Source organism: Rhinopithecus roxellana, chromosome 20, assembly GCF_007565055.1.
Source record: "Rhinopithecus roxellana isolate Shanxi Qingling chromosome 20, ASM756505v1, whole genome shotgun sequence".
In the NCBI taxonomy this organism is placed as follows: Eukaryota; Metazoa; Chordata; class Mammalia; order Primates; family Cercopithecidae; genus Rhinopithecus; species Rhinopithecus roxellana.
Genome location: NC_044568.1, coordinates 27,517,484 through 27,661,662, shown reverse-complemented (window position 1 = coordinate 27,661,662; position 144,179 = coordinate 27,517,484). Strand labels below are relative to the sequence as shown.

At 43.3% G+C, this 144,179-nt stretch overlaps 2 protein-coding genes and 2 pseudogenes across 3 annotated transcripts; 3 read left to right on the top strand and 1 right to left on the bottom strand.

The window, feature by feature from the left end:
• The first annotated feature begins 56,131 nt into the window (after positions 1-56,131).
• Positions 56,132-67,731, top strand: CNEP1R1 (CTD nuclear envelope phosphatase 1 regulatory subunit 1). 2 transcript variants are annotated; one of them, XM_030924862.1, is made up of 7 exons: positions 56,132-56,266; positions 56,578-56,628; positions 57,300-57,371; positions 60,555-60,628; positions 64,231-64,340; positions 64,769-64,823; positions 66,073-67,731. In XM_030924862.1, the coding sequence occupies exons 1-7, from the start codon at positions 56,242-56,244 to the stop codon at positions 66,112-66,114; spliced, it is 429 nt and encodes a 142-aa protein (XP_030780722.1). In that variant the 5' UTR covers positions 56,132-56,241; the 3' UTR covers positions 66,115-67,731. The 2 variants fall into 2 exon arrangements, with proteins under 2 accessions (XP_030780722.1, XP_010375059.1); XM_010376757.2 differs by lacking the exon at positions 56,578-56,628.
• A 7,628-nt stretch (positions 67,732-75,359) lies between these two features.
• Positions 75,360-77,034, top strand: LOC104672895 (annotated as a pseudogene).
• A 10,266-nt stretch (positions 77,035-87,300) lies between these two features.
• LOC104672893 lies at positions 87,301-89,963 on the bottom strand (annotated as a pseudogene).
• Positions 89,964-95,866: 5,903 nt separating this feature from the next.
• On the top strand, positions 95,867-140,105 carry HEATR3 (HEAT repeat containing 3). The gene is given in 16 exon segments (XM_030924861.1): positions 95,867-96,187; positions 96,283-96,455; positions 98,694-98,781; positions 100,105-100,217; positions 102,531-102,640; positions 106,078-106,218; positions 109,424-109,701; positions 114,947-115,037; positions 115,145-115,302; positions 115,579-115,661; positions 117,210-117,346; positions 129,658-129,746; positions 135,113-135,256; positions 137,110-137,160; positions 137,162-137,290; positions 139,792-140,105. Coding segments are annotated over 16 exon segments (2,046 nt in total). The 5' UTR covers positions 95,867-96,049; the 3' UTR covers positions 139,915-140,105.
• The last annotated feature ends 4,074 nt before the right edge of the window (positions 140,106-144,179 follow it).

The window sequence follows — 144,179 nt, the reverse complement described above, 5'->3', positions numbered from 1 at the left end:
GTGGGTGGCTGAGGCAGGTGGATTGCCTGAGGTCAAGAGTTTGAGACCAGCTTGGACAACATGGTGCAACCTCATCTCTACTAAAAATACAAAAATTAGCCAGGACTGATCATGGGTGCCTGTAGTCCCAGCTACTCAGGAGACTGAGGCAGGAGAATCGCTTGAACCTGGGAGGCAAAGGTTTCAGTGAGCCAAGATCACGCCACTGCACTCCAGCCTGGGTGACAGAGCGAGACTCCATCTCAAAGAAAAAAAAAAAAAAAGACAATTAGGTCTCCAGTAATTAAGTAATTCTCTAGTTTGAGGAACCAGCACCGGAACCTCCTTGATGCTTTGTGACTGCCACATCTGGAACACCCACACTTCGCTGTACCTCAGGGCCCCTCAACCACCTTCGGGCCAACACTTCCGGCGGTCCCACGGGGAAACTTCAGAGCTGATCTGCGTTCTCAGCACCTTGACAGCTTCTTCTGTGTAAAGTGTTTAAATGGGTCAACAACTTTAATATTTGATTGCATGTTGCCCTTATTATTTTATAAATGTAAGTGGAAAAAAATTGAAGACAGAAAATGCTGACCCTAGTCATTGGGAGAAGTTATCTAAGGAATGCGGATGGCGAACAGGAGTGAAATATTTCAGGCTGCATCAGAGGCTTCCTAGGCCCCGGCCAATGATCTGAAACCTGCCCAAAGTGCTAGAAACCCTATCAGAGCTGTGTGTAAATGGAGAGACGTGGTAAGGAACTGGATAGCGTTTCCTCTCCCTCTCAGAATACCTCACCAGGTTAGGCAGAATGACAGTTCTACTTTCTGCTCTGTCCTCTTTAGTTGCCTAGTATCTTTTCAGAAACAGACACACCAAGAATTCCCTGCTCATTATACCTGCTTGGCAACTTTACAGTACGTGCTTTAGGGACACCTGTGTGAGCTGGGAATCCAATTTCATTTATTCATAAGTAATTATGGAGCACTAAAAATTGGCTAAGCATGTGCTTCAAAATGAGTGCTTTCTTGCTCACCCAATGCCCAATATACAGCATGCTCTAAATATTTATAGAAGCCTGAGCAACATAGGCTGGGCACGGTGGCTCAGGCCTGTAATCCCGGCATTTTGGGAGGCCAAGGCAGACAGATTACTTGAGGTTGGGAGTTTGAGACCAACCTAGCTAACATGGGGAAACACTGACTCTACTAAAAATACAAAAAACATTAGTCGAGCATGGTGGCAGGTGCCTGTAATCCCAGCTACTCGGGAGGAGAATTGCTTGAACCTGAGAGGCAGAGAGTGCAGTGAGATGAGATCATACCACTGCATTCCAGCCTGGTCAACAGAGCAAGATTCCATCTCAAAAAAAAAAAAAAAAAAAAAACCTGGGCAACATAGCAAGACTCTGTCTCTATCAATAAATTCAATAAATTAAAAATTTAGCCAGGCGTGGCGGTGCACATCTAGAGTCCCAGTTACTTGGGAGGCTGAGACAGGAGGATCACTTGAGCCTAGGAGTTCAAGGCTTCATTGAGCCATGATCATGTCACTGTACTCTAGCCTGGGCAACAGAGTGAGACCCTGTCTCTAAAACAGAAATAAATAAATAAATATTTACAGAATGCATGGAAAGTCTTCAATTCCTCGAATAAGAGAGTAAATCAAAACTGATCTCATATTTGCCTAGAGACAAGTTTACATGTCCTGTAAAATTCTAGCCTTCAGAAAAGCATACAAAGCCAGTCACAGTAGTGTGCACCTACAGTCCCAGCTATTTGGGAGGCTGAAGCAGGTAAATCACTTGAGGCCAGGAGTCTAAGGATGGAGTATCCTAGGATGGCACTTGTGAGTAGTCACAGCACTCCAGCCTGGGACACAGTGAGAAAGAAAGAAAGAAAAGGAAGGAAGGAAGGAAGGAAGGAAGGAAGGAAGGAAGGAAGGAAGGAAGGAAGGAAGGAAGGAAGGAAGGAAGGAAGAAAGGAAGAAGGAAAGGCACACAACTATTATATATCAATTTTAAAGATTTTTTTCAAATGTTAATCTCAGATGACACATGAAATTAACCATCACACATACAATGGAATACTCTGATGCCTTTAAGGAAGGAAATCCTGTCACACGCTACAATGTGGGTGAACCTTCAGGACATGCTGAGGGAAATAGGCGGCTGCAAAAAGACAGATATTGTATGATTCCAGTTATATGATGTAACTGAAAGTAATCAAATTCACAGAAACACAAAGTAGAATGATGGTTACCGGGGGTGGTCAGGATGAGGCATAAGAGAGTTGTTGCTTAATGGATATAGAGTTTCAAATTTGCAGATGAAAAAGTTCTAGAGATCTGTTTCACAACGATATGATCGTATTTATTATTACTGAACTGCATACTTAAAAACGGTTAAAATGGTAATTTTTTTTGAAAGGACATTTTGTTATATGCTACAACATGGAGAAACCTCAAAGATATTAGGCTAAGCAAAATAAGCTAGTCCCAAAAGGACAAATACTATATGATTCTATTTACACGAAATGCCAAGAATAGCTAAATTTACAGAGACAGACAGTAGAATGATATCTACCAGGGCCTGGAAGGAGGACAGGAGGCATTGTTATTTAACGGGCACACGGTTTCAGTTTGAGAAGATGAAAAACGTCCTGTATATGGATGGAGATGATGGTTGCACAAAAATGTGAAAGTATTAATGCTGCTACACTCTACACTGAAAAATAGTTATGATAATAATTTTTATGTTATGTATATTTTACTACAATTTTTAAGAGACATCTAACAAATGCAATATGTAGGCTTTATTGAAATAAACTATAAATTCAAATAAACTACATATGACTGTACAGCTTAACAAGAAAATACAGTGTCTGGATATTTGATGATATGAAATTAGTAATTTGGAGGAGGTGCATTAGTAAACTGTGACTACATCATACATAGACTTCTAGCAATACATATTGAAACATATATAGACAAAAATATATTTGCCAAGATTCGCTTCAAAATAATTTCAAACTAGAGAAACAGGGAAAGTAGAGAGGACACAAGATTGGCCAGGAGCTGGTAATTACAGGAGCAAAGTGATGGGCACATGGGGTAAATTGTACTGTTCCTCTACTTCTGTTTATGTTTGAAATTTTCCATAACAAAAAGTTTTTTGTTCTTTAATGAATGACATCTTAGAATCAAAGAAATAGGGTAACTTCAGGCCTGTAATTCCAGCACTTTGGGAGGTGAGGTGGGCAGATCGCTTGAGCCTAAGAGCTCCAGACCAGACTGGGCAATTTGGCAAAACTCGTTTCTATAAAAACTACAAATAATTAGCCAGGTCCACGCATCTATGGTCCCAGCTACTTGGAAAGCTGAGGTGAGCCTGGGAAATAGAGGCTGCAGTGAGTCAACATTGCACCACTGCACTCCATCCTGCATGACAGAGGGAGACCCTGTCTCAGAAAAAAAAAAAAAAAGAAAGAAAGAAAGAAAGAAGATAACTGTTGTGCCGTAATGGAGTGCTGCTCTCAGGGGCTAATGAGATCATCTGTCCTAAATGACCCACAATACGCAAAAAGTAATGGTTCCCAAAGATGTCTCCCACCCCAAATCCCTGGTCTGTGACTATGTTAACTTATATAGCAAAGGGATTATGAAGGTGCGGTTAAAGTTACAGACCCTGAGATGGAAATTGTCCCGGATATCTGGATGGGCCAAATCTAATCACAGGGGTCCTTAAAGCAGAGAATCTTTCCAGGATGCAATGAGACATGAGTTGGAGGAGGAGGAGAGATCATAGGTGTCATACATACCCATGAAAAAGTTGAATTTATAAATTAGACACAGTAAGAGATTCACAACGATAATTAATAATAAAATAGAGCAATTATAACTATATATGGAAGTGTGAGATGGACATGCTGTTGCCGGCTTTGAAAACGGGAGAAGGGGGCCTCAAACCAAGGAATGCAAGTAGGCTCTAGAATGGCCCTCGGCTGATGTCCAGCAAGGAAATGGTGCCCTCGGTCCTCATAGAGGAACTGCCCTTTGCCAACAACCTGAATGAGCAGGGAAATGGATCCTCTCCCACAATCTCCCCAGAAAGGAATGCACCTTGATTCTAATCGAGTGAGACCCATGTTACACTTCTGACCCACACTACCGTAAGATAATCAATTTGTGTCCTTTTAAGACTATGAGGCAGGGCATGGTGGCTCACGCCTGTAATCCCAGCACTTTGGGAGGCTGAAGAGGGCAGATCAAGAGGTCAGGAGTTCGAGACCAGCCTGTCCAATATGGTGAAACCCCGTCTCTACTAAAAAATACAAAAATTAGACAGGCGTGATGGCACGCACCTGTAGTCACAGCTACTTGGCAGGCTGAGGCAGGAGAATCACTTGAACCTGGGAGGTGGAGGTTGCCGAGATTGCGCCACCGCACTCCAGCCTGGGTGAAGAGTAAGACTCCATCTCCAAAAAAAAAAAGAATATGAATGCGTGGGAATTTGTTATAACAATAGAAAACTAACAAACAAATGGCCCAAATGCCTTATGGTTTTGAATGTTTCTATCTGCATTTTACAGGGTTTTTTTCTATTCTCTTTTGGTAGGAGCCTATACAATAGTTCCCCCTTAGCTGCAGGAGACATGTTCCAAGACCCCCAAAGGATGCCTGAAAAACCTCAAACAGCACCAAACCCTATATATACTATGCTTTTTTCTATACATACATACCTATAATAAAGTTTAATTTATAAATTAGGCACAGTAAGAGATTCACAACAATAATAATACAGTTGAATAATTATAACAATATACTGTAATAAAAATTATATGAATGTGGTCTATCTTTCTCTCTCTCCTTCTCTTAAAAGATCTTACTGGACCAGGTGCAGTGGCTCACACCTGTAATCTCAGCACTTTGGAGGCTGAGGAGGGCGGATTGCTCAAGACCAGCCTGGGCAACATGGCAAAACCCCATTTCTACAAAAAATACAAAAAAAAGTTAGCCAGATATGGTGGCATGCACCTATAGTCACAGCTGCTTGGCTGGCTAAGGTGAGAGGATGGCTTGAACCTGGGAGGTTGAAGCTGCAGTGAGCCATGTTCATACCACTGCACTGTAGCCTAGGTGACAAAGCGAGACCTGTCTCAAAAAATATATATATTTTTTATATATAAATATATGTCTGTGTGTGTATATATATGTATTTTATATATAGTATATAAATATCATATATAATATTAAATATTTGGAGATCAAGGTGAGCAGATTGTTTGAGACCACCCTGGGCTGGTCTCAACCCCATCTACACAAAAAATTAGCCAGATGTGGTGGTGTGCACCTGTAGCCACAGCTACTCAGGGGACTGAGGTGGGAGGATGGCTTGAGCCTGGAAGGCCAAGGCTGCAGACAGAAATATTCTAAACCATAAGGCATTTGGACCATTTATTAATTTTCCATTATTATAACAAGTTCCCACATATTCACTTTCTTAAAAGAACACAAATATTATATATTTATATAAATATATTCATAAATATATAAATATTTAGATATATTTATACTTACATAATATATAAGTATTTATATATAATTATAAATATTTATATATTTATATATATATGCTTTTATATATTTATGTCTTATTGTACTGTATTTACCTATTTTAGGCCTGCAGTTGACCATGGCATGGGTAGCTGAAACTGTGAAATGAAACCGTGGATAAGGAGGGACTATTTCAGTGTATATGAATGCTGCTTATTTACTATTTCAAATGTGTGAAGGGAGGGAAAAGCAAATAGCATTGGCTCGCTCCCTCAGCAACAGCGAGCAGGAGTTACTGTTCCATACCAGGCAGGCAGCAGGCTAATGACCAGGGCTGTCACGGGGTCAGCCAGAGTCGGGTGTGCACACCCCGATCTAGAGCAACACCCCACAGGCTTTTTTTTTTTTTTTGAGACGGGGTCTCGCTCGTCGCCCAGGCTGGAGTGCAGTGGCGCGATCTCAGTTCACCATCTGTTTCCCGGATTCAAGCGATTCTCCTGCCTCAGCCTCCCGAGTAGCTGGGATTACAGGCATGCACCACCATGCCCAGCTAATTTTGTATTTTTAGCAGAGACGGGGTTTCTCCATGTTAGTCAGGCTGGTCTCGAACTATCAACCTCAGGTGATCTGCCCGCCTCGGCCTCCCAAAGTGCTGGGATTACAGGCGTGAACTACTGCGCCTGGTCCCCCACAGGCTTTTATTACAGGCAGCCTGACTATGACCAAGAGCATCCAGCTAGGTGTGGCATGCTGGCTGCAGCTGGGGTTAGCATGCTGCAAGGCTGCCCAGAGAATTGGTGTTACCAGTAGAGGGTGTCCAAGTTCTTGGCATTTTGAACAAAGAATTGGACAAGACACACAAAGAAAGCAAGGAAAGAATAAAGCCACAAAAGCGGAGATTTATTGAAAACGAAAATACACTCCACAGGGTGGGAGCGGCCCAAGCTTCCGCTCAAGGACCTGAATGCAGAATCTTCTAGAGTCCAAATACCCGCTAGAGTGTTCCCATTGGCCACTTGGTGTTCACCCCATGTAAATACAGTAGCGGCCTCCAATCAATCTGATTGGCTGAAGAAAACAACCAATCAGAGATACTTTCAATTTCCCATCTGCGGCACAGAGAAGGTGAGGGTTTGCAAAGGGAGTACCCTCTGGTCCTTTGGTTACTTAGGCATGGAAAGTTAGGGTTTTCCTTTCGATTTAGTTCTAGGAAGTCGGCGTGAAACGGCCTTAGATTCCCTGCCTCCAGACCCTATTCTCTTGCCTCATTGGTACCAGCAATTCGTTGGTGCAGAATTTTAAAATGTTTCCAAGACTACTAGCATGAGTTGCCTGAGCTGAGTACCCTGGGCCCTAGCATTTAAAAAACAGCAGAGATGGGGCCTGGGAAACTGCATTTTAACAAGCTTTTCAAGTGATTCTTAGGCATCGGAAGTTTGAGAAGCAAGGCCACAATGAGTGGGGGGCCCAACTCAGGCTCTTTGGGTATAACCAGCTCTGAGTGAGAACCACTGAACTTGTAAATAACGCATGAAAACAACAATGAAAGGGAAAAAGTGCAAAAATTTGAGGGTATCTATTTTGGTGCTTGCAGAGGTGAAATATTAATGACAGCTCATAAGCAATTAAGTCTGCAAACTACCAAAAAACCGAGAGTATACTTTGTTTATAGATTTCTCCCGCAATGTAACAAAAAGTTTAAAGAACACACATCAAACCATAAACACTGGCAAATGCTCAGCGTTGGGGTTTTAGTGGATTTGCACTTTTTTGTACTATGCACTTCGATGTGGTTTGAATATTTAAAAGCAAAGACAGTCATACATCACTTAAGAGCAGGGATACAGCACTTTTGAGAAATGTGTCCCTAGACGATTTCACCGTTGTAGTGAAATCGTGAACATCAGAGAGTGCACTTACACAAATCTAGGTGGTATCGCCTACTACGCACCTAGGCTATATGGTGTAGCCTATTGCTCCCAGACTAAAAATCTGTACAGCATGTTACTGTGCTGAATACCATAGACAATTGTAGCACAATGGTATTTGTGTACCAAAATATAGAAAAGGGACAGTAAAAATGCCAGTATAAAGATAAAAAGCAGGCTGGGCATGGTGGCTCATGCCTGTAATCCCAGCACGTTGGGAGGCTGAGGAGAGTGAATCACTTGAGGTCAGCCTGGCCAACATGGTGAAACCCCATCTCTACTAAAAATACAAAAATTGGCCGGCTGTAGTGACACACACCTGTAGTCCCAGTTACTCAGGAGGCTGAGGCAGGAGAATCGCTTCAACCCAGGAGGTAGAGTTTGCAGTGAGACAAGATTGTGCAACTGCACTCCTGCCTGGGTGACAGGGCGAGACTCGGTCTCAAAAAGATAAAAAGTGTACACATGCAATATGGTTTGGATGCTTGTCCCCTCCACATCTCATGTTGAAACGTGATCTCCAAGGTTGGAGGTGGGGCCTGGTGGGAGGTGTTGGATCATGGGAGCAAATCCCTCATGAATGGCTTAGCACCATCCCCTTGGTGATAAGTGTGTTCTCTATTAGTTCATTGTGAGAACTGGTTGTTTAAAAGAATACTGGCACTTCATCCTCTCTCTCTGGCTCCCTCTCTTGCCGTGTGACATGCTGGCCTCCCTTCACCTCCACCATGAATGGAAGCTTCCTGAGGCCCTCACCAGAAGCAGAGGCCAGCACTATGCTTCCTGTACAGCCTCCAGAACCATGAGCCAAATAAATCTCTTTTCTTTATATGAATAAATCACCAGTCTCAGGTATTCCTTTATAGCAACTCAACCAGACCAATACAACCCGTATAGGGCATTTATCAAGAATGGAACTTGCCATAACTGAAAGTTGTTCTGGATGAGTCAGTGAGTCAGTGGTGAGTAAATGTGAAGGCCTCCAGGGCTGTACAAGGGAGAGAACACAGTCATGACTTCTTGGCTTCCATTTCTGGCTGGGCCAGTAAAGCCCCTTCCTCGCCCCTCTTTTCTGCTTATCACTAGAAACAGAAACTAAAAACTATGGCTTCAGGCTGCTAAAAGCTAAAACAAAACTGACCAATGACAGCAACAAAATAAGGCAGGTTGGACAAGCTTCGTAGGAAATTACTATACACTACTGTAGACTTTATAAACACGGACACTTAGGCTATACTACATTTTTAAAAATTTTCTTCCTTCAATAATGAATTAACCTTAACTAATTGTAACTTTTTTTAAAGACAGGGTCTCACTCTGTCATCCAAGCTGGAGTGCAGTGGCACAATCGTAGCTCACTGGAGCCTCGACCTCCTGGGCTCAAGCAATTCTTCTGCCTCAGGCTCCCAAGTAGCATGGACTACAGGCACACACCACCACTCCCAGCTAATTTTTAAAAACTTTTTTTGTAGAGATGGGGGTCTCGCTATGTTACCCAGACTGATCTTGAACTCCCAGCCTCAAGTGATTCTCTGCCTCAGCCTGCCAAAGTGTTGGGATTACAGACGTAAACCACCAGGCCTGGCCTAGCTTCCTGTAACTTTTTTAACTTAAAAACTTTTTCGTTTTTTTAACTTTTTGACTCTTTTGTAATAACTGCTTAAAACACAAACACACTGTACAAAAATATTTTTTATATCCTTATTCTATGAGGTTTTTATTTTTTTATAACCTCTTAAACTTTTTTGTTAAAAACTAAGACACAAACACAGACATTATCCTAGGCCTACACAGGATCAGGATCATCAATATCATGGTCTTCCATCTCTACATCTTATCCCACTGGCAGGTTTTCAGTGGAAATAACACACATGCAGCTGTCTCCTAGAGTAACATTGCCTTTTTCCGGATACCTCCTGCAGGACCTACCTGAGGCTGTTTTACAGTTAACTTTTTTTTTTTTTTTAGTTGAGATGGAGTCTCACTCTGTTGCCCAGGCTGGAGTGCAGTGGCACAGTCCCGGTTCACTGCAACCTCTACCTCCCAGGTTCATGTGATCCTCTTGCCTCAGCCTCCCAAGTAGCTGGGGACTACAGACACCCGCAACCATGCCCAGCTAATTTTTGTATTTTTAGTAGAAACAACGTTTCACTATGCTGGCCAGGCTGGTCTTGAACTCCTGACCTAAAGTGATCTGCCCACCTTGGCCTCCCAAAGTGCTGGGATTACAGATGTGAGCCACTGCACCTGACCATGGCTAATGTTTTTTAATAAGTAGAAAGAGTACACTCTAAATGATAAAGTGTATAGTGATGATCACAAGTATAAGATGGTAAATACATAAACCAGTAACTTAGCTGTTTATTATCAAGTATTATACACTGTACTAGACTAGATTATATGTATATACTAGACTTACATACGACTGCCAGCACAGTAGGTTTGTTTACACTAGCATCATCATGAACACACGAGTAATGAGTTGCAATACAACTTTAGGCAGTCAAGTCACTGGGTTATAGGAATTTTTCAGCTCCATGATAATCTTACGGGACCACCGGCATAGATGCAGTCCGTCACTAACAGAAATGCTGTAATAGGTCGGGCACAGTGGCTCACACGTGTAATCCCAGCACTTTGGGAGGCTGAGATGGGTGGATCACCTGAGGTCAGGAGTTCAAGACCAGCCTGGCCAACATGACGAAACCTCATCTCTACTAAAAAATATAAAAATTAGCCAGGTGTGGTGACACAAGCCTGTAGTCCCAGCTACTAGGGAGGCTGAGGCAGGGGAATCACTTGAACCCAGGAGGTGGAGGGTGTAGTGAGCCGAGATCATGTCACTCAACTCCAGCCTGGGTAACAGAGAGAGATGCCATCTCAAAAAAAAAAAAAAATTCACTTTAGCTACTGAAGCCTTCCATGTTGTTCTCTGTGAAGCCTGACCGATGAAGACATCTTAAGTCCTAAAGAAACAAATTGGTTATTTTTTAGGATTAAATTAGAAGACCATTTTCACAATATTAATAACACAGAAAGCTTTACAAGTCACGATGCTTGCTTCCAAACCCCCCACACCCATTTTAGCCAATTTTCAAACAACCACAACAATGAAGACCAACTAATGACAACCCAGAGACACCACCCCAATTCTATTTCTCTGCAAAAAAAAGAAAAAAAAAAGTTTAAGTCAATAAAATCATCTACAGAAGATCAAGAGAGTACTGGCAGAATATTTCCTTAGACTGGAGAGAAGGAAAAGAAGTAACTAGGAACTAAAAATCCACTTATATGAGATATCTAGAGTAGTCAAAATCACAGGAACAGAAAGTAGAATGGTGGCTGCCAGCAACCGAAGGGAAGGGAGGTAAGGGAGTTGTTTAATGAATGACAAGCCTCAGTTTTGCAAGATGAAAAAGTTCTGGTGATCTCTCACAACAATGTGAGTATACTTAGCACTACTGAGCTGTACACTTAAAAGTTGTTAAGATTGCCAGGCACAGTGGCTCACACCTGTAATCCCCGCATTTTAGACTATCAGGCACGGTGGATTACACACCTGCAATCCGAGGCGGGTGGATCACTTGAGGTCAGGAGTTCAAGATCAGCCCGGCTAACATGGTGAAACCCCATCTTCACTAAAAATACAAGAAAAAAAAAATTACCTGGGTGTGATCTCAGCTACTCGGGAGGCTGAGACAGGAGAATCACTTGAACCCGGGAGGCAGAGGTTACTGTAAGCTGAGATTGCACCACTGTACTCCAGCCTGGGCAACAGAGCAAGAGTCTGTCTCAAAAAAAAAAAAAAAATGGTTAAGATGGCAAATTTTACGTTCTGTGCATTTCACCAAAATAAAAATTCACAAAGAGACCAAAAAAAAAAAAAAAAAAAAAAAAAACCTACAATAAGATACCTCTTCACACCTACTAAAATGGCTACAATAAAAACAAGTGTTGGTGAGATGTGGAGAAACTGGAACTCATGCATTGCCAGTGGGAATGTCAAATGCCATAGCCATTTTGGAAAGTAGTTTGGCAGATTCTTAAAATGTTAAACATAGCCAGGCATGGTGGCTCACACCTATAGTCCCGGCTACTCAGGAGGCTGAGTTGGGAGGATTGCTTGAGGCCAGGAATTCAAGACCAGCCTGGGCAACATAGTGAGAGCCCATCTCTATGAAAAATTAAAAATTTAGCCAGGCATGGTGGTATGCACCTTAGCCCCAGCTACTGAAGAGGCCGAGAGAAAAGAAAAAACGTGTAGTATATCCATACAATGAAATATTATACTATTCACCAATAAAAAGGAATTAAGTATTGATACATGCTGCCAGATGGCTGAACTTCAAAACGTTGTGCTGAAATGAAAGCCAGTCATAAAATGCTACGTATTATATGTTTATTATTCCATTTATATGAAATAGCCACAAAAGGCGAATTCAGAGAAAAAGAAAGCAGATCATTGGTTGCCTGGGGTGAAATGGGGAGTGACTGACTGAAAATAGGCTCAGGGCATCTTTTTGGTGTGATAAAAATATTCTTTCAATAACAAACTGGTGCTTAAAAAATTAATAATAATAAAGAAAATAATCTAAAATTGATCATGGCAATGGTAAATGTAAGTTTACTAAAAATTGTTAAATTTAAAATGAGTGAATTTTGTGATATGTAAATTATACCTCACTAAAGCATAAAACTTTTTTAATAAAATGAAGTCAGACTTCTGGATTACACACTGAGGCCCACGTTGGCCAGTGAGGTGCTTTGCCAGACAACTTCCATAAACTAAATGAACAATTTATAACTCCTAGATTTTGCTTAAAATATAGTTAAAACATACATACAATTAATACAAGATAGGATGGTAATGATATCCTTTATAACTCTTTGGAAGTATAATGAAAAATACTTTACTGTCGACTTACAAAGGTGCAAGAGGAAAATTCGTTTTTCCACCAAGAGCTTGGGAATAGGGTCCCCACCCGTGTCAGTTCACTGCCATGTACTGGGAGGATGACATCTCAGTCTAGGAGCTAGAAGTCACCTGCCCCAGAGCAAGTGCTGGGGATTTCAGCACATTCTCAATATTAACTGAGAGAACCATTAGATGGCCAACACTAGGGTGGGCACAGTGGTTCATGCCTGTAATCCCAGCACTTTGGGAAGCCAAGGAGGAAGAGTCACTTGAAGCTAGGAGTTCAAGACCAGCCTGAGCAACACAGGGAAACCCCAGCTACACACACACACACACACACACACACACACATGCACACACACATATAAATTAGCTGTGCATGGTGGCTCATGCCTGTGGTCCCAGCTACCTAGGAGTCTGAGATGGGAGGCTCGCTTGAGCCCAGGAGGTAGAGGCTGCAGTAAGCTATGATCGTGCCACTGCATTGCAGCCTGGGTAGCAGATGCAGCTCATTTAGTTTACGGGAAGAGAAGGAGAAAGAGAAAGAGAGAAGAGAAGAAAGCAAGCCAGCCAGCCAACACCGAATGTCAGGCTGCATCTTTTCTCTCATCCTTCCATTATGGGAAAGCCCGACAGGAAGCATTTACCTTGCAAAACAACTCTTGGCCTCCGCTGCCCCTGAGACTGGGACAAAGCTGAAATACAAAGATAACCAAAAATAAATAAATATATATAAATTAAAATTTTAAAAAAGTGTGAGGCTTTCAAGAACCCACGTCCTTCAATGATAATACTGACCTTAGCTGATTTTCCCTAGAGACTGAGCTTCCATATCAGACCCAACCCTCCTATACAGCAGCCCCCCAAACTGATATGTTCCAAGACCCACAGTGGATACTTCAAACCATGGATAGTACTGAAGCCTATGATTCTGTAAAAAAATAAAATAAATAAAATAAAATAAAATAATAAAAATACTAGGATTTTTCCTATATACACATAACTATGATAAAACTTAATTTATAAATTAGGTGCAGTAAGAGATTAACAACAATAATAAAAGAGAAGAATTATAACAATATACTATAATAAAAGCTATGTGAATATGTGTTCTCTCAAATTATCTATCTATATCTATATCTATATCTATATCTATATCTATATCTATATCTATCTATATATATTTTTTGAGATGGAGTTTTGCTATTGTTGCCCAGGCTGGAGTGCAATGGTGCAATCTCGGCTCACTGAAACCTCCTGGGTTCAAGTGATTCTCCTGCCTCAGCCTCCCAAGTAGCTGGGATTACAGGCATACGCCACCACACCCTGCTAATTTTTTGTATTTAGTAGAGAGGGGGTTTCACCATGTTGGCCAGGCTGGTCTCAAACTCCTGACCTCAGGTGATCCACCTGCCTCAGCCTCCCAAAGTGCTGGGATTACAGGCTTGCGCCACTGCACCCAGCCAAATTATCTTAATATTTTCAGACCGAGGTTGACTGACTTAAACGGAGGAAGACAAAACCGTGGATAAGAGGGACTACAGTACTTGTTGAAATCCTTCTTTCAGACTGACGTAGAACCGTCAAACTCACCTCTTACCCCCTAGCCTGACCAAACTTGCCTCAGACTCCTCCACTCAGACACCTGCTAGGTGCTGGGATACAGGGTGAGCAAAGTTGTCTTTACTCTGTCCTGCGTCTTGGGGAAAAAGTATTCATCAAATGTTAAGCAGTCAGAATAGTAATTAAGTAAACACAGAAGCAAGATTTTAACGGTGGTGACAGGCAGGGAAGTGAAGGCAGGTGGATAACAGTGCATCAGAAGGTTCTCTCTGGTCCAAACCTTCATTCATATTAACTCATTTAACCACCAAATGGTCCTACAGGTACGTTCTGTTCTTATCCCCATTTTAGGGATGAGAAAACAGATGCACAAGGAAGTAAAGTGCCTTGCCCTGAGTCACACAGCTCAGCAGTGGTCCAACCAGATTCACATCTATGTCTGACTCCAGAAGCCAGGTAAAATCCCCAAATTCACTGCCTCCATAAATATTCTACCAAGGGCTGATCCAGATGGCACCAGCCTGCATGTGGGGAGCATGCGTCAAGCTGGGAAATCAAGCAGACAAGCCCATAGGCCACAGGGGAGGCTGGAGGGACCCTGAGCAGCTGCTGGATCTCCCCGAGTTCTGGGGTCAACATGCCAATTTCTTAGCTAGGGAAACTGAGGCCCACAAGGAGTAGGAAAACTGAGGATCTAAGGTACCCCTGGGCCACCCCAAGCTCCCCCTCTGTGAGGTGGTAGGGGTGCAGGGGCTGCAGAAGTCAAGGCCGCAGTGAGCTATGATTGCCTCACTACTCTAGTCTGGGTGACAGAGTTAAGATCCTGTCTCAAAAAAGAAAAAGAAAAAGAAAAAAAAAAGGAAGCCGGGTGTGGTGGCTCATGCCTGTAATCCCAGCACTTTGGGAGGCCGAGGTGGGTGGATCACCTGAGGTCAGGAGTTCGAGACCAGCCTGGCCAACGTGGCAAAATCCTCTTTCTACCAAAAATACAAAATTCAGCCGGGCATGGTGGCAGACGCCTGTATTCCCAGCTACTCAGGAGGCTGAAGCAGGAGAATGGCTTGAACCTGGGAGGCGGAGGTTGCAGTGAGCCGAGATCATGCCATTGCACTCCAGCCTGGGCAATAAGAACGAAACTCTGTCTCAAAGAAAAAGAGAGAGAGAGAGAGAGAGAGAGAGAGAGAGAGAGAGAGAGAGACATTTGTGTGCCAGAAATTGTTCAAAACATTGGGAGTATGGCAGAGAAGACAACATTTCTGTGGTCTTCAGCTTACATTCTAGTATGAGAAGACAACAATGAACCAACCCAGCTTATCACCCACAGCTGAGATTCATTTTACATCACTTCTCAGTACACACACAGACACAGACACATCTATATAAAACGGAAACTCAAGTTTTACAAAACAATGCTTACCTCATAGCCTGTTAGCTCCTCAAAAGACCACCAAAAAACCAGCCATCAAGCAAAGCTAACTTTGTTAGATGTTCTGCAGTCATGGAGACCACCACCTTGACAACCTTAGTAGTATCTCAGAAAGGGGAAGGCGAGGAAAGGAAATGTATATTATTGGGATCTGGGCTCAAGTGGTTCAAGGCAGGTCTTTCAAGACAGAAATTGATTGGGATTGGGCACATTTCATGACATAATACTTGAGGATTGGTGAACGCATCAAGGCAAGGGTCTTAAAACCAGTCTCAATCAGTGAAACTGCTATTTGATAGGCAAGCTGTTTTCCCAGATGAGCAATCTATTATCCAGATGGGAGAGCTCATTCAGCAAACTGTCCAGATAAAGTGTCTTAGATGAATTCCCTAAAGCAAAAGAATCGGTTCTTCCTGGTTTACAGCCTTATCTTACTACACACAGCATTATTTTTGCTGTATTCTATAGATCCAAGCAATAGCAAAGAGAACCCCGATTCAAGAGAAGGGGACTTAGACTCTGTGATGTAAGGAATGTTAAATAATTTACAGCCATCTTAAATTCTCCATGCTGGGATTATTTGGAAAATAAGGAGTTCCTTCTTCTGAGCTAAAGAAAGAAGAGGAACCAAGGAGAGGCAGGCAGCATGGATTGGCTGGGCATGGCCAGTGGAACTTTCCTTCCAGCATGGAAAACTACATGTGACTTCTCCTGCCCTTGCCAGTCTCGCCTTTGGGTCTCAGGATTGGCTGTAGTCTTCCTAGACACTTTCTCTCTCCTTTCTTGGGAACCACATCATAAGGTGAATTAGGCTGTTCCTTGGGTCTATGATTATAGCAATTTTCAGAAAAGTTTTTAAGGAAGTCTTTTTCCCAAGTTCTTGTCTCTGAAAGGGTGTTCCACTTGTTCAGGGTATGGAATGGGGAATAATGAGGTGACCAGCCTACAAAGCTGGAAACATACATAGCAATCATTTTTTTCCTTTGAACATTGGCTATTGATTGCGCCATTTATAACCACCTATTAATATCATACTCAGAAATAAGCAACAAAATTCATAAATCTAGAAAAAAGTTAACAAAAGCAATTATTGGCCAGGCACAGTGACTCACACCTGTAATCCCAGCACTTTAGGAGGCCAAGCCAGGAGGATCACTTAAGGCCAAGAATTTGAGACCAACCTGGGCAACATATCAAAACCCTGTCTCTACAAAAAAATTTAAAAGCTAGCCAAATGTGGTGATGTGCACCTGTAGTCCCATTTATTTGAGAGGCTGAGACAGGAGGATTGCTTAAGCCCAGGAGTTCAAGGCTGCAGTGAACTATGATTGCACCACTGCACTCCAGCCTGGGTGACGGTAAAACCCTATCTCTTAAAAAAAAAGTTATCTCCATCTTTACATTCAAGTAAATGAGCAAAGAATGGAGAACAGAGTGACTAGACTATATCAAAGAAGATTTAAAAGGCAAAAAAAGAAAAGCAAGGTGCGGTTTTGATTTGGAATTTGGAGTAGAAGCTGTCTATTTCACATGTCATCTACTTGATCTCATAGTCTCATGTAGCTGTTTTTCTTCCTGTTACTGTCTGTTTCTAGAGGACTCTGAGCATCTTCTGATGGCTGTCTAATTGGCAGAGGATGAAAGTCTGTGTTCTTCCAGCTGAGAGACATGAATCCAGGAATGGGTACCCTGGAGCTTCACCACTGTGCCCGTGCTCAAAGTACCTGGTGGGTCAAGGTGGCACAGAACAGTTTCTCCCTACTTCTCCCCTCAAAGCAAAACTATAAACCCTGGAAAAATACAAGAGGCAACCAAGAGAGAACTCTGACAGACAGTAAGAAGAAGGCAAACTGGTCTGGGGGCCCAAGACTGGAAGAACAACGAAGCAGGAGGGCATATTATATTCCCCCCAAACCCAACCCAGACCTGGCATTTCCCAACCCACACTGTTGTTACAGAAATCAGCCCAGATATGGTCGTTTCTCCCTCAGACTGAACAGGACCTCTGACAACATCAGGGGAGTCCAACACCACCAGCTGGGGGACAGATTGGAAGTCCCACCAACACTAAGCAGCCAGGGTGAGCATTCGCTGGGCCCAAGAGTCCTCTCCCCTGCCAAGACGTGCCAAAGCAGACAGGAGGAACTGGCAGGAGGCACCCATCCACACAGAGAAAGTAGCCTGCTACAGGAGCCTCTTTGTCCCCGTGGAACTAAGACTCCATTTCCCCACATCTGAGCAAGAACTGTAAGAGGGACATGGCCAGGATGAGCAACGTGGCTCTGGGAGCCTCTTTGATCCTGTGGGCCTGATACTCCCCTCCCCTCCCCTGACTGGAATAAGCACTGAGGCAGCTGGAGGTCACTGGTGGGAAGATCCCAGCATGACAAATACCCAGTTCAGGAAATACTCTCCATCCCCAATACAAGGCGCCAGCCAGGAGAGCCTCTTTGTCCCATGGGCCTGAGACTCCCCTCCTCCACCCGCTCAGGCAGCATGGGCAGAGACCAGCAGGAGCCCCAGAGGCACAGAAAACCAAGCAGGCCTCTAAGACACTGAAAATCAAACTGTCATTGGAACCACAGCCCACAAAAGTGGCTAGGACCTCCATACCAAACCTAAAAAGGATGTTTGCCTGCTAAAATAAGAGATTTAAAGAGCCCAGAGTATCCTAACGTGATATCTAATTTACAATCCAAAACCACCTGTCACTGGGCACGGTGGCTCATGCCTGTAATCTCAGCACTTTCCCAGGCCAAGGTGGGTGGATCGCTTGAGCCAAGGAGTTCGAGACCAACCTGGGCAGTATGGCAAAACCTCGTCTCTACAGAAAATACAAAACTTAGCCAGGTGTGGTGGTGCGCACCTGTGGTCCCAGCTAGTTGGAAGGCTGAGGCGGGAGGATTTCTTGAGCCTTGGAGATAGAGGCTGCCGTGAGCCGAGATTGCACCACTGCACTCAAGCCTGGGCAGTACAGTGGGACCCTGTCTCAAAAAAATAAATAAATAAATCACCTGTCGTACCAAGAACCAGGAAAAAATGACCATTTGAATGAGAAGATGCAATCAACTGAGAAGATGAATCCGATGTTGGAATTATCTGACAAAGATTTCAAAACAGCCAACACAAAAATTCTCCAACTATCAATTACAAGTCCTCCTAAAACATGAAAAATGAAAAATTTCAGCAAAGAACCAGAAGCTATAAAAAAGAAGCAAATGGATTTACTTCTGGGTATATACACAAAAGAAGTGAAAGCATCCCACTTGAGATCTGTTGAAGAATAATAATAAATAAATAAATAAATAAATGTAAAACTGAAAGTGGTGTACAGTCCTACGGCATTAAATGCGTTCACATGTTGTGCAACCATCACCATCGTCCATCTCCCAAACTCTTTGCATCCCGCAAAACCCAAAATATTTACACATTAAACAGTACTCCCCTTCAGTCCCTGGCAACCACTGTTCTACTTTCTATCTCTATGAATTTGACTTACTCTAGATATCTCATATGATCCTCAAGCTTCATCTATGTTGTAGCGTGTGTCAGAATTTCCTTCCTTTTTGAAGATAAGGTTCCATTGTGTATTGTTATAGACTGAATATTCATGTTCCCCCAAAGTTAATATGTTGAAGTCCTAATTCCTAGTGTGACTGTATTTGAAGATGGGGCATCTAAGGAAGTAATTAAGGTTAAATGAAGTCACAGGTGTGGGCCCTGATTGGACAAGACTAGTGTGCTTATAAGAAGAGACATCAGAGAGCTTGTGCTCTCTCTCCCATAGATATACACCAAAGAAAGGCTATGTGAGGACACAGCAAGAAGGCTGCCTTTTGCAAGCCATGAAGAGAGCCCTCATCAGAAACCAAATTGCCTGGAATCTTTACTTGGGACTTCCTAACCTCCAGAACTGTGACAAAGTAAATTTCTGTTGTTTAAGGTATTTAAGGCATGTAAGATATTTTATGGCAAGCTGAGCAGACTAACACGTGTGTATATACCACATTCTCTTTATCTATTATCTGTTGATGGACACCTGAGTTGCTTCCACTTTTTAGTTACTGTGAATAATGCTGCTGTGAACGTGAGTTATCTCTTTGAGATCAGGCTCAGTGGTTCACACCTGTAATCCCAGCACTTTGTGAGGCCAAGGCAAGTAGATCACTTGAGCCAGGAGTTTGAGACCTGCCGTGATTGTGCCACTGCACTCCAGCCTGGGTAACAGAGCAAGACTGTCTCAAAAACAATAAAAAATAAAAATAAAAATAAAAACAAGTATCTCCTTGAGACCCTGCTTTCAATTCTTTTGGGTATACACCTAGACGTGGAATTGCTAGATCACATGGTAATCAAATCTTAGTTTTGTGAGGAAGCACCACACTGTTTTCCACAGCAGCTGCCTCATTTTACCTTCCAACCCAGTGTACCCAAAGGTTCCAGTTTCTCCACCTTCTTCTCTCACCTTGTCTTCCTGGACAAGATTTCCCTGGAACAAATAATTAAGCCAAGTGGTCTCAGCTCTCAGTCCTGATATTGAAGCAGTATGAATGGAAGTAGTCTCAGCCATCACTCTTATTAAATGTGGTAGGCTCTCATGTTTTCTATTTCATTTTTTAATAAATTTCTATCTAAAATTTTTAAATACTTGTCCAGGCCCACTGGATTTCAAAACCCAGTAATAAGTGATAACCAGCAACTAGAAAACATCACTAAACTAGATCATTTCAAATGTGTAATTACTCTGAACATCAAAAAATGAAAGAAGATAATGTGATAGAGTGTATAGATAAGGTTAATGGTGGGCCTCCGCAATATATGTCCACCCAGAACCTGCGAATGTGACCTTATTTGGAAAAGGGGCTTTGCAGGTATGATTAAGTTAAAGATCTCAAGATAAGATCATCCTAGATTCCCTGGTTGGGATGTCAATCTAATGGCAAGTATCCTCAGAAGAGAATAGAAAGGGGCCGGGCGTGGTGGCTCATACCTATAATCCCCGTACTTTGGGAGCCCGAAGCAGAAGGATCACTTGAGCCCGGGAGTTTGAGAACAGCATGGGCAACAGCAAGACCCTGTCTCTACAAAAAAATTAAAAATTAGCCCAGCTAGACGACATGTGTCCATAGTCTCAACTATTCCAAAGATTGACGCAGGAGCATTGCTTAAGCCCAGGGGTTCGAGGCTGCTGTGAGCTGTGATCATGCCACTGCACTGTAGCCTAGGCAACCAAGAGAGATCTGCCCTCCACCATGTGGGCGGACTTCATGCAATCAAGTGAAGGCTTGAATCCAATGAAAGACTGACCTCCCCCCATCTAGAGGAAATTTTCCTGCAGAAGGCCTTTGGACTTGAACTGCAACATCCATTGACTCTTCCCTGGGTCTCCAGCCTCACAGCTACCCTGTAGGTTTTGGACTTGCCAGCCTCAATAATCATGTGTACCATTTACTTAAAATAAATATCTGTGTGTGTCTGTCTCTCAGTACACACACACACACACACACACAGATTTTTATACATATATATATTAGTCAGGATTCTCCATCCAGAGAGACAAAACCAAGAGGGGAGAGAGAGAGAGAGAGAGAGAGAGAGAGAGAGAGAGAGAGAGAGAGAGAGATGGATTGGCTCACACAACAATTATGAAGGCTGAGAAGTCCCATAGCAGGCTGTCTATAAACTGAAGACCATGGGACACTGGGTAGCATGGGATGCTGGGTACCATGGCCCAGCCCAAGTCTGAAAGCCTCACAACCAAGGAAACCAATGGTGTAATTCTCAGTCCAAGGGTAAAGGCCTGAAAGGAAGTTGGGGGCAGAGGGGTAAAGGAGTTGCTGGGGATGCCCATATAAGTCCTAGAGTCCCAAGACCTGAGATTCTGGAGTTCTCATGTCTAAGGACAAAAGGAGGAGAGTGTTTCAGCTCCAGGAGAGAGAGAGGAAATGCTTTTCTCTCCTCTTTTTGTTCTATTCCAATCCTTAGTCAGTTAGATGGTGCCCACCCTCATTGGTCACTCATTCCACTGACTCGCACACTGGAATCTCTTCTGAAAACACCTTCACAGACACACTCAGGAGTGATGCTTTACCAGCTATCTATGTCATCCTTAATCCAATCGAGTTAACACCTAAAACTAACCATCACAATATGTATACAGTTGATCCTTGAACAACACAGGTTTGAACTGTGCTGGTCCATTTGTACACGAATTTTCTTCTGTCCCTGCTACCTCTGAGACCTGAGACGGCAAGACCAACCCCTCCTCTTCCTTCTCCTCCTCAGCCTACTTAACATAAAGACAAGGATGAAGACCTTTATGATGCTCCACTTCCACTTATGAATAGTAAACAGTTTCTCTTCCTTATGATTTTCTTAATAACATTCTCCTTTCTCTAGCTCACTTTATTGTAAGAATACCGTATATAATCCCAGCACTTTGGGAGGTCAAGGCAGGAGAATCACTTGAGCCCAGGAGTTCGAGACCAGCCTGGGCAACACGATGAGACCCCATCTCTGGAGAATAAAAAATTAGCCAGGCATTGGTGGTGTGTGCCTGTAATATCAGTTACTCAGGGGGTTGAGGTGGCAGAATCGCTTGAACCTGGGAGGTCGAGGCTGCAGTGAGCCATGATCATGCTACTGCACTACAGCCTGAGTGACAGAGTAAGATCCTGTATCAAAAAAAAAAAAAAAAAAGATTTCAGTATATAAAACATATAACATACAAAATATGTCTTAATTGATATGTTATTAGTAAAGCTTCTGGTCAACACTATGCTATTAGCAATTAAGTTTTTGGGGAGTCAAAAGTTATACACAGAGTTTTGGCGGCTTGAGGGGTAGGTACCCCAACCCCCACATTGTTCAAGGGTCAACTGTACATGTACACACATACATACCACAAACAGATCATATTGATTCTGTTACTCTACAGAACCCTGACTAATACAATGAACATCCATTTCAACCTTATTTATCATCATAAACTATTTCAGCAAACTAATGTCTATCAACCGGGGGACCATTTAAGTATCTAACAGAACTGAAATGGAAAGATATCCATGTCATATTAAGAGAAGAAAGCTTTGCACACAACAACTAGCCAAGCATGAGTCTATTAATGGTTTTTAAAAAGAAAAATAGATCTATATGTATACAGATATATATTTGTATGTATACAAAAATATATAAGTAGATAGAAAGGATTTTTTTTTCTCTTTCTTAAACTTTTTATTGAAGTAAGATTTATATCCAGAAAAACACAGAAGTGTATGTCTAACTTGATGTATTGTCACATACTGAACCCACTGATGTAACTAGAACCTGATCAAGAGACAGAATTTACCAGCATCCCGGAAGTTTCCTTTGCATGCCTTTGCAGTCACTTTGCCCTTCCCCAGAGTCGCTTGTCCTGACTTCTAACACCATTGTTTACCTTTGCCTATTTTTGAAGTTTCTGCAAATGGAATAGTTTAGTATGTTTTCTTATGTCCACATTATGGTTGAGATGTGTCCTTGCTGTTGCATGTAGTGGTAGCTTCTTCCTTCTCCTTGCTGTATAGTGTGCTGCAGTGTGAATATACTGGGATGTATTTGTCCATCCTACTGTTTTTTTTTTTTTTTTTTTTTTTTATACTTTAAGTTCTAGGGTACATGTGCATAACGTGCAGGTTTGTTACATATGTATACTTATGCCATGTTGGTGTGCTGCACCCACCAACTCATCAGCACCCATCAATTCATCATTTATATCATGTATAACTCCCCAATGCAATCCCTCCCTCCTCCCCCCTCCCCATGATAGGCCCCAGTGTGTGATGATCCCCTTCCCGAGTCCAAGTGTTCTCATTGTTCAGTTCCCACCTATGAGTGAGAACATGCGGTGTTTGGTTTTCTCTTCTTGTGATAGTTTGCTAAGAATGATGGTTTCCAGCTGCATCCAGGTCCCTACAAAGGACACAAACTCATCCTTTTTTATGGCTGCATAGTATTCCATGGTGTATATGTGCCACATTTTCTTAATCCAGTCTGTCACAGATGGACATTTGGGTTGATTCCAAGTCTTTGCTATTGTGAATAGTGCTGCAATAAACATACGTGTGCATGTGTCTTTGTAGTAGAATAATTTATAATCCTTTGGGTATATACCCAGTAGTGGGATGGCTGGGTCATATGGTACATCTAGTTCTAGATCCTTGAGGAATTGCCATACTGTTTTCCATAATGGTTGAACTAGTTTACAATCCCACCAACAGTGTAAAAGTGTTCCTATTTCTCCACATCCTCTCCAACACCTGTTGTTTCCTGACTTCTTAATGATTGCCATTCTAACTGGTGTGAGATGGTATCTCATTGTGGTTTTGATTTGCATTTCTCTGATGGCGAGTGATGATGAGCATTTTTTCATGTGTCTGTTGGCTGTATGAATATCTTCTTTTGAGAAATGTCTGTTCATATCCTTTGCCCACTTTTTGATGGGGTTGTTTGCTTTTTTCTTGTATATTTGTTTGAGTTCTTTGTAGATTCTGGATATTAGCCCTTTGTCAGATGAGTAGGTTGCAAAAATTTTCTCCCATTCTGTAGGTTGCCTCTTCACTCTGATGGTAGTTTCTTTTGCTGTGCAAAAGCTCTTTAGTTTAATTAGATCCCATTTGTCAATTTTGGCTTTTGCTGCTGTTGCTTTTGGTGTTTTAGACATGAAGTCCTTGCCCATGCCTATGTCCTGCATGGTGCTACCTAGATTTTCTTCTAGGGTTTTTATGGTATTAGGTGTAACATTTAAGTCTCTAATCCATCTTGAATTAATCTTCGTATAAGGGGTAAGGAAAGGATCCAGTTTCAGCTTTCTACTTATGGCTAGCCAATTTTCCCAGCACCATTTATTAAATAGGGAATCCTTTCCCCATTTCTTGTTTCTCTCAGGTTTGTCAAAGATCAGATGGCTGTAGATGTGTGGTATTATTTCTGAGGACTCTGTTCTGTTCCATTGGTCTATATCTCTGTTTTGGTACCAGTACCATGCTGTTTTGGTTATAGAAAGGATTTTTAAAGATATTCCACCAAACTAATGAAAAATAGTGGTTATCCTTGAGAAGGGGATGCATTTGAAGAGGGAGTGATGAAATGAAATTTAAATTTATATCCCTTATATTTCTATATCGTTTGAATCTTTGACAACTAGAATGTATTCTACACTACATTATTATTATTATTATTTGACAGAGGGTCCTGCTCTGTTGCACGAGCACGGCTCACTGCAGTCTCAACCTCCCAGGCTCAAGCAATCCTCCCACCTCAACCTCCCAAGTAGCTGGTACTACAGGTGCATGCCGCGGCACCTGGCTGATTTTTATATTTTTTTTTTTTTTTTTTTTTTTGAGACGGAGTCTTGCTCTGTCGCCCGGGCTGGAGTGCAGTGGCCGGATCTCAGCTCACTGCAAGCTCCGCCTCCCGGGTTTATGCCATTCTCCTGCCTCAGCCTCCGGAGTAGCTGGGACTACAGGCGCCCGCCACCTCGCCCGGCTATTTTTTTGTATTTTTAGTAGAGACGGGGTTTCACCGTGTTAGCCAGGATGGTCTCGATCTCCTGACCTCGTGATCCGCCCGTCTCGGCCTCCCAAAGTGCTGGGATTACAGGCTTGAGCCACCGCGCCCGGCCTGATTTTTATATTTTTTATAGAGACAGGGTTTTGCCACATTGCCCGAGCTGGTCTTGAACTCCTGGGCTCAAGCAATCTACCTGCCTCAGCTTCCCAAAGTGCCAGGATTACAGGCAGAAGCTAGGGCACCTGGCCTTATGATGTAATTTTTTAAAGCCTGTGTTAGTCCATTCTTGCATTGCAATTAAAAAAAAAAAAATACCTGAGGCTAGGTAATTTATAAAGAAAAGAGGCTACTTTGGCTTGCAGTTCTGCAGACTGTACAGGAAGCATGGTACTGGAATCTGCTCAGCTTCTGGTGAAGCCTCAGGGAGCTTTTACTCAAGGCATAAGGTAAAATAAAAGCAGTCATGTCACATGGCAAGAGAGGGAGCAAGAGAGAGAGGGGAGGCACCAGACTCCTTAAACAATCAGCTCTCTGGTGAACTAACAGAGTCAGGATGCAATTATTATTGTGAGGATGGCACTCAGCCATTTATGGGGGACTCATCCCCACAACCCGAACACCTCCCACCCACCAGGCCTATTCTTCAATGGTGAGGGTCACACTTCAACATGAGATTTGGAGGGACAAACATCCAAACTATATCAAAGCCCATGCTAAATTCACTCATTTTTGCTCCTAATGTCCCTAATTTGGCTTTGTTTATTCTTTCCTTACTATAGGATAGGATGGAAATCCCTACATCCCTCCCCACTTCTCTACCTCCCTCTTTTCCATCCTTCCTTTAACAAGCATTTATTGAGCATATATTATGTGCTAAACAATGATCCAGGTGGCTTGGTGAAACAAACAGCCAAGATCCCTTAGGGAGCTTTCAGGCTGTTCAGGAAGTCAGATATTAAACAAACACACACTAGTGAATCATAAACTGCCAAAAGTGATTAACAGTTGGAAGGGAGAGAACAGGGTGTTCCTTCTGGCTGTGAAAAGGCAGGATTGGACGATATTGAATTGGATGTTCAAGAAAGGTCTCTTAGAAGTAGAAGCATTTGGCCAGGCATGGTGGCTCACAGCTGTAATCTCAGCACTTTGGGAGGCCAAGGTCGGTGGATCACCTGAGGTCAGGAGTTAAAGACCAGCCTGGCCAACATGGTGAAACCCTGTCTCTACTAAAAATACAAAAATAGCCCGGCATGGTGGCGCACGCCTATAATCCCAGCTACTCAGGAGGCTGAGGCAGAAGAATTGCTTGAACCCAGGAAGCAGAGGTTGCAGTGAGCTGAGATCATGCCACTAAACTTCAGCCTGGGCAACAGAGCAAGACTCCATCTCAAAAAAAAAAAAAAAAAAAGGAAGAAGAAGTGAAGCAGTAGAGGCATTTGACATAGATGTTATTCAGGCAGAGGGTGGGAGCCCTTCCTACCAGAAGTACTTACCAGAGTCATGAGACTGGCCAATCTTGGATGAGGTGCCAGTTTTATAAGATAAAATTGAAGAAGTAGCTGGGGCTAGGTGGCACATCCAGGTAAGGAATTTGGGCTTTATTTCAAGAGCAATGAAAGGGAGATCTAACTTATATTTTGTTTGTTTGTTTTGAGAGCCATAGTCTCACTCTGTCATCCAGGCTGGAGTGGCCTGGCGTGATCGTAGCTCACTGCAGCCTCAAACTTCTGGGCTCAAAGGATTCTCCTGCCATGCTTACTGTTTCTTTCTTTTTTTTTTTTTTTTTTTTTTTTTTTTTTGGTAGAGATGGGATCTCACTTTGTTGCCCAGGCTAGTCTTGAACTCCTGGCCTCAAGCAATTTTACCACTTCAGTCTCCCAAAGTGCTGGGATTGTAGGAGTGAGCCACCATCCTAGGCTAATTAACATTTGTAAAGCCCTCTCTTAAATCCACAGTATGGATAAAACGACAAATCATTATTGAAGGACATTAAAGAGTGTGTAAATAAATGAAAAGCTGTCTTTCGTTTCTGATGGAATAGTCAGTATTATCAAGATGTTCCAAAATGACTTCTAGAGTCAATGCAATTCCAAAGTCTCAACAGAGCTTTTCATAAAAGCAGTTGGGTCTAAAGTGGATATGGAAGAACAAAGGGCCAAGAACACTCAAGACACTCCTTAACCACGATGGTGTGGTATTGACAGGGATAGATATATTGACAAAGGGAACTTAGGGGAGGGCAGAAAGGAACTCATACGCTTGGTGAAGCTTGATCATGACAGCTTTGCCCCAGCAGGTCAGTGGGGAAAGGATGGGCTATTTAGTAAATGGTACTGGGACAATTGGTAACCCGTATGGGAATAAAGAGAACTTGCATACATGCCTGGTGTTAAAAGATTCAAAGTTTTAAAATTTTCTTTAGCAGAAAACTTAGGGCAATATCTTTATGACCTCAGAAATGAGAAGAATTTTTTAAACAAGATCCAAAAATTACTATAGAGGAAACTATTGACAAATTTGACTAAATGAAAATTTAGAATTCTGTTCATCATCCTTTGCTGATAAAGGACGTGAAAAAAATGAGATATAAGCTGGGAGATGATACTTACTATAAAGAACTTTAACAAATCACGAAGACAAAAAAAATCCACTAATAAAATGGCAAAAGACATAGAAAGGCATATCACTACATCATAATGAGATATCATCTTACATGGACTGGACAGGCACAAATTAAGAAGTGAGGATGCAGAGCAAATGTCAATTCTTATTCTGGTTTGGGGAGGGGTCAATTATTATAACTACATTGCAGAACCATTTGGCTTATCTGATAAAGTTAAACATGTCCATATATACCCCATGGTTCAGCAATTCCACTCCTGGGTATATGCCCAAACTGCCCTATGCCTCATCATCTCTGTATGTGTAAGTATATGCACTCAAGATTTTTCACACTATGAATTTGTTAGTCATGAAATCCTTTTGTAACCTGTATCAGCTTTTTTTTTTTTTTTCTGTAGAGATAGGGTCTTGCTCTGTCACCCAGGCTGAAGTGCAGTGGTGTTATCATAGCTTACTGCAGCCCCGAAATCCTGGGCTCACACAATCCTCCTACCTCAGCCTCCCGAATAGCAATGCAATGGACAATTGCAATGATTCCCACTCCCTACTTCCACTCTGGAACCCCTGCACCCCCAGTAATTCTCCATAGTGCAACCCAAGAGGGCATGTTCCCCTTTTATTCCTTTTAAAATGACAAAATATTAAATATGTACAAAAACATGTAAGTACATATATGTAAGCATACAGAGGTGGTGAGGCATGACTATAAAACAGTCCCTGTGAGCCCTCCTTGCGCCCTAGGAAATGGAACAGTAGCAAATCCTCTGATGTATCATTTGTCACCTCCAAATGCTTACATATATGTACTCATATATTTTTGTACCCATTAAATATTTTTTCTTTTTAAAGAGGATAAAAGGGGAACATGGGTTCTATATATACTATATATATTATATATAATTCTATATATATTATAGGGTTGCACTATAAAGAATTACCAGGGATGCAGGGATTCCAAGTGTGAGCCAGTGTACCTGGCTAACATCTTCTAAAAAAAAACTAAATAGAATAGCATAGAAAATGCAGCCAAAGTGCATCGCTAAAAGTCACAATAATTACATGTGTCTGTGTGTACTGGGTCATTAAAGACACTGCTTACCGAGAGTAGAGGGAGAGAAAAGTGCTATTTTTTAGCCACTACCCAAGAGAAACTCCTGTACAAGTACACCAGGAGACAGGTACAAGCATTATGCATAAGAGAAACAAGGAGAACGAAAAGAAGAAGCAACAAGCAAATGGCTATCAGCAGTAGAATGTATGTATAATCACGGATTTTACAATGGATAATTCAATAGTGGTGAAAATGACTGACTGATGGTTACATACATCAACACAGATGAATCTTAGAATTAATAATGGTAAACAAACCAATTTCGAAGGAATATTCACAACATGACACTATTTTAATAAAATTTACAAACAAGCAAAACCAAATAATAAATTGCTTAGGAATACTACATGTATAGTAAAGCTCTAAAGGAAAGCAAGGGAATAATTTTAGAAAGAACCAGTAATCTCAGCACTTTGGAAGGCCAAGGCAGGTGGATCACAAGTTCAGGAGATTGAGACCATCCTGGCCAACATGGTGAAACCCCATCTCTACTAAAAATACAAAAAAATAGCAAGGTGTGGTGGTGTGCACCTGTAATCCCAGCTAAGGTAGGAGAATCGCTTGAACCCGGGAGGCGGAGGTTGCAGTGAGCCGACATCGCGCCACTCCCCTCCAGCCTGGGAGACAGAGCGAGACACCATCTCAAAAAAAAGAAAAAAAAAAGAAAAGAAAAGAAGAAAAAGGCCAGGCGCAGTGGTTCACGCCTGTAATCCCAGACTTTGGGAGGCCGAAGCGGGCGGATCAGGAGGCAAGGAGTTCAAGGCCAGCCTGACCAACATGGCAAAACCCTGTCTCTTCTAAAAATACAAAGATTAGCCAGCCATGGTGGTGCACACCGGTAATCCCAGCTACTCAGGAGGCTGAGGCAGGACAATCCCAGCTACAAAGGAAGTGAAGGTTGCAGTGAGCAGAGATCATGCCATTGCACTCCAGGCTGGATGACAGAGCAAGACTCCATCTCAAAAAAGAAAAAAAAGGAAAGAAAAGAAAGAAAAAGAAAGAAGAGGAAGAGGAAGAGGAAGAAGAAGAAGAAGGAGGAGGAGGAGAAGGAGGAGGAGAAGGAGGAGGAGAAGGAGGAGGAGGAGGAGAAGGAGAAGAAGAAGGAGGAGGAGGAGGAGAAGGAGAAGGAGGAGGAGGAGGTGGAGGAGGGAAGAAAGAAAGAAAGAACCAGTTTCCAAGAGTATTGAGAAGGGCAAATGAGGCATAAGAGGATTTGCTACTGTTCCATTTCCTAGGGTGCAAGGGGTGCTTACAGGGGCTGTTTAATGTCCATGCCTTACCACCTACATATGCTTACATATATGTACTTACATGTTTTTGTACATATTAAATATTTTGTCATTTTAAAAGGGATAAAAGGGGAACATGTCCTCTTGAGTTGCACTATGGAGAATTACTGGGGGTGCAGGGGTTCCAGAGTGGAAGTGGGGAGTGGAAACCATCGCAACTGTTTAGTTGAAAAATAACAGCCATAAAAAAGAACAAAATCATGTCTTTTGTGGGAACACGGATGGAGCTGGAGGCTAATATCCTCAGCAAACTAATGCAGCAAGAGAAAACCAAATACCACATGTTCTCACTTATAAGTGCAAGCTAAATGATGAAAACTCATACATCAACACAGATGAATCTTAGAATTAATAATGGTAAACAAACCAATTTCAAAAGAATATTCACAATGTGACACTATTTTAATAAAATTAAACACAAAGAAGGGAACAAGACACTGAGGTCTACTTGAGGGTGGAGAATGGGAGGAGGCAGAGGAGCAGAAAAAATAACTATTGGGTACTGGGCTTTATTCCTGGGCGATACAATTTGGCTCTGTGCCCCCACCCAAATCTCATCTTGAATTGTAATCCCCACATGTCAGAGTAGGGGCCTGGTGGGAGATGAGTGGCTCATGGGGGTGAATTTCTCCCTTGCTGTTCTCATGAGAGGGAGTGAGTTCTCACTAGAGCTGGTGGTTTTAAAGTGTGGCACTTCCCCCTTGCTCGCTCTCTCTCCTGCTGCCATGCAAGACATGCCTCCTTCCTTTTTCACCCTCCATTATGATTGTAAGTTTCCTGTCTGGGCGTGGTGATTCACAACTGTAATCCCAGTACTTCTGGAGGCCCAGGCAGGTGGATTACTTGAGGTGAGGAGTTTGAGACCAGCCTGGCCAACATAGTGAAACCCCATCTCTAATAAAAATTTAAAAATTAGCCAGCTGGTGAAATCTTGTCTGTACTAAAATACAAAAAGCTAGCCAGGTGTGGTGGTTCACCTCTGTAGTTCCAGCTACTCAGGAGACTGAGGCACGAGAATCACTTGAACCTGGGAGGTGAAAGTTGCAGTGAACCAAGATTGTGCCACTGCACTCCAGTCTGGGTGACAGAGTGAATCTCTGTCTCAAAAAAAAAAAAAAAAAAAAAAAAAAAAAAATTAGCCGAGTATGGTGGCATGCACCTGTAGTCCCAGCTAGTCTGGAGTCTGAGGCACAAGAATCACTTCAACCTGGGAGGTCAGGGCTGCAGTGAGTCGAGATTGTGCCATTGCACTCCAGCTGGGGTGACAGAGCAAGACCCTATCTCAGAAAAAAAAAAAAAAAAAAAAGGTTTTAAGTGTCCTGAGGCCTCCCCAGTCATGCAGAACTGTGAGTCAATTAAATATCTTCTCTTTATAAACTACCTAGACTCAGGTAAGTCTTTATAGCAGTGTAAGAGTGGACTAATACAGAAAGTTGGTACCAAGAGTAGGGTACTGGATAAGGATAACCGAAAATGTGGACGTGACTTTGGAACTGAGTAATGAGCAGAGGTTGGAACAGTTTGGAGAGCTCAGAAGAAGACGAAGATGTGGGAAAGTTTGGAACTTCTGAGAGACTTGTTGAATGATTTTGACCAAGATGCTGATAGTGATATGGACAATGAGATCCAGGCTGAGGTGGTCTCAGATGGAGATTAGGAACTTAATGGGAACCAGAGTAAAGGTCACTCTTGCTATGCTTTAGCAAAGAGACTGGCAGCATCTTTCCCCTGCCCTAGAGATCTGTGGAACTTTGAACTTGAGAGATGATTTATGGTATCTGGAGGAAGAAGTTTCTAAGCAGTCAAGTGTTCAAGATGTGACATGGCTATTTCAAAAAGTGTATGCTCATATGTTTGAAGAAAGAGATGGTCTGAAATTGGAATTTATGTTTAGAAGGGAAGCAGAGCATAAAAGTTTGGAAAAGTTGCAGGCTGACCACATGGTAGAAAAGAACAACCCATTTTCTGGAGAGAAATTCAAGCCACTGAATGTTAATAGCTAAGGCAATGGGGAAAATATCTCCAGGATATTTCAAAGATCTTCATAGCAGCTCCTCCCATCTGAGGCCTGGGGGCCTAGGAGAGAAAAATGGTTTCGTGGTAGGCCAGGCCCAGGACCCCACCGCACTGTGCAGCCTTAGGACATGGCACCCTGCATCCCAGCTACTCCAGCTTCAGCCATGGCTAAAAGGGGCCAAGGTATAGCTCCAGCTTTTGCTTCAGAGGATGCAAGCCCCAAGCCTTGGCGGCTTCCACAAGGTGTTGAACCAGAGGATGCACAGAAGACAAGAGTTGAGCTTTAAAAACCTCCCCCTAGATTTCAGAGGATGTATAGAAATGCTGAGATGTCCAGGCAGAAGTTTGCTGCAGGGGTGGAACCCTCATGGAGAACCTCCACTAGGGCAAGGCAGAGGGGAAGTGTAAAGTTGGAGCCCCCACACAGAGTCTCCACTGGGGCATTACCCAGTGGAGCTGTGAGAAGAGGGCAGTCTTTCAGATCCCAGAATTGTAGATCCACCTACGTCTTGCACCGTGTACCTGGAAAAGCTGCAGGTACTCAACGCCAGCCCATGAAAGCAGCCATGGGGGCTATACCCTGCAGTGCCAGAGGGACAGAGATGCCCAAAGCCTAGGGAGCGTACCTTCTGCATCAGCGTGCCCTGGATGTGAGACATGGAATCAAAGATCATTTCAGACCTTTAAGATTTAATGACTGCCCTGCTGGGTTTCAGACCTACATAAGGCCTGTAGCCCCTTTGTTTTTGCCAATTTCCCCCACTTGGAACCGCAACATTTCTCCAATGCCTGTATCCCTATTGTATCGTCGAAGTAACTAACTTGTTTTTGATTTTACAGGTTCATAGGCAGAAGGGATTTGCCTTGTCTCAGATGAGACTTTGGACTGGGACTTTTGAGTTTTTGCTGGAATGAGTTAAGACTTTGTGGGACTGTTGGAAAGGCATGATGTGTTTTGAAATGTGAAAAGAACATGAGATTTGGGAGGGGCCAGAAGCAGAAGGATATGGTTTGGCTCTGTGTCCTCACCCAAATCTCACCTCAAATTGTAATCCCCACATGTTGGAGTAGCAGCCTGGTGGGAGATGATTGGATCATGCAGGCAGATTTCTCGCTTGCTGTTCTCATGATGGGGAGTGAGTTCTCACAAGAGCTGATGGTTTTAATGTGTGGCACTTCCCTTCCTGCTCACTCTGTCTCCTGCCACAATGTAAGACATGCCTTTCTTCCCTTTTCCCCTTTTCACCTTCCACCAGGCTTGTAAGTTTCCTGAGGCCTCCCTAGCCATGCAAAATTGTGAGTCAGTTAAACCTCTTCTTTATAAATTACCCAGTCTCAGGTATATCTTTATAGAAGTGAGAATAGACTAATACACAGGGTGCTGAATTAATCTGTACAACAAACTCCCATGACACGGATTCACCTAGGTAACAAACCTTCACATGTACCCCTGAATCTAAAATAAAAGTTTAAAAAGAAAAAGAACAGGGCCGGGCGCGGTGGCTCAAGCCTGTAATCCCAGCACTTTGGGAGGCCGAGACGGGTGGATCACGAGGTCAGGAGATCGAGACCATCCTGGCTAACACGGTGAAACCCCGTCTCTACTAAAAAATACAAAAACCTAGCCAGGCGATGTGGCGGGCGCCTGTAGTCCCAGCTACTCGGGAGGCTGAGGCAGGAGAATGGCATGAACCCGAGAGGAGGAGCTTGCAGTGAGCTGAGATCCGGCCACTGCACTCCAGCCTGGGTGACAGAGCAAGACTCCGTCTCAAAAAAAAAAAAAGAACAGCAGTAGGCCAGGTGCAGTGGCTCATGCTTGTAATCCCAGCACTTTGGAAGGCTGAGGTCGAAGGATCACTTGAGTCCAGGAATTTGAGACTAGCCTGGACAACATAGTGAGACTCCCATCTCTATAATTTTTTTTTTTTAATTAACCAGGCACGGTGGCCCATGCCTGTAGTCCCAGCTACTTGGGAGGCTGAGGAGGGAGGATCACTTGAGCTAGGGAGGTTGAGGCTTTAGTAAGTTGTGATCGCACCACTGCACTCCAGCCTGGGTGACAGAACAAGACCCTATCTCAAAATGAAAAAGAAAAATAACAGCAGCAGTGATGAGGAGTGGAGTAGAAGGGCTTTCACTGTGTTTGGAGGGAGGATGGACTTGCTGATGGATTGCATGTAAGGAGTGAGGAGGAGGGAAGATCAATAATGACTGCCCAGGCCAGGCACAGTCTGTAATCCTTGCACTCTGGGAGGCCGAGGCTCATGCCTATAATCTCAGTATGCTGGGAGGCCAAGGTAGGCAGATTGCTTGAGCCCCAGAGTCAGGAGTTTGAGACCACCCTGGGCAACAAAGTGAGACCCTGTCTCTACAGAAAATACAAAAATTAGCCAGTCATGGTGGCTCACACCTGTAATCCCAGCACTTTCAGAGGCCAAGGCAGGTAGATCACCTGAGACCAGGGGTTCGAGATCAGCCTGACCAACATGGTGAAACCCCATCTTCACTAAAAACACAAAACAATTAGCCGGGCCTGATGGCACATGCCTTTAATCCCAGCTAATCAGGAGGCTGAGGCAGTAGGATCACTTGGACCCAGGAGACAGAGGTTGCAGTGAGCTGAGATCATGCCACTAAACTCCAGCCTAAGTGGCAAAGTGAGAGAAAGAGAGAGAGAGAGAGAAGGAAGGAAGGAAGGAAGGAAGGAAGGAAGGAAGGAAGGAAGGAAGGAAGGAAGGAAGGAGAGAGAGAAAGAGAAAGAAAGAAAGAGAGAGAGAGAGAGAGAAAGAAAGAAAGAAGAAAGAAAGAAAGAAAGAAAGAAAGAAAGAAAGAAAGAAAGAAAGAAAGAAGAAAGAAAGAGAGAGAGAAAGCAAGCTACTTGAGGGGTGAGGTGGAACGATCACTTGGGCCCACGAGGTTGAGGCTGCAGTGGGCAAAGGTCATGCCACTGCATTCCATCCTGAGAGAGAGAGACTCTGTCTCAAAAAGAAAAAAAAAGAAAAAGAAAAAGACTTCCTAGTGGAACAGAGGAGAGTCCAAAAACAGACCCTCGCAAACGTAGAAACTGGCTACAGCATATGATGGCACTGGCCAAGCAGGGCAACAAAAAAGGGTTTGGTAAATAAACAGTGCTGGCACAACTGGTAGTCCATATGGAAATAAAAAGAGATTGAATACATTCCTGACCAGTCTAAAGGCTTCAGTGTGGAAGGCAAAACTTGAGAACATTTAGGAGAAAAAGTGGAAGAAGTTAAGATACATTTTGAAGAATGGATTTGCTGATGGAAATGGGGAGGCCGGGCGCGGTGGCTCAAGCCTGTAATCCCAGCACTTTGGGAGGCCGAGACGGGTGGATCACGAGGTCAGGAGATCGAGACCATCCTGGCTAACACAGTGAAACCCCGTCTCTACTAAAAATACAAAAACTAGCCGGGCTAGGTGGCGGGCGCCTGTAGTCCCAGCTACTCGGGAGGCTGAGGCGGGAGAACGGCGCAAACCCAGGAGGCGGAGCTTGCAGTGAGCTGAGATCCGGCCACTGCACTCCAGTCCGGGCGACAGAGCGAGACTCCGCCTCAAAAAAAAAAAAAAAAGGAAATGGGGAGAAAGGAAGGGCACGTGTAACTCCTAAATTTTTGGCCTAAGCAACTGAATGGGTAATACAAACATTGATTTTTTGATAGAGACAGGGCCTCACTATATTGCCCAGGCTGGTCATTGAACTCTTGGGTTCAAGCAATCCTCCTGCCTCAGCCTCCCAAAGTGCTGGGATTACGGGTATGAACCACCAACTCCAGGCCAAAAATATGAATAATAATAGCTAATATTTATATAGCACTTGTGGGTGTAGGCGGGTCACTTTTATAAACATTTTTCAGGCACTATCCATTTAATCCTCACAGTCATCCTATGAGAAAGCTTCTCTTGCTATTTCACTCTACAGGTGAAGAACTGAAGCACAGGAGGTTTGGGTAACTTGCCTGAGATCACACAGCTGTTAACTGGCACAGCACTGATCAGCTGCAGAGACACCACCATGGAAGAGCTCCACCACCAGATGTGTGGAGCTCAGCCTGCTGTGGACACACCTGGACAGAGCACTTCAGCCTCGGCAGGGCCTCCTGGGATTTCCGGTTCCCACCTTCGCCACCTCAGGAAGGTGTGCGTACCAATGAGAGGTCATGAAAAGGAGGGATGTTAGGTAAAATGGGTCCCAGAAAGTCACAAGCCCAGGCAGCGCCCTCTCTGAGCAGCTAATTCCTCCAAGAGTGCCCAGACTTAGCTTCATTCACTTTTGCTTTAACCTAGGAAAGTTATTAAATATTTATTATGTGACATCAGTGTGCTTTTTTATGGGGGTAAATATACACAACCTTAAAATACATATATAGCATACATTTCACCATTTTAGCCATTTTTACACATGCAATTCAGTGGCACATGTACATTCACATTGCTGCACAACCATTAAGTTTCATTCTTTGAACATATACCTTGAGCTCCTGATATGCATCAGGCATGGTTATAGTCACTGAGAAAAGCAAAAGAGATCTTTGCCCTAATGCAGGTCACATTCTAGTTGGAGAGACAGACAATAAACATGGAAGAAATATCAACAAATACGATTGTCAGATATTACAGGTGCTAGAAAGAAAACAGAACAGGGTAATTATGAGTGTTTGTATGGAGCACTCTCTATGTTACAGCAGTGATCCTAGGGCTTGGCAAGAATTATCTCACAGGATCCCTTCTACAGTTCTTTGAGGACAGCACCTGCCTCAGTCATGGGTAAGAAGGGAAAGCACTTGAGAGCTTCAAACTGCACAGCGAGTAAGCAAGATGCAGTGGTCCAGGTGGTGATGGCAGAGGAATACTTATGGCCGGGGTGGCGGGGGTGTAATCCCAGCACTTTGGGAGGCTGAGGTGGGTCACTTGAGGTCATGAGTTCAAGACCAACCTGGCCAACATGGTGAAACTCCATCTCTACTAAAAATACAAAAATGAGCCAGGCATGGTGGCATGTGCCTGTAATCTCAGCTACTCAGGAAGCTGATGCAAGAGAATCACTTGAACCCAGGAGGTGGAGGTTGCAGCAAGCCAAGATTACACCACTGCACTCCTTACTGGGCAATAGTAAGGGTCTCAAAAAAAAAAAAAAAGAGAGAGAGAGATAGAGAGAAAGAGGTAAGTACTTAAGCTGGAGTGATCCAAGGCCTCTTTGCAGAAAGGGAATTGAGCTGAAGCCTGACATTGCAAGAGGAAGCTAGGACAGGAGAGTTCCAGTGAGAAGAGACAGCAAATGCAAAAATCCTAAAACAAGCAAGGCTCTTTGAAGGATCCAATGGGGCTGGAGCCAAGTAAGCCTGGGAGGGTGCGGGGAGTGAGGGTAGAGGTGGGATGGGGGGAAGGAGACCGGTGAGAAGCATCTGCAGAGGTAGGCAAGGTCCAAGCCTACAGCGTCTTGTGTAGGGTGCCCAACTGTCTTGGTTTGCCTGGGACAAGTTGGTCACCCTACAAGATGGAATATTACTCAGATTTTATTTTAAGTGTAAAGGAAACCAATGGGGAGGTTTTACATAAGGAGGGACAGGCCCTCTCTGGTTACTGTACCAAGGAGGACCAGATGGAGAGCAAGAGGTGAAGCAGTGAGATAGTGATGAGATGCTTGCCACCTTCCAGGCAACTGTGATGATGGCCAGGACTTGGGTGACCATGGTAAGGGTAAGAGGTGACTGGATTTAGGATCCATTCTGGAAGTAAGGTGACAGATCTTGATGGATTGGATAATGGATGTGAGATTAAGAAGTGGACGCAAGGATGATCCCCAGTTCTTGCCTGAGCAAATAGTGGGTGGACACAGGGCCATTTACTAAAATGGTGACCATGGATAAAGAGCAGGTCTGGGGAGAATCAACTTGAGCCCCATGTCCTCTGAGAAGCCTCCTCTGATCCCCAGACTGAGGAAGGAGGGAGGGAGCCTCTCGAGGGCTAAAATTCCCAGTTGTACTGCTCCGAGACCTTGGTCCTACTTCCCTCCCCTGCTTCACCATCACCCTTAACCCCAGTCTACAGAAGGACCCACCTCTCGCCCCGCTGAGTTATAATGGGGTTGTGCCCAGGTCCATGGAAGACAGCACTGGCTGCAGGAACAAGAAGGACATCTTATTCGAAACAAGGACATGCTTGAAGCCTCCTCAAACCACGATGCAACAAATCCATCCTGCACTCTTGGCTTTCTTGTCTTGTTTAGATTCTCAGTTAAGAGTGAAGCACTGGCTGGACACGGTGGCTCATGCCTGTAATCCCAGCACTTTGGGAGGCCAGGGCAGACGATGGCTGGAGCCCAGGGGTTTGAAACCAGCCTGGGCAACAAAGGGAGGCCCCATCTCTACAGATAATTTAGAAATTAGCCAGGTGTGGTGGCACCCGCCTGTGGTCTCAGCCACTTGGGGGCCTGAGGCGAGTGAATCCCTTGAGCTCAGGAGGTTGAGGCTGAAATGAGCTGTGGTCGCACCACTAAATTCCAGTCTGGGTGACAGAATGAGACCCTGTCTCAAGACAAAGGTCAGATGTGGCGACTCACGCCTGTAATCCCAGCACTTTAGGAGGCCAAGGCAGGCGGATCACCTGAGGTCAGGAGTTGGAGACCAGCCTGGCCAGCATGGCGAAACCCCATCTCTACTAAAGATACAAAAATTAGCTGGGCACGGTGGCGCATGCCTGTAATCCCAGCTACTCAGGAGGCTGAGGCAGGAGAATTGCTTGAACCTGGGAGTTAGAGCCTGGGTGACAGAATGAGACTCCGTCTAAAAAAAAAAAAAAAAAAGAGTAAAGCGTTGCTTTGAATACAAACAATTTTAGCTCATGTTGAGTTTTCACAGGGATTTGCATTGAAAAATGAAGTAAAGTTTTTGAGAGAAATGAAGTCTGATCTTACTGATTGGTTTGACAATAAGAACTGACTTTGTGCATTAAAGAAAACGGTCAATAGTGTCTCCAAATCAAATGAACTAAACTGACTCCTTTGAGGTTTTGATGAAAATATATTTAAGATATGTGGTAAGATAAAAACTTTTCTATTTTTCAAAAAACATTAGCAAAGATGTATCTTATATCACCAATATTACAATTTCCCCAGTTGTTTCTGAGCCATTGAGCTAAACAAGTTGTCTCTAAGTGAAGAAAGAACAGGTAACATTTGTTCCAATTTGACACATTTTAGTAAAGCCTTTTTGACACATTTTCCAGAAACTGAGGGTGTAAGAGTCGAATGACCAAGTAAGAAACCTTTAGCAAGGCCGGGCGTGGTGGCTCAGGCCTGAAATCCCAGCACTTTGGGAGGCCAAGGCAGGCGGATCATGAGGTCAGGAAATCCAGACTACCCTGGCCAACATGGTGAAATCCCGTCTCTACTAAAATACAAAAAAGCTGGGCGTGGTGGCGCACAGCTGTAGTCCAGCCTATTTAGGAGGCTGAGGCAGGGTAATCGCTTGAACCCAAGAGGTGGAGGTTGCAGTGAGAGGAGATTATGGAGATTGCGCCACTGCACTCCAGCCTGGTGACAGAGCGAGAGTCAGTCAAAAAAAAAAAAAAAAAAGAAAGAAAAGAAAGAAAGAAACCTTTAGCAAACCAGCAAGTTTCCACAATACTGCAGGAAGATCTATCTAGAAAGAGCAAGACAAAGATTTTTTTTTGATAATAGGTCACTATATGACTTCAATTTTTTTGAACTGTAGTAAAATACACATAAGTTTACCATCTTAGCCATTTTAAAATGTACAGTTCAATTCAGTTCAATATTAATACCTTCATCCTGCTGTGCAATCATCAACACCATCCATGTATGAAACGAAACTCTTCAGTCTTGCAAAACTGAAACTCCATATCTATTAAACAGCAACTCTCCATTCTCTCCACCCCCAGCCCCTGGAAGCCACCATTCTGTTTTCCATCTGTATGAGTCTGACTACTCTAGGTGCCTCATATAAATGGACTCAGAGTATTTGTCTTTTTGTGACTGGCTGATTTCACTTAGCACATCAGCCTCAAGGCCCATCTACATTGTAGCATGTGGCAGAACTTCCTTCCCTTTTATTGCTGAATAATATTCCATTGTACAGATATATTATCACCTTTTGCTTACCCATTCGTCAGCTGCTAGACATTTGCTCCCATTTTTTTACTATTATAAATAATGCTTCAATGAACATTCACATATAAGCCTTTGTATTGACATATGTTTTCATCTTTCTTAGGTAGATGAGAGTTGAACTGTTGGGCCATATGGTGATTTTTATGGGTTCATTTGTTGTGTGTTTGTTTCAGACAGTGTTGCTCTGTCACCCAGGTTGGAGTGCAGTGGTGCCATCTCAGCTTACTGCAACATCCGCATTTGTTTATTATTTGTTTCTTTCAGACAGAGTCTTGCTCTGTTGCCCGGGCTAGAACGCAGTGGTGTGATCACATGTCACTGCAGCCTTCATCTCCTGGGCTCAAGCTATCCTCCCACCTCAGCCTCCCAAGTAGTTGGGACTACAGGCCTGCACCACCAAGCACTGCTATTTTTTTTATTTTTTTACAGAGATGGGATCTCCCTATGTTGCCCAGTCTGGTCTCAAACTCCTAGGCTCAAGAAGGCCTCTCACCTCAGCCTTCCAAAGTGTTAGGATTACAGGTGTGTGTTTGGACAAACGGAGGCAAGATGGCGCAGTTCCGGGTTCTTCACCGTCAACTTTCCCACGCCCCGGAAAGACACCGGTGGACTGTGCAGGCGCAACCCGACCTCCCACGGAGAAAAACCGGAACCGCCTAGCCACGCCTACCGACCTGCCCCCAACCCGCCTATGTCCCGCCCACTGCCCTCCCACTCAGGGGCCCAGGACATAAAAGCCGCTCCTGGCGGGCACGCAGAGCAAACTTCCTCGGCCCCTCCTCCTACGGGACCCAGGAACATCCTCCCAGAACGCCGGAGCAAACTTCCTCGGCCCTCCTGGTACGCGGGACCCAGGAACCTCCGAGAACTCCTGAGCGAACTTCCTCGGCCCCTCCTCGCGCGCGGGACCCGGGAACCTCGTCCGAGAACTCCGGAGCGAGCTTCCTCGGCCCCTCCTCGTGCGCGGAACCCAGGAACCTCGTCCAAGAACGCGGGAGCGAGCTTCCTCGGCCCCTCCTCGTACGCGGGTCCTGGGAACCTCGTCGGAGAATGCCGGAGCAAACTTCCTCGGCCCCTCCTCGTGCGCGGGACCCGGGAACCTCGTCCGAGAACGCCGGAGCGAACTTCCTCAGCCCCTCCTCGTGCGCAGGACCGGGAACCTCGCCCGAGAACGCTGGAGCGCCTTAGTCGGCCTCCACCGCTGGAGACCGGTGAACCTCGCTCCCTCCCTCACATTGGCTTGTAAATAAAGTTTTTTTTGCCTTGCCTACTTGCCTTTTCTCTGGCATTTGCTCTGGGGGTCGCATTAAAGCAAATCAGCTGGTGCCGAAACCCGAGAGGAGACCCCTCCTCAGGGCCCCCCAAGGTCCGAGGAGCCTCCTCCTTCCACGCCCCAGACGGACCAGGACCTGGACATCGCTTTCCCCACCTCCAAGTCTCCTAGGGGTGAGTACCTTCTGCCTCCCTCTCATAGCCCTTGGCCAGAAGTCCTGTGCAGGCCCAAGGCTTTTTTTTTCCGGTCACCAGGTGACCCAGGGAAGTTCCCAAAGGCAGAGATGTCTGCCCAAAGGAACTCCATTCCGTTCCGTGGGAGACCCGTCCAGGACAGAGATGTCCGCCTGGAGGTAATCTCCATTCCGGCTCCAGGAGCCTCTCACCAGTCTATAGTGGCTCCAAAGGACGCATTGTAGCCAGGTAGAGTTCGGTTTCCGTTTCCGCCTATTGGCGAGAGGAAGGCAATGGGAAACCCCCAATCCAAAATACCTAGAGACTCCCCTTTAGGGTGTCTTCTAAAAAAACCTCAAAACTTTGCAATTAGAACAAGATCTCGGGCGAAAGGGACTGGTGTTCCTCTCCACTGTGGCATGGCCACAATATAAATTAGACAATCAGTCTCAATGGCCGCCTGAGGGCACTCTAGACCGTAACATTTTGACCGACCTCAGTAGTTTTTGTCAACGCTTAGGCAAGTGGTCCAAAATTAATTATATACAAGGATTTTGGGCCTTGCCTTCTCGTCCAGACCTGTGTGGCCGGTGTTCCTTGGCTCAAGTCATGTTGGCTAGGGACGCAGGCCTAACAAAGTCCGAAAAAGAGAAGTCATCTTTCCTGTCTGAGTTGCCCGAAGACCTTACTTCCCCTCCCTCCCTTCCACTCCCGCGGTATACCCCACCTCCCCCTCCCGCTCTGGCGGTTGTTCCGCCTCCCTCCTCAGCCCCTCCCACCATTGTTGAGGCTACACTTCCCGCCGACCCCTCGGCACTTCTGCCTGGTCATCTTAGTTCGCCTATCTCTGCTCATACCCGCTCTAAAGATTGCCTGACTGCCCCCGCTCCTACTCCCACCCTATCCAACCCCCCTGCGGTCTTTGCACCCTTGCGTGAGGTGGCCAGAGGGCGTAGTTAGAGTTCATGTTCCCTTTTCATTAGCAGATCTTTCAAAGATTGAAAGACGCCTAGGAGATTTTTCTGCCAACCCTACAATTTATACCAAAGAATTTAGATACCTTTGCCAGGCCTACGATTTAACCTGGCATGATCTCCAGGTTATTCTTACCTCTACTGTAAACCCTGAGGAGCAAGGGCGCATCCTAGTGGCCGCCAGGCAGCATGCCAACCAATTACACTTAACAGACCCTGCGTTCCCACTAGGGGAACAAGCAGTCCCCTCTATAGACCCGGACTGGAACTATCAAGTAGGCCAGCCAGGCCACCGAAGACGAGATATGATGACTCAACGTCTTCTGGCTGGTATGCAGGAGGCCTCAAATAAGGTAGTAAATTTTAATAAACTAAAAGAAATTATTCAAGGTCCAGATGAGAACCCGGCCACATTTTTAAACAGGCTAACTGAGGCTTTAATTCAGTACACTCGGTTAGACCCAGCTTCCCCAGCCAGGGCCACTATTCTAGCATCATATTTTATTTCACAATCGGCCTCAGATATTCGGAAAAAACTCCAAAAGGCAGAGGATGGACCTCAAACTCCTATTCAAGACCTAGTCAAGTCGGCCTTCAAGGTCTATAATTCAAGGGAGGAAACGGCTGAGGCCCAATGACAGGCCCGCCTAAGGCAGAAGGTACAGCTCCAGACTCAAGCCTTAGTTGCTGCTTTGCAGCCTAGCCGTAACCCAAAACTGGAGAGCAAAACCCCCCGGAGGCTCAAAGACAATAAAAGGGGCTTGCTATAAATGCGGTAACCCAGGGCATTGGGCTAATAGATGTCCCCAGAGTCCATAACCGATTGAGCCAGTGCGGCCGTGCTACAAGTGCAGAGTAGCTGGACACTGGGCTAAAAAGTGTCCTAACCCTCGTCTGCCAACAACTCCTTGTCCAGCATGCCGTGAAGAAGGGCACTGGAAGTCTGACTGCCCCGCCCTGAAAACGGCATGGCGCCTCAACGTGATGTCCCTTCTCAGGACCCTGGGAGCTCCTTCCAGCTCTTACATTTGGATGACGACTGAAGGTGCCGGGACTCAGGGACCCCCATCACCCTCACTGAGTCGCGGGTAACTCTCCTGGTAGCGGGTAAGACAATTAATTTTTTAATCGACAGCGGGGCTACCTACTCTGTTTTGCCGTCTTTCGAAGGGCCTAGCCTTCCCTCCAATATTTCTGTTGTAGGAGTCAATGGCTCCCCGTCCAGCCCTCGAAACACCCCACCCCTTAATTGCTGCCTGGCCAACAACTATTTTGCACACTCGTTCCTCATTATCCCCTCATGCCTCACTCCCCTACTGGGCCGAGATGTTTTAAGTCAACTGAAAGCCTGTATCTCCATCCCTACTAGCGCCCCCCACCCTACCCGCCATCTGCTTCTAGTATTGACTAACTCAAATGACTCCAACAATCCTACTAACCCTTTCCCCGATTTCCCCATTCCTATCGACCCCCAAGTGTGGGACACCTCCACTCCTGTCATGGCGGACCATCATCCACCAATACTTATAAAACTTAAGAAACCATCTCAATTTCCAACCCGCCCACAGTTCTCTCTCTCTCCACAGCACTTACGAGGACTAAAACCAATCATTACTAGGTTACTCAGCCAACACATCCTCATCCCCATTCATTCTCCCTGTAACACCCCAATCCTACCTGTAAAGAAGGCAGATGGAACTTTTCGGTTAATGCAGGATCTTCGTCCTATCAACGAAGCTGTTTGTCCCACCCATCCGGTAGTTCCCAACCCCTATACCCTTCTTTCTCTCATTCCACCTAATACAACACACTTTACTGTACTGGATCTAAAAGATGCATTTTTCACTATTTCCCTGCACCCAGATTGTCAGTTTCTTTTTGCTTTTACATGGGAAGACCCAGACACCCATACCTCCACCCAACTGACATGGACAGTGCTTCCCCAAGGGTTCCGAGACAGCCCCCATTTCTTTGGACAGGCCCTAGCAAAAGACTTAGCCTCCTGTCCTCTTACCAATAGTAAAATTCTCCAATATGTAGATGACGTTTTACTCTGTAGTCTCACGGGACAGGACTCTCTTTTAGACACTGCGATCCTCCTTAATCATCTAGGATCCAAAGGTTACCGAATATCCAAACACAAAGCTCAACTCGCACAACGTGTCATATATTTAGGTATTGAGATCACTCCTATGACACGCTCACTTACTACAGACCGCTTAACTCTAATACAAAATCTTTCTCCTCCTCAAGACGCTAAGGAAATTCAATCCTTCCTAGGCCTAGTAGGATTTTTCAGACACTGGATTCCTAATTTCGGAATCTTGGCTAAGCCTCTATATGCAGCTGTCAAGGAGACTCCCCAAGGACCTTTGTCTAACCCAAAGTTAATCTATAAACATTTCACTCACCTGAAAAACTGCTTTCTCTCACATCCTACTCTCTCACTCCCAGACTTCCAACGCCCCTTCCAGCTTTTCACAGATGAAAGACAAAAAGTTGCAGTGGGTCTTTTAGCCCAATCTATAGGCGCCACCTACCGCCCCGTGGCATATCTATCTAAACAATTAGACCCCACCGTACAAGGGTGGCAGCCCTGTCTTCGGGCCCTAGCAGCAGCAGCCTGTCTAACCCAAGAAGCAAAGAAACTCATTAGGGGTGGTAACCTAACAGTCTTCTCTACTCACCGCCTTCAAGATCTTATTGCCCACAGAAGTATTAGCCATCTAACCCCGTCCAGACTCCAACTCTTTCACCTCCTATTCATAGAGGACTCCACCATTGCCCTAGGAGTCTGTTCCTCTCTGAATCCAGCAACCCTACTTCCTGACCCTCTCAAGCAACCTAGTACTGAACACTCCTGTCCAGAACTTTTGGAGGCCCAACCACCTAGTCACTTACATTTACATGACCAGCCATTGGAAGGCTCACAGTTAACCCTATTTGTAGATGGCAGTTCTTTTATAAATTCTCTAGGAAATAGACAGGCAGGATACGCGGTAGTTACATCTTCTGCTGTCCTAGAAGCTAAGCCTTTACCACAAGGAACAACATCACAGCAGGCAGAACTTATCGCACTAACCAGGGCTCTCCTCCTATCCAGGGGAAAAACGGTAAACATACACACAGACTCCAAGTATGCCTTCTTGATTGCACACACCCACTCTGTCATCTGGAAAGAGAGAGGGTTCCTAACCACCAGTGGTACCCCTATAGTCAACAAAAAACAGATACTCAAACTGCTAGACGCTTTATCAGCACCTTCCAGAGCAGCCATCATACACTGTAAAGGTCATCAGACTCCATCTAACTCGGTGGCGGCTGGCAATAACTTTGCCGACACCACTGCCAAGTCGGTAGCCGGATTCTCCACTCCCCCGCTTCCCTCTATTTGTTTTCTCACTCCTCAATATACCCCTACTTATACCCAAGAGGAAAAGACCAAACTATTACAGGATTCAACAGCCAAACTAGCTGCAGACAATTGGATTTACCTCAATAATAAATTAGTTATTCCTGAAACTCAACTCCACACCATTCTAAAAGACATACATAATTCCCTACACATAGGACCCAAAGCTTTATATAACCTCCTAAGCCCCGTCATTCACTGCCCCACACTCATGAAACACCTAATTATAATCAACCGACAGTGTTCCACACGTCTCAAGTCAAACCCTCAAGGCGCATTGCGCAACCCCCATCCGAGCCATCAATTCAGAGGGCACCAACCAGGCGAAGATTGGCAAATTGACTTTACCCACATGCCAAGGCATAAAAAATTCAAATATCTCTTAACCCTCGTTGATACTTTTTCAGGATGGATAGAAGCCTATCCTACTACAGGAGAAACCGCCAATATAGTTGCCTCCATACTCACTGAACACATTATTCCTAGGTTTGGCCTCCCGCTCACTCTTCAGTCTGACAACGGCCCAGCATTCATCTCCAAGGTAGTCCAACAGGTGGCAGCCCTCCTACACATCACCTGGAAACTCCACATCCCTTATAGACCTCAGTCTTCTGGTAAAGTAGAGAAGGCCAACGGGCTCATTAAGCAGCAACTCACCAAACTCTCCCTCGGGACTCGACAATCGTGGGTAACTCTCCTTCCCCTGGCCCTAACCCAGCTGCGAGCAGCCCCACGGAGTCCAACAGGCCTCAGTCCATTTGAATTAGTTTACGGCCGGCCCCTCACCCTCCAGCAGTTGCCCACCCTTTCTTCCCCGCTGGCAACTTATCTCCCATACCTCACCCTCTTGAGACAACTCCTGAGACAACATGCAGAACTAGCACACCCCTCTCCAACAGACACCTATAGCCCACATCTCTCTCTCAGCCCAGGAGACCAAGTATATTTAAAAGATATCCAAGCCAAAGATCTTCAGCCTAGGTGGAAAGGCCCCTATACTGTCCTCCTATCCACATACATAGCAGCCTTCCCCTAGTCATCGGAGTCTCCCTGGCCGCCTCCTTAGTGGCGTCAGGGCTTGGAACTGGGGCACTTGCCCACTCGGTACAGTCTACCCAATCTCTAGCAGCTCAAATCCGAGAGGCCATAGAGGCTTCAGCTGAAAGCCTGGCCTCTCTGCAGTGTCAAATTACCTCAGTGCCCCAGGTAGCAGCACAAAATAGGCGAGCATTAGATTTACCTACTGCCGAAAAAGGAGGAACCTGTCTCTTCTTAGGAGAAGAATGCTGCTATTACGTAAACGAGTCAGGCCTAGTAGACACTAACATCCAAACCCTAAACAGGATTAAAGCAGAATTAAAAACCTACAATACCCCCTTCACCCCCGGACCACTGGTATGGCTGCTGCCCGTAATACAGCAGATGCTCCCGTTCCTAATTCCCATACTAATCCTCTGTTTTGTCTTATGTCTCGCTCCTGTTTTAATCAAATTTCTCCGAGCCAAAGTTCAAGAGATCACGCGCGTCACCTTCAACCAGATGCTTCTTCATCTGTACATCCAAATACCAACCACAGACCCCAACCTTAACGACGTCCCTTAACAGCAGGAAGTAGCCAGACAGACCACGCCACCCCTTATCACTATTATCAATAAAAGGTTGGACTGTTTGGACAAACGGAGGCAAGATGGCGCAGTTCCGGGTTCTTCACCGTCAACTTTCCCGCGCCCGGGAAAGACACGGGTGGACTGTGCAGGCGCAACCCAACCTCCGACAGAGAAAAACTGGAACCCGCCTAGCCATGCCTACTGACCCGCCCCCAACCTGCCTATGTCCCGCCCACTGCCCTCCCACTCCCGGGCCCAGGACATAAAAGCCGCTCCCAGCGGGCGCCCAGAGCAAACTTCCTCGGCCCCTCCTCCTGCGCGGGACCCAGGAACCCCCTCCGAGAACGCCCGGAGCGAACTTCCTCAGCCCCTCCTCGTACGCGGGACCCGGGAACCTCGTCCAAGAACGCCGGAGCGAACTTCCTCGGCCCCTCCTCGTGCGCGGGACCCGGGAACCTCGCCCGAGAACGCTGGAACGACTTCGTCGGCCTCCACCGCTGGAGACCGGTGAACCTCACTCCCTCCCTCACATTGGCTTGTAAATAAAGTTTTTTTTGCCTTGCCTACTTGCCTTTTCTCTGGCATTTGCTCTGGGGGTTGCATTAAAGCAAATCAGTGTGAGCCACCTCACCCAGACGACTTTATGTTTTTAAGAAACTGCCCAACTGCTTGCCAATGTGGCTGCATCATTTTACATACCATAAGTCATAGATAAGGATTCCAATTTATATATATCCTCTACCACAATTGTTACTATGCTTTAATATTATCATGATTCCTATTATAATCATCCTAATAGATGTGAGCAGTATTTCACTGTGTGGTGTGATAATTTACTTGCATTTCCTTGGTGGTTAATGATGAACATCTTTTTCTATGCTTCTTGGCCATTCGTATGTCTTTTTTGCACTAGTATTTATTCATATCCTTTGTCCATTTTTTATTTTGTTTTACTTTATTTATTCATTTATTTCAGGTTCTCACTTTGTTGCCCAGGCTGGAGTGCAGTGGCACAATCATAGCTCGCTGCAGCCAAGACCTCCTGGGCACCACTGATCCTCCCACCTCAGCCTCCCAAGTAGCTGTGGTTACAAGCACGTGCCACTGCACCTGGCTAATTTTTGTATTTTTAGTAAAGATGGGGTTTCACCATGTTGGCCAGGCTTGTCTTGAACTCCTGACCTCAAGTGATCCACCCACCTGGGGCTCCCAACGTGCTGGGATTACAGGCATGAGCCACCACACCCAGCCCTTTGTCCATTTTTAAATTAGGTTACTTATATGTTTGGTTTTTTGTTGTTGTATTTTGTTTGTTCGTTTGTTTGTTTGTTTTTTGAAATGGAGTCTCACTTTGTCACCCAGGCTAGAGGCAGTGGCATGATGTCGGCTCACTGCAACCTCTGCTTCCCAGGTTCAAGCGATTCTCCTGCCTCAGCCTTCTGCGTAGCTGGGACTACAGACGCGCGTCACCACACCTGGCTAATTTCTGTATTTTTAGTAGAGATAGGTTTTCACTATGTTGGCCAGGCTGGTCTCGAACCCCTGACCTCAAGTAATCTGCCCGCCTCAGCCTCCCAAATGCTGGAATTACAGGCATGAGCCACCTGGTTACTTATATTTTTATTGTCGAGATATAAGAGGTTTTTTTCTTTTAAATAATAAATTCTGGATACAAGTCCCTTACCAGATATATGATTTGCAAATATTTTCTTAAACTCTGTGTGCTGTCTTGTCACTTTCTCAGTGTTATCTTTTGAAGCACAGAAGTTAGAGGTATATTTTAAAATTAAGATATAATTTACATGCCATAAAATTAACCCTTTTAGAGCTAAGCTATGAGGATGCAAAGGCATAAGAATGACACAATGGACTTTGGGGATTTCAGGGAAAAAGTAGAGGTGGTGAGGGATTAAAAGCTACATATTGCATACAGTCTACACTGCTCGGGTGATGGGTGCACCAAAATCTCAGAAATCACCACTGAAGAACTTATTTGTGTAACCAAACACCATCCGTTCCCACAAAAACCTATTGAAATACATTTTTTTTAAGTAAAAAATTAACCCTTTTAAAGTATACAATTCAGGCTGGGCTGGGTGGCTCTTGCCTGTAATCCCAGGACAGTGAGAGGCCAAGGTGGGTGGATCACCTGAGGCCAGGAGTTTGAGATTAGCCTGGCCAACACGGTGAAACCTTGTCTTTACTAAAAATACAAAAATTAGCTGGACGTGGTGGCGCATGCCTGTAATTCCAGCTACTTGGGAGGCTGAGGCAGGAGAATCACCTGAACCTGGGAGACAGAGGTTGCAGTGAGCCAAGGTCGCACCAGTGCACTCCAGCCTGGGTGACAGAGTGAGACTTCATCTCAAAGAAAAAAAAAAAGAAAGTATGCAATTCAGTGTTTTAATTATATTTACAATGTCGTGCAACCATCATCCCCATCTAATTCCACAACATTTTCATCACCCTCATAAAATATCCTGTATCTATTGATAGTCACACCTGATTTTCTTTTTCCCTGGCTACCACAATTCTACTTTCTGCCTCTATGGATTTACTTATTCTGAATATTTCATATGAATGGAAACATAGGGTTTATTCATTTTGCAACATTTCAGTACTTAATTCCTTTTCATTGTTGCAAAATAGAGTAATAGGCCATTGTGTATTTACCTCACATTTTGTTTATCCATTCATTATTTGATGGACATTTGAGTTGTTTCTACTCTTTGGCTATTATGAATAATGCTACTACACACATTCGTGCATAAGGTTTTGCTTGAATGTATGTTTTCAATTCTCTTGGATATATACCTAAGAGAAGAATTGCTGGTTTGTATAGTAACTGTATGTTTATCTCATGTTCCCCTTTTTGAGGAACTGCCAAACTATTCTCCAAAGTGACTGCACCATTTTAAATTCCTACTAGCAATACATGAGTGCATCCTTATCAAATTGTGTGGTTTTTGTCCTTTTTTCTACTGATATGACATATTATGTGAACTCATTTTCTGATGCTAAACTAACTTTGCATTCCTGGGATAAATCACACTTCATCATGGGGTATAATATTTTTGATATGCTGCTGAATTTGATTTGCTAATTTTTTTTGAGAATTTTTTGTCTATGTTCATAAGAGATATTCATTTTTTTTCTTTTCTTTTTTGAGACAGGGTCTCACACTGTCACCTAGGCTGCAGTGCAGTGGCGTGATCTCAGCTCACTGCAACCTCTGCCTCCTGGGTTCAAGTGATTCTTGTGTGTAAACCTCCCAAGTAGCTGGGACTACAGGCACACCCCACCACGCTTGGCTAATTTTTATATTTTTTGGTAGAGACAGGATTTTGCCATGTTGGCCAGGCTGGTCTCGAACTCCTGACCCCAAGTGATCGGCCCAGCTTGGCCTCTCAAAGTGCAGGGATTACAGGTGTGAGCCACCACCCCCAGCTGAGATATTCATATATTTTTTAAAGGATGGTAGTGAATATCAACCTGCTGTGGTATTTCTATTCCATTGAATACATTTAAAAGAATGATGCAACGGGCCAGGTGCAGTGGCTCACACCTGTAATCCCAGCACTTTGGGACGCCAAGGCGGGCAGATGACCTGAGTTCAGAAGTTGGAGACCAGACTGGCCAACATGGCAAAACCCCATCTCTACCAAAAATGCAAAAATTAGCCGGGCATGGTGGCACGTGCCTGTAGTCCCACTACTCAGGGAGGCTGAGGCAGGAGAATCGCTTGAATCGGCGAGGGAGAGGTTGTAGTGAGCCGAGATCAGGCCACTGCACTCCAGCCTGGGCAACAAAGTGAGACTCCATCTCAAGAAAAAAAAAAAAAAAAGGGAATGATGCAATAGCTTTCTTTCCAAATGTCAACATCTACAACTTACCAGAAATTACATATTTTCCAAGTATTTAAACCCATGATGAAGATTTGTGATGTCATTTTAAAAACATGTGATGTGGTATATAATCTTGTCAAAATTATTTTACAAGGTACAGCAAGAGAAACTGTCTGATGATCACTGTCACTGTTATGGTCATTTTAGGGAGCCACCAGAGGGTTTTGAGCAGGACAGCCATGCTATCTTTTAATGTTTTACAAAGCACTGTTGGAGATGGAGCAGAAGCTGGAAGCCAGTTAGAGTCCACTGTAGTAATCAAGCCTAAATGGTGCTGTGGGCCAGGTAGTAGTGAAGGTGGTGGGAAGTGATTCTTTGTTGTTGTTTTTGTTGTTTTTGAGACAAGGTCTTGCTGTCACCCAGGCTAGCGTGCAATGGTGTGATCATAGCTTACTGCAACTTCAACCTTCCAGGCTCAAGTAAGCCTCCTACCTCAGCCTTCCCAGTAGCTGGGACCATGTCCAGCTATTATTTTCTTCAGAGACACAGTCTCACTGTGTTGTCCAGGCTGAAATGTTTAATATATGTTGAGGGTAGAGCTAATAGGGTTTGCTATGTGATCTGATGTACCACGTGGAAAGAGAGAACGACAGAGAAAGAATATATCTCCAGCTACAGGGTTCAGGGTTGATCAACTCATCTACTCATCTACAAACTCATCTCTAAAATGAATTTGATAGCACCCTTTGGCTCATATGGCTGTTGTTGTGAGGTTTAAAGAAGATTTAATGCTCCTGAACTAATAAAAGGCAGAGTGGCAACCCCCTAGTAAAAGATAACCGACTTTAGCTATTTTATAGACTGTCCCCCTTAGCAACTCATCTTCATCTTATCACTGCTGTTTTAAGGGTCATTAGTGTTTTGTCTTCTTTTGTTTTTACAATAAACTCTGCCTTTATAGACAGTAGGAGTGAGTCTTACAGATCTTTGCACCCTCAGCTCATACCCTAGTGCCTGGAACATGTCTTCCTTAAATATGTGTTACTATCTTCTCCTTGCCAAGTCTCATGTATATGAAGTTCTGAAATCCGTTCCTTTTCATCTCTCCACCTACCTCATGGTCCAAATTCCTTAACCTGACTGTAAGACCGTATTTTCCTGTCTCCCTCCCCTATGTTCCCCAATCCCTCTATCCATAAATGTAGATGCCAATGACAGGTGAATAACATACGCCCTTTCAAAAGCATGTTCAACACTTATTTTAGCACAGTTGAGAGTGAAGGATAGAGAGGCAACACCCCAGGAGGTAGCTCTTACTGTTCCCTCTGTTGTCCCAAGCTCTTGCTAGAAAATTGCACACCCCCTTCAGGCAAACAAAAGCCCTGCAGTTAACAGAACTGTCCGTTTTGAAGGCAAGTTAGCAAAGCTTCCACTCACCATAATGCTTTGCAATGCCCTATTCATCAGTCTGTCTTCACTCCTCACCTCCCCAGGATCTAGCCCAGGAGAGCCTGTCATATAACAGATGTTCAATAGCCATTCTCTAAGCACTGCTGCGTGCCGAAGGGAAATGTGATGAATTAGACTTGGAGATGGAGAAATGGAACATTGAGCAAGGAGTCAAAAGGGGTAGTTTGACTTAGGGCTTAAATTCAGGCTATGACAATAATTGTGAGATCCGGGCAAACTGATTTTTACTTTCTCTGTTGTGAAATGGGCCTTGATGACTTTCGAACTTTCAAACTTTTTTTAACTGGAACTCTCAGGTATATGCTTTGTACTGTGATGAGAACACGGTGAGCATGCACACATACCCACACACAACAGAAACAACGGGCCATGAAACCACACATCCTAACTTCCAATTAAGTTTCTTTTTAGTGTTTTTTTTTTTTTTTTTTTTTTTTGCCAGGGTATCACTCTGTCACCCAAGCTGAAGTGCAGTGGTGTGATCTCAGCTCATTGCAACCTCTGCCTCCTGAACTCAAATGATTCACCCACCACAGCCTCACAAGTAGCTGGGACCACAGGCACACACCACCATGCCCAGCTAATTTTTTGTATATTTTGTAGAGATAGGGTCTTGCCGTGTTGCCCAGGCTGGTCTCAAGCGTGAGCCACAGTGTCTGGCCTTAATTCATTAAAAAAAAAAAAAAAAAAGTAGTCATCATGTACCCCATAAACAGCTACCATGTACCCACAAAAAATTAATAATAGTCATGACTCAGTACATAGATTTTATCAACCTCTCATAGATTTCATAGATTTCAACCCACAGTTTAAAAAAATATCACCTGAAATGGTTAAGGGTTTGGTCCCAAGGAAGGCTCCTTAAATGGAAAACTGAAAAGTGCTATAGTAGAGGAACCTTCAAAATGAAGTGGTAGGGAATGTCAATTAATTCCGCTGACAAAGGGGAAGGAGGAAGGTTGAGGATGAATTAAATACACAAAATACCAATGGGGGGAAATTGCAGTGCTGCTTAGAACCTTCCTAGCCCTCATCTTTGCATGGCTGGATTCTTCTCATCCATCTTTTGGTTCTCACCTCAAATGCCTCTGCCTCATGAAGCCCTCCCAGAGCATGAGCTCCTGCTAACCTTCCTTTTTCTCACTGTACCCTATTACTGTTACTCCCTCCATAGAACTGTCAACTAAAGAATTATGAGGTTCATAAATTTGGGGAGGAGAGCTTTATTTCTGTTTGTTTGTTTGTTTGTTTGTTTTTTGAGACAGGGTCTTGCTCTATTGCCCCAGCTGGAGTGCAGTGGTGCAATCAAAACACTGCAGCACTGAACTCCTGGGCTCAAGCAGTCTTCCTTCCTCAGCCCCCTGAGTAGCTGGGACCACAGCCACATGCCACTATGCCCAACTAATTTTTAAATGTTGTGTTTTTTGTTTTTTGCAGAGACCACCCAGGCTGGTCTGGAACTCCTGTACTCAAGTGATCCTCCCACTTCAGCCTCCCAAATTGTTGGAATTACAGGCATGAGCCACTGTGCCCGGCCTGAAGAGGTTTATTTCTGAAGGGTTGGAGCCTGCAGGCTGGCCATCCTGATAAGCTGGGAAGTATGGTCTCTGGCAGAGACAAAAGCAGGCACTTTGAAGGAGAGAAGGGTGAAGCAGGAACTTATGCCAAATGGGTTGGCCAAGTATACATATTTAACAGGTTATAGGAGAAGCTATGAATATTCAGGAAAGAGGGGTGCACACATGCATAATAAACAAACATGTATGTTACGTGGGTCACATGTTCACTGTGGGGTAGAGACTTAACATTTAAATGAATTATGTCAAAAGGCAAAGTAGAGAACATAAAGGCACTCAGTGTGCAGCCTCTGCAAACTGGCTAGGGCCAGTCTATGGTGAGTGGTCTCTTATCAGGAGAAAGTTACTGAAATCAGTCTCTTGTCTAATCAAAGCAGGAGTTATGGCTTGTGGAACAAAGGGATCAGTTAGTCAGTGACTGGTAGCTGGTAAGCTGCAATTGTTTTAATATTACTTGTTTAGCTGCTAGAGGAAAAAAACGAACATTGTGGCAGTTAGAACATAGTTTATTCTTTAAGCGTCTGGGTGAGTGATTTAACCCTTGCCTGGCAGGACCTTAGGTCTTGTTTATAAGTTGGTATGTTACTGCCACAAAAAAATCTAGTCCATCAGTCTTAGGATCTTTTTTTTTTTTTTTTTTTGAGACCGTGTCACTCCATCACCCAGGCTGGAGTGCAGTGGCTCACTGCAACCTCTGTCTCCTGGGTTCAAGTGACTCTCATGCCTCTGCTTCCCAAATAACTGGGATTACAGGCATGCACCACCACGCCTGGATAATTTTTTTGTATTTTCAGTAGAGACAGGGTTTTGTCATGTTGCCCAGGCTGGTCTCAACTCCTGACCTCAAGTGATCCACTCGCCTCAGCCTCCCAAAGTGCTGGGATTACAGGCGTGAGCCACCGCACCCGGCCAGGATCTCCATTTTCACAGAACTATTCTTACTTGAAATAAATTTCTTATTTGCATGTTTGTTGCCTGCTGTAACCCTTCCTCTATGTGGGCAGGAATCCTGTCTATCTGGCTTATACCCGTATCAATACAGTGTCTAGCATGTTAGGCAATAAAATGGTTTTGAACGAAAGAATGCCACCAATAAATGAAGGCCTTGTGATCTAATATAAATGTAGTCAAACCCTTACAGATCTCTTCTTAAGCTAAAGGTATTTGGGCTTATACTTTGCCTCATTTGTGAATTATGAAAGTTAGGTGACGTGAGAAGAAAGTAACCAAGAGAGAAGTGTTTACTTAAGGAGTTGGTTATCTAGGATACCATAATTAAGGAAGCTGGTTATTTAGGGTTCCAGTTAGTTCTGTACAGATTTCATTACTCCTTGAGATCCTTGAGGACAGAACCAGCTCTTTGATTTCTGTATCCCTCGCTAGCGACCAGAATAATGCCTGGAAGGTAGTGGGCGCTCAATTAACATTTGAGGAATGAAAGAACCAAGCGGCGAACGGGGAATAAATGAATGAACGAACTGGCTCCGGAGGGCTGCAGTTCCTCCCCGGGGCAGGAGGCGGCGCCAGCGTTACGCCCACCTGGCCGCAGGCAGTTCTTGGTCCCTCCGGCTGACCGTCCAACGCTAGGCTCCGAGGCCGGTGCAAGAGAGAGCCAATAGAAAGCCGTCTTAGTTGGCGGTCTAGTAGCGGAACCCAATGAGCGTAGCGGGTATAGGCAAGAGGCGGTGCCACGGGGAGGGGCAGCGGGGAGCGGTTAGAGGTGGGAGTTGGCGCTGCGGGCCGGGCGGGGGCCGCGGAAGCTGCGATGCGGACGGGGCCGCGGCGGTGAGCTGAGCTGCCGCCAGACATGAACTCGCTGGAGCAGGCGGAAGGTAGGGTGGGCCGCCCGGGCCTGTCCCACGTCTCCTCTCGGAAGCTGGCGTCGCTCCGGAGGTGCCGGCGTCGTGAAGACCCCCGCCCCGGGAGGAGGCCGCAGAGGATGGAGCTCGGGGCCCGGAGCTTGGGGGCACGGAGGCAGCCGTACCTGGCCGGACCCGGGGGGGCGGCGCCTCAGCTTCCTCTGTCCCCACAAGCCTAGAGGGTCGAGCTCCTTGCCAGCTACTATTTTTATTTTCTGTTCATTGGCAGACACTTGCACTCCGTGCATTGCAGCCTGCTAATTCATTTCATTTCATTCTCACAGCCCCGCGAGTTGTATCCCTGATTCCTACGGTGGTTTCCGGTAACTGCCAAGGTTAGGAAGTGCTGCTCGTTTTTTTTAAAGTTGAAAGCACACCACTCGGAGCAGCTTAGACGCCCCTGTCTTCTAGAACTAGGCGCTGCCTAGGCGCCACGAAGATCACCTGTACCCCCTTCGGAGGGGGCAAGGGGAATGTCTTTCCACACCCACCCGCTATCAGTGTCAAGAAGTCTGGTAAGGCCAGACAGCGTAGCCATTAATTAAATATAAGAGCTGGAAACAGGAGGCGGATAATTGCAGTCAGGTAGACCTCAAAGACTTTGATGTTAGGCACTACGTGGTTCTAATAGGAAGTTCTTGGTTCCCGGAGAGCTAAAACTGTATTTTAATTTTATTTGCAACCCTGAAAATGTTCGCTTTTGGCGCTGGCTGAGGCAGCTGCTTAATTTCTCCCCATACCATTTTTATGAAGCTTCTAAAAGTGAATCAGCAAGTTTTCTTATATGAGAAATTGGAATTAAAGAACTCTAATGTTTTTGTTAAGTGCTTAAAAAGCTGTCATAGTAAATGAAATAAACAGTGCAGTGATACATGGAAGTTAGTGTGTAAGACCTGAAGCAGTTAAGAGTATCTCACATGTTGTCTTAATGTTAGGTAAATACTGTGTGACATTTCGTCAGATGAGTAAGAGTGGCTAATTGGAAAAATGACATCTTTCTACCTAGATCTCAAGGCTTTTGAGAGGAGACTTACTGAATATATTCATTGTTTGCAACCTGCTACTGGACGTTGGAGAAGTAAGTTCCTGAATGTTATTTTAAGGGAAAACTAACAATTGATAATTTTATCCTTATGTAGGAATGATTTGCTTTTATGTAAAATGTTTGCGTAAATTTATTTAACATTGTGAACAATGCCTTATGAAGAAATTTTTAAGAAAAGGAAATTGTAACTGGCCTTCTCAAAAGGACAGTCTTGTGTCGTGTGGTTGTTTTTGTTTTTGCATTAAAAAACATATTTTTGGCCAGGCGCTGTAGCTCATGCCTGTAATCCCAGCACTTTGGGAAGCCCAGGCAGGCGGATCACCTGAGGTCAGAAGTTCAAGACTAGCCTGGCCAACACGGTGAAACCCCGTCTCTACTGAAAATACAAAATTAGCTGGTCATGGTGGCACCGCCTGTGATCGCAGCTGCTCAGGAGGCTGAGGTGGAAGAATCGCTTGAACCCGGGAGGCAGAGATTGCAGTGAGCCGAGATTGCGCCTTTGCACTCCAGCCTGGGCGACAAGAGCAAAACCCAGTCTCAATAAATAAATAATAAAAATATTTAAATTTTTAAATAACTTACAACTTTGATAAAGACATACCTAATAAAAATTTCACTAGCCCGTTTGGCAGTTTTATAATTTGCCTACAAACTATTGGAATAAAATTTTAGTAAGAAGAATCATATTGGCAGGGCGCAGTGAGTCACGCGCATAAAAATCCCAGTGCTGGCCGGCGCGGTGGCTCAAGCCTGTAATCCCAGCACTTTGGGAGGCCGAGACGGGCGGATCACGAGGTCAGGAGATCGAGACCATCCTGGCTAACATGGTGAAACCCCATCTCTACTAAAAAATACAAAAAACTAGCCGGGCGAAGTGGCGGGCACCTTGTAGTCCCAGCTACTCGGGAGGCTGAGGCAGGAGAATGGCATAAACCCGGGAGGCAGAGCTTGTGATGAGCTGAGATCCGGCCACTGCACTCCAGCTGGGGCGACAGAGCGAGACTCCGTTTCCAAAAAAAAAAAAATCCCAGTGCTTTGGGAGGCCGAGACGGGAGGATTGCTTGAGCATGGGAGTTTGAGATCAGCCTGGGTAACATGGAGAGACCCCATCTCAAAAAAAAAAATTTAGCCAGGAATGGTGGCACACCCCGAGGTCCTAGCAACTTGGGAGGATCACTTGATCCCAGGAGGTTGAGGCTGTAGTGACCTATGTAGTGAGCTAAGTGAGCTATGTTCACTGCACTCCAGCTTAGGGAACAGAGGGAGACCCCGTGTTTTTAAAAAAAAAAAAAAAGTAAAGTCATGTTATTTAATGTATACTTGGAAAAGTTACAAAATTACCCTTAGTTGATTTTTAACAAAGCATAACGGCTGCTTTGAAGTCTGACCTAGAAAAGAAATTCACATTATTAGTATCTATTCATGAGTATCGTGAGTGCTACAAAATATAATTTGAACAGTGATTACTTGTCCATGGAAATATATAGGAAATGTGGACAAATATAGGAGCCATGAGATCATCAAACAAAATGCTTTGTTAGTATGTGTTTGGAATAGTTTTTGTTTGTTGTTTGGAATGGAGTCTCGTTCTGTTGCCCAGGCTAGAGTGCAGTGGCGCCATCTCGGCTCACTGCAACCTCTGCCTCCCGGGTTCAAGTGATTCTCCTGCCTCATCCTCCCGAGTAGCTGAGATTACAGGTGCCCGCCACCATGTGCAGCTAATTTTTTTGTGTATTTTTAGTAGAGACGAGGTTTCTCAATTTTAGCCAGGCTGGTCTCAAACTCCTCACCACAGGTGAGGCTTCCCAAAGTGCTAGGATTACAGGTGTGAGCCACCACACCGGGCCAAATAGTTTTAATTTCTTGGATGGTCATTATTTAAATTTAATTCCTATCAAGAAGGAAGTGTAGTAGCACACATTGAGGATTTACTTTATTTCAAAGCGTAAATCGGTGTGCTGGACCAAAAAAGCACTATTGAAGCTAAGGATCTGGCAAGATTTTTTGTGTAATTTTTATTAAATCTATTTGCAAAGTTTTATTAGTATGCTGTGAGAATTTTGGTTGGTCAGAATTTACAGGTAATGATTTTCCTAGGTTCTCTGGTTTACCTAGGAATTATCCCCAAAACCTATGTTTCACTGTTAATTGAATATCTTTTAAAATGTGTATGATACTGCCCTATCTTATAAAAGGTGATATAAATATACTTACTTTTTCTCTGACTCATGGTCTTAGCACTTACTTGGTTAATGAACCAGCCAAATAAAGCATGTGTATGAGGTCCTTTCTAGTGTATTGATTTTGCTTTTGCTTATTTTTTTAAAACATACATGTGTAATATAGTGCGTGTATTTCTGCAAATACAGAATTGTAAGAAATTGAGTTAAGTGTTCTGAGTTCAGAACATAGTTTTGATATTTTGATCCTGTTTTTCTGTATTTGCTATATTTCTGTTGCTCTTGGAAACTGGATTTCCACATTTGAAAAATGTATGCATCCTAACTGAAAGACAGGCAACGGTCATCATCTCCAGAATATTAACTGGGTCTTGATGCCCCTTTATTATTTTTTACTAATACCATTCTTAAGTGTTACTTACGATTTATTTAGAATTTCTAAAATCATGCTAGCTCAGTGGAGAGAAAGACCTTTTCTGAGTTTTACTGGCAGTAATTTCTACCCTACCTTTAAGTGCCTTAAAGAAAATCCGATACTAACTGGTGTGCTCCATACTTCCTGCACTGACTTTAATGTAATCATGGCAGTCATCTGCAAAGCAAAATCCTTTAGTCAGTCTTCTCAGTACATTCAAAAAGGAGTCTTTGATGGTTTCTTTACAGTAGAAAATGAGTTTGTTGTTTTTTTAATTTGAGTTTACAAGATCTGCAAAATCTTCACTAAGCACAGTGACCGTTACATAGCATAGACTCTTCTACTGAAGTGTCACCATCGAATTACTTTTTATTTCATTGATCTTCATGAGTTCTAACCAAATCATAAGAGAAACAGTATCCTTAATCACTAAGGTTCACAATGTTTAAGAGAATTCCTCAAAGCCATATGGCAAGCCTCCTAATTCCTGAGTCTAGTTAGTGCATTTTCCATTTAATAAAGTGCTATATTCTTTGGTTGTCATTTAGTAGGAACTTCTGGTGATAGTATCACATATTAAGTATGTATTTGCTTACTAATTTCGTGTTTATCTTTCATCAGTGCTTCTTATAGTGGTATCTGTCTGTACAGCTACTGGTGCCTGGAACTGGTTAATAGACCCTGAGACACAAAAGGTAGAAGTTTTGTTTTAAAATCATTAGCATAATTAAATGAGATAATGGATATTGTAGTGCTTTGTTAATGATAAAGTATTCAAACACTACTACTAGTGATATTGTCGTATTAAAAATATGCCTTTTATTAATTTGCTCAAGGAAGATTTTGGCTGGCTGTTGTGAATTAAGTGTCTTTACAGGGAAAAGGTCTAAGAGATGCTATTATTTCTTAGACATTTAGTTATTTGTCATTCACTTCTGAATTTATCATTTTTACATTTTTTATCTATCTCTCATTTTTACTCCAGTGTGAGTATTCTCTTCATTCTGCTTTGTTCATTGAGTGTCATCAGTGCCAGCTTTTAAAAGTTCTAAAATAGGCCAGGCATGGTGGCTCACACCTGGAATCCCAACACTTTGGGATGCCAAGGCAGGAGTTCAAGACCAGCGTGGGCAATGTAATATAGCAAGACCCCATCTCTACAAAAAATTTAAAAATCAGCCAGGTGTAGTGGCGCATGCTGTACCCAGCTACTTTGGAGGCTGAAGTGGGAGGATCACTTGAGCTCAGGAGATCGAGACTGCAGTGAGCTATGATTGTGCCACTACACTCCAGCCTGTGTGACAGAGCGAGACCCTGTCTCAGAAAAAAAGAGGGAGAGAAAAAAATTATAACATTTTCTTCTATGAGTTATCTCTGTTAGTACCTTTCTTCATCCCATAAAGCACTGGAGATGACTTTACAGGAAACATATGATAAAATAGCAAAATACAAGTATAATAAAAAGTCAGGACTGGATAAAAACAAGTTGGACCATGAGGTCAAAACCAGAAAGGAAACCAGCTCACTGATGTATAGGCCATGTAGCCCAACACAGTTGCCAAAATTGGATTATAAATTAGTCTCGGAGTTACCTAATCAGTGAAGTCACATTTAATTATGTGATTTTCATTGTCTGTAAGATAACACATATATCAGTTCCTTGGGCTAGCAAAGCTTTTCTTTCCCAACATTTATCTCTGAAAAAAAGTTTCTTGCCTGAAGTTTAATATAGAAAACACTGAGGGATCTCCCATTGGGCACTGTGCAAAAATATCCCTATACCAAATGCAATAACTGATTTCATAATGTTATTCCTTGAAGCATCCTTTGATGAAAGCTGATAGCATGTTTCTCACATTTCCACCTCTTTCTACTAACTTCTGCCTTAATTTCAAACTCAGGGCTTTTTTTTATTAGGGAAGTAGTTAGTCTCTAATTTTTCAGTGAAGTTTCTTTCCCCCAGTGCAGTTTTATTTAGGGAGTAATGATGTAATTTTCACAAATCTTAAAAATCCCCTCCCCACTTTAAGCTGCAATTAGCCAAGTAGGTTACTTTCAGTAGCTCTATTTGTTATTTGTTTTACAGAAGAAAAGCCTAAGAGAAGGCTTTTGTCATCAGTCTCTATGGCAATTCAGACAGCCAGAGAGGTTTATTTCGCACATAGTCTCCCTAACTTTATCTGCTGAGGTGGAGATATATAAAAGGATAGGTGGCAAGGGGAAATTGGTGATGGAATTTTATGTTAATAGAGGATTTTTATGGCAGACAGGAAACTCTCTTGTGTGTTCATTTATAAAAATCCGATCTTAAGGCTGCATTTGGTAGTCATCTTTAGGGGAAGAGTGGAAGGAGGCTGGCAAGAAGATTGAAAAAGATCCATCTTGGGAAATGAGTCTGACTTCTAATTGGAAAAAATATAAGCTGATTTCAGCTAGTTGAGATCTTAATAAAACACAAAATTAAATGTAATTTGAAATAGGCCCAAAACTATGTAGTTAATATAATTTTCTAAATTGGGTAAGAATATAACTATTCACCTAAGGGTTGACTCTTTATATTTCAGTATTTAATAACCCCAAACCTGACAAGAGTTTTAACCAGCAATTGTATTTGTAGCAAGAGTTGCAAACTCAGGAGCCAGTGGCTAGCTGGAAGAACCTAGGGAGAGAAAGAATATGGCAGACAGGAAGTACCTGACTGCCTGGCGTGGAGAGAACCGCTGTTTCGATGCACTGGAATGTTGCCACGGAGGGAGGAAGGCTGAAACTGATGGCTTAATTAAAATGAAGACATAAAGCACTGTATATGCTAACCTGGTGCAGGCCACACACAACAGAGCTGGCTTGTGAGAAACTGTCCTCGGAGGTTTGAAGAAGACATTCTTCTGGAATATTAACTTTTCCTTGGGTCATCATCTTTCTGGGAACTTCTTTCCTGGTATTTTCAGACTCTCATTTCTTCATCTGACAAACTTCTGTAACCAGTACCATGCTGGGCCATCTGATACCTGGTGCTTCTGTCTTGAAACACGTAGCTGCGCATCTCCTGCTGTGAGAGTGGAGTGAGGATGTGTGTAACTTGATTCTCTTGCTCCCATCTAGTTACTAATCCACTTGATTTCTTTCTACACAGGCTCTAAATGCTTGTCTTCTCTGTGTCCCCAGTCAACATTTCCATTTCGGTGCCTACTCTTGTTCCAGCCATGGATCCTGGACCCTGTCCCTCTACATATTCTTAGACTTGTGGATTGGCCTGTTTTCTGCTATCATTTGATATGTCCAGATCTGAAATCAGCCCTTTCTTTCTCTTTCATTTTAGTTCTTTATGGATAGCTACTAATCGTTTTTCCCTTCTTGAATGTCCTGTGGTCATTTAGATCTCAGTAGCTTCAAAACCAAATCTGTTTTTTTGCCTCTGCAGGGAGGAAGGGGTGATGCTGGAATTGAGTGTTACGAGGTTATGTAAGAGTTAGCCAGGTGGAGGGAGAGAAGTGAACAAGGCAGCGTATGTGTGGAAATATGGCAGGAGATGAAAATTAGACTGGGACCAGGTTATGAATGGCAGTTTGCTCAACTCTTCTAAGGAAGCTTTGTAACAGCAAAAGTAGGCCGGGCGTGGTGGTTCATGCCTGTAATCCCAGCACTTTGGGAGGCCGAGGTGGGTGGATCACCTGAGGTCAAGAGTTCAAGACCAGCCTGGCCAATATGGTGAAACCCCATCTCTACTAAAAATACAAAAATTAGCCAGGCATGGTGGTGGGTGCCTGTAATCCCAGCTACTTGGGAGGCTGAGGCAGGAGAACTGCTTGAATCCTGGAGGTGGAGGTGGAGGTTGCAGTAACCTGAGAATGTGTCATTGCACTCCAGCCTGGGTGACAAGAGTGAAACTCTGTCTCTAAAAAAAAAAAAAAAAAAAAAACAGGGAAGGTAACTAAATCATGTTTGATTTGTGTTTTCATTGAGACCAGAGGCCTCATTGTCACTCGTTCTATGCAGAGTTCAGTAAATATTTTTGATAGGGTTGTTTTTTGATTATAGGAATGAATTTGTAATAGTTCAAGTATTTGAAATGGATGGAGGGAATACTGCTCTATTTATCTTTATAGAAGAAAGAAAGTCTATACATTTTTATTTTTACAACACAGCAATACAGAGAACTAAGATTATTAGAAGTCTTCAAATCCTCATAGTTTAGATGATAAAAAAAAATTATATATATTTATGTACAAATGGGGAGGTAGGAATCAGCCATCCTAAGATTTTTAACATTTTTATATTTTCAACTCTTCTTTTACAGGTGTCCTTCTTCACATCATTATGGAATCACCCATTTTTCACCATTAGCTGTATCACTCTAATAGGCTTGTTCTTTGCTGGAATACACAAGAGAGTAGTTGCACCATCAATGTATCCTTTACCAAGGATTAAGTTTCATTCTCTGAAGTGCTTTCTTGATGTAGGTAATGGTTAAAAGCTTACTCTTGCTGGGCACGGTGGCTCATGCCTGTAATCCCAGCGCTTTGGGAGGCCGAGGTGGGCAGATTTCCTGAACTCAGGAGTTTGAGACCAGCCTGGGCAACATGGTGAAGCCACATCTCTACTAAAATACAAATAATTAGCCAGGTGTGGTGGTCTGTGCCTGTAGTCCCAGTTACTTGGGAGGCTGAGGTGGGAGAATCGCTTAAATCCGGGAGGCAGAGGTTGCAGTGAGCTGAAATTATGCCACTGGCGTCCAGCCTGGGCTACAGAGCAAGACTCTGTCTCAAAAAAAAAAAAAAAAAAACATAAAGCTTACTCTTGAAATAAGAAATTTTCCTTTGACTACATGTATTCAGTATAGCTGCTCGATGTCGGACGGTATTAGCAGAATACAATATGTCTTGTGATGATGTAAGTATGTTTTTTTAGTTAGAAAATTATAAACCTGCATGAAAACACTGAAATTTTTGGCTTTAGAAAGGTAGATGTTTTATTAGCAATAAATTTTCTCTGTGGAATGAATAATGAGAATATACTTAGAGCATTGATTTTAAGAATCTTTTACATTTAACATCTTTGGCATTGAGATCTATCTTACAATCAGTGAGATCTGACAAATTGGGAGAGTTGACAATCTTTCTTAATGGCATAAAATCATGATGCATCTTATAACTGATGCATCTTAGAGTCAGTAAAGTACAGTAGTTGTTATTGACCAAAAATGGCTCAGCAGATACTGGTTTTATAAACTACTGTTATTTATCAGGTGATATGCTATATATGTTATTTGTAAATAGAGTCATAGATTAATTTGTGGAATATGGACATATGAACCTATTGTGTTTTTAAAAGTAGATGATGGGAGACTGGGCATGGTGGCTCATGCCTCTAATCCTAGCATTTTGGGAAGCCGAGGCAGAAGGATCTCTTGAGTCCAGGAGTTTGAGACCAGCCTGGGCAACATTAGCAAGACCCCATCTCTACAAAAAATGTAAAAATTAGCCAGGTGGTTGGCGCACACCTGTAGTCCCAGTGCTTGGGAGGCTGAGGCAGGAGAATTTTGCTTGAGCCCAGGAGTTTGAGGCTGCAGTGAGCTGTGATCATACCACTGCATTCTAGCCTGGACGACAGTGAGACCCTGTCTTTAAGTAAATTAAAAACTATCATGTACCAGTGTATAATAAGGATGTCGCACAATTTTGATAGGTAGCTTCTATTTTGATTTGCTTATTTTATTTATAAAAGTGTCTTAGCCTTCATTTTAAAAAGTCATTAAACAAGTAATACCTATTCATTACAGAAATTAGAATAAGGAGGCCAGGCATGGTGGTTGACGCTTGTAATCCCAGCACTTTGGGAGGCCAAGGCAGGAGGATTACTTGAGTCCAGGAGTTTGAGATGAACCTGGGCAACAGAGCAAGACTCCGTCTCTACAAAAAATGAAAAGAGGAGAAAAAAAGATGTATGTAGTATTTTAAAATAAAGAGCTCAGAAGGAAGCTCCACACAAAGGAAGCATTGAAAGCATAACTTAATTGTTTAGTCTTGACTATAGAGAAGCATTCATATTCCTTGCACATACCATTTAAGGTTTATAAATAAGCAGTGTTATTTTTACTAGAACTGTGTATTGAAAAAATTTTGTCTTTTCATTTTTACAGACAGGAAAACTAATTTTGAAACCTAGGCCTCATGTTCAATGACAATCTTCACTCATTGTTTTGGGACTTAAAATAGCCTTTCTTCAAATAAGTGATACAGCAAAAAGCCATAAAGGATTCCTTTTGTGTTGGATATGTAAAGGTCATAGCAGCAACTGACAAGAAGTGTGCAATATTTACCTGGATTATCTTGATGATGGTGACTCATTATCAGTGCTTTGGTACTTTTGATTACCTGTGTTTCAGTATTAGTGTCACTTTAGTACTTCAGATCCTGCAAAGATTTTTGCAGATGAAGTATGTATGTATGTTACTAAGTTAAACTTAGAAACAGAACCTCATTCAGTTTTTATAATGTATTTTTGCAAACTACTGTAAATAGCAAATCAATGCCAATGTTAAACAAAGAGGAAAACGTTGTGTGGACTTTGTTCTCCTGCACCGGTATTTCAGGAACATCTGCTTGCCATCCCCACAGCTCTTTAAAACTGGCTATTATGTGTGCCTTTCATTCTTACACTTCTAATCATACTGCAGGAAAAACATTGGATTCAGCTTAGACTGAGGAAAACTCTCCATTATGTTGTAAGAAATTATAGATGTTTTGAGAAACACTTTTTGTCAAACCAGATATTGAACTCCAACTATTGTGGTTTTATTTTTAGTTCATTGTTTTCATTTAAATGCTAAATATCCTTTATATTGCTTTAATAATTTTTTTTTTTTTTTTTAACGGAGTCTCGCTCTGTCGCCAGGCTGGAGTGCAGTGGCATGATCTTGGCTCTCTGCAACCTCTGCCTCCCAGGTTCAAGCGATTCTCCTGCTTCAGCCTCCCGAGTAGCTGGGACTACAGGCACATGCCACCATGCCCGGCTAATTTTTTTGTATTTTTGGTAGAGACAGGGTTTCACCACGTTGGCCAGGATGGTCTCGATCTCCTGACCTTGTGATCCTCCTGCCTCGGCCTCCCAAAATGCTGGGATTACAGGCATGAGCCACCGTGCCTGGCCTCTTTAATAATTTTTAAAATACCCTAAAGGCTTGTGAATATACAAGTCTACTGATAAATTATGTATTGTCTGGGAATTTGATAGTCACTGTTTTAGATAACTGGATTTTACGCTGTGATAGACAGGCTGTGACACTAGTGTTGCACAGGTATAATTGATCATTCTACACCTTCACCAGAATAACTTGGGAGCGGTGCCACAAACTAGAGTCTACAATTCTCACTGTTTAGAGAGTGTTAATGACATACTGTGTATGCATAATAGCCACATGTACTATAATAGCCCTTAAAATTAAACTATTGGGATTGCTGTAAATATTTTAAAGTACTGGAGGTGCCTTTTACCTGTTTATTAGATTTTGAAAAGGTTTAAATTATTTCATGAGCAATCTTTTAAATTTCATTTAACATAAAGCTGAAAATTCAGTAACAGGATAAAAAACTTTTTAACAAGGCTGCCATTTAACTTAAATGTGTTCATCTTAGCTTTCACATGTATAAAATTTTATTCTTTGACCTGCAGCAATAAAACCCTCTGCTCCTAAGAAGTCTTAAGAGGGTATTCTATATATTCTGCTTTGTTTTATTTTCTGTAAATTTTGTAGGTAAATATGTGCATAAAAAATAAATACTTTATATATAACTCGTGATTGGACTTTTTCTTTGGTTTATTGTAAGTTTGTAACTCTGAAAAAAATGTTAAAACATATTGTCTGTATCAGATATAAGCTAGTTCCAGATGAGATATATTACTTTAGCTCTGTGTCCAAGACAGCAAATTTTAAGTAGCACGTGTAGCTACCCAGTTTATCAGGTTATGATTACTTTTAATATGTCTTATTCATCATAGTCTAATAACACTTGGCTGTTAATCAGGAAACACAGGTTTTGTCATATTGCTCTTTACAAACTTGGATTGCCAGTTTCCTCCAAGAGCATAAAGCTGAAGAAATATTTTATAGGCCCTTCATCTTTTTTGGAGTCATGAATTCCTTTGAGGGTTTAATAAAAGACTTTGATTCCTCCTCTAGGAAAACCCACCTGTGTCTTTGCATGCACTTGGAGGGAACTTCAGATGCCACATTACTTGGATTCCATGGGCTTCAAAAGAAAACAATCTGTTATAGTCCAGAGACTTTTCAAAAATACCTTAACTTCTAGCAGAACAACTCATTTTTCTAAAGAGTCTTCATTTGGAATGGTCCAAAGATCCTTGTGACGTTAGTGTCTAACCACTACCTCTTACCTTCTCATCCCTTCTCGCACGTTGTTAGGAGGTCACTGATAGAATCCAATCATCTAATTTTACAGGTGGGGTAGACAGTCTCAGATTTGCGAAGAGTCTATATGAAATCCCCACAACTTACTAAAGACAGAGCCAGCACCAAAATCCAAATCTCTGACTCAGATTGAATGGATCTTTACATATGTGTGTGAAGTGAATTTATTCAAGAGCCATTATAATATTACTGTTAAGAATGTAGACTGTTAAGCCAAACTGCCTGGATTTGAATCTCAGATCTGCTACTTGGTAGTTTTGTAATTCTAGCTAAATTATGCAACCTTAGTTTCCTCATTTATTAAATGGGCATAATGCCAGTTTCTTTGGTACATTGAGATAATATATAGGATATAGGCATAATGCTAATCTTCCAGGCTTATTTCAAGTCTTAAAGTGTTAATTCATGTAAAGCACTTAAATAGTACCTAGCTGCAGAGTCAATCCTCAGTAAGTTTGTTAACCCAAATTTTTAAGGGGGAAAAAAAACACTTATTGTTACAACTTTGCCCAAAGTCAACATCTTAGTTGAGATAACCATGAGGAAATTTCACCTAATCTTTTGAACCAAGCAAACTCCTGAAAACTGGACTAAAGGCAAACAGGATATTTGGCCTTACTCAGAAAATGGTGTTCGGTGTTTTCCTCTTCCTGAGGAACCTCTCTGAAAACATTCAAGCTCATGACTATCTGATAGTGCTGCTTTTTGAGACGCTCTTTTTTCATTTAGAACTAGCCATCTTGACTGGCATTTTATAAAGATTTAACAATCCTGACAAATACCCTGCCGTCAGCAACTGAGGTGTCTCTCGCTCCCTGTCCTGTTGAAACCATAGAAATTTGAGTCTTACTCTTCAGACTCTTAAACTTTATGCTTTTACAAAGGGTAAGTATAATTTCTTTTTTTCCCACCAAAGATAGGAAGTGCATCTTGTCTGCTTCATCATGGAACACGTTAAAATCTGATGTTTTTAGTGTACCACTGATACCTGCTATGCCAGTCTGACTGTATGAGAAAAATAAAAGGATATTTGTTACCCTATTTTAAAGTGTGTTCATCACTTTATAGACTCCCTTTTACATGGCAAATGTTTTGCTGGGTTATTAATGTGTGAGAAAATTAGCTGGGCATAGCACACACCCACAGTCTCAGCTACTCAGTAGGCTAAGGTGGGAGGATTGCCTGAGCCTAGGAGTTCAAGGCTGCAGTGAGCTATGACTTGTGTGACTGGACTCCAGCCAGGGTGACAGAACAAGACTGTCTCAAAAAAAAAAAAAAAAAAGCAAAATGAATTTCTGCCCTTTCAGAACCTCAGAACTTGTTATCTGGTGGGTAGTACAGACCTGTGGTCAAGTGGTCAAGCAGTTACCATGTGGTTTAAGTGCTACGGAAAGTAAAGATGCAAGACAGGAGTCCATGGGAAGAGGACCCAGCCAGACCAGCCCTTACAAAGTAGGTGATTAGCAAACATCTGGTGTGTGTTGCCAGCAGGGGGAGAAGTTTTGCCGGGGAGGGGGCTGTGACGAGAGAAAACGGGAAGGAAGTAGGAACCAGAACATGGTATTTCATGAGGGCAATGGGAAGCCATCGAAGTGTTTTCAGTTAAGGAAGTGACAACTGGATTTGCATTTGTGATGACTGACAGGGCAGGACCTGGGAGGCCAGCTGGGAGTGGCTGCTATAGCTCAGATGAGATATGTGGGCCCCAGAACTAGAGTTCAGGAAGTGGAATCGGAAATAAAACCTTAAAAAAATAAAAAATCTGTGCCTGGGCTTACCTAAAAACCTCTTAGAAGGCAAATGATAGGTCAGCTTTGGCAAGTGGGGAATTTTTTTAATATTAAAAAAATAGGCTGGGCGTGGTGGCTCATGCCTGTAATCCCGGCACTTTGGGAAGCTGAGGCAGGTGGATCACCTGAGGTCAGGAGTTTGAGACCAGCCTGACCAACATGGTAAAACCCCGTCTCTACTAAAACACAAAAATTAGCCGGGCATGGTGGAAGGTGCCTGTAATCCCAGCTACTTGCGAGGCTGAGGAAGGAGAATCGCTTGAACCTGGGAGGTGAAGCTTGCAGTGAGCTGAGACGCGCCACTGCACTCCAGCCTAGGCGACAGAGTGAGACTCTGTCTCAAAAAAAAAAAAAAAAAAAGTTTTGAATTTTGGAGTTTTTCAGATTTTTGATTTTCAGTTTTGAGATGCTCAGCCTACCCTATTTCAACTTGCTCCCTCACCCCCACAAAGGATTATTTTGAAGTAAATCACAGACATCACTTGATATAGAAATATTCCAGTAACTATCTCCAAAAGTTAAGAAAAATTTTACATATAACCACAACACTGTATCATACCTGAAACGCTAATAACTTTGTAGCAATTTTATACCAAATATTCCGCTTAAACTCCTCCAGTTGTCTCATAAACATATCCTTTAGAGTTGGGTTATTTGAATTGAGATCCAGAAAAGGATACTTGAATAGTAGCAGTTTCATAACCTAGGACCTAGGTTTCTGAAATCCCTGTTTCTGAATTCTATCTGATTACATATGTGACCTCAATTTATGCATATGGAATACATTTTCTTTTTTTTTTTTTTTTTTTTTTTTTTTTTGAGACAGAGTCTCGCTCTGTCGCCTAGGCTGGAGTGCAGTGGCCGGATCTCAGCTCACTGCAAGCTCCGCCTCCCAGGTTTACGCCATTCTCCTGCCTCAGCCTCCCAAGTAGCTGGGACTACAGGCACCCGCCACCTCGCCCGGCTAGTTTTTTGTATTTTTTTAGTAGAGACGGGGTTTCACTGTGTTAGCCAGGATGGTCTCGATCTCCTGACCTCATGATCCACCCATCTCGGCCTCCCAAAGTGCTGGGATTACAGGCTTGAGCCACCGCGCCCAGCCGGAATACATTTTCAATAAATGACATACAATTAATGGATGGATGGGTACAGAAATTTTTTTTAAAAAGGAGATAACAAAATGACGTACAGTGACTTCCACTGAAAGCTTCCACAATAAACCAGCAGCATTATCACGGTGAACATCACTACCATCGCTTCATGTGCTAACAGCCACACAGGAAATGGGACTCCAGCACGCAAGCCACAACGCATCCTTAGGGAGAGAGCACCCAGTCCCGATGACAGCACGGGGTTAGGAAGGAGACCTCGGGAAGACAGTGAAATGGGTATGTTTAAATGTATGCAGCGATAGACAAAGATGTTGGACATTAGGGAAAAAATAATGACAAATTGATGGGAAACCAGGATAAGAAAAAAAGGCAATTACTAACTCCAAGAACAGAGGAAGGAATTGTGGTTTAGTGGGCTTCTTAGTTCAGCAGTGAGCAAAATTTGCATTGTCCTACAAATGTAGTGTGATTTGATGTAATAGAGAATTCCGGTACAATTTTGTTGGGCAAAGGAGAAATGGAGGAGAGAGTTTTGGAGAGCTTACCTATCAGACCTTACCCATCAGACCAGCAAGTCAAGAGATAACACATGATACTGATAAATTAGAAAGAGTGATAGCGTATCATTTGGGAATACAGAGATAACAAGAGAAACAGAAGGGGCTGGACTGTTTACTTCCCATAGAGGGCTTGGGATTCTAGAGAAGGCAAGAACCTGCTGTTCTTTTCTTTTCTTTTTTCTTTTCTTTTCTTTCTTTCCTTCTTTCTTTCTTCCTTCTTTTTCTTCTTTCCTTTCTTCCTTCCAGACTCCCTTCCCTCCCCTCCTCTTCCCTTCCCTTCCCTCTCTTCCTCTTCTCTTCGACTGAGTCTTGCTATATTGCCCAGGCTGGTCTTCAACTCCTGGACTCAAACAGTCCTCCTGCCCCGCCCCCCAAGTACTATGATTAGAGGCATGAGGCACCACATCTGGCCCTTAACTTTTTAAATTGTGTATGCACATGAAATACTTCTTTCTCAGTGAGGTGCCTAAGTGTGAGTTTGCTAGATGGAGTAATTTATTTCACAAGTGGGCAAACAGGTATAGAAAGCATACTGACCAATTTGGGAACCCTTCCCCTGCTCTCATATTTAGTCATTTACTATGTTCCTCCTTTTACCTGGTGTTATCTATTAATTAAAACTTTGATTTCCTCAATTTACTAGCTCTTAGGTATCTATCAGCAAATTCAGTAGGAGACAGTGTATTGCAGTTATTACAAACTAAACTCTGGAGCCTGACCATGTAGGTTAAATTCTGTGTGTCACTTACGAATCATGTGCTGTGCTCTTAGGCAAGAGGCTTGCCCTCTCTATGCCTCAGTTCTCCCATCTCTAACATGGGGCTATTGACATTTTGTGGTATTGTTGGTGGATTTATTAGCTTAATATATGCAAAGCTCTTAGACCAGCATTTGGCACATATCGAGGGATCAATAAATAGTGACTGGCTGGGCGCAGCGGCTTATGCCTGTAATCCCAGCATTTTGGGAGGCCAAGGCAGGAGAATCGCTTGAGCCCAGGAGTTCCAGACCAGCCTGGACAATGTGGTGAGACCCCATTTCTACAAAAAATACAAAAAAATTAGCTGAGTGTTGTGGCGCATGTCTGTAGTCCCAGCTACTCAGGAGACTGAGGCCGGAGGATTGATTGAGTCCAGGAAACTGCAGCGAGCTGTGGACAACAGACTGAGACCTGCTCTCAAAAAAAATAAAATAAATAAAATAAATAATAAATAAATAAATAAATACTGACCATCAGCAAGAAGCTCACTCTCCAAATAGGGAGTGCAACCCATTAAAATTAACAGTGAATTTGGAGGCTGGGCACCGTGGCTCATGTCTGTAATCCCAGCACTTTGGGAGGCTAAGGCAGGCAAATCACCTGAGGTCAGGAGTTCAAGACCAGCTTGGTCAACATGGTGAAACCCCATATTTACTAAAAATACAAAACTCAGCTGGGCGTGGTGGCAGACGCCTGTAATCTCAGCTGCTCAGGAGGCTGAGGCAGGATAATTGCTTGAACTCGGGAGGCAGAGGTTGCAGTGAGCCAAGATCACACCATTGCACTCCAGTCTGGGTGACAAGAGCGAAACTCAAAAAGAGAGAAAACAATGAATCTGGGGAATTGATCAAAACAGAGACGGCTCTGTGGGCTTTAAAAAAAATCAACTTGGCCGGGCGCAGTGGCTCACGCCTGTAATCCCAGCACTTTGGGAGGCCAAGACGGGCGGATCACGAGGTCAGGAGATTGAGACCATCCTGGCTAACATGGTGAAACCCTGTCTCTACTAAAAACACAAAAAATTAGCCGGGCATGGTGGCAGGCACCTGTAGTCCCAGCTACTCGGGAGGCTGAGGCAGGAGAATGGCGTGAACCCGGGAGGCGGAGCTTGCAGTGAGCCGAGATGGCGCCACTGCACTCCAGCCTGGGTGACAGAGCAAGACTCCGTCTCAAAAAAAAAAAAAAAAAAAAAAAAATCAACTTTAGGCCGGGTGCAGTGGCTCACGCCTGTAATCCCAGCACTTTGGGAGGCCGAGGCAGGTGGATCACAATCACGAGGTCAGGAGTTTGAGACCAGCCTGACCAACATGGTGAAACCTGGTCTTTACTAAAAATAGAAAAATTACCCAGGCACAGTGGCATGCACCTGTAATCCCAGCGACTCAGGAGACTGAGTCAGGAGAATCACTTGAACCTGGGAGGTGGAGGTTGCAGTGAGGGGAGATTGCACCACTGCACTCCAGCCTGGGTGACAGAGTGAGACTCTGTCTCAAAAAAAAAAAAAGAAAAAAAGAAAAAGAAAAAACAACTTTACATATAATGAAATTCATCCATTTAAGCTGTACAGTGTGAATTTTAGTAAATGTGGCCCCTGTGTAACAATCACCACGAGCAAGACGCAGAATATTGTTATCCTCTTAAACATTTCCTTTGTCAGGTCCCATCCCCCAATTCCTGGCCTTGGGAAACTACTGTCCTGCTTCTATCACTGTAGATTTGTCTTTTCTAGAATTTCATGCAAATGACATCATAGTATAATTATGCAGTACAATAATCCTGTCTCTGGCTTCTTTTGTTCAACATGCTTTTGATTTTTTTTTTTTTGTCAACATGCTCTTGAGATTTTATCTATGTTAACACACATGTTGGCAATTTGCTCCTTTCTTTGTTTATCCATTTACAGGTCGATGGGCATTTGGGTTGTTTTCAGTTTAGGACTATAATTCATAAAGGTTCTATGAATAATCATGTACAAGTCTGCGTGGATACATCACTTTCCTTGGGAATACCATGGAGTCGAATTGCTGGGTCATGAGCTGCCTATGCATGTAGCTTTATCAAAAACCACCAAACTGACCAGGTGCAGTGGATCATGCCTGTAATCCCAGCACTTTGGGAGCCCAAGGCGGGAGATCACCTAAAGTCAGGAATTCCAGACCAGACACCATGCCCGGCTGTTTTGTTGACTTTCAAGTAAATAGAATGTCCTTGGCCAGCTGCAGTGGCTCATGCCCGTAATCCGAGCACTTTGAGAGGCCAAGGCAGGAGGATCGCTTGAGACCAGGAGTTTGAGACCAGCCTGGGCAGCACAGAGAGACCTCATCTCTACAAAAAATTTTTAAAAACATTAGCCAGGCATAGTGGTGTGCACCTGTAGTCCCAGCTACTCAAGAGGCTGAGATGGAAGGATCACTTGAGCACAGGAGTTTGAGACTGCCGTGAGTATGATGGCGCCACTGCTCTCCAGCCTGGGCGGCAGAGTGAGACCTTGTCTCAAAACAAACAAACAAAAAAACCCAAAAGGATATCTTGGCACACTGGAGCAAAAGAAGTTAATGCCGGTTTTGATCACAACCATGTAAAGTGTGTCACTTTCCAAAGTTCGGATGAGTTCGATGGGATTTAGGGTAATATGTATCAGGATTAAATCCTACCAAGCAGGGTGGTACTGAGGGTGTGGAAAGGGTAGGGTGAGGCGGCAAGGCTGCGAGAGGGCAACAAAACTCTCCTCCTGTCACCCCACAGAGTGGGACGGCGTGAATGTGGGGTGGGAGGGATGTCAGTCTTCTCTGAGGGGGCGCAGGAGCAGGAGCTTGGGGTTGAGCAACTCACAGCAGAGCATGCAGACCTGGTCCCTATGGCTCATTCACCACAGCAAGCAGCCGGGCCTATGGTCACCACGTGGTAGCTGGAGCTGCAGAGAGCAAAGCCAAACAGGAGGCTTACTTTTCTCACCTTGCCAGTGAGACCACCTGGGCAACATGGTGAAACCTTGCCCCTACTAAAATACAAAGCAAAAGGAAGGGGCCGGAGCTTACAAAAGATTTGCACCAGTCATAGTGGAGGCTTTTAAGCATGTTTCAAGTGATACTGATGAGAGTTGTAAGAAGCATATTGGAGGCCGGGCACGGTGGCTCACGTCTGTAATCCCAGCACTTTGGGAGGCCGAGGCAGGCGGATCCAAGGTCAGGAGATCGAGACCACGGTGAAATCCCGTCTCTACTAAAGATACAAAAAATTAGCTGGGCGCGGTGGTGGGCGCCTGTAGTCCCAGCTACTTGGGAGGCTGAGGCAGGAGAATGGCGTGAACCCGGGAGGCAGAGCTTGCAATGAGCCGAGATGGAGCCACTGCACTCCCGCCTGGGCAACACAGCGGGACCGTCTCACAAAAAAAAAAAAGAAAAAAGAAAAAAGAAAAAAAAGAAGCATATTGGAAGACTGTTGTCTATTTGGGAAGAAAGGTCTGTTTGTGCAAATGATGTATTTAGAGGCCAGGCATGGTGGCTCACGCCTGTAATCTCAGCACTTTTGGAGGTCAAAGTGGGAGGATCACTCAAACTCAGAAATTTGACACCAGCCAGGACAACATAGATAGACTCCATCTCTAAAAAAAGAAAAAAAAAAAAAAAAGTCAGTTGGACATGGTGGTGTGCTCCAGTGGTCCCAGCTACTTGGGAGGCTGAGGTGGGAGGATTGGTTGGGCCCAGGAGGTTGAGGCTTTGAGTCATGATCACACCACTGTACTCCAGCCTGGGCAACAGAGCAAGACTCTGTCTCAAAAAAAAACCACAAACAAGCAAACAAACAAGAAACAATGAAGTAATGTATTAGAGCAAATTAAACAAGCTCTGTGAGGCAATAAGAAGCCTACGAAGTAAATTTATAGACAGATAAAGATGAATGAAAATGAAAACTTTTCCTCTCTGGGATCTGCAAGTGAGCCACCACCACAGACTCTAAATCTCATGAGAGCATTATAAAATCTAGAAAATGCAGCCTTGGGTGATGCAGCAGTTCACTAGAGGATCACTTTTTTGCCTGCTGTAGACCAAGAAGTATCTCTACTAGAATAGCAGATAAAGAACCTGGAGAAAGGCTTTCTAAAGTGATGGATGCATGTATGTTGCCAGGAGATTACAATGGCAGAATGGTAGCAGAAATAGATGAGAGGAAGCAACTCACTCGAATGTTAGCACATTTTCTTCATTGTCCAATGGAAGCCCTTGCACAGAAAGCATAAACTGGAAGAATACAAGTGCAAGTGAGCCAGAGTTTCCCTGATGTGCAAAGAATTCAGGTCCCTGATCCAGAGCCTGACAGACTAATCTCGATTACCCAATGTCACTGGCAGCCGCATGCACCTGCCCTTTGCAGGGACATCTATGTTGAAGATTAATGGACCAGGTTCTTTCCTGGTCCCAAGACTGCAAGAGGTGGAGACAGGTGGATAGTCCTGTAGTGGTATTTTTGCATATTTTTGAGAGAGAAACACTAGCACAAGAAATGACAATCAGTAAAAATGTTTAAAATGTTGGTGTGTTTACTATTTTCTTGGTAAGTTAGCATGAATTAGTTTTGGGGTGGTGGGGTTTTGAGACAGTGTCTTGTTCTGTCATCCAGGCTGGAGTACAGTGGCATGCACCTGACCTATGACTTCGTTTAAACAAAGTGATGGGCTGGGCCTGTAGTCCCAGCACTTTGAGAGGCCGAAATGGGCGGATCACTTGAGGTCAGGAGTTAAAGACCAGCCTGGGCAACATGGCAAAACACCATCTCTACTAAAAATACAAAAATTTGCCGGGCATGGTGGCACATGCCTGTAGTCCCAGCTACTTGGGAAGCTGAGGAAAGAGAATCGCTTGAACCCAGGAGGTGGAGGTTGCAGTGAGCCGAGATGCACCACTGCACTCCAGCCTGGGCAACAGGGCAAGACTGCCTCAAAAAAAAAAAAAAAAAAAAAAAGATGATCTGTGTGTATTAATAAGCTCACAAATAGTGATTATTTTTAAAAGGTCTTTTGGTAATTTTTTTTTTTTATCCAGGGCCTTGTGAGAAATCTCATGTTTCTGTTTCTTCATATATTTTCAATTGTTTTTCTTTATTTTCTTCACTGTCTAATCACTGTATACTATGTAATTCCTAAAGGAGAAAAACCAATCAGAGTTGGTTGAGGCTTTATTTTGGTATAGTTAGGACTGGATTGTAGATGAGACTAAATGTCTCAACATAATCTTATGTTGGAACAAAGATTATCCCCCTTTTCCCCAAACAAAGTATGGATTCTGTCTCCGTGCCTTTGATTCCATATTCCCTAGAGACTGATCATTTGCTATTAAACATGGAGGTCATTAGCCAGGCATGGCGACACACACCTATAGTTCCAGCTACTCAGGAGTCTGAAGCAAGACAATCGCTTGAGCTGAGGAGACAAATGTTGCAGTGGCCAAGATCATGCCGCTGCACTCCTAGCCTGGGTGACAGAGGGAGACGCTGTCTCAAAAAAAAAAAAAAAAAAAAATTCGTACCAAGTAGATGTGACTTGCTGGTGTTGAAACCTAGGTGGTTTTTGTTTTTGTTCGTTTGTTTGTTTTTTAGTGTTCATCTTGGCTAAACAGTCAACAAAGCAGGCAATAGATTTCAAAGGTAAAGATGTAAATATTCTACAACACAAAATTGATCTGGCTCAAGCAATGCTCACTATCGGCTTTGTCCAAAAAAAAAAAACTTTTACTTTTGTATTTTTATTTTTTAGAGATGGAATTTCTGTTGCCCAGGTTGGAGGGAAGTGGCACGATCACAGCTCTCTGCAACCTTGAAACCCTGGGTTCAAGTGATCCTCCTGCCTCAGTCTCCTGAGTACTTGGGGCTACAAGTGTGCGCCACCACACTGGCCTTTTTTTTTTTTTTTTTTTTTTTTTTACATAGAGACAGGGTCTTGCCATATTACCCAGGCTGCTCTCAGACTCTTGGCTTCAAATGATCCACCCACCTTGGCCTCCCAAAGTGCTGGGATTATAGGCATGAGCCATCACACCTGGCCAAAAAGTCTTTTTAAATATTAGTTCTCTACTTGAAAAAATGTTTAACCTCTTAGTACAAAATAAATAATGGAAAGGCTGTATCAGCAATTGGTTTATTTTTGTCCCTTTTGCTATTGGTTAAATAAGTGAAATGAAAATCGTAAGTCCGAATGTTTTATAGAGAGGTTATCTATTTCTTTTTCTTTTCTTTTCTTTTTTTTTTTTTGTGACAGAGTCTCGCACTGCCGCCGGGCTGGAGTGCAGTGGTGTGATCTCGGCTCACTGCAATCTCCGCCTCCTGGGATCCCGTGATTCTCCTGCCTCAGCCTCCCAAGTAGCTGGGATTACAGGTGCACACCACCACACCCGGCCAAGTTTTTGTATTTTTAGAAGAGGCAGGGTTTCACTATGTTGGCCAGATGAGTCTCCAACTCCTGACCTTGTGATCGGCCTGCCTCAGCCTCCCAAAGTGCTGGGATTACAGGTGTGAGCCAACCAACATTATCCACTTCTTTTGCAAGTATAATGTGGCATCAACAGACACAATTCTTCAGAGTTTACCTAACTTTGCATGTTTTATCACATTTGACACAGATTCCCTAAATAATAAATTGTAAACATTTTATTTATTTATTTGAGATATATAAAACAAGTCATCTGTTACTTTTTTTTTTTTTTTTTAGATAGAATCTCACTCTGTCACCCAGGCTGGAGTACAGTGGCATGATCTCAGCTCACTGCAACCTCTGCCTCCTAGGATCAAGTGATTCGCCTGCCTCAGTCTCCTAAGTAGCTAAGATACCACACCCAGCTAATTTTTTTGTATTTTTAGTGAAGACGGGGTTTCACCATGTTGGTCAGGCTAGTCTCGAACTCCTGACCTCAAATGATCCACCCACCTTGACCTCCCCAAGTGCTGGGATTACAGGTATGAGCCACCATGCCTGGTCACTCCATCAGTTGCTTTTTAAAAATCCTTACTTCCAGGCTGGGTGTGGTGGTTCATGCCTGTAATCCCAGCACTTTGGGAGGCCAAGGTGGGAGGATCACTTGAGCCCAGGAGTTCGAGACCAGCCTGGGCAACATGGCAACACCCTGTCTCTACGAAAAATGCAAAACTTAGCCAGGCATGGTGGTGCACACCTGTAGTTCCAGCTACTCAGGAGGCAGAGGTGGAACGATGGTTTCTGTCTGGGAAGTGGAAGCTTCAGTGAGCTGCGATCATGCCTTACACTCCAGCCTGGGCAACAGAGTCAGACCCTGTCTCAAAAATATTAATTAAAAAGAAAAAATACAAATAAACATTTCTTACCTCCATTGTTACTTGAAAATTTGATAAATCCTGATTTTGATGTAGCATGGAAGGTAATGCAAAAACAAAATTACATAATCACTAATATTAATTGTTACTTATTTAAAAATTGAAGTGATATTAGCCCATTGATCAGTTAAAATAAATAAAACAAGTACAAAAATAGAGTGACCTTTAGAGGAATCAGGGCTTGCCTTGACATAATTAAAGTCAGATGGGAATGCAATCAGCTAAAGCAATATACAAAGAACAAAGTTTAGAGGCATCTACCTGACTTCAAAAGATTCTACGAGGCCATAATAACCAAAACAGCATGATACTGGCATAAAAACAGACACATAGACCAACTGAACAGAATAGAGATTTCAGAATTAATCTACATATTTATGGCCAACTGATATATTTTTTTTTTCTGTGTGAAATCTCCCACAATCAACTGATTTTTGACAAAGGTGATGACAACATACATTGATGAAAGGACACTCTCAATAAACGGTGCTGGGAAATCTGGATCTCCCTATGCAGAAGAATGAATCTAGACCCCTCTCCCACCACATACAAAAATCAACTAAAAATGGATTAAAGGCTTAAATGCAAGACCTGAAACTATAATTACTAGAAAAAAACATAGTGAAAATGCTTCAGGACATTGGTCTAGGCAAAGATTTTATACCTGAGACTTTAAAAGCACAGGCAACAAAAACGGACAAAAGAGACTATATTAAACTAAGAAGAAAAGGAAACAATCAACAGAGTAAAGAGACAACCTGTAGAATGTGAGAAATTATTTCCAAACCATTCATCAACAAGGGACTAATATCCAGAATATACAAGGAACTCAAGCAACCCAACAGCAAAAAAAAATCCCATTAAAAAGTGGGCAAAGGCTGGGCGTGGCAGCTCATGCCTATAAACCCAGCACTTTGGGAGGCTGAGGTGGGCAGATCACAAGGTCAGGAGATCGAGACCAGCGTGGCCAACATGGTGAAACCCTGTCGTTATTAAAAACACAAAAAAATTATCCAGGCATGGTGGTATGTGCCTGTAGTCCCAGCTACTCTGGAGGCTGAGGCAGGAGAACCGCTGGAACCTGGGAGGTGGAGGTTGCAGTGAGCCAAGATCATGCCACTGCACTCCAGCCTGGGTGATAGAGTGAGACTCCACCTCAATAAAAAAAAAGTGGGGGGAGGGGCAAAGAACACATGAATAGGCACATCTCAAAAGAAGACACACAAATAGCCAACAGCTATATGAAAAAATGCTTAACAGCACTAATCATCAGATAAATGTAAATCAAAACCACGATGAACTATCATCTCACTCCAGTTAGAGTGGCTATTATCAAAAAGACAATAAATAAATAACAAATACTGGCAAGGATGTGGAGAAAAGGAAACTCTTACACACTGTTGGTGGGAATGTAAATTAGCTCAGCCATTATGGAAAGCAGCATGAAGTTTCCTCAAAAGACTGAAGATAGAACTACTGTACAATCCAGCAATTTCACCACTGGGTATTTATCCAAAGGAAAGGAAATCAGTATATCAAAGGTATACCTGCCCCCACCATGTTTATTGCAGCACTATTCACAATAGCCAAGTTATGGAATGAACCTAAGTATTCATCAACCAATGAATGGATAAAGAAAATGTGGTATATATATACAGTGGAATACTATTCAGCCACAACAAGAATAAAATCCTATCACAGCAACATGGATGGAATTGGAGGTCATTATTTTAAGTGAGATAAGCCAGGCACAGAAAGACAATAATTGCATGTTCTCATTCACATGTGGAAGCTAAGTTGCTCTCATAGAAGTGGAGAGTAGAATGATGGTTACCAGCGGCTAGAAGGAAGTGGAGAGAGCTTGGTTAATGGGTGCAAACACACAGTCAAATAGAAAGAACAAGTTCTAGTGTCCAGTATCACAACAGGGTAACTGTAATGAACAACAATTTATCATACATTTCAAAATAGCTAGAAGGAGAATATTGAACGTTCCCAACACAAAGAAAAAATAAACGTTTGAGATGATGAACATGCTAATTATCATGATCTGAGCACTATACATTATACATATTGAAACATCACTATGTACCCCATGAATATATACAATTATTGCTTGTCAATATAAAAAATCAAAATTTAAAACAAAACAAATAAAAAATAGCTAGAAGATTTCAAATGTTCCCAACACAAAGAAATGATGAATGTTTGAGGTGATGGATATGCTAATTACCCAGATTTGATTATTACATTGTATGTACTATATGTATCAAAGTATCACATGTACCCCATAAATATGTACAATTATTGTGTATCAATTTTTTAAAAAACTAGATGGGAATGTACCAGCTCTTCAGCCGAAAGCTAGAAGTTCCTAGACTGACAGTGGGCTCATTGAGAGCTAAGCAAAGGAAACAAGAAACTACAAATAGGAAGGAAATGCTGCCCACCTGGGAGCAAAGAAAAGAAACTGCAATATTAAGTGAGTTCACTTGGAAAATGATAATTTTTAATTTAATGTATTAATTAATTAATTTTTTGAGACAGGGTTTCGCTCTTGTTGCCCAGGCTGGGGTGCAATGGCACAACCTTGGCTCACTGCAACCTCTGCCTCCCAGGTTCAAGCGATTCTCCTGCCTCAGCCTCCCAAGTAGCTGGGATTACAGGTGCCCACCACCACACCCAGCTAATTTTTAAAAAATATATTTTTGGTAGAGATGGGGTTTCACCATGTTGGCCAGGCTGGTCTGGAACTCCTGACCTCAAGTGACCCACCTGCCTCAGCCTCCCAAAGTGCTAGGATTATAGGCATGAGCCACTGTGCCCGGCAGAAAATAATTTTTTTTTTTTTTTTTTGAGACAGAGTCTCACTCTGTCGCCCAGGCTGGAGTGCAGTGGCGCAATCTCGGCTCACTGCAAGCTCCGCCTCCCGGGTTCACGCCATTCTCCTGCCTCAGCCTCCCAAGTAGCTGGGACTACAGGCACCCACCACCACGCCCGGCTAATTTTTTGTATTTTTAGTACAGATGGGGTTTCACCATATTAGCCAGGATGGTCTCAATCTCCTGACCTTGTGATCTGCCCGCCTCGGCCTCCCAAAGTGCTGGGATTATAGGCGTGAGCCACCACGCCCGGCCAGAAAATAATTTTTTTTAAGTGGAAAATGTTATAAGAATTCTACAAATGTCGGCCGGGTGCGGTGGCTCATGCCGCCTGTAATCCCAGCACTTTGGGAGGCCAAGGTGGGTGGATCACAAGGTCAGGAGTTCGAGACCATGCTGGTCAACATTGCGAAACCCTGTCTCTACAAAAAAAAAAAAATCAAAAACTTAGCCAGGCATGGTGGTGCACACCTGTTGTCCTAGATACATGGGAGGCTGAAGCAGGAGAAGCGCTTGAACCTGGGAGGCAGAGGTTGCAATGAGCCTAGATCGCCCCACTGCACTCCAGCTTGGGCAACAGAGCGAGACTCCTTCTCAAAAAAAAAAAAAAAAAGAATTCCACAAATGTCATTTTGGGAGTCTGAGGTAGGAAGATTGCTTCAGGCCAGGAGTTCAAGACCAGCCTGGTTAATAAAGAGAGACTGTCACTACACAAAAATAAAAAACTTAGCCAGGCATGGTGGCACACACCTGTGGTCCTAGCTACATGGGAAGCTGAAGCAGGAGGATCACTTGAACCCAGGAGGTCAAGGTTGCAGTGAGCCATGTTTGCACCACGGCACTCCAACCTAGTCAACAGAGTGAGACCCTGTCTCAAAAAAAAAAAAAAAAAAAGGTCCTAGCCTGGTGGTGTGGGCTTATAGCAAGGGGATTACTTGAGCCCAGGAGTTCAAGGCTGCAGTGAGCTATGATCATAGCACTGCACTCCAGCCTGGGTGACAGAGTAAGACCCTGTCTCTTAAAAAAAAAAAAAAAGAAAAAGTAAAAAAGTTCTAGAAATGTAAGATCTTTGTACTACACGAAATACTTGTGCTACAACTAACCCGGTGTCCAGATACCAAATGAGTCTTCTGAGAGCCAAAGGCAGCCACTGGGGGGGTCATAGGTGGGCATGTGGGAAATAGAAAAGGATGGGGACTGTGTGGAGGAGGCCAGAATTACATTGTATTTCTTCTAAAAAATATCTTGGCTGGCCACGGTGGCTCAAGCCTGTAATCCCAGCACTTTGGGAGGCCGAGGCGGGCGGATCACGAGGTCAGGAGATCGAGCCATCCTGGTGAACATGGTGAAACCCCGTCTCTACTAAAAATACAAAAAATCAGCCGGGCGTGGTGGCGGGCGTAGTCCCAGCTTCTCGGGAGGCTGAGGCAGGAGAATGGTGTGAACCCGGGAGGCGGCAGAGCTTGCAATGAGCTGAGATCGTACCACTGCACTCCAGCCTGGGCGACAGAACGAGACTCCGTCTCAAAAAATATATATATATATATATATATATATTTCATAATTTAAAAAATTATGCAGGCCGGGCGCAGTGGCTCAAGCCTGTAATCCCAGCACTTTGGGAGGCCGAGGCGGGCGGATCACAAGGTCAGGAGATCGAGACCATCCTGGCTAACACGGTGAAACCCCGTCTCTACTAAAAAATACAAAAAACTAGCCAGGCGAGGTGGCGGGCGCCTGTAGTCCCAGCTACTCGAGAGGCTGAGGCAGGAGAATGGCGTGAACCCGGGAGGCGGAGCTTGCAGTGAGCTGAGATCTGGCCAGTGCACTCCAGCTTGGGTGACAGAGCGAGACTCCGTCTCAAAAAAAAAAAAAAAAAAAAAAAAAAAAAAAAAAAAAAATTGTGCAAATACTACCCAATCATTTTAGAAAACCCAGAAAATACAAACAGGGCAATAATAAGACTTTTTAAAAAAAATATCTGGCTGGGCATGGTGGCTCACACCTGTAATCCCAACACTTTGGGAGGCCGAGGTGGGTGGATCACCTGAGGTCAGGAGTTCGAGACCAGCCTGGCCAACATGGTGAAACCCTGTCTCTACCAAAAATACAAAATTTAGCCGGCCGTGGTGGCACGTACCTGTAGTCCCAGCTACTCAGGGGGCTGAGGCAGGACAATTGCTTGAACCTGGGAGGTGGAGGTTGCAGTGAGCTGAGATCACACCGCTGCACTCCTGCACTCCAACCTGGACAACAAGAGTAAAACTCCATCTAAAAAAAGAAAACAAACAAACAAAAAATATATATATGTGTGTGTGTGTGTGTGTGTGTGTGTGTGTGTGTGTGTGTGTGTGTGTGTGTGTATGTATATATATCGCCTTTAATTCTGCCCAGAGGCAAACACAGGAAACATTTTGGTATATGCACTTTGTTTTGTTTGTTTTGTTTTACAAATGTGAAAGGTCCAGGTATCTATACTTCCATGAGTTTTTCTCTGTGTTGTGTGTTTCCAAAAGTGTGATTATGTTATTTATGCTGCTTTGTAACCTTTTTACTTCCTAGTGCCTGATGAACACCTTTCTTTCCTTACGGATACACAGTATCAAAGGATGGTTTTCAAGTTAAAATTCTGACCTTTGCATCCACATAGGGTGAGCATGTACATGTTCTTTAATGAAGGAACTGGGAGGATGGTAAAACAGGTTCAATAGAGAAACAGAAATGTATATAGTCAGTGTGGAAAAATGTATTTAAATGGGATTTCTAGGTTAGATAAGAAACTGGTTAATATTCTACAAGGCAATGAAATTCTATCCTTTGGGGTTATCTTTTCTGCTGGACAGAAATAATTTGCATCTCAACTAGACACAATCAAAATCATTTGCAATTTATTCATACATAAATTCACATCTAATTTCATAGAGTCTAGGCCCCTAAGTAAATGGTCAAACAAAAAAAACATATTTCTCTAGAGCAATGATTCTCAACTAAAGGTGATTTTGCCTCCCAGAGGACATTTGGCAATGGCCAAAGACATGTTTGGTTGTCACCATTGAGGACTGATAGTGGCATCTGGTGGGCAGAGGCCAGGGGTGCTGTTAAACCTTGTACAATGCACAGGACAGCCTCCACAACAAAGAATTATCCAGGCTAGACTGGCAACCTCCACAACAGAGAATTATCCAGCCCACACTGTCAGTGGTACCTACCTCTACCTATTAGATGCTAGTAGCACCCCCATGGTTGTGACAACCAAAATGTCTCCAGACATTGCCAAATGTTCCACAGAGAGGCAAAATTGCTCCCAGGTCAGATGCACTGCTTTAGAGTTGCACTTTACAAATCCATCGCCTCTAGTCATAGGTAGCCATTTATTTTTATTTTTTATTTTATTTTTATTTATTTACTTTTTTATGTCATAATGTTAATGAACACCAGGGGTTCAGTCTAGGTATTGTTGCTTGATGCACAGAAAGCCAATCACTGAAACAACAAGTATTGCAGGGAAGAAAGCTTTCTTCAGGTGACATCAGTGGGAGAGACAGGAAATAAACCTCAAATCCATTCCTCCTCCCTGACTAAAGTTAGGTGTTTACACATCATGGGAGGATAACAGGAGCAGCAAGGAAGAGGAGTTGGTCAATAGGCAGCAGGGTCATCCCACAGAAGAAATGTACATTTCTCAAGCTTCAGTTCTGTGGACATCTGGCTTGTTGGAAAATTGGGCAGGCAACAACAAAATGTTTACAATCAGCCCAAATTGAAAATTTAGTTTACTTCAAGTGTTCAATAGCCAATTGTGGGCCAAGTGCAGTGGCTCATTCCTGTAATCCCAGCACTTTGGTAGGTCAAGTCAGGAGGACTGCATGAGGGCAAAAGTTTAAGACCAGCTTGGGCAACAGGGCGAGAGACCCCATCTCTACAAAAAAAAGAAAATAAAAAAATAAAACAACAACAACAAAATAGCCATGTTTGGCTAGTAGCTACTCTACTGGGCAGGGCAGGCACAGAACATTTTCCTCTTTGTGGAAAATTCTGCTTGATGGTATTGCCTTAGATAAATAATCATTTCACGGGTCTGTTAGACATTGGGACAATGTAATATTGAAAAAATATGCAGGCCAGGCGCAGTGGCTCAGGCCTTTAATCCCAGGACTTTGGGAGGCTGAGGCATGCAGATCAGTTGAACTCAGGAGTTTGAGACCAGTCTAGGCAACATGGTGAAACCCTGTCTCTACAAAAAAAAAAAAAAAAAATCACCAGGCACGGTGGTGGGCACCTGTAGTCCTAACTACTCAGGAGGCTGAGGTGGGAGGATGGCTAGAGCCCAGGAGGTGAAGGGTGAAGGTTGCAGGGAGCCGAGACCACACCACTGCACTCCAGCCTGTACACAAGAGCAAGACCCTGTCTCAAAAAAGATTTTAAAAATATATAAAATATATATATATAAAGAAAAAGAAAAAATGTGTGGCTATCCTTTTTCCTTATTTCCAAGTTTTGGATAAATTTTCTTTTTTTCACCAGCACTTTTATTTTTCCTTACACACTCATGTGTTGTTGGGGCCTAATGCTCTCACATAACTGTAAGAAACCAAAATTTTTTGTCATCTCTTGAAGAACTGAGAATTGCATACACACACACACACACACACACATACACACACACACAAAAAAAACCTTATGTAAATTAAAAGGATGAATACATTTACAGGTATTAATGCAAACCATTTCCAACTCAAGGCAAGTAACAGCCATGGTGTTCTGTCAGGAAAACATCAGCTAAGAAAGGAAACTGGGTCCTATGGCTTAGACTTTCCAATCCTGACAGACCAGCAGGACAGACACAAGTGGTTCAGGAGCCCTTGCCAGCCTCTAAAGAAATCCCAGAACACTCAACCCTAACACATTAACACCCTGCACTGGTGGGAGACTGCTGGCCACGCAGACTCACCGAGCCATGGACTTGTCTTCCACAAGCACGTTCTTACCTCAGCCACAAAGTGACCAAGCCACATACACTAAGGGCTGAGATCCAAGATATGTACAGGGTACTTAACAGATAGCAAGGGAACAGTTAACTTGCATACAAGGTCAAAATCAGCAACAAGTTCTACAATCCAGTGCTGATATTGGATATAAGCTTCAAGGACAAATTTCTTTTCAAAGGCTTATTCCAGTTTCATGAGGCTAGCATGGGGTGTATGCATTTGCCAGGAGCAAATTTATTCTTCTGAATTAACCCATGCAGCAAATGCTAGGCATCTGCTCGCAGTCCATTTAGAAGCATTTGCGCTGGATGATGGAGGGGCCCGAGTCCTCGTACTCCTGCTTGCTAATACACATCTGCTGGAAGGTAGACAGGGAGGCCAGGATGGAGCCACCGATCCACACCATGTACTTGCACTCAGAGTACTCGATGATGTGATCTTCATGGTGCTGGACACCAGGCTGGTGATCTCCTGCATCCTGCCTGCAATGTACAGGTACACAGTGGTGCCACAGGACAGCACCATCTCAGCCTACAGGTATTTGTGGATGTCCATGTCACACTTTATGATGGAACTGAAGGTGGTCTCGTGGATGCCGTGGGTTCCATGCCTAGGAAAGAAAGCTGAAACACTGCCTCTGGACGCCAGACCCACTCGTTGCAGATGGTCATGACCTGGCCATCAGGTGGCTCATAGCTCTTCTCCAGGAATGAGGAGAACACAGCGGTGGCCAGCTCCTGCTGGAAGTCCAGGGTAACGTAGCACAGCTTCTCCTTGATGTCACGCACTATCTCCCACTCGGCCGTGGGGGTGAAGCTGTAGCCACACTCGGTGAGGATCTTCATGAGGTAGTTGGTTAGGGGAGATGGGCATCATGTGGGCGACCCCGTCTCCAGAGTCCGTGACAATGCCACTGGTGTGCCCAGAGGACTAGAGGGACAGCACGGCGTGGATGGCCACACGTGGCCAGGGTGTTGAAGGTCTCAATCATGATCCAAATTGTCTTCTCTCTGCTGGTCTTGGGGTTTGGGGGGGGCCTTGGTCAGCAGCAATGAGTGGTCCTTGGGGCCACACGCAGCTCGTTGTAGAAGGTGTGGTGCCAGACCTTCTCCATGTCATCCCGGTTGGTGACTATGCCCTGCTCAATGGGGTACTTCAGGGTCAGGATGCTGCACTTGCTCTGGGCCTTGTCACCCACATAGGAGTCCTTCTGGCCCATCCATGTCCACCATCATGATCTGGTGCCCGGGGCACCCGACAATGGAGGGGAACATGGTTCGGGGGGCATCATCCCTAGCAAAGCCAGCTTTGGACCTGCCAGAGCCATTGTCAATGATAAGCATGATGATCTCTTCTTCCATCACCATCATGGAGAAGAGGGTGGCTGAGCAGCAGGAGGATGCAGTGTTCGGGCTAGTGGCGGCGAGTGAGCAATAATTTCTTCTACAGGACCTTTGTTAAAGGCAGCATAAAGCTGCAAGGCTAGATAGACTGTAAACGCCACGACGTCATGGACTGGGGCTTAGTTCTCTCATTATCGCTAGCACCTGCTGCAGGGACTGATACCTGGCAAGCACTCAATAACCAATATCTACTAAGTGAATGAATAAATGAATGAATGGTGTGAAATTCAGTGGGTAGCAGGTCCCTTTGCAGTGACTTCCTTGGGTTGGCTGTCAGCAGTTATGCAATTGTCACACCTATCTCAGCAAGTTCTGAGGACCAAGTGGGGGATGACCGGCAACAGTGCCTATCCCAGGTTCTGACACCCGCTCAGGAGGCACCCAACAGGCGATTTTCCTTCCTTTCCTGAAATCATCAAAATGGTTCCCAGCCCTCTAATATTTCAAAAACCCTTACCAAGTCTATGTAAATAAAGAAAACTTCCCTTGTACATACAGCCTGTTAGTGGCAGAACTGCAACTAGAGACCCAGTGTCTAATCACCTTGCAGATGACTTTGCCAGCAGTGACATTCCTTGTTGCTGACTACTGAGTCACTCTATGTAGAGTCAGCTGAGAAGAGGACAGTAACCGTGAAGAGGGAGTAGACATTCTAGGGACATTAATTCAGCGAAGTGCCAGGCACTGCTAATTCAGAGGCTAGTGTGGGCAGCTCATGTGTATATTTTTTTTTGTTGTTTTTGAAACAGGGTCTCACTCCATCACCCAGGCTGGAGTGCAGCGGTGCAATCACAGCTCTCTGCAGCCTTAAACTCCTGGGCTCAAGTGATCCTCCCACTTCAGCCTCCGGAGTAGCTGGGACCACAGGCTTGTGCCACAATGCCTGGCTAATTTTTTGTATTTTTTGTAGAGACAGGATTTGCCACAATGTCCAGGCTGGTCTTGAACTCCTGGGCTCAAGCAATCTGCCCACCTTGGCTTCCCAAAGTGCTGGGACTACAGGCGTGAGTCACTGTGCCTGGCCTCACATGTATACCTTTGATGACAACTCATGGACAATTACTTTTTTTTTTTTTTAGGGACAGGGTCTCGGTCTGTCACCCAGGCTGGAGTGCAGTGGTATGACTGTAGCTTGCTACAGCCTCCAACTTCTGGGCTCAAGCGATCCTCCTGCCTCAGCCTGATGAGTAGCTGGGACTACAGGCGTGCGCCACCACACCTGGCTTCACGAAAACTTCTGAGAGAGGTACAGGGCACACAAAGTACACGGCTGGCCCAAGGGTGCAGCATCTGCTGGGGCAGTAGGAAATGGAGGACAGTAGGCCAGGGCCCAGGGGTTGGCCATCTTTTGGGTTTATATTTCTCATTCTTCCCACAATGAGTCCCTAAAGCTCACAGGAACTGTAAGTGGATCAGAGATTGTGTACTAGGAGAATGGCGATGATTAACACCAGCGTGAGCTACGGAAGCTTGCCCAGCTCTACAGTCCTCCAGGCCTAAGGAAAGCAAAGTCCCACGGAGTTTCTGGGAAGACTAAGGAGGCTCCCAGGGCTGGAAATGTGGTGTTGGAGGCACATGGCAGAGGGCTGTGGCCACATCTTGTATGTTATGTAAAGGGCTGAACCTGACTGTATAGGACCATGGGACTGTCTAAATGTTCTAGAAAATATTGATCTGAGTGTGTTGTAGGAAGATTACATTATCAAAATTCGAAGGGGGAGAAACAGGAGTCTGGTAGAGCAGCTCTTTTTTTTTTTTTTTTCAGACAGGGTATCACTTTATGGACCAGACTGGAGTGTAGTGGTGCAATCATAGTTCACTGCAGTCTCGAACTCCTGGGCTCAAGTGATCTTCCCACCTTAGTCTCCTAAATAGCTGGGACTACAGGCAAACACCACTGTGCTTGCCTAATTTCTAAACATTTTGTAGAGATATGGTCTCTTGATGTTGTCCAGGCTGGTCTCAAACTCCTGCGGTCAGGTGATTCTCCCACCTTGGCCTCCCAAAGTTCTGGGAATACAGGTGAGCCACTGCACCCAGCCTAATTCCTTTTTTTTTTTTTTAATTTGTCAGACCAATAATTGATGACAAGCTTATTTCCAACTTGTCTCAAGGGAAGAGGCTTCTAAGCAGTCTAATTCAAAAATTCCCTCTTGACAAAGATAATTTGCAGGAAAAAGGGATGGTTAGATAATCATTACTTCACTGCATTTTAAAAAATGACTGGTGAAGGAAGATTAGACTGGTTAAAGATCACTGGGCTCCTTCTAAGACTGACAATCGACTGAGGGTGGCTCCCAGAAGAGCTCTTAAGCTCATTAAATAAAGCTAATTATTCATTTTAGCAGCAATGGTAATTTATCACTGGAAAGAGTAACTAACGATAACAGACCACAAAGTTCTGCTCTAGCTATGGTATTTATATTTATTTATGTTTTTTAAAGACTTTATTTTTTGAGACAGGGTCTCACTCTGTCACCTAGGCTAGAGTGCAGTGGTGTGATCTCGGCTTACTGAAGCCTTCACCTCACACGCTCAAGTGATCCTCCCACCTCAGCCTCCCAAGTAGCTGGGACTACAGGCACACACCACCACACTCAGCTAATTTTTTAATTTTTTGTAGAGACGGGGTCGCATTATGTTGCCCATGCTGGTCTTGAAATCCTGGGCTCAAGCGATCCAGCAGCCACGGCCTCCCAAAGTGCTGGGATTACAGGTTAGAGCCACTGAACCTGGCCAAAGACTTTATTTTTTAGAATAGTTTCAGGTTCATGGCAAAATTGAGAGGGAAGTACAGAGATTTCCCACACACTCCCAGCCCCAACATATGCACAGCCTCCCCCATGATAACATCTTACACCGTGATGCATTTGTTACACCATGAACCTACAATGACACGTCACTATCACCCCAAATCTGTAGTTTACATTAGGGTTTGCTCTGGGTGTTATACATTCTAGACGTCTGGAAAAATGTACAATGACATGTATCCACCATTATATCATATAGAGTATTTTCACTGCCCTAAAATTCCTCTGTGCTCATCTAGTTAAGGTTTTTGTTTTGTTTTGTTTTTGAGACAGAGTCTCGTTCTGTCACCCAGGCTGGAGTGCAGTGGCACGATCTCAGCTCACTGCAACCTCCACCTCCCAGGTTCAAATGGCTCTCCTGCCTCAGCCTCTCGAGTAGCTGGGACTACAGGCATGTGCCACCACGCTTGGCTAATGTTTGTATTTTTTGTAGAGACGGGGTTTCACCATGTTGGCCAGGCTGGTCTGGAACTCCTGACCTCAGGTGATCTGCCCGCCTCAGCATCCCAAAGTGCTGGGATTACAGGCATGAGCCACTGCGCCTAGCCTGGGTTTTGAACCACTTTTTTCTTGTTTATCGCCACAGTGAGAGAAACAGGAGGAATCTGTTTCTACCTCATCTAAATTCTTATCATCTTATTCCATCTAAATTGCATGCCCTACTCTTTCCTATGTGGTCTCTCCATTCATTCAAGAAATTGCATGACTATCTTGCCAGGCTCTAGGCTAGTGTTAGGGATACCGCGATGTGTGAAAATGGGCACTGTCTTGTCTTTATAGGTGCGTAGTGTTCAGTTGGGGAGAAAGGCAATTGTATAACTGTTCACAAAGAAATTGAAAATTACAACTGTAATTTTGATACGTGCTTTGAAGCAAAGAAACGAGGTACATGCAGGTCTCAAGGGAGACCTGTCTCTCACTATGAATTCCCTGTCCCTGCCTATGGAGACTGTGTTCACTAGTTCATAGGGTAGGGGCCGGGGTTTGTGCAAAGCCCTGAGGCCCCATAGATGTTGGCTAAAAGAGCAAAATGAAGAGGTGACGCTGGGGGCCAGGGTGAAACCCTGCAACCCTGCAACCCTGGTAAGATTTTGATCTTTATCCAAAGAGAAAGGGAAGCCACTGAAAAGTTTGTGTTTTTTTTTGAGAAAGAGTCTTGCTTTGTCACCCAGGCTGGAGACCAGTGGTACGATGTGGGCTCATTGCAACCTCCGCCTCCCGGGTTGAAGTGATTCCCCTGCCTCAGCCTCCTAAGTAGCTGGGATTACAGGCCGGCGCCACCACACCCAGCTAATTTTTGTATTTTTAGTAGAATCAGGGTTTCACCACTTTGGCCAGGCCAGTCTTGAACTCATGACCTCAGTGATCCACCCACCTGGGCCTCCCAAAGCGCTGGGATAACAGGGGTGAGCCACCATGCCCGGCAGCCACTGAAAAGTTTTAAGTGAGGAAGTGAATACAATACAAGGAGAAAGGTGGAGGGATATTTTGAGATCACTCTAGCTGCTCAATGGATGGGGGACAGGCAGGGTGGAAATGGAGAGACCAGAAAGCTCAAGATAAAAGACAGTAGCCTAGGCTGGGCGTGGTGGATCACGCCTGTAATCCCAGCACTTTGGGAGGCTGAGACAGGTGGATCACCTGAGGACAGGAGTTCGAGACTGGTCTAGCCAACATAGTGAAACCCCATCTCTACTAAAAATACAAAATTTAACTGGGTGTGGTGGCACACACCTGTAATCCCAGCTACTCAGGAGGCTGAGGCAGGAAAACCACTTGAACCCAAGAGGCGGAGGTTTCAGTGAGCCAAGATCATGCCATTGCACTCCAGCCTGAGCAACGAGAAAGAGACTCCATCTCAAAAAATAAAGACGGTTGCCTGGACTAGGTAGGTGGCAGGCAGATCGATGGCCTGATAAGATATACAGGAAGGAAAACCCACCAACATGTATTTAGTGGCTCCAAGGTTGATTTTTTTTTTTTTTTTTTTTTTTTTTTTTTTTTTTTTTTTTGAGACGGAGTCTTGCTCTGTCACCCAAGCTGGAGTGCAGTGGTGCGATCTCAGCTCACTGCAACCTTTGCCTCCCAGGTTCAAGAGATTCTCCTGCCTCAGCCTCCAAGTAGCTGAGACTACAGGCACACGCCACCATGCCTGGCTAATTTTTGTATTTTTAGTAGAGATGGGGTTTCATCATGTTGGCCAGGCTGGTCTTAAATTCCTGACCTCAGGTGATCCACTCACCTCGGCCTCCCAAAGTGGTGGGTTTACAGGTGTGAGCCACAGTGCCCAGCCCAAGATTGATCTTTGATAGGCCCAAATGCAATACGAGCTACACTTCTGTTAACTCTCTAAAATATGCCATAGTTACTAATGTTATTTCCCTTACTGGACAGTCAACTCTTTGATGGTAGGGTTGCCATGGAATGGAACTTTTCTCCAGTAGAATGCTGACCTGAGCCCAGGCGTGGTGGCTCATACCTGTAATACTAGCACTTTGGGAGGCTGAGGCGGGCAGATCATTTGAGATCAAGAGTTCGAGACCAGTCTGACCAACATGGTAAAACCCCGTCTCTACTGAAAAAAAAAAAAAAAAATAGCTGGGCATGGTGGCACATGCCTGTAATCTCAGCTACTTAGGAGGCTAAGGCAGGAGGATTGCTTGAACTCGGAGGCGGAGGTTACAATAAGCCAGGATGGCACCATTGCACTCCAGCCTGGACAATAGGTGAGACTCTTGTTTCAAAAACAAAAAGAAAAAAAGAAAGTTGACCCAAAGTTATGCATATATTGAGTACTCACTCGTTACATGTCTAATTGTAAAGACCACCTAAGATTCTCCTGTACTTTTCCCTCTGCTTAGTATTTACCACAATTTACCACAAAGTTATTCATATGATTATATATTCAACAGCTCTCTCCCTGGATTGTAAACTCCATAAGGACAGGGAGAGAGAACAGGAACCAAACTGTCATGATTATTGTTTTATTCCAATGCCCAGCACTGTACCTAGTACTCAACAAATATTTGCAAAAGAATCTTTGTTAAATACAAGTTTTCAAACATTTCCATAGTGCTTATTATCTGCCAGTCTCTGTTCTTAGCACCTTAAACATACGAACACATTTAGTCTTCGTAACAACTCCATGAGGTATATACTATCAATGTCCTCACTTCGCTGATGAGGAAACTAAGGCAGCGAGATTAGGTTCTTAAGTGATTCTGTTTTATCAAATATAGACACACATTCGTTCCAAAACATTAACTGGGCTCTGTCTATGACAGGAGCTATGGGAGGTGCTGTGGACACAAAATAAAATCGTGGTTAATACTTTTTGAGTACCTACTATATGTCAGGCTTGGTGTTAGGCACTTTATAGAACTTTATGAACTTTACAATATCCTTAATCACATTTGATTATTTGTACTCAGTGTTACTTACTGATTGCTTGATTGACTGATTGATTGAGACAGGGTCTCGCTCTGTCGCCCAGGATGGAGTGCAGTAGCAGGATCACGGCTCACTGTAGACTCAAACTCCTGGGGTCAAGTGATCCTCCCGCTTCAACCTCCCGAGTAGCTGGGACTATGCACACACGCCACTATGCCCAGCTAATTTTTAATTTTTTTCGGGGGAAGGGTCGGGGGGTGGAGTGTTTTCCTATGTTGCCCAAGATGGTCTGGAAATTCTGGCCTCAAGTGATCCTCCCGCCTGGGTCGGCGTTACTATTCTAGTCCAGCCTCCTACTTTCCCGGTAAACCCACAAGACTCCGCCCCTTTGCAGAAGCTAGCCCCGCCTATGCCCTCTTCCACGCCTGCGCACTCCGCGCACCAGCCCCACCCCCCCCCAACCCCCTCCCCCGACCCCGACCCAGCAGACGACGCGCCGCGCGCCTGCGCACGGCTTCCCCATGTGTTCTCCAGCCGTCAGCCGCCCCAGCTGAGCAGCAGCAACGGACCTTGCTTGTCACCGGCGCGGCAGCCTCCACCGCCTGCTGTTGCCCTCCTCTCTCGGTGGTCTGTCAGCACAGCGCACGTCGCCATGGGTAAGAGCCGGACGAAGCGCTTCAAGCGACCTCAGTTCTCCCCTACGGGCGACTGTCAGGCCGAGGCGGCTGCGGCGGCGAATGGGACCGGAGGCGAGGAGGACGACGGGCCAGCGGCGGAGCTGCTGGAAAAGGTGAGGCGAGGGCTCCGCCGGGCCGGGAGGGCGAGACGAGGTTGCCCCGCGCGCGTGCGCACTGCTCTCCTTCTGACCCTCCTCGCTCTCCGCAGCTCCAGCACCCGAGCGCCGAGGTCCGCGAGTGCGCCTGCGCGGGGCTGGCCCGGCTGGTGCAGCAGCTGCCGGCACTCGCGGGCCTGGCGCGCCGAGACGCCGTGCGCCGCCTCGGGCCGCTGCTGCTGGACCCCAGCCTGGCCGTCAGGGAGACTGCAGCCGGCGCGCTGAGGTGAGCCGGGAAGGGTCCAGGGCGGTGCCCACTTCTAGCCTCCCCCGCGCCTGGGCTGCGGCCGGTCGCAGCGGTCAGCCAGCGCCTTCTGTGTGCCACCAGGCCCTGGCCCGGTCTCCCGTTTGCAGAGATTTGAAGCCAGTCTCCAGAGAACCCCAGTATCCCCGAACCACACGCATCTCATCTGTCCACCTGGCTGCTTCACCTGCAGCGTCCACCTGCTCAAGCGTCACGCCTGCGCACGTTTTACCCTCTCCAAAAGCCCTCCTTAGGGTCCCTTGGTTGTATGAATTCTTCAATTCATGTGTCAGGAATCTTTCTAGATGCAGGGGATTTTGAACAGCCAACAATATTGAGCGAGATCTGTTGACAGCCAAGATCCCCTCTCTTGGCACAAGTCATGTTTATGGGTAGACAGACAGGAAGCTAGTAAAAAGATAAAACATAATATTACATAGTGAGAATTGGCTGTGGGAAAATGAGATGATGATGAGTTGGGGGTGGGAAGTTTGAATTGGGTGCTCTTGGGACGGGCGCGGTGGCTCACACCTGTAATCCCATTGCTTTGGGAGGCCAAGGAAGGAGGATCACCGGAGGCCAGGAGTCCAAGGCCAGTCTGGGCAACATAGCAGCAAGACCCCGTCTCTAGAACAATTTTAAACAATTAGTCAGGCATGGTGGTGGGTGCCCGTAATCCCAGCTACTCAGGAGGCTAGGGTGGGAGTATCACTTGAGCCCAGGAGTTCGAGGCTGCAGTGAGCCATGATCACACCACTGCACTCCAGCCTGGGTGACAGAGCAAGACCCTGTGTCAAAAAAAAGAAAAAAGAAAATGCTCTTTAGATGGCTTGTGAACGGAGATCTGCAGGGTGAGAGAGCCAGGAGACATGGGAAAATAGGGGGAAGAGCATTTCCCACAAAGGGAGCAGCAGCAAAGATGCAAAGCAGCAGGCGGCTTGATGTGGGTAAAGAGCAGAGCGGGTAGATAGGTGACTGAAAAGAGCAGGGGTGGGTAATTACAGGAGATGAGGCTGGAGAGAGGGATGAGCTGTACGATGGTGTAGGGCTGAGGACTTTAAGCAGGGAAGAGACATGCTGTAACTCACCTTTTGAGAAGACCACTCTGCTGGCTGTGCAGAGAATGGACTGCAGAGGGGGCAAGAGTAGAAGTTAGTATTTGTAGTTCTTGTTGCTCTGTCTCTACTTGTTATTTATATTTCATTCACTGATATAGCAAATATGTATAAAGTGCCTGTGTGCTAGACACTGAGCTAGGCTGTGGGCATGGAGTAATGAGCGAGGCAACGTCTCTCCTTAAGAAATCTTAAAGTTATTGAGGGAGACAAGCATTAACCAAACAGTTACATAAGTGTATAATTACAATGAATGGTAGTGACAAAGGATGCTACAGGAGGTTACAAACAAAGGATTTAGGGAAGAAGACTCTGAGTGAGTGGTGCTTGAGGTGAGCTCTGAGGGATGAATGGGCATTCACCAGTTGCTGGAGGGGAGATAGACGCTCTTCTTCCTCTAGGGAGGAAACAGCATGTGGAAAAGCCCTTCCCTTCCTCCCACAGCATACACAGGCTAGGGGATCCTGGCGGATTGTGAGGGCATCTTCTGACTATCTCTATATCCTTAGGCTAGCACAGTGCTGTGTACTCGGAAGTCATGTCTTTCCAATTAAATTTACCCAGGGCTGCTTTAGGGGGTATCATTCTCAGTAGCCCCACCTTGCTGCCCTTGCAGTTCACTTTTTCTTTTTTTTTTCTTGTTTTAGAAACAGAGTCTCCCTGTGTTGCCCAGGCTGGTCTTGAACTCCTGAGCTCAAGTAATCCTCCCATCTAGGCCTCCCAAAGTGCTGGGATTACAGATGTGAGCTATAGCACCTAGCCTTGCCCTTGTAGTCTTGATTCCAAGAAAAGGTCCCTTCTTACATGATGTGATTTATTCACAGGGGAAAAGTCTCCCCTCTTCCCTTCTTGTAGCCATGTACCTGTATACTGTCTCAAACCTCAGAACTAAGTTGTTATATGACAGCGTCATCTGTTTATATCTTGTAGAACAAGGATCAGAACAGGTGGAAATCTCTGGATTGGTTCTGTAGCATATGACAGAAACAATAAGCTATTTCCTCTAGGAAACCTTAAATATGGCTAAAAATAGAAATGTGAGAGGGTAGAAGTGTTCTGTGACATGTGATGTGGAAGTAAAACATGTTTTAAATTTCTTGTGTAGAAATCTTAGTGCTTGTGGAGGTTTTGAAGTTTGTGATGACATGGTGACTAAGGATATCATGACCCCTCTGGTTGTGCTGCTAAAAGAGGTATGCAGTTTTTACAATATCTTGATGGTAGCTTTTGGGATGCAAACTTAGAGTTTTTGTATTACTTTGGTGTTAGTGACTTTGTCTTCTATCTAAACATCATGTGGAAATTTCATTCCTTTTCCTGGAAACACCAATCTACTCTCTTAATTGATACTTATCTCTATTATTTTGTAGCTTTGTTTTTATGATAGTTAGAAAAGACCTGCCTAAAACTGTACAGACTCACTCCTTTAGATGTTAAACTTATTACAATAAAAATAATTAGTATTTAGTCATTGCTTATTTATGTGCCAGGTATTGTTTTCATGTTTTCGATATTACATAATTTAATCCTCACAGTATCCTATGAGGCAGGTATTATTCCCATTTTACAGATGACAAAGCCGAGGCACAGACATTAGGAACTTGTGAAGATTACAGTAAGTTCTCATGTTTGATCTCATTCCAGTCTTATTGCATGACATAGTTAAGAGGTTAAGGAGCTCTCTTGCTGGAGTGCCTCTGGTCCGCTATTCTGTATTGATGGGTAATTTTCAGTTAAGGCTACATAAAGGATATCCAGTTTTGATAAGAGGCATCAGTCGTTTTAGAGCAATGATTCTCAACTGGGTATGATCTTGCTTCACAGGGCACAACTGGCAATGTCTGGAGACATTGGTTGTTACAGAGCTTGTGGGGTAAAAGTTGTTACTGGCATCCAGTGGGTAGAGGCCAGGGATGCTGCTAAACATCCCCAAATGAACATGATAGCCCTTCCTTCCCCAACAAAGAATTTTCTGGTGGAGAATTTCAGTAGTACCTGGATTGAGCAACCTTACTTTACAGTGTCTCCTGGGCTGTACTAGAGGGGCTTAAGAGCACCAGCTTTGGAGCCAAATGCTGGGGCCTGAATCCCAGCTTCACCACATGCTAATCTAACACCTTCAGCAGCCTCCCTGTACCTCACTTTCCCACTTGCAGCTAGAGATTGGTGATAATAATAGTCATCCTACCTCATAGGTTTATTGTTTGGATTAAATTATTTGATACATGTAAAAAGCTTAGAATAGTACCTTAGAAGGTGCTATGTAATAAAAAAACGGAAGGCGCTAGGTAGAAGCTCTTATTTCATCTTTTGTTGCCTTCTTACTGTCTTTTATTACATTTATTAGGTAAAACACTTTGTATTGATTTTGTACTACTGCTTGTAAGGGTTCGATTGACTTGTTAACCACTGTAATTTCTGATGTCTATCTAGCCTTTGTGCTTCATCACCATCATTACCCTATTTATTTAATTATTCTTTGGAACCAGGGTGCTAATCATGGTATTTGGTTACAGTGTAGTGCTGGACTGGATTCAAATGAGATGTCCCTGCAGGAGAAAAAAGACCAGAACAGAAATTCTATTGAGAACATAGCCAATGAGGCTGTGAACGTGCTGTGGAATATATGGTAAGGTGCCTTCCAAACACAGCCTACTGCTATAGCAGTACCCAGGCTGCTATTCTCAGTTATACTGTGTGGGAATCTCTGTTCCCCTTAGTAGGCCTGTTAATCTGGAATGTTAAGACTTGGTAGGAGCTGGACGTGGTGGCTCATGCCTGTAATCTCAGCACTTTGGGAGGCCGAGGCGGGTCAGGAGGTCACTTGAGGTCAGGAGTTTGAGGCCAGTCTGGCCAACACTGTGAAACCCCGTCTCTACCAAAACTATAAAAAAATTAGCCGAGTGTGGTGGCACATGCCCGTAATCCCACCTACTCGGAAGGCTGAGGCAGGAGAATCGCTTGAACCCTGGAGGCAGAGCTTGCAGTGAGCCAAGATCATGCCACTGCACTCCAGCCTGGGTGACAGAGCAAAACTCCATCTCAAAAAAAAAAAAAAAAGACTTGGTAGGAGGTAGGATCAGGTGACCTAAGATCAACCCTCCTCCCCAATCCCTTTCCTCATTGCGTCATTCCATCTTTTGTTTTACGGCTTTCCAGTCATTGCACCTGACAAAAAATAGGAGGACTCATGACCACTAGCACCTGTGGCTCCTCCTTTCCCCCGACTTCCTGCGCACCCTGAGAAAAATTTGTCTTTAAGCTGGTCAGGCCCAGATGCAGGTGCAGCTTTGGTTTGGCCTCTAGACTGAGATGGGGACCACAGACCTTGGCTGGTGCTTTTCTTCCTCTCCCCTGGCGGTTACCATCTGAGTGGGAAGTGGATGCCTAAGAAGAGCTCCCTTGGCCCCTGGAGGAAGAAGGCCACTCTCCATTCTGTGATTGTAGCAGTGGTGAGGGTGGAGTGGACTTGCTACTAGGAATGGAAATGGCTAGAAACCCAACCTGGATTTACTTTTTTCTGCCCCATTTTATGTCCCACATTTCTAGCAAGACTCTGTCACAGTTTCTTATCTTCAGTCAGCAGCAATTACAGTGGCTGACCTAAAAGCACAGATGTTTCTTAGAATATAAGATTAAGTTGGATCCTGAAATGCCTATGTAGCAATCTGTCCTTGCCTGTGATTTCATTGTAATGAATGCATTCCACCAGAAATATTAGAGAGATCAGATCTGAGGAAATGGCATTTGAGCAAAAACTGATGGGTGCTGTTTTTCCGTGCACCAGATAACTTTGAGTCATAGAAATTGTTGCATTTGGAAATTTTTTAAAAATTGCCTTGAAAAGAGTCTGAATATATCTCCAAGGTGATTTCTCTTTTCTGAATACCTGTGAGCCCTGTATGTATCACTGAGTTACTTTTAACATTCTTGTTTCATAATTTATATTTCAAATTATCTTTACACACGTATGGCTTATCTTCCTGACTAGACAGTGGTCTCCTTAATGCTGCCATAACTAGATAGGTAGGTAGGTAGGTAGATAGAAGATATGAAATCTTTTATTACATAACAGATTTAGTTTAATAATTTAATCAGCTCTCTTAGCTGTTAGCATGTCACGTGTGTATGTTGTATGTATGGAGGAAACATACAACATGGATATTTCCTCTGGAAACATGGATACAATTATTATAATTAGCCTTGTTTACTCATATTTACTGTGTTTGCTTATTCATAACACTGATAGCTGTCTGAGTCTTTTATTAAAAGGTAGTATAATTTTAAAAATACTTACAGTAATTTCTCTATTGTAGACTGCAAATTCTGCTTGATGAAATTATGATTGCACTCTAAAAGGCTTGAATAAAATGTAATTTTATTTTCCTTTAAATTTGTGTTTTTGTTAATGATCTAAAATATAGTAGGTTAAAAAAATATAAATTTGTGTTTTTGTGTGATAAATATAGAGGCCTTTTATCCTCCTTGAACTTGTTATCGTTGTGGTATAGAGGGAAGACAAAACAGTAGGCTGGACCCAGGGAACCTAGGTACTGGGCCTGGCTCTACCACTGACAAAATATTTGCTCTCTGATGGGCCACATTACCACTTGGGTCCTGGGTTTTCACATTTATAAAACGGGGAGTTGAATTAAATGATTTACAAGATCTCTTCCAGCTTTAACCTTCTATAAGGAAACTGGCATCATGGCAAAGAGATTGATGAAAAGGTCCCACTGTGATAGAGATAAAATATAGATAGCCAGTTCTCATGTATAGTGAATATGAATGGGTGTTAGTTCCTTCATCGATAAAAATGGTGGGTGTTTGATTCCAACTCCTTGGTTTATAAAGCCTGATTTGTTTTTTTATGGATTGCTATGGTTGATTTCCTACTGTTAAAATGTGAATAGTAAAACTTTTTTTTCCCCCTTCAATTTAGTGAATGCAGTAGTAGAGCAGTGTCTATATTCAACAAAGAAGGGTGTTTGGAGATTGTGTTAAAGTATTTAAGTAGGTTTCCTACCAATGTTGACCTGGCTATTTCAGTAGGTAAGTGAAGAAAAGGTGATGACTTATTAAGAATGTGTAGCCTTGTTCAAAAATTTTCATGCAGCTTTAGTGTGTGTATTCCACTGGAGTGATTTTTTTTCTCATTGTATGTGAATATGTAGCTCAGCACCTGTTTTTTCTGGGTCTCTAAATCTGTGATTAATATTAATTCTTTACCTGCTCATTCAATTTTTCTGCTTTTGGCTCTGAAAGGGAGAAAGGTAATTATGTGAAGATATGTGGTTTCTGGCCTGTTTCCATTCTTAGCAGCCTTTATTAATTCTTAAAGTTTTCATCTCCATTTACTAAGAAACAGTAACCCACAACTACCAGGCCTTTAAGCCAGTTAATTGGAATCTAAACTTACTTAAATGTATTGTGCTACTATCTCATACTTCTGGCAGAAAACTGACAGCCTGAGTTTTGTTGAGAGAGAAAGAGAAAAAGAAGTGATTGAAATTCCACTTAGGCCTGCGTGCCTTCCATGAGACAGGGAAGGCAAAGTCCAGCAACTTCAGTGGCCTTGGCTCCCTTGCCTTCTCTTTATTGGACTGAGGAGCCACTAGGGACCCTCAGCTCAATGGCAGGAGGCAGAAACCAGAGCATGGGCAGCTCAGCAGAATGCTGGGTGGGAGTGGAGAAACAATTGAGGGAGAGCATTTCTTTTCTCCCCATCATTATGGCAGGTTTCCAGCTGTCCCTTTGTGGAACTGCATTTCTTCTGGGGAGAAAGAAGTGTATTCCCCTTACTGCTGTTTCTCTTGACTCTAATGGATATTTTTAAGAGAACAGAATTGGGGGGAAATAGTAGAATAAATACTACTGAGAAAATTTTAAAAATCATTTCTCCAAATGGAATCTTGGTGGGTTTGGGGAGTTGTGAGTAAATGGGGATTTTAAAAACAATTCAGCCATTTTTAGGAATTTGTGACTTAATCTCAGAGGACAGTTTTTGTTACAATAAGATAATTTCAGGAAAGTTAGTTCATATGATTTAAAAGAAAAACCACTTCTATTTTTCTGCCTTTAGTCTTACAGATTTATTTCTGTTTTTAGCTTTTCTTCCCCTTAATGGGCATTTTTGAAATGGATTAGAATAAAGTCATTTTGCATTGCATAATAGTGTTTTCCTTCTGCATGTAGCTAAATTAATGATTTTTAAAATACATTATTACTTTTACTTCTGAAGTCAAGCAATGCTTACATATAGTAAAAGGAACTACAAGATTCCGTCCCATGTATTCATATAACTTTTTTTGAACTTGTATGTTAGCAATCATGGCTGTTAGCTAAAGTAAATTAGTTTCTTAATGACAAAGATACTACATTTGAATATATGTAGAGAGATGCATATATATGGATTTCTATATAAATGTATTGTCGATCACAGCAGTTGCATGCATTTAAAGTAATTTTGATGGGCGTGATTTATTATTTTACATGTCTTAATTTGCTCATACTTTTATATAAACTATTTTTTTTCTTAAAGAATTATTGCCGGGCGCGGTGGCTCAAGCCTGTAATCCCAGCACTTTGGGAGGCCGAGACGGGTGGATCACAAGGTCAGGAGATCGAGACCATCCTGGCTAACATGGTGAAACCCCGTCTCTACTAAAAAATACAAAAAACTAGCCGGGCGAGGTGGTGGGCGCCTGTAGTCCCAGCTACTCGGGAGGCTGAGGCAGGAGAATGGCATGTACCCGGGAGGCGGAGCTTGCAGTAAGCCAGGATCCGGCCACTACACTCCAGCCTGGGTGACAGAGCGAGACTCCGTCTCAAAAAAAAAAAGAATTATTGCTCCACCAGAGATAACCCTAACTTTGAAGGTCATGATAAATTTAAAGGAAGCCAGACATCCCAAAACCTGGGACTGTTTGCTACTGGTCCTTGATAAGTACATAAATTGAGGGTAAATTTTTTTTTTTTTTTTGTGATGGAGTCTCGCTCTGTCGCCCAGACTGGAGCGCAGCGGTGCGATCTCGGCTCACTGCAAGCTCTGCCTCCCAGGTTCACGCCATTCTCCTGCCTCAGCCTCCCGAGTACCTGGGACTACAGGCACCCGCCACCACGCCTGGCTAATTTTTTGTATTTTCAGTAGAGACGAGGTTTCACCATGTTAGCCAGGATGGTCTCGATCTCCTGACCTTGTGATCCACCTGCCTCAACCTCCCAAAGTGCTGGGATTACAGGCGTGAGCCACCGCGCCTGGCCTTTTTTTTGAGATGCAGTCTCAGATCTGTCACCCAGGCTGGAGTGCAGTGGCACAATCTCGACTTACTGCAGCCTCCGCCTCCAGGGTTCAAGCTATCCTCTTGCCTCAGCCTCCCAAGTAGCTGGGATTTCAGGCATACATTACCATGCCTAGGTAATTTTTGTATTTTTAGTAGAGATGGGGTTTTACCATGTTAGCCAAGCTGGTCTGCAACTCCTGACCTCAGATGATCCTCCTGCCTCAGCCTCCCAAAGTGCTGGGATTACGGGCATGAGCTACCACGCCCGGCCTGAGGATAAACTTTTATAAACATTTATAGTAACGACATTGCCACATTTAAGAGTCTTTTAGGCCGGGCGTGGTGGCTCCCACCTGTAATCCCAGCGCTTTGGGAGGCCAAGGCGGACGGATCATGAGGTCAGGAGATTGAGACCATCCTGGCTAACAAGATGAAACCACGTCTCTAGTAAAAATACAAAAAATTAGCTGGGCATGGTGGTGGGCACCTGTAGTCCCAGCTACTCGGGAGGCTGAGGCAGGAGAATGGTGTGAACCCAGGAGGCAGAGCTTTCAGCGAGCCGAGGTTGTGCCACTGCACTCTAGCCTGGGCGACAGAGTGAGACTCTGTCTCAAAAAAAAAAAAAAAAAGAGTCTTTGTAATTGTATTTTGTAAAAAAGTGTAGATCTGGCTGAACGTGGTGGCTCATGCCTGTAATCTCAGCATTTTGAGGGGCCGAAATGGACAGATCACTTGAGACGAGGAGTTCCAGACCAGCCTGGCGTTCATGGTGATATCGTCTCTACTAAAAATACAGAAATTAGCCAGGCATTGTGACGCATGCCTTTAATCCCAGTTACCTGAGAAGCTGAGGCACAGGAATCGTTTGAACCTGGGAGGCGGAGGTTGCAGTGAGCTGAGATGCACCACTGCACTCCAGCCTGGGCAACAGAGCAAGACTGTCTCAAAAAAAAAAAAAAAAAAAAAAAGGTATACATCTGTTCAGCATTAGAAATTTAAAAAGAAAAGAAACGTCTTTTCCAGCACTAATAGTTTGGGAAGCCTCATTTGTACATATCACCCTGAGATAAAGCATATATATTCTACAAAAGCTACATGAATCTAATGAAGTGGTAATGATACAACGTTTTGTTGATGAATTATACTGGTATAAATTATCCAAAGCAGAATTCATTTGTTTCTAAATATTTATGTTTTGCCTTATAGCATATTGTTTGCAGACAGTGACTGAGGATAACCCAGAGCTGCTGAAGTCTTTCAGTGCTACAGCATTGAACGTGCTGGAATCAGCACTGCTTTCTCCTGTCAGTTCCATGGAATCCCTTCTATTGAAGACATTGGTAGCAGGTAAAATTTAGCCTTATGGCATAGTATATTGTTTTAGTAGCTTTTGATATGGATGCGTGGCAGCAAAATTCAATCATTCATTTCAACACGTCGGGCCTTCTGTGCTTTTATCTGTTTTGAAAATTTTAATATTTGAGAAGAGACCCTTACTTCAAGCAGTTGTCTATAGTTGTAAAGCCTTGTGGAATAGATTTGTTTTGAATTTAACAAACTACTGTTAACCTGATAAAGAGACGCTATTGTCAGGATCCCCACTTATTTATGAACCAGTGATTTCAGAAATTGACCACTTAGTTTTCCGTAAGTTTTTTTTTTTTTTCACCAACTCTTTTCTCTCCAGAATCTCTGAATACAGAAGTAAGAAATTATCTGAAGGTCTGTTTAGTATGTACTTTATTTAGTTTCTGTATCTATTTTCTTCTTGCCCTTTGGCCTTACAGAGATAATTTATGTTGAGAGTTTTTTTATTTTTTATTTTTTTAATTTTTAAAATTTTTTATTGTTTTGAGATGGAGTCTGGCTCTCTCACCCAGGCTGGAGTGCAGTGACTAGCTCTGCAACCTCACCTCCGAGGTTCAAGTGATTCTCATGCCTCAGCCTCCCGAGTAGCTGGGATTACAAGCATGCGCCACCATGCCCAGCTTATTTCTGTATTTTTGGTAGAGACAGTGTTTTACCATGTTGGCCAGGCTGGTCTTGAGATCGGGACCTCAGGTGATTTGCCCACCTTGACCTCTTAAAGTGCTGGGATTACAGGTATGAGCCACTGTGCCTGGCCTGTTTTTTTTTATTTTAATAGTGGTAAATGCACATGAAATTTACCGTATTAATCATTTTGGGTTTTCTTGAGACAGAGTCCTCCTCTGTTGCCCAGGCAGGAGTGCTGTGGTGCGATGTTGGCTCACTGCAGCCTCCACCTCCTGGGCTCAAGTGATCTTCCCATCTCAGCCTTCCAAGCAGCTGGGACTACAGGTGCATGCCACCAGGCCCATTTAATTTTTTTTTTTTTTTTTTTTTTTTTGAGACGAACTCTCACTCTGTCACCTAGGCTGGAATGCATTGGTGCAAGCTCAGCTTACTGCAATCTCTGCTTCCTGAGTTCAAGCGATTCTCCTGCCTCAGCCTCCTGAGTAGCTGGGACTACAGGCGCCCACCACCACGCCTGGCTAAGTTTTTGTATTTTTTTAGTAGAGACGGGGTTTCACCTTGTTAGCCAGGATGGTCTCGATCTCCTGACCTCGTGATCCGCCTGCCTCGGCCTCCCAAAGTGCTGGGATCACAGGCGTGAGCCACCACGCCTGGCCTAATTTTTTTATTTTTTAATAGAGATGGGGTTTCACCATGTTGACCAGGCTGGTCTCAAACTCCTGACCTAAAGTGATTGGCCCGTCTCGACCTCCCTGTGCTGGGATTACAGGCATGAACCACAGTGCCCAGCCACAGTTAATTCTTTGTATTTTTTTTTTTTAGAGATGACATCTCACCACGTTGCCTACGCTGGTGTCAAACTCCTGAGCTCTTATAATATGCCCACCTTGACCTCCCAAAGTGCTGGAATTACAGGCGTGAGCCACTGCACCCAGCCTTTAATTGTTTTTAAATGTATAATTTAGTGGTGTAAAGTACATTCATATTGTTGTGCAATAAAAATCCGGAACTTTTTTTCATCTTGCAAAACTGCAACTGTACCCTTTAGACACAATTTTTCCCATTTCCCCTTCCCCCAGCTGCTGTCAGCCACCATTCCTTGACTACTCTAAATACCTCACAGAAGTGGAATTATACAGAATTTGTCTTTCTGTGATTGGGTTATTTCTTTTTGCATAGTGGCCTCAAGGTTTATCCGTGTTGTAGCATGTGTCAGAAATTCCTTCCTTTTTAATGCTGAATAATATTGTCTTGTAGGTGTAATACCACATTTTGTTGATCTGTTCATCTGTTGATGGACACTTAGGTTACTTCTACAACTTGGCTATTGTGAATACGGCTGCTGTGAAATGGATGTAATTTTTTTTTTTTTTTGAGACAGAGTCTCGCTGTGTTAACCAGGCTGGAGTGCAGTGGCAAGATCTCGGCTCACTGCAACCTCTGCCTCCTGGGTTCAAGTGATTCTCATGCCTCAGCCGCCCAAGTAGCTGGGATTACAAGCGCCTACCACCATGCCTGGCTGATTTTTGTATTTTTAGTAGAGATAGGGTCTCACCATGTTGGCTAGACTTGTCTCGAACTCCTGACCTCAAGTGATCCTCCCACCTTGGCCTCCCAAAGTGTTGGGATTACAGGGTGAGCCACCGCACCCAGCAAAAATGGATATAATCTATTCAAGTCCCTGCTTTCAGTTCTTTTGGGTGTATAGCCAGGAGGTGTTTTTATTTTTGTAGTAACTTAAAAAAAAATTACTCTGACTACTTAATGATAGCTCCTGTTCTTTTTTGATAATCAGAAAACTAAGAACCTGCTCTCATGTTTGTATGTGAGACCGACGTTGCAATTTTAGTACATTCCATTCCACTCATGGAATATAAGAAGCTGCTGAGGAGAGCAGCTTAGGTTACAACGAGAGAAAGTGAAGCCACTCACTTTGTCATTTTAAAAGAAACTTGATGAGTGTTCTCTGGGTCTCCTGATAATGCAGTGTATCAGAGAAAGGCATTGTGTGCCAAGGAAGGAAGATGATTGTGCAGGGTTATAACTAAGGGCATTGGCCGGGCGCGGTGGCTCAAGCCTGTAATCCCAGCACTTTGGGAGGCCGAGACGGGCGGATCACGAGGTCAGGAGATCGAGACCATCCTGGCTAACACGGTGAAACCCCGTCTCTATTAAAAATACAAAAACTAGCCGGGCGAAGTGGCGGGCGCCTGTAGTCCCAGCTACTCGGGAGGCTGAGGCAGGAGAATGGCGTAAACTCGGGAGGCGGAGCTTGCAGTGAGCTGAGATCTGGCCACTGCACTCCAGTCCGGGCGACAGAGCGAGACTCCGCCTCAAAAAATAAATAAATAAATAAATAAATAAATAAATAAATAAATAAATAAATAGCTAAGGGCACTGCCTCAGTGCAGAACTCATTGACATTTAATAAATAATGAACAAAAGCAGTGGGGCTGAGATTTTTTGAAATTACACTGGCCTTAAAAGTCTTGTGAAAATTTAAACTTAATAAAATATTTCACAGGCATTTCTTCTCCTTATGCTTATTTTTTCCCAGGCACAATTTGGAATCTAAAGGACATTATTCCATGCAAGAGTCAAGCAGAAATCATAAATGCCTTACTGAAGATCTTATCTGAAGTTTTGGGAATGGATGCTGGTGAAACAGTTATTCAAATGAAAGAGACTGAAACGCAAAGGTTAAAAACTGCTGCAGAGGCTGAGGAAATATTAGAGAACACTAATGGGGATGATTTGATTGAAGATGATGAAATGGAAGGAATTTCTCATAAGAGAAAAATTAGAAGGAAAACTTTCGTTTCAGATTTACTTCCAGTAAGTCAGGTTGATGTTTTCAAATATGGATTAATACAGCTGTTTTTTTTTTTTTTTTCCAGCAGTTATCCTTGGCTTTGCAGAAAAATATTGTAGTAAAGTTAGCTATAAAGGGCGTTTCGGTAAAAATGAGTCGTATTTTCCTGTTGATTCTCTTTATGTCATTAAAAATCTCCTAAAGGGGGAAAAGTCTTTTATCTAATGTGATAGTTTTATACACAGGAGAAGATTTCAGAGATGGGATAAACCTATCCTTTTGGAACACTTTAGAAATAGATGATCATCTTTGTAAATCTTGCATCTCCACACTTCTGTTACGTACTGTTTGCCAGACTGTCTTCAGACTAAAGGAATTTGTACTTTGCCTGAATTGTCTCTTGCATTCTTGCCTCTTATTTTAGTATTTAGCCTTATCAAGGTGGCAAACCAAATCTTCATTTATCCACTACTAATCCGCAGAGGTTGGGTGACTGTGAGATAAATGATGGTTTGTAGTTTTCTTGGAGTGGGTGATGGTGGTATAGTTGTACTGGTGGTGTGATATTGCAGTAAAGGGGAGCAATCTGGGGTGCAGGAAGCATTTCACCTGACAGTCTGCAGAGAGAGAGCCATATTTGGGGAGAATACTTTGTTAAGGAGGAGAGCAAATAGGAAAACAGGGAACACAGTGAGGCTTTATTCATTCAGGTTCACATTTACTGTGCTCCTAATGTATGCCAGGCACTGTGCTAGACACTGGTCATAAAAAGATGATTAAGACGTAATTTCCAGCCTTCAGGAACTTCCTCCATGTTGGGAAGACAGACACATAAAACCATGGCTCTAAGTCCTGTGCCGAGAACAGTACTGTGGCCCTGCGCAGATTTCTAAGGGAATGGTATCTGTAGAGTAGGCCCTTGTGACTCAGCCTTTATGGGAGAGCTAAGGAAGAGGCTGTCAGAGAGAGCCTTTTGGACACAACATCTGGGGCGTCATAAAGGAGGGGTTAAGAAAAAGCAGGTTATTGTTTGGAGAGATCACTCAGGCAGCTGGAGGAAGGAAGAGCACAAGGGGCCTGGCAGCAGGAGGACCAGTCAGGAGGCTGCCGAAGGACAACGAAGGCTGAGTTGGGAGGAGGCAATCATGTCCTCTCATGCTTACCTGTGTTCATGATGTCTCAGGAAGCATAAATTGATGGTGTTTCAAAGAAATCAAAATGTGGATAGAACCACTTTTCCCGTCATATGAGCAACCTGTGGGTGCAAAGCACTGTGTTAAGTGCTGGCACAAATAACAGAAGTGGGAAGGCCACGGTGTCCTTGAGTTGCTCACAGATTTTTTTTTTTTTTTTTTTTTTGGAGACAGAGTTTTGCTTTTGTTGCCCAAACTGCAGTGCAGTGGTGTAATCTTGGCTCACTGCAACCTCCGCCTCCCAGGTTCGAGCAATTCTCCTGCCTTGGCCTCTACAGGCATGTGCCACCACACCCGGCCAACTTGGCATTTTTAGTAGAAATGGGGTTTCTCCATGTTGGTTAGGCTGGTCTCAAACTCCCAACCTCAGGTGATCTGCCCACCTTAGCCTCTCAAAGTGCTGGGATTCGTGCCCAGCCTAGATCTTTTTATTTTATTATTATTGGTTTATTTTGAGACGAGATCTCACTATGCTGCCTGGTCTCAAGCGATCCTCCCACCTCGGCCTCCCAAAGTGCTGGGATCATAGGCGTGCACCGTGGTATCCAACCTGTTTCATACCTGTATGTGGAAAGAGGGGATGTGATAAATCAGGGCTTATGGGGTCATTTTCAGCTGTGGGCACCATGGTACTCAGGTTTCTGTTGATCCTATCTGATGCAGATATACTGTGTTTGAAGGATCTGAAATCCCTTGCTGGGAATGAGAGAATGGCATTCTTGTGTGATTGTCCCCACCTCCAGCCTTGCTTCCAAGGACCTTCTCCAGGGAGTAAGGTTGGGGGTGAGACCCAAGTCTAACAAGGTTTAGATAGAAGTGCCACTGTTGAAAAACTATTGATACTTAACTGTTATGTAGAGATTTATTTTCTTATTACTTTTATTTTGGTGCTTATAAAAATGCAGTGTTTTCTTACAGTAAAAACTGGCTTTTTAGAGTCTTCTGGCCAGGTGTGGTGGCTGACGCCTGTAATCCTAGCACTTTGGGAGGCTGAGGTGGGCAAATTTCCTGAGTCCAGGAGTTCAAGACCAGCCTGACCAACATGGTGAAACCCCATCTCTACTAAAAATACAAAAATTAGGTGTGGTGGCATGTGCCTGTAGTCCTAGCCACTCAACTTGGAAGGCTGAGGCACAAGAATCACTTGAACCTGGGAGGTAGAGGTTGCAGTGAGTCAAGATCACACCACTGCACTCCAGCCTGGCAACTGAGCGAGACTCTGTTTCAGAAAAACAAAACTAAATGAAAATAGAAATAAAGTCTTCCTTAAGATTGTAATGATGGGCGGTGGTGGGGCGGCGGGGTAGAGGAGAAAAAAAGAAGAAAAGGAAAATAAAATGTTCTTAACTGACTAGACTGGATGATTAACATGCTAGTTGGTCAGCCAGCCGGTGTTTAAGTGCCAGTAGGGTGCCAGGAACACAAGTTATATTCAGCTGTGGTCTTCCGCACTATCCAGTGTCTTCTGCAGCACTCCTTCAGAATCAAAACTGCATCACTTAACTTAAGAAGGTATAACCACAGAGATATAAAAGAAGATCAGTTTAACCCGTTTTTTTGTGGGGACACATGCAAAAGTAAAGTACTCTCTGCTTAGCTTCCACAGTTACCAATTTTCAAATTCTCTTCTATTTGATTTCATCTAGTTCCCCTCACACTGTCTTTTCTCTACTAATTATTTTGAAGCAAATCTCAGATGTCATAACATTTCATCTAAATTGGTTCTTTATGTCAGCTCGATAGCAGTGAGAAGCAGAGAAAAGTTCTGAGCAAGAGAGTTACATAAAGAGGTGGAGTTTAATTTCAGAGTTCCTTTTAAGCCATATCTTCGGCTGGGCATGGTGGCTCACGCCTATAATCCCAGCACTTGGGGAGGCCGGGGTGGGTGGATCACTTGAGGCCAGGAGTTAAAGACCTGCCTAGCCAATATGGTGAAACCCTGTCTCTACTAAAAATGCAAAAAATTAGCCGAGCATGGTGGTGCATACCTGTAGTCCCAGCTACTCGGGAGGCTGGGGCATGAGAATGGCTTGAACCCAGGAGGCGGAGATTGCAGTGAGCCAAGATCATGCCACTGCACTCCAGCCTGGGTGACAGATTAAGACTCTGTCTCCAAAAAAAAAAAAAAAAAGAAGAATAAAAAAGAATAAGCCAGATCTTCATATATTTTAAGTGGATGACAGTCCAGCAGCAACATGTCTTGTTTAGCTTTGAATCTCGTCTAATAAATATATATTTAGTTGAATTAGCACACACACAAAGCAAATAGAAATGATTTTTATATATATTCTTGATGCCAATAAGTAGAATTCAAATTTAGGGATCCCTGAGCTACATCTATTAAATTAGCAATTTGCTTTTCTTTTTTTTAAAATAATATGATTAAAAGTTACAGTTAAATTGTTGCACAAAGAAGTCACTGGGGGCCGGGCGCGGTGGCTCAAGCCTGTAATCCCAGCACTTTGGGAGGCCGAGACGGGCGGATCACGAGGTCAGGAGATCGAGACCATCCTGGCTAACATGGTGAAACCCCGTCTCTACTAAAAAATACAAAAAACTAGCCGGGCGAGGTGGCGGGCGCCTGTAGTCCCAGCTACTCGGGAGGCTGAGGCAGGAGAATGGCGTAAACCCGGGAGGCGGAGCTTGCAGTGAGCTGAGATCCGGCCACTGCACTCCAGCCTGGGCGACAGAGCGAGACTCCGTCTCAAAAAAAAAAAAAAAAAAAAAAAAAAAAAAAAAAAAAAAAAAAAGAAGTCACTGGGGCTGGACATGGTAGTCACGCCTATAATCTCAACACTTTGGGAGGCTGAGGTGGGAGGATTACTTGAAGTCAGGATTTCAAGATCAGCCTGGGCAATATACTGAGACCCCATCTCTCAAAAAAAAAAAAATAGCAGGTAAATTTTTTTCTTTTCTTTTCTTTTTTTTTTTCTTTTTGAGACGGAGTGTCACTGTCGCCCAGGCTGGAGTGCAGTGGTGCAATCTCGGCTCACTGCAACCTCTGCCTCCTAGGTTCAAGGGATTATCCTGCCTTAGCCTCCCAAGTAGGTGGGATTACAGGCATGCGCCACCATGCCTGGCTAAGACCTTGTCTCTACGAAAAAGTAAAAAAATTAGCCATTCATGGTGGTGTGCACCTGTAGTCCTAGCTACTCAGAGGCTGCAGCAAGAGGATTGCTTGAGCGCAGGAATTTGAGGTTGCAGTGAGCTATGAACGTGCCACTGCACTCCAGCCTAGGCAACAGAGTGAGACTCTGTCTCTAAGCAGGGGGAAAAAAAACAGTTGAAAACTGAAGTTGGGAAATATTCAAATAGTAAAATATACATTATTTTTAGCCCATGTACTGTTTTGGAATATCAATGTGGTTATTTCACTTTTCATATACAATTTGAGAATAAAGGTTATATAAATTTATATTACCCATTTTTAAAATGTTAGTTGATAATGTTAAGTTTAAGTTGGCGTTACGTATTTTCAGAAAAAAAAAAAAAAAAAAAAAACCTTCCTGCTTTCTTTAGTCTTAGAGAAATGCTTTATTATAGTCTTTAAAGAAAGTCAGGAAACAGGTCCGTCTGCTCCATAGCAAGTTCTACAGGTCATATAAGGACTCCTTAGTAGTGTTTGTTAACGCAGCCATTCCAAGAAAGACATCTAAGCTGAGCATCTAAAAGCAGGTTTGTTTATAAGTGCCTGGTGTCTGAAATGAACTCTTGTTTAAATCTTAGTATGCCCAGCTACTTCTTGACACAGTAGATTATGTTTCAGGGTGAATTCTGTTCAGAATTCCTGGATATTTGTCTGTTCTCTCCAGCTAACTAAGCGACACTTGGGGAATAGCCATGCAATGATGGATGGGAACCCAGTTAATGGGGGCATGCTCCACTGTACCAAGAGGAATTATAATGCTCGTTTGTACTTTTGGCACTTCATGACTTTTCTTTTACCTACCCCATTCTCCATGTGCTCTATTCCAAGTACAAAAATCTAGTAGGCTTTCACTGAGGAAATTCCCCAAAAACATTTTCCCAGCCATTGAGAGTTGGTCATTTACTTTTTTTTCTTTTTTTTTTTAAGCCCACTGACAAGGAGCTGAGAGAGACTATAGCATTACTGACAGCTCAACAGACTGCTCTGGAAATTATCGTCAACATGTGCTGCAATGAAGGTTTGTTAACAGTTTACATTTAGACATTTTCCCCCTGGGCCAAGAGGGGAACTCCCGTGGAGATTTTCTTAACTATTCCAGTTCTGCGTGGTTTGCCCACTTCCCAGATCCCTCTGATGATGAATGGGAAGAACTTTCTAGCAGTGATGAAAGTGATGCATTTATGGAGAATTCCTTCAGTGAGTGCGGGGGGCAGCTGTTCTCTCCCCTCTGCCTCTCCCATGAGGTTCACACTGCTCTCACCAACTACCTCATCCCAAAGAAGGTAATCCGTTTTCATTCTAGGCTTACCGTGGAGCGTGGGAAAGGCTTAAGCAAGGTGTTCATTCTGTGTACAAAAGAAGCAAGCTCACACTTTCAGGTTGTAGATGGTGGTAAGATCTGAGACAAAGCTGAGCTAACAGTACTGGAAATAGGCGAAAAGGTCATTCTGTATGAAGCCTAGCCATTTCACTTAGGAGTAATATTTTGGAATTATATAAGGGAATCGTGTTAAATGACTACTCTTTAACTTTTGCTTTACTGCCTCTTTTAAATCTAGATTTTTGAGAAAACTGCCTTTCCAAACAGCATTGCAGTTGACCTATGTTCTAGGAACCCTACTTGGAAACCTTTAATTAGAAAGTAAGAACTTTTCTACTTTCAAAAACATTTGTCATTATTTTATTTTATGAAATGATGGGCCATTAAATAGAAGGTGCTGACTCCCCCTCAGACCCAAAAGTTTTGTTCCTGGGTATATATACCAGAAAAATAGTGCCCACGTGCCCTAGAATACATGTTCATAGCAGTGTATGTCACAGTTGCCCCAACCCGTAAACAAACTTGTTGTCCATCAGAGTTAGAATGGTAAATATATTTTGACAAAATCACTCAGTACAATACATGCAGCAGTAAAAGGGATCTGAATTAGAACTGCTCACAACTTGGATGGAGCTTACATTGTTGAACCAAAAAAGGAAGACATAAAAGAATACGCACACTGTGATTCAGTTTTTACAAAGTTGAGAAACAGGCAACATTGCACTATTTTGTTCAGGGATGCATACCTTGGTGATAAGCCTATTAAAAAAAAAAAGGCAAGGAAATGTTTACCATAAAAGTCTGTATGGTGGTTACCTGTAGGTGTCAGGGAGGTGGGATGTTATAAGGAAGAGATACAGGGGCTTTCAGGGTCCGGCAGTGTTTCTTTCTTTCCCAGGTGCATGGGTGTTGGCTTCATAGACTATATGTTAAACTCTCTATATATGTTGTGTACTTAACCATATATATGTCACATTTCACAATTAAAAATAATTTTAGGCTGGCGTGGTGGCTCACACCTATAATCCCAGTACTCTGGGAGGCCGAGGTGGGAGGATCACTTGAGGCCAGGAGTTTGAAACCAGCCTGCGCAGCATAGCAAGACCCCATCTCTACAAAGAAAAAAAAACATTACAAAAACTAGCCTGGCATAGTGGCACTCAGCCATAGTCCTAGCTACTCAGGAGGCTGAAGTGGGAGGATTGCTTGAACTCAGCAGTCCAAGGCTATCGTGAGCTATGATGGTGACACTGTACTCCAGCCTGGGAAACAGAATGAGAATTCTTCCCATCTGAAGAAAATTATAATTTTAAGGATGCTACCCTACATAGAAATTTTTCTAAAACAGATTCCTCATGACTCATTAATGAGTTGTGTATCAGAGGGTGTGAATACTCAAGCAGTTTGATTTGGCACATTAACAGTTACTTTACAATTCTAGCACTTGTCCAGGCAGGAGGATTGTTTGAGGCCAAGAGTTCCAGACCAGCCTGGGCAACATAGCAAGACCCCTATCTACAAAAAATAAAAAACTTAGCCAGGTGGGGTTGCGTGCACATGTAATCCTGCTCCTTAGGAGGCTGAGGCAGGAGGATCACTTGTGCTCAGGCGGTTGAGGCTGCAGCGAGCTGTGATCACACCACTGCACTCCAGCCTGGGCAATAGAGCAAGACCCTATCTGAAAAATGATAATACATTTTAGAAAACACAAAAAATAGTTCACCTTGTGATTCTTTGCTAACTGCCATAGATACCCTTGTATTTATAGATATTTCCAGTCAGAACCTGAAGCTTAGACTAAAAGTTAATACTGAATTCTGATGGGCAACTTCTGGAGAAACAGACAGCATTGTTTCACTTCCTTTCCAGAATGAACACTATTCAGTGCAGAGCCCTCTTCTGTCTCCAGAGTCTTGTGTCCCTCCTGGATGTGGAGCACCTGGGAGGAGCCACAGCCCTTCAGACGCTTGCACAGCATCTGTCACAGCTGCTTTTTTCCCAACCAGGTAAATATTTAGGCTTTATTGTGAAAGACTACGCAGACGGAACAGAATTTTGAAGGGGCAGGAACTTGGATTTTGTAAATGTATATTGTTTGTCATCCAGTCTGCAGAAACCTTTCCCAGACACAGGAATCACATATTTATAGTTGCCCGGGGGTACAGAGTCAAAACGAGGTATGCAAGCAGCTCCTGGGCTTATAGTTTTCTTTTTTATTAAAATTGTTTGCATCCAGTTTTATCAGGCCAATCAAGACTGAATCATAAATATCATAAAGGCCTCATTAAGGTACTTGGGTAATTCTTGGCCAGGCACGGTGGCTCATGCCTGTAGTCCCAGCACTTCGGGAGGCTGAGGCGGGAGGATCACCTGAGGTCAGGAGTTGGAGACCAGCCTGGCCAACATGATGAAACCCCTCTACTAAAATACAAAAATTTAGCTGGGCGTAGTGGCAGATGCCTGTAATCCCAGCTACCCGGGAGGCTGAGGCGGGAGAATGGCTTGAACCCAGGAGGCGGGGATTGCAGTGATCTGAGGTCATGCCACTGCACTCCAGCCTGGGCAACAAGAGCAAAACTCCATCTCCAAATAATAATAATAATAATTGGGTAGTTTTCTATTATTTTCTTGCCAGTTATAAGCATTTAAATTTGATTATGTATGTAGTACAGAATTCAAAAGTTTATTAGAGGACAGAAACTGGAAGCCTCCCTCCTTTCTTCCACACCCAGTTCCTCTCTCAGAGTCAAGTTACAGTTACACCAGTTACTTGTGTATCCTTCCAGAGAGATTCTCCATATGTAAGAGAGCATGTGTATGTGGGCATGCATGCGTGTGTGTAAGGCAAATGGTAGAATACCGTCCACACAATTCTACACCTTGCCATCATCTAATATATATCTTTCTTCAAACACATTTGCATGACAGGAGCTGAATCTCTAAGTTACAGGTCTCTGATATGGATTAATTTCATGTGCACACAGAGATCTATAGAGATACAGGAGTTAAATATTCTTTTAAATGACCTAGCTGTAGGTTTCACTTGGAGGAAAAAAAAAAAAATAGCTGTACAAAGTCCGATGCATATTCTTCTAACAGATTTTCATAGTTCCTCATAGTAAAATCTTACTTAACTTGACTACATTAAACTATAGGAGCTCAAACCAAACAAACAAAAACAATAGAGACTGAGAGAGAAGAACAAGTGGTGTTTTCTATACTAAAGGAAAACTCTCCACGTTACTCCACCCAGCATCCATTGCTGGAGCGAGGGTAGCCTGGGAGGTGGGAATCTGCCTCTCTCTCTCAGCTGCTGAGGTTCCAGGTGTCTTTCAGGACTTTTGGGGGTAAACGTGAAGATATTTGCTTTCTACGCCGACTTAAGGGTAAACGCGAAAATATTTGCTTTCTATGCTGACAAATAAGATAATTCCATTGTGTTACATGCAGTGTATTGTTTATATATTTTATCCTCCTTTTTAGACACAACATTAAGTCCAAGAACTGAACTCTTAAAAGATCAGGCCAGGTGCAGTGGCTCACGCCTCTAATCCCAGCACTTTGGGAGGCCAAGGTGGGTGGATCACCTGAGGTCAGGGAGTTCAAGACTAGCCTGGCCAGCATGGCGAAACCCTGTCTCTACTAAAAATACAAAAATTAGCCGGGCGTGGTGGCAGGCGCCTGTAATCCCAGCCACTCGGGAGGCTGAGGCAAGAGAATCGCTTGAACCCTAAAGGCAGAGGTTGCGGTGAGCCAACATTGCGCCATTGCACTCCAGCCTGGGCAACAAGAGTGAAACTCCATTTCAAAAAAAAAAAAGATCAAAAGAGAGTCACTTTTTACTAATACAAGTTTTTGTGTCAACATCCATTTAAATGTTGGTCCCCAGTTCTTTAGACATCTGTTTTACATTCCATCAAGTTCCTAAGAGGTGCTGTGTGTTTAATGGTACATGTTTTTCAAGTTCTAAATTAATCTTTAAAAATTAAGTAATTAAATGTTCAGAAACCCATATATGGTTACTGAGCTGTCTCTGCCGCCCTTTCAACATTGATCAGTTAACAGGTGTAGCTTTCAAGTACTTCCTGGCTGTGCATTCACTGGCTGGAATGATCCCATGAAAGCTGCGCCCAGCCATGCCCAGGACAGGATATAGTCAGGATATGGGCAGTGCTAGTCCCATTCCCATTCCAAGGCAGGACGGGACAAGCACTGGAGTACAGAGGCAGCTCGTCAGTGTGAGCAGACCAGATGATGGCTGTAGCTTTGTATGTGTCTCCCAACCTCCTTCTAAACCTGGAAGAGATCTGGATGATAAATGGGGAGGGAACTTTCCCCCACTTTTGCAAGCATTCTGGCTCCCATCAGCCCAGCAAGATGTCCTGTGGGGTGGGAGTGAGAGGGCTGCTGTTGCTCATGCCCACCCCCACCAATTCCCCTGGGTAGAGGCAAGGGGCAGACCCAGGCAGGGAGACCACAGCCAGAGTCTCAGGTGAGCAGGACCCCAAGTCTCTCACTGCTTCCAAGCCCTGCCTAAGCTCTAGGTAACCCTGGCAGCCCTAGTTCCACAAGCTGCCATCCCTCAGCTCTGGGCCATTTCTCAGTGAGAGTCTGGTCCAGGTATCCCAGGTCCCATCCCCAGGCAGCATGCAAAGTTTATTTCACTTGACACAAACTCCCTGTGTGCCTGTGCTATAGTGAAAGCACTTAGGTATGTTTCTCCTGGTTCTGCTGGTTATTTGTGGTCACTGAGGCCAGCACATTTATTAACTGCAAAGATCACAGGAAAACCATCCCAAGCTGAGTCCTGGAGAAATAATGAACGTTTCTGAATTGTGGGAAAATATAACTGAGCACTTTGATTTTAAATAAATTCCCATTTCATGTCTGTTCTTGACATCATCTTTTTTTTTAAGGTTCAGGAATGTGACATGCTGCTAGGTTAAGAATGCTTTTATGTATCCTGAGGGCCATGATGTTATTTATGTAGAAATCACCTACCACACATTACTGTCAACAACAGTAATTTTGAAAATGTATTCACCTAACGACATGGGCTCAGTTACTTCCAGGGATTGGTAGTCTGAATTGGCCTTGCCTGTGTAATGGGTTTGGATGGTTACTGCTGGGGGAAGAGGGCCATTACAATACTTCTGGGCTATCCAGCTTGCTTGGGGCCCATACTCATATCCCATCTATGGCCTTCATATCACCCGACACTGGCATTCGGAGAAATGGAGAATCAAAATGACTCGAAAAGTAGTATCATTGTTACTTATTTTGGAGTAACAGAATATTTTCTTATCAGAATGAATTTGATAAAGGATAATTGCTTGTATTTGGAGGTGATTTTTTTTTTTTTCATTTGAGACAGAGTCTCATTCTGTTGCCCAGGCTGGAGTACAGTGGTGCAATTTTAGCTCACTGCAGTTTCTGCCCCCCAAGTTCAAGCAGTTCTTCTGCCTCAGCTTCCTGAGTAGCTGGGATTACAGGCACCTGCCACCGTGCCTGGCTAAATTTTTTGTTTGTTTGTTTTTACTACTTTAAGTTCTAGGGTAGATGTGCACAACGTGCAGGTTTGTTACATATGTATACATGTGCCATGTTGTTTGGTGTGCTGCACCCATTAACTCGTCATTTACATTAGGTGTATTTCCTAATGCTATCCCTCCCCCCTCCCCCCACCCCACGACAGGCCCCAGTGTATGATGTTCCCGTTCCTGTGTCCAAGTGTTCTCATTGTTCAATTCCTACTTCTGAGTGAGAACATGCAGTGTTTGATTTTTTGTCCTTGCGATAGTTTGCTGAGAATGATGGTTTCTAGCTTCATCCGTGTCCCTACAAAAAGACATGAACTCATCCTTTTTTATGGCTGCATAGTATTCCATGGTGTATATGTGCCACAGTAGTTGAACTAGTTTACAGTCCCACCAACAGTGTAAAAGTGTTCCTATTTCTCCACATCCTCTCCAGCACCTGTTGCTTCCTGACTTTTTAATGATCGCCTTTCTATTGGTGTGAGATGGCATCTCATTATGGTTTTGATTTGCATTTCTCTGATGGCCAGTGATGATGAGCATTTTTTCATGTGTCTGTTAGCTGCATAAATGTCTTCTTTTGAGAAGTGTCTGTTCATATCCTTTGCCCACTTTTTGGTGGGATTGTTTGTTTTTTTCTTGTAAATTTGTTTGAGTTCTTTGTAGATTCTGGATATTAGCCATTTGTCAGATGAGTAGATTGCAAAAATTTTCTCCCATTCTGTAGGTTGCCTGTTCACTCTGATGGTAGTTTCTTTTGCTGTGCAGAAGCTCTTTAGTTTAATTAGATCCTATTTGTCAACTTTGCTTTTGTTGCCATTGCTTTTGGTGTTTTAGACGTGAAGTCCTTGCCCTTGCCTATGTCCTGAATGGTATTGCCTAGGTTTTCTTCTAGGGTTTTTATGGTTTTAGGTCTAACATTTAAGTCTTTAATCCATCTTGAATTAATTTTTGTATAAGGTGTAAGGAAGGGATCCAGTTTCAGCTCTCTACATATGGCTAGCCAGTTTTTCCAGCACCATTTATTAAATAGGGAATCCTTTCCCCATTTCTTGTTTTTCTCAGGTTTGTCAAAGATCATATGGCTGTAGATGTGTGGTGTTATTTCTGAGGGCTCTGTTCTGTTCCATTGGTCTATCTCTCTGTTTTGGTGCCAGTACCATGCTGTTTTGGTTACTGTAGCTTTGTACTATAGTTTGAAGTCAGGTAGCGTGATGCCTCCAGTTTTGTTCTTTTGACTTAGGATTGTCTTGGCAATGCGCGCTCTTTTTTGGTTCCATATGAACTTTAAAGTAGTTTGTTCCAATTCCGTGAAGAAAGTCACTGGTAGCTTGATGGGGATGGTATTGAATCTATAAATTATCTTGGGCATTATGGTCATTTTCACCATATTGATTCTTCCTATCCATGAGCATGGGATGTTCTTCCATTTGTTTGTGTCCTCTTTTATTTCACTGAGCAGTGGTTTGTAGTTCTCCTTGAAGAGGTCCTTCACATGCCTTGTAATTTGGATTCCTAGGTATTTTATTCTCTTTGAAGCAATTGTGAATGGTAATTCACTCATGATTTGGCTCTCTGTTTGTCTGTTATTGGTGTGTAAGATTGCTTGTGATTTTTTGACACATTGATTTTGTATCCTGAGACTTTGCTGAAGTTGCTTATCAACTTAAGGAGATTTTGGGCTGAGACGATGCGGTTTTCTAAATATACAATCATGTAATCTGTAAACAGGGACAATTTGACTTCCTCTTTTCCTACTTGAATACCCTTCATTTCTTTCTCCTGCCTGATTGCCCTAGCCAGAACTTCCAACAGTATGTTGAATAGGAGTGGTGAGAGAGGGCATCCCTGTCTTGTGCCAGTTTTCAAAGGGAATGCTTCCAGTTTTTGCCCATTCAGTGTGATATTGGCTGTGGGTTTGTCATAAATAGCTCTTATTATTTTGAGATACTTCCCATCAATACTTAATGTATTGAGAGTTTTTAGCATGAAGGGCTGTTGAATTTTGTTGAAGGCTTTTTCTGCATCTATTGAGATAATCATGTGGTTTTTGTCTTTGGTTCTGTTTTTATGATGGATTATGTTTATTGATTTGTGTGTATTGAACCAGCCTTGCATCTCAGGGATGAAGCTGACTTGATCATGGTGGATAAGCTTTTTGTTGTGCTGCTGGATTCGGTTTGCCAGTATTTTATTGAGGATTTTTACATCGATGTTCATCAGGGATATTGGTCTAAAATTCTCTTTTTTTTGTTGTGTCTCTGCCAGGCTCTGGTACCAGGATGATGCTGACCTCATAAAATGAGTTACGGAGGGCTCCCTCTTTTTCTATTGATTGGAATAGCTTCAGAAGGAATGGTACCAGCTCCTCCTTGTACCTCTGGTAGAATTTGGCTGTGAATCCGTCTGGTCCTGGACTTTTTTTGGTTGGTAGGCTGTTAATTATTGCCTCAATTTCAGAGCCTGTGATTGGTCTATTGAGGGATTCAACTTCTTCTGGTTTAGTCTTGGGAGCGTGTATGTGTCCAGGAATTTATCCATTTCTTCTAGATTTTCTAGTTTATTTGCGTAGAGGTGTTTATAGTATTCTCTGATGGTAGGTTGTATTTCTGTAGGATCAGTGGTGCTATCCCCTTTATCATTTTTTATTGCATCTATTTGATTCTTCTCTCTTTTCTTTATTAGTATTGCTAGCGTTCTATCAATTTTGTTAATCTTTTCAAAAAAACAGCTCCTGGATTCATTGATTTTGTGAAAGGTTTTTTGTGTCTCTATCTCCTTCAGTTCTGCTCTGATCTTAGTTATCTCTTGCCTTCTGCTAGCTTTTGAATGTGTTTGCTCTTGCTTCTCTAGTTCTTTTAATTGTGATGTTGGGTTGTCAATTTTAGATCTTTCCTGCTTTCTCTTGTGGGCATTTAATGCTATAAATTTCCCTATACACACTGCTTTAAATGTGTCCCAGAGATTCTGGTATGTTGTGTCTTTGTTCTCATTGGTTTCAAAGAACATCTTTATTTCTGCCTTCATTTCATTATGTACCCAGTAGTCATACAGGATCAGGGTGTAGTTGAGTGGTTTTGAGTGAGTTTCTTAATCCTGAGTTCTAGTTTGATTGCACTGTGGTCTGAGAGACAGTTCATTATAATTTCTGTTCTTTACGTTTGCTGAGGAGTGCTTTACTTCCAACTATGTGGTCAATTTTGGAATAAGTGTGATGTGGTACTGAGAAGAATGTATATTCTGTTGATTTGGGGTAGAGGGTTCTGTGGATGTCTATTAGGTCCACTTGGTGCAGAACTCAGTTCAATTCCTGGATATCCTTGTTAACTTTCTGTCTCATTGATCTTTCTAATGTTGACAGTGGGGCGTTAAAGTCTCCCATTATCATTGTGTGGGAGTCTAAGTCTCTTTGTAGGTCTCTAAGGACTTGCTTTATGAATCTGGGTGCTCCTGTATTGGGTGCATATATATTTAGGATAGTTAGCTCTTCTTGTTGAATTGATCCCTTTACCATTATGTAATGGCCTTCTTTGTCTCTTTTGATCTTTGTTGGTTAAAATCTGTTTTATCAGAGACTAGGATTGCAACCCCTGCCTTTTTTTGTTTTCCATTTGCTTGGTAGATCTTCCTCCATCCCTTTATTCTGAGCCTGTGTGTCTCTGCATGTGAGATGGGTCTCTTGAATACAGCACAGTGATGGGTCTTGACCCTTTATCCAGTTTGCCAGTCTGTGTCTTTTAATTGGAGCATTTAGCCCATTTACATTTAAGGTTAATATTGTTATGTGTGAGTTTGATCCTGTCATTATGATGTTAGCTGGTTATTTTGCTTGTTAATTGATGCAGATTCTTCCTAGCATCGATGGTCTTTACAATTTGGAATGTTTTTGTGGTGGCTGATACCGGTTTTCCTTTCCATGTTGAGTGCTTCCTTCAGGAGCTCTTGTAGGGCAGGCCTGGTGGTGACAAAATCTCTCAACATTTGCTTGTCTGTAAAGGATTTTATTTCTCCTTCACTTATGAAGCTTAGTTTGGCTGGATATGAAATTCTGGGTTGAAAATTCTTTTCCTTAAGAATGTTGAATATTGGCCCCACTCTTTTCTGGCTTGTAGAGTTTTTGCCGAGAGATCTGCTGTTAGTCTGATGGGCTTCCCTTTGTAGGTAACCCGACCTTTCTCTCTGGCCTTAACATTTTTTCCTTCGTTTCAGCTTTGGTGAATAAGCACCTGGCTAATTTTTGTATTTTTAATAGAAACGGGTTTCACCATGTTGGCCAGGCTGGTCTTGAACTCCTGACCTTATTACCCACTCGCCTTGACCTCCCAAAGTGCTGGGATTATAGGCATGAGCTGCCGTGCTTGTCCTAGAGGTGATATTCTAATACAGTCCTTCTAAGCATTTGGGATTTATTAATAATGTAATCCTATGGGTTCTATATGGATAGTGGGAACTGTTACAAGATAATTTAGTGGAGGCTGGCCACGGTGGCTCACACCTGAAGTCCCAGCACTTTGGGAGCTGAATTGGGAGGATCACATGAGCCCAAGAGTTTAAGACCAGCCTGGACAACATAGTGATACACTGTCCCCACCAAAAAGTTTTTTAATTAGCCAGGAGTGGTAGCTTGCTTGCGCCTGTGGTCCTAGGGAAGCTAAAGTGGGAGGATTGTCTGAGCCCAGGAGGTCAAGGCTGCAATGAGCTATGATTGTGCTATTGTACTCCAGCCCGGGCAACAGAGTGAAACTCTGTCTCAATTAAAAAAAAAAAAAAAAGGAGAATTTAGTGGGGAGAATGGGGCTAAATATCTCTGCTGTTTTGTGTTATGGTTGAGAGTTAAAGGTATGATGGTTCTACTGCTCTATCTAACTTGTTTTAATTTTAATGCTAAATACAGTTCTGAATACAGTAGTTATGATGTTTGTGATACTCTGTACATACCTACATTTATGTTTGTGTCTGATATCAGAGATAAAAGGAGGATGTTTTAGTACAATCTGGTCCTTGCATTCAAAAGCACTATTATCTTTGTCTCCTTCGTTAAAAGCTATTGGTTTTCAGAACATCAATGTGTTTTTTAGCAATGTTTTATTTCATGTTGGGTCAGTCTGTCATTCGGCTGTATTACATGAGTTCTGAAATCATTTAGGATTCTGTTTTTCCAGATTTTCAGAATCAGAACATTCTTTTTTAGTTATAATTAAAATGGTAGTATCCCATTCTGGGATATATTTTCCATTCTATATCAGAATATTGAAAATTCAGACTGGGTGGCTGGGCGTGGTGACTCACGCCTGTAATCCCAGCACTTTGGTAGGCCAAGGCAGTTGGATCACCTGAGGTCAGGAGTTTGAGACCAGCCTGACCAATATGGTGAAATCCTGTCTCCACTAAAAATACGAAAATTAGCCGGGCATGGTGGCGTGCACCTGTGGTCCCAGCTACTTGGGAGACTGAGACAGAACTGCTTGAACCCAGGCGGTGAAGATTGCAGTGAGCCGAAATTGCACCAGTGCACTCCAGCCTGGGTGACAGAGCAAGACTCCGTCTAAAAAAAAAAAAATTAATTAATTAAAAATAAGAAAAAAAGAAAATTCAGGCTGGGCGTGGTGGTTCACAGCTATAATCCCAGCACTTTGGGAGGCCAAGGCGGGCAGATCACCTGAAGTCAGGAGTTCAAGACCAGCCTAGCCAACATGGTGAAACCCCATATCTACTAAAGATACAAAAATTAGCTGGGCGTGGTGGTGCACGCCTGTAATCCCAGCTACTTGGGAGGCTGAGGCAGGAGAATTGCTTGAACCTGGAAGGCGGAGGTTGCAGTGAGCCCAGATCTTGCCACTATACTCCAGCCTCAGCAACAGAGTGAGACTCTGTCTCAAAAAAAAATACTAAAATCAGTCTGAAAAATTCACGTGAGTATAATTACTCCTGCGTTGATTATGTACCTACATTTAGACATGCTACAAATTCTTAAATACTGTTCAAAGTTGTTAAGAGTAAAGACATTTTGGATCACCTCTTTGTGTACAATTCATAAATTTATAGGGCTATATTTAGACCTTTAATCAAATATACATTTCACAGTCAATGTGGTAACTTTTTGAAGTTTAATAGCAACAAATTGGCTGGACAGGGTGGCACACACCTGTAATCATAGCCCTTTGGGAGGCCGAGGCGGGTGGATTGCTTGAGCTCAAGAGTTTGAGACCAGCCTGTACATATGATGAGACCCCATCTCTACAAATACAAGAAAAATTAGCTGGACATGGTGGCACGTGCCTGTGGTGCTAGCTACTCGGGAGGCTGAGGCAGGAGGATTGCTTGAGCCCAGGAGGTCCAGGCTGCAGTGAGCCTAGATCACACCACTGCACTCCAGCCTGGGTGACAGAGCAAGACCCTGTCTCAAAAAAAACTCAAATATATTAACAACTTCATGCTGATTTTTGAGTGCCTGTTAGGTACCGTGTTTTAAGAGACAGGCCTTATTACTTCGTCCTCCTCCTGAGGAAACTGAGATTTAGGAACCTTAGCTGAGAAGTTAAGGAATCTCTTCCAGGTCATTCATTCTTTTTTTTTCTTTTTCTGAGACGGAGTCTTGCTCTGTCGCCCAGGCTGGAGTGCAGTGGTGCAATCTCGGCTCACTGCAAGCTCTGCCTCCCGGGTTCATGCCATTCTTCTGCCTCAGCCTCCTGAGTAGCTGGGACTACAGGCGCCCACCACCACACCCAGCTAATTTGTTGTATTTTTGGTAGATACGGGGTTTCACCATGTTAGCCAGGATGGTCTCAATCTCCTGACCTTGTGATCCGCCTGTCTCAGCCTCCCAAAGTGCTGGGATTACAGGCGTGAGCCGCCACACCCAGCCCAAGGTCATTCATTCTTTTAACTTGTATTTATTGAACGCTTTATATCATACACTGTTCTAAATGCTAGGGTTGCAGGCGTGAACAAGATAAGCCAGGTCACCATGTTTGTGGAGTTTGCATTCTAGTAGAAATAAATGTTTTATGTGATATTAGCTATGAAGAAAACAATAAAAGCAGAATGATATGAGGCGTTGCACTAGGCCAGTTAGTGTGGAAAGGCCTCTGTGAGGAGGTAACGTTTAAACCAAGACTAAAATGAAGGCGGGAGGAGTCACATAATTACTCTATCCCAGCTCTCCTATTGTTCTGTGATCATTACGGGAAATCCCCTATTTTGGCACATTTTATATATCTGAAAATGAAAGAGCCAAAAAATAAAATCAACCGGGATTAAAATTTGAACAGAAGCTGCCTCTCTTCCACCCAGGTAACCTAAAAGCGGGGGATCGGAATGGCATCGAGTCCCAGGCACTGTGGGGCAGGAAGTGAGTGTATCTATTGCTGCATAACAAGTTACCCCAAAACTCTGTGACTTAACAACAATCATTTATTATTTCTCAAAGTTTCCTTAGGTCAAGAATTTAGGGCACAGTGGAGATGGCTTGTTCCTACTCCACAATGTCTAGGCCAGTGGTTCTCAACCATAGCCACTTATCCCCTCTCACCTCCCACCTGGGGACATTTGGCAACATCTGGAGGTATTTTTGGTTTTACAACTTGGAAATTGCAACTGGTATCTAGAGGGTTGAGGCCAGGAATGCTCCTTCACATCCTATGGTGCCCAGGAGACCCCTGCACACACACAAAATGAAGAATTATCTGGTCCAAAATGTCAGTAGTGCAGAGGCTGAGAAATACTAGTCTAGGGCCTCTGCTGGAAAACTTGCAGAGTGTGGGCCAGAATCATCCGAAGTCTTGTTCACTCATGTGCCTGGCATTTGGTGCAGGGGTTGTCAGGTAGAACACCCACGGTGACCTCTTCATGTGACATGGGCTTCTGCATAACAGGATGGCTAGGTTCCCAGGGTAGAAGTTGAGAGAAAAAAGAGCTTGCACACATGCGTCAGGGCTGGAAGTCATACTGCCTTTTGTGACCGTCACTTTTTATTCTGTTGGTTGAAGAAGTCACAAAGTCCTACCCTGATTTAAGGAAAGGAGAAGCAGATTTCATATCTTTATGGGAAGTGGCAAGGTTCTTGAAGATCACACAGGACTTGAAATATTGCTGTGGCCATTTTTAGAAAATACAGTTTACCACATCAAGCAAATCTCTTCCCATCAAAGGGGTTAAGGAGCCAGCTCCCCTGGGTGACCCTCACTGTCCCTTGCCCGTGCCTTTGCCAGAGTAATGGCTTACTCCTGGTGTTCTGTTTGTCCTGTGTGGGAAGAAGGGACAATAGGAAAAGTGTGCGAATAAGGAGTAGGAGTGGGAAGGGGATGTTGGGTTAGTTAAAATGATGGTGCCGTCATGTCCTGGCTCTGCACAAGCAACAGTTTGTGGCTAGGCAGTGAGTTTGGGTTGGCAAGGAAACATTCTGACTCCACCAAAGGTAGGTCTACCCAGCACCGTGATGGAGATCTATGAATGACAGAATTCAGTCTGCAAAAGCTAGCTCAGGTTTATTATGTGCTAACGTGTGAGTCAAATGAAAACCCAGTGTCTGAAGTCAAGGACTGTCTGTAGAACACCTCCTTGCTGTGATTATTTCAACCATGATCATCTTTCAGACTTAGGTTTGGAGTGTACAGGGGACTGTTAACTAAATATTTTGGCTTAAATATCGAGGGTTTTTTTGTTTGTTTTATTAAGAACAGCATTTATTCACATTTAGCATGCTTTGTTTCGTTTGCTGCTTCTACAAAATAGCCTATCTTGGAGAAATGCAAATTTTATATTTCAGTTTTATGTTTTAGATTTTGCTAAACATGCTGACTTTCTAGAAGCCATAAGTAGTGCTTTGAGGGCCCTTTTGCAAACAATGACCTCCAAGAACATTTCCCAGGTAAGAGTTTTAAAATTTTTTGTATGAAACTTGTAAAGATTCTGTATTATGGAGGCAAAATTCATTACTTCACTATTTTTAAAAATACATATTTCTGTTACAAGAGTAATACGTTATATTTGTAAAAAAGAAAACAAAAGTGATTAAAATAAAAAGTAATATCTTTCTGGCCCTACCGTCAGCAACACACAGGTGCTTTTAATTTAATTTAAAAAATTTTAAATATATAGGCTTACTAGCTAAACAAGTGCTTTTTAATCAATACAACTTAATTGATAAATATGTTGTAAATAATTTATCTATCATTGGTCTTTTTTTTTATTTTTTTTTTTTTTTTTGAGACAGAGTCTTACTCTGTCGCCCAGGCTGGAGTGCAGTGGCGCGATCTCAGCTCACTGCAACCTCTGCCTCCTGGGTTCAAATGATTCTCGTGCCTCAGCCACCCAAGTAGATGGGATTACAGGCATGCGTCACCACACCCAGCTAATTTTTGTTTTTTTAGTAGAGATGGGGTTTTGCCGTGTGGCCAGGCTGGTCTTGAATGCCTGACCTCAAGTGATCCACCCGCCTTGGCCTCCTAAAGTGCTAGGATGACAGGTGTGAGCCACCATATCCAGCTCTTTTTTTTTTTTTTCCCAACATTTCATTACAGATTTTGCAAGCATGTCCTCCTCACCCTTCACAGCAATCCATGTGCACTTCATCTCCCATAGGTGCCTTACCACTTCTGTTAACTTTTTACTAAGGAGATTTTCAAACATTCCTAAAAGCAGAGATAATTCCGTTGCTTTGTTTTTTGAGACGGGGTCTTACTGTGTTGCCCAGGCTAGTCTCCTGGGTTCAATCCTCCCACCTCAGCCTCCCAAGTAGCTGGGATTACAGGTGTGAGCTACGATGCCCAAAGCAGAGATAACCTTATGAGCCTGCATGCACCGTCACCAAGCCTCAGCAGGTTATTGGCATCCTGTCATTCTTGTGACATGGTTTCATTCATCTCACTGGGTCCTTATTTTTGTTTCCTGGAGTATTTTTAAAGCAAATCATGTTTGACCCATCAGTATTTTATTAAGTAGTTCAGTATGCATGTCTGACAGAAAATTAAATTTTTAAAAATCTTAACCCCGGTACCATTACCCCAAGCCTCCAAATTAACGGATATTTCTTATTATCCTTTGGTTTGCACTCTGAATTGAGTTTTCCTAGTTGCAGTCTGAATTCAGTTTTCCCAGATTGCCTTAAAAATGTATTTTAGGCCGGGCACGGTGGCTCAAGCCTGTAATCCCAGCACTTTGGGAGGCCGAGACGGGCGGATCACTAGGTCAGGAGATCGAGACCATCCTGGCTAACACGGTGAAACCCCGTCTCTACTAAAAAATACAAAAAACTAGCCGGGCGAGGTGGCGAGCGTCTGTAGTCCCAGCTACTCGGGAGGCTGAGGCAGGAGAATGGCATAAACCCGGGAGGCAGAGCTTGCAGTGAGCTGAGATCTGGCCACTGCACTCCAGCCTGGGCGACAGAGCGAGACTCCGTCTCAAAAAAAAAAAAAAAAAAATGTATTTTAACGTGGCCAGGCACGGTGGCTCACACCTGTAATCCCAGCACTTTGGGAGGCTGAGGCAGGCAGATCACCTGAGGTCAGGAATTCGAGACCAGCCTGGCCAACATGGTGAAACCCCATCTCTACTAAAAATACAAAAGTTAGCTGGGCATGGTGGTGCACTCCTGTAATTACCACGCCCAGCCATTATCTCTTTAAAAAAAAAAAAAAAGTTTTACTGAGATTTGATTCACATACCATGCAGTTTATCCATTTAAAGTATACAATTCAGGCCGGCTGCCGTGGCTTACGCCTGTAATCCCAGCACTTTGGGAGGCCAAGGCGGGTGGACCACGTAAGGTCAGGAGTTCAAGACCAGCCTGGCCAATATGGCGAAACCCCATCTCTACAAAAAATACAAAAATCAGTGGGGCATGGTGGCAGGCGCCTGTAATCCCAGCTACTTGGAAGGCTGAGGCAGGGAGAATTGCTTGAACCGGGAGGTGGAGGTTGCAGTGAGCTGAGATTGCGCCACTGCACTCCAGCCTGGGTGACAGAAAGAGACTGTCTCAAAAATAAATAAATAACTAAAGTGTACAATTCAGTGATTTCATTGGTTTTAGATTCTTAAATCTCTTAATCTATAACATTTCCCTCACTCCCCTGCTTTCCCCATACACTTACCCATTGAAGAAACTCTCATTTTGTTCCGTAGTGTTTTCCACACTGGCAGATTTGGCCAACTCATCATGATGGCATCATTCAGCAGTCCTCTGTCCCCTGTGTTTCCTGTGAGCTGGGAGCTAGGTCTAGAGCCTTAATTAGATCCAGGTCCAGATTATTTTTTGTTTTTTTTTTTATATTTATAATAAGTAATCTAGACAGGTCCAGATTTTTTGGCAAGAATAATTTATAGTGCTATATATATTTCCTACATTTATATCACGAATCATGTGGTATCATAAAATAGTGAAGCTGAGATTAATTAGTGAGTTCACATTAATGGTTTCATAACCAGTGATTGTAGTTGCCTGGCTCCATTATGTCATTAGTGGGTTGCAGAATAGAGATATCTTAATTTTGTCTTTTTTTTTTTACATTTATTAACTATGATTTTTTTTTTTTCCAGAATAGGTATCCTAGCAATCTCTGTAAGTGGCCAGTGATTTTTTTTTTTTCCTTTTTAGTATCATTTTGAACTTAGGGTTTTTAAAATATATTTGTATTTCATTCCATTACAGTCATGCTTTTTGCTGCCAAATTCATCCCATCTTTGGATAGTAGGAGTCCTTTCAAATTGGCTCTTGTGTCTCTTTGACAAGAATTTTAGGTTTTTGATCACTTTTGCTTCCAAGCATAAGATTTTCTTGCTTAAAACCTGGAATCTGGCTGGGCACAGTGGCTCATGCCTGTAATCCCAATACTTTAGGAGGCCAAGGTGGGCGGATCACTTGAGGTCAGGAGTTCGAGACCAGCCTGACTGACATGGCGAAACTCCATCTCTACTGAAAATTCAAACATTAGCTGGGCGTGGTGGCACGCACCTGTAATCCCAGCTACTTGGGAGGCTGAGGCAGGAGAATTGCTTGAAGCCAGGAGGTGGAGGTTGCAGTGAGCCGAAATTGCGCTGCACTCAAGCCTGGGTTTCAAGAGTGTGACAAGAGTGAAACTCTGTCTCAAAACAAAAAAAAAAAACCCTGGAATTAGTTACTTCTCCAAGAAGCTCTGATGTCTTTAGTTGGGAAAGTGAATTGTGGAGTGCTTATTGCTACCATGTTGTACATTTGTAACCAAAAAGATACATTGTACCCAAAAAGATACATTAGTGACATTAAAATTCTTACTTGCAACTGGTCTGATTGTAGTGGGTTATCAGAGCTTATTAACATTAGTGTCACTAAAGTTGGTATACAACCCCCCCATGCTAAGTTTGACTGGCTTAAAAAATAAAAAATAGGCCAGGTGCAGTGGCTCACACCTGTAATCCCAGCACTTTGGGAGGCCAAGGTGGGTGGATCACGAGGTCAGGAGATCGAGACCATCCTGGCCAACACGGTGGAACCCCGTCTCTACTAAAAAATACAAAAAAATTAGCCGGGCATGGTGGCGGGTGCCTGTGGTCCCAGCTACTTGGGAGGCCGAGGCAGGAGAATGGCGTGAACCCGGGAGGTGGAGCTTGCAGTGAGCCGAGATTGCGCCACTGCAGTCCAGCCTGGGCAACAGAGCGAGACTCCATCTCAAGAAATAATAATAATAATAATAATAATAATAATAATAATGATACATAATTTTAAAAATTAAAATTAGAGAAAAGAAAAAAGATTTTTCAAAAATTTTATTATTTGCTTTCTCCTACAGAATGTACTTTGTAGTAGTGACATTAAAAGACATTAAAATTATTTGCTGTACAGTGATACTAAAATTGTTTGCTGTAGTAACATTAAAATTGTAGTGACTTTAAAGCTATTATTTGCTTTATCCTACAGAATGTACTTAATAGTATCAAAATAACAGTGCCCTTGTTATTGCTAACAATAACACTATTTCTTTTTACTTCTTTATATACTTTTTTTCTTAATGCTTTTAAATTTTTTTATACTTTATTTTTATTTTTTTATTTTTTAATAGAGATGAGGTCTTGCTATGTTGCCCAGGCTGGTCTTAAACTCCTGGCCTCAAGTGATCCTCTTGCCTCAGCTTTCCAAAGCTAAGAATTTTTTTGAAGAGCATAATTTGACCCTCAGTTTCTAAGAAATGGGAATGGTAGTGGGATGCATAGCATGCCGTGTGGCTGTTGGATGGACCAGAAAACCTTATACTCTAGGGCCTATAGGAATAGCAGTATTTTTATTAGATTTCCCCTGGTATGTAAGCAGCAGCTTATGGGATCAGTGTGATGGTTAAGGAAAATTACTCAAAGCCCATGCTCAGGGCCAGGTGAAGTGGTTCATGCTGATAATCCTAACACTTTGGGAGCCTGAGGCGGAAGGATTGCTTGAGCCCAAGAGTTCAAGAACAGCCTGGGCAACTTTGTGAGACTTCATGTCTACAAAAACTAAAAATAAATTAGTCTAGTGTAGGGGCACACACGAGTGCTAAGTAGTGAAGCTAGGATTTGAACCCAGGGTGTCTGGCTCCAGATTCCAAGCCTTTCATCACCACACTGTGCTACTGCTTGTAGGAGATAGTCTCACTCTGTTGCCCAGGCTGGAGTTCAGTGGCATGATCTCAGCTCACTGCAACCTCTGTCTCCCGGGTTCAAGTGTTTCTTGTGCCTCAGCCTCCCGAGTAGCTGAGATTACAGGCATGAGCCACTGCACCCAGCCTTAAACTGAAAATTATCCACTGCATGGTAGAAGCACCATATAATGTAATGGTTTTTACAATGTTTAATTATGATAATACAAACATCTCAAAGTAAGTTCTTACCTTGTATAGACTCAGCCAGTTTTTTTAAAGCTGCACAATCCTGTTTATGCTTTCAAAGCTTTTTTTTTTTTTAACTATTAATATTAAAAAGAAATTGGAATCTCTTTAGTCTGTGTACATCTGGAATGAAAGTCTTCATCAAATTAAATGAATAGGACCTGGAACCCCTTTGATATTAAGATAACAATAGCGACATGAGCAGGGCTCACCTTAGTTAAGAATTACCAGCTCTGTCTGGGAGAACTGGAGTATATATTAATAGTAACTTACCTGCCAGGAGTTTATGTCAGTCTTAAAATCCTGCAGCCTATAGAGGAGATTCCTGTCAGTCCAGTTTTCGCATGCTGATATAATTGATTGAGTTTAACATTATAAATACCCTCCTCTTCTCTTTCAACAGTGCATGCCTCCTGATCAGCTGATGACATTATGCAAAGCAGGCATTCATAGTAGTAATGTCGGGGTTAGAGTGAATGTCGTTAGCATTTTAGGAATCACTGGCAGCGTCCTTGCCAAAGAAGATGGTACACTTGAAACTCTTAAGGTAAAACAATTTGCTTCTGACCTAACATGTTAAATAATTAGAAATGGGAGAAGAAGAACTGTTGGTGTAGGATTTCCTAAAACTTGTGTGGATATGAAGAGAAGTCATATCAAGTTGCTTTATTGAGTTATATTATTAGAATGTACCCTTTGGCTTGATCTAACCATGTGTATTAATTAGGTAAGTACTTGAAAAGTTGAGCCACATTTTACAATTTAATGTTATTCCAGAGGTACTTTTTTTAAAAAAATAAATCTCTCTTTAGTGAAAGGGCAAATTCAGAATTTTAAAAGATGCCTTCTGCCTTTGCTGTTGGATCCAATGTATGCATGTTACATTCTCCTGCTGATGAAGGAACAATCTACACCATTTTCCTTGCACATCAGGCAACATATATTCTGAAAAATACCACACAGTTAATTCTAATACCACTCCATGAATGTTAAGCAGCAACCCTGGTAGTGCCAATATACTAGGAATTCCCTCAGCATATTTACTCTTAACACTTGGCGTAGTTGCTTACAAACTGCACTGTTAGGAGTACAGCGTCACTAGTAATTAAAAGGACAGTCATAGTAAAATTACCCTTTGGTGTGCTAATAATTGCTGAAGTGTGAGACTGATGGATAGTAAACTCATTATTATGAAGTACCTCTTCACCTGCTAAGAACTTTACAGTGATGACTGATGTTTTTAAGAATCTATTTTTGAAAAATGATACTTGCAAAGGTTTCCCCCCCTCCCCGGCCCCGAGATGGAGTCTCACTCTGTCACCTAGGCTGGAGTGCAGTAGTGCGATCTCAGCTCACTGCAACCTCCTCCTCTGGGTTCAAGCAATTCTGCCTCAGCCTCCCAAGTAGCTGGGATTACAGGTGCCCCCTACCACACCTGACTAATTTTTCTATTTTTAATAGAAGTGGGTTTTTGCCGTGTTGGCCAGGCTGGTCTTGAACTCCTGGGCTCAAGCCATCTGCCCCCTTCAGCCTCCCAGAGTGCTGGGATTACAGGCATGAGCCACTGCACCCGGCAACAGTTATTTCTTAGTGTGTCTAATTCCTGGTCCATATTCATAATTTTACAGTTGCCTCAAAATTATCTGTTTACATAGAGCTTGTTTACACTGCTGAAGTCCACGTGTTATGTTTCTTGTGGGGTCTTCTCTTTCTCTCTTAATCTTGAACAGTTCCTCCCCGGCATCACCTGGTTATTCTCAGCTCCTGGATCAATTGTCCTATATAGTGTCCAGCCTTCTGGATTTGTCTGATTGCTACCTTGTGGTGTTAAATTTGTTCTTTTATCCTTTTATGTCTTGCACACTGACAGTTAGATCTACAGACTAGATTAGATTCAGATCAGTCCTATTTTATGTTTTTACGTCTTGCGCCATTGCTGAGGCTGGTCTCGAACTCCTGGGCTCAAGTGATCCTCCTGCCTTGGCCTCACAAAGTGCTGAACTTAAGGTGTGAGCCACTTGCGACTGGCCCTAAAGTGTTTTTCTTATGCTTTTAAAAGCAGATTTTTTGTTGTCGTTGTTACAGATAAGATTTCTATGCATCTTGACATCATAGAGCAAGCCTTTTTGAGAGAGGTAGAGAGGAAAATTTAGTGATTTCCTAAATCATACGTCATTTATGGTTTTTAATTCACTTTATGAATATAAACTATAATAGGTTGAATTTATCTTGCTTATACTTCGGTATGTTTATAAGTATTTAAGTCTAATCTCTTAAAGTTTTAATTTTTCCCTGGCATTTGTATATAAAATAGTATGCATGAGTTATTGCCACATTCAAAGTTGGTACTTGTTTTGGAGACTGGTGTTAGTCATATTAAATGTGTTTTGTTGTTTCCAGAATATTGGGTGCTTTCTGCTTGAGGTTACCACCAAAGATCCTTCCCTTGTGGGTGGTAGCAGGAGAAGCTTTGGATGCCCTCTTTGATGTTTTTGCAGATGGTAAAGAAGCCGAAAGAGCCTCGATTCAAATTAAATTATTATCTGCTCTGAAAGAATTCCAGCTGGTCTTTAAAATGAAGGTTTGTAGCCATTTAACTTATAAATGCATAAGTCTGAACATTCTGTGGGGATGAAGGTGTGTGTAGTTACCGCTGTGCAATTCAGAAGCATGTGCATGACAAATCCCCATACGTAGCACAGCATCCCCAGTACTTTGTAAAATGTTTATTGACTGAATCATAGCTTAACAGTGTGACTATTGAATTATTGAAACTGAAGCCAAAATGGTATCTGACAAGTTCTTCTTTTTTTAACAGTTCAGTAATTTTGACAATGCTTCATATATGTCAGTATTATACTCTGTATTTTGTAAAGCACTTTCGTACACACTTTGCATTTATTTAATTTTACTTTTGTGTGTTTTTGAGACAGAATCTTGCCTGTTGCCCAGCCTGGAGTGCAGTAGTGCAATCTTGGCTCACTGCAACCTCTCCTTCCTCGGTTCAAGTGATTCTTGTGCCTCAGCCTCCGAAGTAGCTGGGATTACAGGTGTCCACCACATCACCCAACTAATTTTTGTATTTTTAGTAGAAACGGGGTTTCGCCTTGTCATCCAGGCTGGTCTCGAACTCCCAACCTCAGGTGTTCCCCCGCCTTGGCCTCCCAAAGTGCTGGGATTACAGGTGTGAGCCTCCATGCCCAACCATATTGTTTTTAAAGGTTACAGTCCTTTCAATTTCTGGATAAAGAGCTTGCAAGATAAGGAAAAAATATCCCCTGTTTCCCTGCAACTTTAAGGAAAGAAGATATATTAATAGTTAGAGTCATCAAAGTCTGCAGAAGCAGGTGCTTAGAAAAGGTTAAACAGTGAACTGGGAAAATAACCCCCGACTTCTGAAAGGTCTTTGTTCTGATTGATTTTCCTACTCAGTATGTATTGCTGTGGTAATAACATAATGTTTTTCTTTTATCAAAGGTATAAAGCTCTAATGAGATTTCTTACTAGCCAGAGGCTAGCCTGTAGTTATTTATATGAAACTTTTTTTGCGAAATGAAGCCACAATTTGTATTAAAGGCTGTTAAGTGTATATTTAGCTACAAAATGCATTTATGTACAATCAAGAACTTCTCTTGAGCAGTGTTTCTCAAAAGTGCCCTCCTTGTATCAGCAGCATCAGCCCCGCCTGGTAACTTGTTCAAAATGCAGGTCCTTGGCCCCAACTCCAGACCTACTGAGTCACAGACTCTATGGATGGGCCTACCAGTCTGTTTTTTAACAAGCCTTCCAGGTGATGCTGTTGCACACTAAAACCTGAGAGCCACTGCTCTAGACTAGAGGTGAGATCAAACTCAGATTCCATACAATTGTTATAAAAAACCACAGGCCAGGTGCAGTGGCTCACATCTGTAATCCCAGCACTTTGGGAGCCCCAGACGGGAGGATCACTTGAGTCCAGAATTTCAAGACCAGCCTGGGAAACATAGCAAGAACTTGTCTCTACAAAAAAATTTTTAAAGTTAGCCATTAAGTGGTGACTTATGCCTGTCGTCCCAGCTACTCAGGAGGCTGAGCAGAAGGATCGCTTGAGCCTAGGAGTTGGAGGCTGCAGTGAGCTGTGATTGCAGCACTGTACTCCAGCCTAGGTGACAAAGCAAGACCCATCTCTATTAAAAACAAACAAAACCAGTGCTGGGCATGGTGGCTCACTCCAGTAATCCCAGCACTATGGAAGGCCAAGGTTGTAGGATTGCTTGAGCCCAGGAGTTCAAGACCAGCTTGGGCAACATAGTGAGACCCCACCTCTACTAAAAATTTTAAAAAATTACTCCAGCATGGTAGTGCGCCGCTTGTAGTCCTAGCTACTGTGGTGGCTGAGGCAGGAGGATCACTTGCGTTCAGGAGGTCGAGGCTGCAGTGACCCATGACTGCACCACGGCTCTCTGGCCTGGGTGACAGAGAGAGACCCTGTTCCAAAAACAAAAAACCACAACACTACAGACTAACCTCTGGCTAACAAAGGAATTTTTTCTTTTTTTTTAAGATGGGGTCTCACGTGTTGCCCAGGCTGGTCTCGAACTCCTGGACTCAAGTAATCCACCTGCCTTGACCTCCCAAACTGCTGGGATTACAGGCATGAGTCTGCACCCAGCCTAACAAAGGAATTTAATTAAGGCTTTATACCTTTGAGAGAAGAAAAATAATTAAATATTATTACCATAGCAATGCATACTAACTAGGAAAATCAGTCTGAACAGCAGACCTGTCAGAGGTTAGGGGTTATTTTCCCAATTCATAGTTTACATAATTCCTTTCTATAGTTTATATAACTCTTAACACCTGCCATTCAGTCACCTTTGTAACTATCATTTTTAACATGCACATTCTCAGTTTATTCATTACTTACCGAGTTCCATTTACTTTGGAAGTAAAAACGTTTTTTCCAAATTCTTGCAGCTGTCTCGGTCAGCAAACAGTTAAATACACCCTAGATTAAATACTTTATATAAATGAATTAATAATATCTACCAAGTCACATATGATTTTTTTGTTGTTGTTGTTGTTGTTTTGGTTTTTTTGCAGATACGTAAAGAAGGGAGAGGTAACTATAGCACAGATCAGCTGTGTGTTCTTGACAATGTGAAAATGAATTTGAGAAGATTTATTGCTTATCAAGAAACTGTTGAGAAAAGACTGACTTCTTAATCCCAAAAAGAAACAGTTCCTCCCCCAAACTATTCAATGCTCAGAATACTAAAAGGTTTTCTTTGAATGTATATGTTTCTAAAGGTCATCTGTTAATGCTTACATTCTGTATATTCTGTAAAAACTTCAAAACCTGGCCGGGCGTGGTGGCTCACGCCTGTAATCCCAGCACTTTGGGAGGCCCAGGTGGGTGGATCACTTGAGGTCAGGAATTCAAGACCAGCCTGGCCAACATGGTGAAACTCCATGCATGAGCATGGTGGCATATGCCTGTAATCCCAGCTACTCGGGAGGCTGAGGGAGGAGAATCGGTTGAACCTGGGAGGCGGAGGTTGCAGTGAGCTGAGATCACACTACTGCACCCCAGCCTGGGCGACAGAGGGAGACTCTGTCTCCAAAAAAAAAAAAAAAAAAAAAAAAAAAAAAACTTGCAAAACCTGTCAGAAACTCTGTTGTTGATTTTTTTCTTTTTGTTGCTGTTGGTTTGTTTTGAGATGGAGTCTCACTCTGCTGCCAGGCTGTATCACAGTGCCGCGATCTTGGCTTACTGAAACCTCTGCCATTCCAGATTCAAGCGATTCTCCTGCCTCAGCCTCCCGAGTAGCTGGGATTACAGGCACCCACCACCACACCTGGGTTTTTGTTGGTTGTTGTTGTTGTTTTTAAGTAGAGACTGGGTTTCACCATGTTGGCCAGGCTGGTCTTGAATTCCTGACCTCTAGTGATCTGCCCGCCTTGGCCTCCCAAAGTGCTGGGATTACAGGCATGAGCCACTGTGCCTGGCCAGAAACGTTTTTAAGCATTGAGATCTGTGTGCCGTTTCTAGCGCTCTCAATTAAATTATGTCTCTGACATATTTTAATCACCGGAAATTCAAAGAGTGGAAGAGTGAAAGTGCAAAGGAATCTCAGGTAGCTCTTAACTAATTCACCAGCAGTGAAGAAACTTCAAACAATCATGTTTTCCTTGAATTTTGCAAAAAAAGAAAATCCAAAGCATCGCTTGGATGGTCTTTTAAGGCATTTTATATCAGCTGAACCTTAAACTGAAATATGAAGACAAGCTTTATAAACTAGTTTTTTTATATGAAGTATACTGCTTATGTCTGCCTTTTATGAAGAAGTGAATGAGTTGAATTTGTATTTCACTTACTAGATTATACGAATGAGCTAATGGGGTCATTGCCATCCTCCCTACTCATGACTTTGATGATTTATTGCTGTAATATCACTTGTTGATTTAATTTGATATGGAATCAGAATTGGGAGACGGTATTTTTAAATAAACAACTTTTTGATGGAAAGTTTTGTGTCTTACAAAATCTTTTTTAAGATACTAAATAAAGGGTTATTAGTAGAAGATGAGATGACACTATTCCTGGATGTTTGTTTGCTAATGGATATTGCTTGGAATATATGTGAGACATTAAAAAAATGACAGCACGACTTTGCAGTATTACCGCTCAGTGTCTTCGAAGTACTAGGTGACAGCTGGAGCTCGAGGGAGCTTCCCTGTGCATCATTGTCTTGGCTGGGCCTCTGAACTGGCTTCATTGTCCATCCGTTTGCCTGATAAGAAGGGAAATTTGAAAATTTCTTTACAGTTGATCTCAGTTGCCCTGATAAAAGACCCAATCCCCAGTATAGGACTTAATTTTAATTCACTGCTTCCATAGCAGCATAAAATGAGCTAGTAGTGTTAGATTTCATCTGCACTGTGATATGTTTTACAGTTTTTACCTATATGATATAGATTGTTGGGAAACCAAGATTGTTTCCCAGCCCTTAGAGTTCCTAGCCCATGGCACCAAGTAAAATGACCCAAATTGTATATATGGTGGGAAAACGGAAATCGTATACCATATACAACACCTCACTTTATTATGGTCCTTGCTCATGAATTTTAAGGTATGTTTGTATGTTTAGTGATCATTTCAGCTAAATGACTGGCCCAAGCATGTCTCCCTGGAGAATGATTCTTCCCAAAAAGGAAGTATTAGCATTTTCTCTGCCTCAATTATTTATAAAATATACTTATTTTCAAGGAGAAGAAAGTTTCTCATTCAGTTTGTTCTTCCCCACAGTTTCTGACCTATAGACAATCTGCAGGATATTTAGCACAGGACCTAGTATATAGTCAACTCTTGATAAATATTTGTTGAGTAAATAAATGCGGGTGATTTTCTCGTCGTTTTGTGTGTAATTTTCTGTTTTACTAAGCAAGCTTTAAAGTGGCTGTTGAATGCAGAATCCTTAAACACAGTAGAAGATGAGATGACACTGAAGATGTGCCATCCTAAAAATCTCTTAGATTCTGAGGCATGGATAATTGGGTCTGGATTTCTCCCATTCAACTTTAACAACACAGAGGAAGGGAAAACAACTAATAAATACAGCATACAGTTTTAACTATTTACACAATAGCTCAATCGAGCATGCAAGTATTATTCATGGCACAGTATAATGGAGAGCTTTTTCTGTATGACCATAGGGGAAAAAAAGTCTGCTTTAAAATACACTTACTTGAAAATCACCCAGAATAGCCCATTAGAAATACACACTGGGGGCCCAGCATTTTGGGAGGTGGAGGTGGGCGGATCACGTATAGTGAGGAACTTGAGACCAGCCTGGCCAACATAGAGAAACCTCATCTCTACAAAAATACAAAAACTAGCTGGGTGTGGTAGCATGCACCTGTAATCCCAGCTACGTGGGAGGCTGAGGCAGGAGAATCACTTGAACCTGGGAGGCAGAGGTTGCAGTGAGCCAAGATTGCACCACTGCACTCCAGCCTGGGCAACACAGCAAGACTCCACCTAAAAAAAAAAAAAAATTAACCAGGTGTGGTGGCCCATGTCTGTAATCCCAGCTACTCAGGAGACTGAGGCATGAGAATCACTTGAACCCAGGAGGTGAAGGTTGCAATGAGCCAAGATTGCACCATTACACTTTAGCCTGGGCAACAGAGTGAGCTCTGTTCAAATATATATATATATATATATATACACACACACACACACTGTTCAGCTGTTCAGGCATAGTGGCTCACACTTGTACTCCCAGCACTTTGGGAAGCCAAGACGGGTGAATCACTTGAGCTCTGGAGTTTGAGGCCAACCTGGGCAACATAAGGAAACTTTGTCTCTGTTAAAAATAAAAAAATTTAGCCGTGTGGTGGTGCACACCTGTAGTCTCAGCTACTTGGGAGGCTGAGGCAGGAGGATGGCTTGAGCCTAGGAGATTGAGGCTGTAGTGAATCATGATTCCATCCTGAGCAACAGTGCAAAACCTTTCTTTAAAAAAAAGGGGGAGTGGGGGGCAGGCGCGGTAGCTCACACTTGTAATCTCAGCACTTTAGAAGGCCAAGATAGGCAGATCACTAGAGCCCAGGAGTTCGAGACCAGCCTGGCCAACACGGCAAAATCCTGTCTCTACTAAAAATACAAAAATTAGCCAGGCATGGTGGCGTGCGCCTGTAGTCCCAGCTACTCAGAGGCTGAGGCAGGACAATTGCTTGAACCCAGGAGGCAGAGGTTACAGTGAACTCAGATCGTGCCACTGCACTCCAGTCTGGGCGGCAAGAGCGAGACTCTGTCTCAAAAAAAAAAAAGGGGGTGAGCGCGGGTGCGGTGGCTCACGCCTGTAATCCCAGCATTTTGGGAGGCCGAGGCAGGTGGATCACGAGGTCAGGAGATCGAGACCATCCTGGCAAACACTGTGAAACTCCGTCTTTACTAAAAATACAAAAAAATTAGCCAGGCGTGGTGGCGGGCGCCTGTAGTCCCAGCTACTCCGGAGGATGAGGCAGGAGAATGGCATGAATCCTGGGGGGTGGAGCTTGCAGTGAGCGGAGATCACGCCACTGCACTCCAGCCTGGGCAAGAGAGCCAGACTCCGTCTCAAAAAAAAAAAAAAAATTGGTAAGCCGGCCTGGGTGTGTTTGGCTGTGCATATGCGTCATGCGACCTGATTTTAAACTTACTGTGTATAAAGCTAAAGCAATCAAATCAGTATGGTTTTAGCATAAGTAAAGACATACAGATCAATGGAACAAAATTGAGTCCAGAAACAGACCCATAATTATATGATCAATTGATTTTCCACTAAGGTGCCCAGTTAACTTGATGGAGAAACAATAGTCTTTTCAATAAATGGTGCTAGAATAACGGATATCTATATGAAAAAATACATACTGGGGTCAAAATTTAATAACTATGAATTTTTTTTTTTACTAATTCATCAAGTACAGTCTTGGGTGCAGCTTGC

Coding starts and splice junctions, on each gene's coding strand:
- CNEP1R1 (XM_030924862.1), top strand. CDS start 56,242: ATGAACTCGCTGGAGCAGGCGGAAG. Junction 56,267..56,577: donor CTCGCTGGAGCAGGCGGAAG/GTAGGGTGGGCC, acceptor TCATTCTCACAG/CCCCGCGAGTTGTATCCCTG. Junction 64,341..64,768: donor AGAGTAGTTGCACCATCAAT/GTATCCTTTACC, acceptor ACATGTATTCAG/TATAGCTGCTCGATGTCGGA.